General features: G+C 51.9%; 2 protein-coding genes and 1 pseudogene across 3 annotated transcripts; 1 reads left to right on the top strand and 2 right to left on the bottom strand.

The window, feature by feature from the left end:
• The first annotated feature begins 1,763 nt into the window (after nt 1–1,763).
• ADCY7 (adenylate cyclase 7) lies at nt 1,764–37,659 on the top strand. The gene is made up of 26 exons (XM_055145831.1): nt 1,764–1,783; nt 16,111–16,525; nt 18,215–18,418; nt 19,371–19,532; nt 20,052–20,201; nt 20,415–20,563; nt 21,457–21,568; nt 22,676–22,803; nt 23,520–23,678; nt 23,901–24,033; nt 26,695–26,886; nt 27,153–27,187; nt 27,536–27,619; nt 27,746–27,818; nt 28,210–28,307; nt 29,243–29,327; nt 29,540–29,665; nt 30,249–30,341; nt 31,008–31,180; nt 32,024–32,117; nt 32,404–32,559; nt 33,275–33,421; nt 33,708–33,812; nt 33,904–34,018; nt 34,410–34,534; nt 34,740–37,659. Exons 2-26 carry the CDS (start codon nt 16,355–16,357, stop codon nt 34,884–34,886), a joined length of 3,216 nt encoding a protein of 1,071 aa, XP_055001806.1. The 5' UTR covers nt 1,764–1,783; nt 16,111–16,354; the 3' UTR covers nt 34,887–37,659.
• Nucleotides 37,660–39,285: 1,626 nt separating this feature from the next.
• On the bottom strand, nt 39,286–76,969 carry BRD7 (bromodomain containing 7). Of its 2 annotated transcripts, none has more exons than XM_055145832.1 (17): nt 76,698–76,969; nt 76,338–76,531; nt 63,039–63,168; nt 62,318–62,375; nt 58,041–58,185; nt 54,599–54,709; nt 51,669–51,853; nt 50,620–50,743; nt 49,617–49,692; nt 48,884–48,991; nt 48,249–48,384; nt 44,677–44,788; nt 42,663–42,719; nt 40,874–40,988; nt 40,108–40,251; nt 39,779–39,922; nt 39,286–39,518 (listed from the first exon to the last, which is right to left on the bottom strand). In XM_055145832.1, the coding sequence occupies exons 1-17, from the start codon at nt 76,744–76,746 to the stop codon at nt 39,463–39,465; spliced, it is 1,944 nt and encodes a 647-aa protein (XP_055001807.1). In that variant the 5' UTR covers nt 76,747–76,969; the 3' UTR covers nt 39,286–39,462. The 2 variants fall into 2 exon arrangements, with proteins under 2 accessions (XP_055001807.1, XP_055001808.1); XM_055145833.1 differs by having other exon boundaries at nt 40,874–40,985.
• An 11,937-nt stretch (nt 76,970–88,906) lies between these two features.
• LOC101550640 (transcription initiation factor TFIID subunit 13-like) lies at nt 88,907–89,281 on the bottom strand (annotated as a pseudogene).
• Nucleotides 89,282–121,842: the final 32,561 nt, after the last annotated feature.

The following is a 121,842-nucleotide window of genomic DNA, read 5'->3' as shown; positions in this document are numbered from 1 at the left end:
TGATGGGTGTGTCCTGTGTGGTGACAGCTCTGAGCCCCTCCTCCTGGTGCCCCTTCCCCCTCCTGCTCCCACTGGCTCCGAGGCTCCCCCCCCTGCCTGGGTGCGACTCACCCCTGCAATCCCCTTTGCTGTGTGTGTGGGGGCTGCTCCTGGCGCCGACTCACCCCTGCAGTCCCCTTTGCTGTGTGTGTGGGGGCTGCTCCCGGCTCCCGAGTCTTCCACTGGGCAGCCCCCTTCCCCTCACCTCTGCAGGGAGCCGGGAAGGGGTGCACCCTCCTCTGCACCCGTTTAAGTCTGTGTCTGCCCCCCCACTCCCGGTAACCGGGCAGGGGGTGGGGTGGTGACTGGCAGGAGGAAGGTGCAGTGGATGCTGCAGCCCCTGTCCTCAGGGCTGGTCCTGGCCCCTGCCCGCTTCAGACTCTGCCTGGTCCGAGCTGGGATGGGGGCGGGGGTGGTGGGTAGGCTTGGTTGTGGAGAAACGTAAGGCCTGCCTGCCCCCCCTCTTGGGACCCCAGGTATGTGACTTGGGTCTCTGTGCCCTGAGTCCAGGCCCGGGGCTCCTTGGGGACCTTTTCCGCCCCTCGTGAGGGCTCAGGCTCACCAGCTCGGGGCAGCTGACGGGCTCCTGGTTCCTGTGTTGGGGACCCTGGGCTCAGCGGCCCTCGGCACAGATGGGGGCTCGGACCCCAGGCCGCAGTCTCGCCTCCTGGGCAGTGTGGCAGGACATTGCCCTCCAGACCGAGCCTCCGGGGCCGTGTCCCCACCCCCGCGGAGGGACAGGAAGCTCTTTGAAGTGGGCTGGAGGCCCTGCTCTAAGGGAACAGGGTCTCCGGCTCCGTAACCCAGACTCTGCAACCACAGCTCTGAGGGGAGAGGCCTCGGCCTCTGCTGCTTTCGGGGCTTCAAGGGTGGCCCCCAGACCCGCCGTGTCAGGGGGAGACGGGCCACTCCGCTGAGGAGTCCCAAGGCTCAGGGGCGCGCCCGGGGCCAGCCATCGCTGGGGGAAGCCCCCCGGTGCGGGGTGACCAGCGCATTCTCCGAGGGGCTGCCAAGCTCAGAAAGGGCGGGTCTCCTGCTCTGGCGGGGGGGGGGGAGTGGGTTCTTGCCCCCGGGGCCACCTCCCACCTGGCCCCCCTCACTCTCTCCTCTTCTTGTGGCTCGGGGGACGGGGCTAGGGCCTGCCCCAGGGAACAGCAGGGCAAGGACGGCCCCATCCACATGTCATGCTCCGATTCTTAAGGACGTTTCCCTGTGGGGCTGTTTCCAGGACAGGCCAACAGCGGGGGACCCTTTTGTTTCTGGCCCTCAGTGTGGAGCCTCACCTCAGGGGCAGTGGCCTGTCAGGTGTGTGTGTGTGTGTGTGTGTGTGTGTGTGTGTGTCTGTGTCTGTGTCTGTGTCTGTGTCTGTGTCTGTGTCTATGTGAGATGAGTGTCCCTCCAGGCGCCAGGCCCTGGGGCTCCTCGGAGCTGGCACGGTGGGACCAGAAGGGCCAGGGGCAGTGTGTGGTGCATCCAGATAGGGCCAGGTCAGCAGCTCTGTGTGGCCAGGGGAGGGGCAGGCACCGGAAACCAAGCCTAGCAGCCTTCCTGGAGGAGGTGACCTCCAAGCCTGGCTCTGAAGGGTGATCAGAAGTTGGGGCGTGGAGTTGGGGGTTTGGCAGGCGTGGTTTTTAGGCTGCCAGGGCCTGGAGACACAGGGTGGGGCTTGTTTGGGGAACTGAAGCCAGGCCAGACACGCAATCCTGGGGAGCACTGTGAGTCCGGGAGAAGTTTTGACCAAGGGGTGAGCAGGGGGGGTCAGGGGGTGGTGGTGGGAGGTACTCAGTCTTCTTGGGAGGTGCATCAGGTGCAGGGAACTTGGGCGGACCATCCAGGGTCCCCCACCTTGGGTTTTGGGGACGTGGGGCTGCTTGAATCGAGCCTCCACGAGAGTGACTTCCTGTGCCTGGCCTGGCTCAGGAGCAGGGTTTGTGGCAGGGGAAGGAGGGGGATGAGGAAGGGGGTTTGGCACCAGGGGTGGCTGCTGGGGAGGCTCCTGAGCCCTCTCCTGCATGGCTGAGAGGAAGTCAGCTGGGTGGGGGGCGAGGGGGCCGGTGAGGGAGAGGCCCAGCCTGCCTGCCGACACCCCGGAGAAGGGCCCTTCCGGGCTCAGGCCTGGGCTGGATGGAGGCTGCCTCCTCCCGACCCGGGTCCTCAGCAGCGTGCATTAGGGCCGGGCACTCTGATGGCTGGTGCCAGAGAAGCCTCTGGCCCAGGCAGTGGCTTCGGGGGGTCCGGGCTGGCTGGTCTTGCTGGGTGCTGGTGCCTAGCCTGCTCACCCCCCGCCGATCTTCACCACTCCCTTCGCCGTTGGACTCGGGGAGGGCCAGAGGCGAGCCTAGACTCTGGGCCCTAATGTGCTGCCCCTGCACGGTTTCCTCAGGCAGATGGGGGAAACCGAGGCAGGTGCGTTGGCTTGCCTGCACAGCCGGGCTGGGCGGTGAGGGAGCTTTTCCCTGAGCCTCCTGCACGGGGCTTCCCTAGCAGAGAACTGCGCGGGCCAGGGTCTGTGTGCCCAGCTGTAGACACGTGCCCTCTGCCCACGAGTCCGTGCCCTCTGCCCAGCCTCCCGGGCCCTGTGCCCCTCCAGCTCCCCAAGAGTTAGGGCGGGGTGGCGGGGGGAGCTAGATCTGCGGACCAGCTGGTGTGGGCCAGCCTGCCCATGAGACCCCCAGAGGACGCTGGGGACGCTCCGAGCTGCACGCGCAGAGCCGGGGAAGCCGAGCACTGTCACACAGATTCCTGCAGGTCGGGGAAGTTTGGATCTATTTCTGACTTCATTTTGTATTAAAGGACTGTGGTTTACAACGGTGTTGAAAGTGGAGTTTTAGGCATGTACTAGTTCAACACCAATCCCGCCACCAGCGTCAGCTCCCCTCCACCGGTGTTCCCAGACCTAACCCCCGGCCCCCGCCTGTCAACTCGGCAGGCGCCTGACAAAGTTTCAGTGGTTGCAGCTTTGCTCTTATTTATGATGATTTTTTTTTTCTCGGCTGTGGGGGTAGGGAGCACACACTGGCTGTGCCCAGAACTGACTTCTGGCTCTGCATGCAGGAACTGCTCCTGGCTGGCTCGGGGGATCTTTTGGGGTGCCGGGGTTCAACTTGGGCGGGCTGGTGCAAGGCAGACGTGTCACTCGCTGGACTATCTTTGGCCCAGTGAGTGTTCTTATTTTTCATATTCTGGGGTTTTGCTTGCTTTGCAGTGCACACAGCCCCTCTACTAGGGTGAGTTATGGCAGTTATGTTGCACACACACACACACACACACACACACACACACACACACACGCAGAGTAAGCCTGAAGCACATTTTCCAACTCGGTATGTCATGTTTGTTTGTCTCTGGTTTGGCCTGGGAGTTGTGTGTGTGTGTGTCTTTATTTTGCAGGCTGCTTATTTGAATAACCACTTTTATGTGTGGTGCTGGGGATCAAGGCCAGGGTTTCCTCAGACAAGGCATGTGCTTACCGCCGAGCCACTTCCTCAGCCCCTTGCTGCAATGGGACGTTCCCAAGCTGGGCGCGGTTCAGGGAGAGCGACACACCTGATGGGTTTGGAGACACAGATCGCCTGCTGACCCCGCCCGCCTACCCCTGTTTCTCAAAGTCCCTCCTGCTCCGTCGTCGTTGCTGTTTACTATTTGGGGGAGGGACCATACCCAGTGGTGCTCAGGGGCGACTCCTAGCTGTGCTCCGGGTTCACTCCTGGTGGTGTTTGTGGGACCCTGGCTGGCCCTACCTGAGGGCAGGGTCTTAATCCCTGTCTGTCTCTCGGACCCACTACTTGTTAATTTTTGTTTGTTTGCTGTTGTTGAGCCACGCCTAGCAGTGCTCAGGGGTTACTCTGATTCTACACCTAGGAATTGCTCCTGGTGGTGCTGGGGGACCCTATGGGATGCCAGGGATCGAACCCGGGTTGGCTGCGTGCAAGGCAAACACCCTCCTGGCTGTATTATCACTCTGGCCCCTATTTAAAAACAAAAACCAAACCAAAAAACCAAAAACAACCACCCCCCCACCCCCCAGAATGCCGCTAACATGAGAGGCTGGAGAGAGCTGAAACTGCTGAGTGCTTGCGCTGTGCCCCAAAGCACAGACAGGTGTGGCTCCAAAACAAAACCTGGGAACAAAAAAGAACTCTACACAGGACCTAACCTCTTGTGGACAATTTTAAGTAGGTGGTAGGCTGCGGACCTGAGGCGCTCTTTGTACAGATCTCAGGTTTTCTGCTAAAACTTTTTTTTTTTTTTTTGGTTTGCTGGGGGCCACACTTGGTAGTGCTCAGAGCTCCTGGCTTGGTGACTAGAGATCCCCTCCCCACCTCCACCCCCCGTGATGCGTGGGGGACCCTTGGGGCATCCAATTCGGGTCTGTCATGTGCAAAGCCGGTGCCCTGCTGGCTGTACTCTCCCTTTAGCCCCCTAAAAGCCTTTTTTTTTTTTTAAATCGAACAAGCTACTTTGTAATAATGAAAATAGAAACTGAAAATGGGGAGAAGTTAAACGCGCTCACTCTGCTAAAGCGCCGTTTAGGTTTCTCTGTCCTGGCTCAGTCCTAACCCGCTGCAGGCAGCAGCCGAACCTGGAGGACTTGCAGGAGGCTGCCTGGTGCCAGCCCCGGGCAAGCTCCCCACAGGGTTTCGGGCAGAGTCACTGCGATCTGTCCTAAGCTGGTTCCACCAGAGTCCCAGGCTCCTGGCTGGGTGAGGCGTTGGGCTTTGCTCTGTGACTCTGAGTAAACTCAGTGAACAGGCTCCGGGTCAGAGCTGGGAGGAGGGACTCCGCAGGGGGGGTTTGCCGGCCAAGAAGGTGTTTGTGCACCACTGGCGACTCTCCCTGGGGATGTCAGCCTCTGGCCCCCTACGTCCGGCCAGCACAGATATAAGGCTGCTTTGCTTTTTGCCAGCCTTGGCAGCAAAAGGTGGAAGGTGGTCTCTCTCCAGAGTGGGACCTTTTTCTGGTCATGAGGCAGCCACTTCTTTTTTATTTTTTATTTTTTAAATGTAGGAGTACTGCTATTTATTCAGACATTAATTAAACCGATCGAATTGGGCATGAACTTCGCATTACTTTTTTTTTATTCTGTCTGTTAATTTGAGCGATAGCACAGCGGGGAGGGCGTTTGCCTTGCACGCAGCTGACCCAGGTTCGATTCCTCCGCCCCTCTCAGAGAGCCCGGCAAGCTACCGAGAGTATCCCGCCCGCATGGCAGAGCCTGGCAAGCTACCCGTGGCGTATTTGATATGCCAAAAGCAGTAACAACAAATCTCACAATGGAGACATTACTGGTGCTTGCTCAAGCAAATCGATGAGCAACGGGATGACAGTGATGCAATGATACAGTGATTATTTTTATTATTTTTTTAAATCACCGTGAGATTACAAAACTTTACAAAACTTTCCTGTTTGAGTTTCAGTCATACAGTGATCACCCAACCCTCCACCAGTGCACATCTTTCACCACCAAGGTCCCTACTATGCCCCCCACCTCCCGCCCCTCCCCCTGCCTCTATGGCAGACAGTCTCCCCCATACTCTCTTTTGTATTGCCTGGTATGAAGAGCATAAGATGTTGCACGGCCGCGAGAGCAATGCGTGCTTCTGGAATTCTAAAATTTTAGATAATCAGGGTCTGGAGAAATTTCAGCAGCGAGCTGCACATTTGGAGATTCTATTGTGTGTTTCTGGATCAAGACCATTAAGGAGCCTAAGTAGTAGCCGGGGGACAGCTTGTGGGCGTGACCACCAGCGTCTCATGGGGATGGGGGGATAAGAAGGACCCACCCATGCCCTATCCCTTGAGGCCTGGAGTTTGCCGTCACTGAATCCGCATACCTGCACTTCTCATTGGGTTCTGGAAATTGGCAGCCGCCCAGGATTTTCAGGGGGCAGGTGGAGGGATGATGCCTGCCCCATCTGAGGCACCCCAGTGAAGTCGGCCTGGCTTAAAGTCCAGAGGCATCTCTGCAGCAAGCTGCTCGGGTTGGAGATTCTTTTGCGTGTCTCTGGATCATGGCTGTTAAGAAAGGCAGCCGCTTTTCTTTTCCCCCTGTCCGCTGCTTTCATTCACACTCTTCCTTCACTTTTTCCTTTTCACAGGAGATACTTGCTTAGGACACAGTTGCAAATATCTCCCTGATTTTTTGTTTTGTTTTGTTTTTGAGACACACCCGGAGATGCTCAGGGTTTACTCCTGGCTCTGCACTCAGGAATCACTCCTGGTGGTATTTGGGGGATCCTATGGGATGCCGGGGATCGAACCTGGGTCAGCCACGTGCAAGGCAAATGCCCTCCCCACTGTGCTATCGCTTCAGCCCCTGTCTCCCTGATCTTAACCTTTTGAGCTTGTTAGTTCCTTTGGGGGTTAGGGATTATTATTATTATTATTTATTTCTTTTTGGGTCACACCCGGCAATGCACAGGAGTTACTCCTAGCTTTGCACTCAGGAATTACTCCTGGCTGTGCGGGTCGGCCACGTGCAAGGCAGATGCCCTACCCACTGTGCTATCGCTCCAGCCCCGTTAGGGATTATTTAAAAATTATTATTCTATTGGCTAGTTTTGATTGATAGTTCTTTTGTGTATGCGGGTGTATGTGTGTGTGGTGTGGTGTGTGTGTGGCAGGGAGGTGGACAGGAGGACACCCAAGCAGTGCTCTGAGTCCTGTGGCCACTCCTGGCGAGCCTCAGGCCCTGGGGTGCTGGGGTCAGCAGAGTCACTCCTGGCGGCACATGGAGGGTGACTCGGAACAGGGTGCTGAATTGGGCGCTGAGCTCGGGGTGACGGGTGTGGCCCTGAGTTCTGAGCATGTTCCTGCTGCGGGTAGTCCTGACCGTGCAGAATTTCTTCTCTCTGTTTTATTGGGTGGGTCTGCCTTTCCATTCTGGCGTTTGTGTTTTGGGGTTGGGGTTGGGGTTGGGGTTTTGTGTTAGGTTTCTAGAAAGGACGTACAACTTTCTCTCTGTGGCTCCTCCCTCTCTCTCTCTCTCTGGAAATCGTCCTGGAGGAAAGGATGGCTCAGCTTTCACTCCCTATTTGGGGCCTGGCTGTCTTCTTAGCACCGTGACACCGGCATACGCCAACTCGGTGATTCACGCCCGAGTGTGGTTCCGTGAACACACCTTGAACTGTGTCCCCAGCTCCAAAATCGTCCTCCCCGCCCTGCTCCTGCCCCATTCTCACCCCACTGTCACCGCTGCTCCCCAAGCAGGAGGTCAGTGCGGGTCCACTGCTCTCCCCAGAACTAGGACCACGCGAGGTTCCCAAAGGCCAGTGACACTTTTCCTTCCTGTTCTTCCTATCCAGGGGAAAGGGATCAGAAATGGGCTGAATTCGGCCATAGAAGTGTTTCATTCTGAAGGGGGAAACCCCTAACGAGGGCAGTGCTAAAGGGGTGAATCACTCACGGTAGAATTTCAGGCTGGAGTGTGTGTGTGTGTGTGTGTGTGTGTGTGTGTGTGAGAGAGAGAGAGAGAGAGAGAGAGAGACAGGTGGGGAGGGCGTGGAGACAGTGTCTCTTCAGCCGTGAGCCGTGTGATCGCTTAGTCAGTTACTGACAGGGTTGCAGACAGGGCCTGTGCAGACCCCGGGCTCTGCACACAATGCTCGGGGGGGGGGGTGCAGAAAGGTCCCCCCACCCCCCTCCCCAGCACTCAGCTGGAACCTGGCACGACAGAAGGAGTCCGTGCACATCAGGATGAAGGGATGGATGGACATTCCCCAGATTCATTACCCATTTCTCTTCCTCTGTCGCTGGAGCCTTGGAGTTAACAATGTTAATGTAGATGTTTTTAAAAGAGAGTTTAACTGGGATAATATGTAGCCCGAGGGAATGGGAGAACTTCAGAGATGCAGAATAATTTCTATCCCAGCCCTAGAATTGACTCTTTGTGACTAGGTAACAATAGTCAGATTGTCCCTTTTAATTGTCATTTCCAATTCTTTTACTTTCTAGCTTCATTCTTATCCATCCATCCATCCATCCATCCATCCATCCATTTATCCATTCATCCATCCATCCCTTAGTCCTTCCTTCCTTCCTTCCTTCCTTCCTTCCTTCCTTCCTTCCTTCCTTCCTTCCTTCCTTCCTTCCTTCCTTCCTTCCTTCCTTCCTTCCTTCCTTCCTTCTTTCCTTCCTTCCTTCCTTTCTTCCTTCCTTCCTTCCTCCTTTCCTTTCTTCCTACTACCCATCCAATCATTAACCGACCCATCCATCCATCCAACCACTAACCCACCCATCCATCCATCCACTCATTCATCTATCCATTTCCCACTAATCCTTCTTCCCACTTACCCGCCCACCCACCCACCCACCCACCCACCCATCCGCACTAATCCTTCCTTATTTCCCTCCTTCCACCCATCCACCCATTACTTCCACAAGCATTTTTATTTGTTTGGGGACCATGCATGGTGGTGCCTAAGGTACTCCTGGCTCAGTGCTTAGGGTTTGCCCCCAGTGGTGCTCAGAGGACCCTGTCGTACTGGGGGGATTGAACTCAGGGCTCCTATATGCAAAGCAAACCATTGAGCCAACTCCTCGTCCCACCCTCCCCAGCCCCTCCTCCCCCCATAGCACTTACCAGGCCCCAGCTGCAGGACCCGACACAAGCCCTACCCCAGGAGAGGGGCTGGTGTGGGGACCTTGCCTGGGAGAGAGGACCCAGGGGGGCCGGGGGCAGGGGTGGAGCTCAGGCTCCAGGTGAGCAAAGGGGTGAGCAGGCCTGAGGGCTGCCAGCTCTGGGGGGCAGCACAGGGAGGGCCTTTGTGCCGGTAAGACTGTTGTTGTGTCCCACCTGCCTCCTGCCTGCCGCCGGGGTCTCCCTGAGGAAGGGGCAAGGGAAAAAGCTGCTTCTGACACAGCCCTCCTGGGAGGGAGCCCAGCAAGGGCCCTCGCTTCCCCTGGGGCCTGCCAGCCCCACCCACCCCAACGCCTCCACTGCCTCCACTTCCGCTTTTGGAGGCCCAGGCTCCAGGCCCTGTGCAGGGAGGTGGGGTGGGGGGGGCCCAGGGCTGGAGCGGAGGAAGCCAGACTGGTGGCTTTCCACAGCGGAGGTGAGGAAGTGGGTGCCCTGCGGGTCTGTGAGGCTGGGGCCGGTGGTAGCTGTCCAGCTACCTGCTGGGGGAGGGGAGGGGCTTTCCTGCCCTCATGCTCTGTCACCTGCTTCTGCTCCTGGTTGTTCTTTTTTTTTTTGCTTTTTGGGTCACACCTGGCAATGCACAGGGGTCATTCCTGGCTCATGCACTCAGGAATTACCCCTGGCGGTGCTCAGGGGACCATATGGGATGCTGGGATTCGAACCCGGGTCAGCCGCGTGCAAGGCAAACGCCCTACCCGCTGTGCTATCGCTCCAGCCCCATGCTCCTGGTTGTTCTTACGGAGAGCACAATCCGCTGCTGTGTGGGTGGGCGAGAGCTCGGGGAGGGGCTCCCTGGAGGCTGAGGCCTTCAGATTCCACAGGACTGCCAGGGTAGGGTCCACTTGAGCCCTGCTGTGTGCCTGGGCCTTGAGCGGGCAGGGCAGGAAGGGGGTGAGGCGCTGGGGTGAGAGACGGGCAGGGAGGGCGTGAGGCAAGGCGGTCTGCATTCAGACCCTGCTTCAGGGTGTGAGTGTGAGTGATGGCGTCCCCCTGAGCCCTGGTCCCCAAGTCTGGAGAACAGATGCAGGGGGCAGGCCCACCCACAGGGCGGGGCCTTCTGCCCCAGTCTTGCAGAAGAGAGTCCTAACTCACTCAGCCCTGCCAGCTCTGGGCCTGTCAGCTACGGGAGGGAGCTAGGTCAGAGCTAGGTCATGTCATACCCGTTTCTTCCTGAGCATGTGGTGTGTGGGAGGGGTGTGTGTGTGTGGGGGGGTGGGGGTGGGGGTGGGTGGGTGTGTGTGTGAGAGAGAGAGAGAGAGAGAGGGAGGGAGGGAGGGAGGGGAAGAGAAAGAGAGAGAGAGAGGGAGGGGAAGAGAAAGAGGGAGGGAGAGGGAGAGAAAGAGAGGGAGAGGGAGGGAGGGAGAGAGCAAGGGAAGGAGAGAGGGAGGGGAAGAGAATGAGAGGGAGGGATAGGGAGGGAGGGAGGAAGGGAGAGGGAGAGAAAGGGAGGGAGGGAGTGAAGGAGAAAGGGAGGGGGGAGAGAAAGAGGGAGGGAAAGGAAGGGAGGGAGGGGGCGTCCACTGCAGGGGGTGTGGGCAGCTGTGGGACTTGGATTTCCTGCTGTCTCTGATGCTGGCTGGGCCTGGGACCCAGGGGCAGGGCTAAGTGAGGGGCATCCATCCCTGGCCCAGAGGAGGGACTAGCTCTGCCTGTAGCCAATGGGGTCACTGCTAAGCAAGGTGGGCCCGCCCAGACGGACCCCTGGATCTGGGGCTCAGTGGCGGAAGGCTCCTGGGAGCTCAGACACTTGGCAGGGAAGGTTGTGTCCGTTGGTGGCCCCCCGCCCCAGTGCTGGCTCTGTCCTTGGCTGGGCTCCTGGGAGAGCCATTCTTCCCGGGCTGGCCGGACACCGGCCCACCCAGGGCAGCCACTGAGGAACTGCTGTGTGTCCACTCCACAGCAGGCAGGGCCGAGCAAGGGAAGGCCGTGTCCTCTCCCCCTGACTGGGCCGTGTCCCCCTCGCCCCTCTACAGAGCGGGCTGCTGGCGTTGCTGCCCCGACTGCCTGTGGCGAAGGAGAGAAAAGCCCTGGGTCACCCCCTCCCCCTCGCCCCTTTGTTCTATTTTATTTTTTGGCTTTTGGCCCATACCTGGCAGTGCTTGAGGGCTGCTCCCTGCTTTATGCTCAGGGCCCCTCCTGGTGTTGCCCAGGAATTGTGCAGTGCTGAGAATCGAAGCTGAGAGCTCAGATATGCAGGGGAGGACTGAGCCTGGCAGTGCCCATTGTCTACTTCTCCTGCCCACCGTTGCCAGGAGGTCTGCATAGAGAGGAGAGAGTCCTAGGGCCAGCTCCCGGCCAGCTCTGTGCTCCCGAGGGCAGGCTGGACACAGTTTGAGGATGATGGGGGCTCCACGTGCACATGCAAATGTACGAATGTGTGTGTGCATGTACACATCTACACGTGTGTATGTGTAGGTGTGCCTTATGTATGTACACGTGTATATGTGAGTACATGTATGTGCTGTGTGCTTGTACGTGTATGTGTGTGCATGTGCATATGTATATATGTGTGTACACTGTATGGGTACACATGTATATGAGTGTGCAAATGTGTGTATGTATGGGTGCATGCCCATGCATGCATGCATGCTTGCATGGGTGAGGGCGTGGATACATGTGTGCATATATGTGCATGCATGTGTGCATGGGTGAGTGTGTGCCTTCATGTATGCATGGGTGAGTACGTGCTCACTGGTCAGGATGCAGAGAGCTGCACTGGGCTTCCCTGCACTGGGGTTGTTTTATTTGGGGGTCCTTTAATCACTGGTCTGGGCTCCTCTGAGCAGTGCTCAGAAAGTGCATCATGTGGAGTGAAGACTTTAGGTTACAAATGGGGGTGCCAGCTAGTGGCGGCAGCCCTGGAACTGGGGCACAAATTTGCTGCCAGTGCTTAATCACCCTCCTGTCACCCGGAACCAGGCATGGGGCTGGTGTAAGTGCTTTGAGCACTGGGACGGTCTGTGGCTCCAGGTTAAATAGGTGCCTCTGGGGAGCTTTCCTTAGATGCAGGGACTCTGGCCCCTGCTCTTCTGGCTTTGGGGGCACAGGAGTTTGCCCGCCTGCCTTGTCCTCTCCTTTGCTTTCCCCCTGGCAGCCTTTGCACACTCTGGGCCCGGCCCGAGCCTTTCATGCCATCTGTTGCCCTGCCCTGTCCAGGTTCCATCCTCCAGGAGGCCTGGAGAGTGTCTGGGACCTGGGGCGCCCTGTCCAAGCTGCCCGCCTGACTGACACAGGAGCCCTAAGATTGGCACCGCTGCCCTCTGCACGCCAGCCCCTCCTCGAGGCTTTGCCCCTTTTTCCTTTCGGAGCCGCCCTGCGCCCTCCCTTCCTGTTGCTGCTGTGAGTGCTGAAGTGAGCAGGGATGAACACAGTTAGTTGTCGACTTGGCACACTTGCAGGTCCTGAAGCTCACTTTATGGTGGCACAGAAACATACTTGACTGCGGTGAGCCAGAGACGCTAAACCATGGCCACGAGGCTCATCCTGGGCATGTGGGTGGTGGCCCCCTTCCTTGCGGGCACATAACCACAGAACCATCCCAGGTGCCCTTGGTTGGTGCCTTTTCCTCTTTGGGGGGATGGGAGTCCCAGGAAGAGAGAGTCCTAGCCTGAACCCGGCGTAGGAGGGCTGGCCTGGCAAAGATTTGGTGAAAGCCTGGGGGTGAATGATGGAGGGTACCGGGAGGAGAACAGGGGGGCTCCACCCCACAAACAGCCAAGTGAGAACAACGCTGGATTCTGAGTGCAGTGCCAAGGCCACTGGAGTTGGTGAAGGGGAGAGAGGATGGGATCAGGGTGGTGGATGTGGTGAGGTGTGAGACTGTGCCCTAAAAATAGCAGTGGGGAGCCAGCTCCCTGGGCTGAACACAGGCTTTGTATGCAAGAGGCCTGGTTTCATCCGTGGCACCCCACGGTCCCCCAGCTCCCACGGCGAGTAGCCCCTGAGCACTGCAGTTGTTGCAGACGTCTGACTGAGAATCAGACGCAGGCACTCGAGAGATTAGAGGGAGAACCAGCTCTAATTGCACCTGTGGACTCAATCTGGCTAACACCAAATTTAGCTGGACACAGTTCCCACAAAGCTTGTCTAGGCTAGAGACAGGATACACGGATTCTCTGGGAACAGTTTTCTTATCATGCACGATGGGTACTAGCAGATGTAACCCTTGGTACAGTGATTAATACATTCATTTTAGCTTCTGCAGAGACATCTACTGATGGTTTCTGTGGCCCCGTTTCATTCCTGCTCCAGCAGCCTGATAGATCTGGCTCTTCTGCTCTGACCGGGTCATAACTTCATGATTTATGGCCTGTTGCCCTTGCCCAGTCCCTAGAATGGGTCACTCAGGTCCTGCCTCTAGCTTCCTGCTTTTGCTCCTAATTTTCCGGCCACACTATGCTTCTCCTCTCTGAGGTTTCTCTTCTACAGCAGACATGGAAAATATTAAATCTCTGTAGTGGGTCCCTTCTTCTGGGGGTCCTTATCAGTCATGATCAGGGAGCCTGGGGGCCACTCCCAGACATCCTAGGGGCAGCTGTGATGACTGGATGGTTTAATTTTGGTCCTAGTGATGTGGGCTGGCTTGGGACCTGGCCTTGTTGGGGCACCCCAGATCCAACCCGGGGCCTTTGTGAACACGTGGAAGCTTCACATAATCGAGAAGCAGGACACGGGGTCTGGTGAGGTAGATGTCGGGGTCCAAGGGACAGGAGTCAGTCCGAGGCCCCAGCCGTCGAGTGAGTGGGGTTTTCATGCAGCAGTTTGTGAACAGACTTTACCTCCATGGTCCCCAGTCATATGCCAAGGACAGCGACGTGAGGATCCCCCAGGAGAGGCTGGTGGCATCACCCAGGGCTAATCAGATATCCACCTGGGGACCCGAGAGATGGCACAGTGGACAAGACCCTGTACTGCATCTGTTCCCCTGGGCACTGCCAGGAGGAGACATCCCTGAGCACTGAGCTAGGAGTCAACCCAGAGCACTGCCAGGCAGGTGTGCCACCTCCCCATAACAAAACCACAAAGGAAGCAATGAAGCTTGACCCCGGCCCCACACCCTGCCATGCAAGCAGATGGCTTCCCATGTGGAAGTCAAACTCACACCTTTATTCTTCTCTTTCCGGGCGTGTGTGTGAGCGGGGAGGAGGTTGGCTCACACCAGCAGTGCTCCAGAATTGCTCCCAGCTCTGTGGTCAGGATAGATCCCTGCTTGGTGCTCAAGGGGAACATATACAGTGTCAGGGACTGAACCAGGACTGACCAAAGTGGCTGCATGCAAGTGCCTTAGCTCACGCACTGTCTCTCCACTCCAAACATAAGCCTCACTGACACAAGCGGCCACCGTCCCGTGGAAGTTTCTGGGATGAAACTTTCCTCAGTGTCGCCTTGTTTGGGAGTCAAGAGCATGCGTGGCTGATGGCTGGTGACATCTTGTGACTGTGATGGAGGGACTGCGTTTGACTTATTTTTAAATTACAGCTTAGAGTTTTGGGGCCACACCCTGCTATGCTCAGGGCTGACACTGGCTCTGTGCCCAGGGATCACTCTTGGGGGGCCCGGGCGGACCATCTGTAGTATTGGGGATCAAGCCTGAGTCGGACGTGTTCAAGGTGAGCTTCCTACCCGCTAGGCTGTCTCTCCTCCCCTGACTTATTTATTAAAGGGGGCCACATCCCGTGGTACTCAGAGTCTACTCTTGTGCTTGGGGGGTGCTCCCCTTTGTGCAGTGTGCTTTATATGCTCTCAGCTCATGAGCTTCTTCTCCAGCCCGGGGACTAAGTCTAGAGTCCATTCTTCAATCAATTGACATTTCGTTTCATTTGTTTTGTTTGGGGGCCACACCCGGCGGTGCTCAGGCCTTACTCTTGGCTCTGTGATTAGGGATCACTCCTGATGGGGACTGAACCCAGGTTGACCGCGTGCAAGGCAAGCACCCTACCTGTTGGATTATTCTCACTCCCACCCGGCATTTCACTCTAAATAGCCATGTGTGGTTAGCGGCTCCTGCATTGGAAATGTGTTTCTAGCAAACCCTTGGGTGGGAAGATTTGATTCATTTGGGGGGGGAAGGTACCCCCTACCTCCAGGAGGAGGTTATATAGACATAGCCTCCAGGAATAGCTCAGGGGTCCGGGAGCTATTCCTGGAGGTTATGTATATACATCTTGGGATAATCTATCCTGGGCCACTGTATTTCTGTATTTTTTAAAAAATTAATTTATTTTTTAATTAGTGAATCACTGTGAGGGTACAGTTACAGATTTATAAATTTTTGTGCTCGTGTTTCCCTCATACAAGGGCCACTGTATCTTTTGCCAATCTATCTTAGGACGATCTGTCTGGGACCAATCTATGCTGGGACAGTTTAACCTGGGCCAATCTATCTTGGGTCATTCTACTTTGGATCATCCTTTTGAGTCCAATCTATCTGCTGCCAGTCTATCTGGGGCCAATCTATCTGGGGCCAATCTAGGACAGTCTAGCAGCGGGTCCTGATGGTTTTGGCGCTTGGACCCAGTCGTGAGGTGTCTCTGGGCCCGGCAGTGCTAAGGGCTGCTCTCCCTGGTCATGCTTGCAGGCCTGGTGTGAGGACCTTGCCTGCTGGGGACACACACATCCATCCTTCTGACTCCTCCCTGCCCCCTTATTCTTTCAAAAGATGTTTGTGTCAGCGCCACTGCTGGTGGTACTGAGGAGGCAGGCGGTGGCCGGGGTTGGACTCGGGGCCTTGTAGATGCAGACATGCGCCCTTCCGCCTGTGCCACCTCCTTGCCTGGGCAAACTTTCCCTAGTCTCAAAAAGGTTAGGAGAGGGACAGACATAGAAGGACTGCACTCATTTTTGGAATAGAAAGTAACAGAATGGGAGATGAACACCCAAGGATAGTAGAGACAAGGACCAGGAGGATTGCTCCAGGCCTTGGAAGCCGGCCTCACATGCTGGGGGAAAAGGCAGCTCAGATAGAGAAGGGACCACCAAGTAAAGGATGCTTGGAGGGCCCGCTCAGGATGGGAGAGGCGTGCTGAAAGTAGACTATCAACCGAACATGACGGCCACTTAATGCTTACATTGCAGACCACAACACCCTAAAGGAGAGAGAGAGAGAGTAAAAGGGAATGTGCCTGCCTCAGAGGCGGGGGATGGGGTGGGATGGGGTGGGGGTGGTGGCAGGGATGCTGGGACCATTGGTGGTGGAGAATGGGCACTGGTGGAGAGATGGGTACTCAATCACTGTATGACTGAAACGTAAGCATGGAAGTTTGTAAGTCCGTAACTGTACCTCACGGTGATTCATTAAAAAATAAACAAAATTTTTTTTAAAAAGTTAGGTTTGCAAACCTTTTGAGTCAGATTCAGGTCCCTGCTCCCCACCCTACCCCATCCCCCAGCGCCGGCTGCTCATCCCTGACGTGTGCGTCCTTCTGTCTCCACAGGGCAGACGAGCCGTGTGTCTCTCCGGTCCCACGCGCATGCTGACGATGGGGCCAGCGGTGCCGTGAGCGAGGCCCAGCAGCCGGCCCAGAGCAATGCCCATGGGGGCCCGGCCGGCCCCCTCCTCCCGGCTTGGCAGGCTCAGCGAGGCCAGAGGCGCCCGGGGGAGGACATCGGCAGACAGATGCCCCCCAGGCCTCGGGGTCTTCTGACGGGGCCTGCTGGGGGGCGTGCCAAGGGCAGAGGATGCCAGCCAAGGGGCGATACTTCCTCAACGAGGGCGAGGGCGGCCCCGACCAGGATGCGCTCTACCAGAAGTACCGGCTCACCGGCCAGCACGGGCCCCTGCTGCTCACGCTGCTGCTGGTGGCGGCCACGGCCTGCATTGCCCTCATCATCATCACCTTCACCCACCAGGTGAGCGGGGTGGCCCGGGACCTCGGCCGGCCACGCTCTTCCCCATGGGGCTTGCCCAGGCCTCGGGGAGACTGGCGGAGGGGCGGGGGGTCTGGTTTAATGTCCTGTTGAAGGCTTCCAAGGGCCCACCAGCCTGTCCACTGACAGGCTTCCCTCCACCGGGAGTTTGGGTCCTGGGTGGGTTCAGACAGGGACGGCCAGGAGGCTCAGCGTCCACGTCCGTGGCCACGTGCCTTCTCCTGGAGGTGCCCCTGGATGTGGTGTCACTCGCATCCATCGAGACATGCCCTGGTGCAGCCATGCAACAACCCCGCCCCCGCCACCCAGAGGCTGCTGGGCACTGGAGATGTGGCCAGTGGCCAGTGTGACTGAGGACTGAATTTTAATTGTATTATTTTTGCTTGTTTGAGGGCCACACCTAGCAGTGCTCCTCAGGGGCTACTTTTGGCTCTGAGCTCAGGGCTCACCCCTGGCGGGCTCAGGGAAGCCCGGGGGGAGAGGGTCCGGGGATGGAAGTGGGGTCCGTTATGTGCAGGGCGAGTGCCCTCCCGGCCGTGCTATGGCGGCGGCCCCTTCCCTGTGTCCTTGATGATGGCCAGTGTTCGCGCGTGGCTTGTGGCTGCTGCCGGGGAGGGGGGACATCAGCAGGGGAAGCCCGGGGCCGCCCAGAGCCGTGTGAGAAGCGGCGGAGCGTGTGGGGCTCCCTCGGTCCTGTGCCTACGTGGACGCGGACTTCAGGGACGCTGCTTCCTCACTCCGTCTGCTGCCCCGGGTCTGGCTCTTTGCCCCCCCCCGGGCTTTGGGGCTCCCGAGCAAAGCAGGCGCTGTACCTGCTGTGCCTACAGCACCGCCTCTTTAAGAGCTGGGGGGGTGGGGCCTGGGTTCAGCCCTTAGCACCACCTGGTACCCTGAACTCTATTGTGTGACCCCAAGCACTGTCAGCTCTCTCCCTCTCTCCCTCTCTCTCTCTCTCTCTCACACACACACACACACACACACACAGAGTCTCACACATATACAAACACACAGTCTCACACACATACACACAGTCTCACACACACAGTCTCACATACACACATGCTCTCACACTCACACACACTCACACACATACACATTCACACATACTCTTTCTCACACTCACACACTCTCACACTCACAGTCACACACTCACATACAACTCTCACACACTCTCTCACACACACGCTCTCTCTCACACTCTCACACACATACTCTCACAAAACTCACTTTCACATACTCTCACTCACACTTACACACACTCTCTCACATACTCTCACTCACACACACTTTCTCTTATACACACATTTTCTTTCTTTCTCTCTCTCTCTCTCTCTCTCTCTCTCTCTCTCTCTCACACACACACACCACACACACACACACACACACACACACACAGAGTCTCTCTCTCTCTCTCTCTCCCACACAAGGCTTTTCGAGCTCTACTACTGGGTCCTGCACCTCTTTCCCGCAGCCCAGAGCACCCTGGGAACTGGGGGACCTCAGGGTGAGGGGTCGGGAGGGCCAGCATCACAGAGTTGGGCTGTGAGAGAGGTTTGCGGAAGGGCACCCTGGCCCTTCGGCCAGTTGGATGGGCGATCCAGGAGGGCTTTCTGGAGGAGGCGGAGCCCGCTGGGGAAATCAGTCATTTCTGTGTCTGTTTGTCCCTCTCAGGACCCCTCGGGATACCCAGCTGTCCTGGGGATGGCTTTCGTGACCCTGGCTGTGTGCCTGGTTCTCTCCATCCTGGTGTACGTCGAGTGCCTCGTCCGGCGGTGGCTCCGGGCCTCGGCCCTGCTCATCTGGGCCTGCCTCCTGGCGCTGGGCTACGCGCTGCTTTTCAGCTTCCGGGCCAAGGAGGCGTGTGCCTGGGAGCAGGTAACGGGGCGAGGGATCCCTCCTGCTCGCTGCGGGCCGGCCCCCCTGCAGAGCGGGCTGTGGTGGGGGCGCTGGCCACGGGCCCTTCCTGTTCCATGAGTCGGAGGTGGGGGACTGATCCCGCTCTCCGGCGTCTGTGATAGTGGGGAGCGGGGAGAGCGCCCACTTGGATGTGCGGCTGTGACGTTTCTCGGTGCACCCTGGCTTGGTGACAGGGACACATCTCTGCTCAGGGTGGGGAGGAGGCATGGACTGTCCGGCCCGGGAAGGCGGCCTTGGCGGGTCCTTCTGGGGTGCCAGCAGCAAGGCCAGGCTCTGCTCCCTGCTCCGCTCCTCTTGGTGCTCATCCTCAGGCGACCACTCCCAGAGTGGACAGAGGTGGCAGCTGTAACCCAGCCTGGCCCCCAGGACCCTCCACCCCCCCACCCTTGCTGGAACAGAGCTTTGCCCACCAGCTGGAGTCACAGCAGCCCCCTGGAGGGACAGTCCCAGGCACCAGAGGTGGCGCCCTCCAGGGATGGGACTGGGGGGCTGGTGGGGGCTACAGGCTGGAGGCTGGGGAGGGGTGTTCCGAGAAGGCTAGGGTCCGTCAGCACTGTCTCTGGGCACAGAGGGTGGCGTGGCGCGCCCCAAACCTCCATCCTGGGCTGCCCGCCCAGGCCCCAGATCTGCAGGAGGAAATGGTGACTCATGCTGGCCTGGGCCCCACGCTCTCGCCTAGCCCAGGCTCACCGGGCCTCAGCACGTGGGGGGGCAGGGGTCCCCCCAGCATAGATGTCACTCGTGGACGGCTCTGGCTGTTCCAGGGCTGGGGGTTTGGGTGTCTGAGCCGGCGCCCAGAAAGATAGGGGCTGCAGGGCCCTGATCTCAGTTCGGTGGTCCTGACTGTGTCCCGGGTGGGGTGTGGGTGGGTGGGCACCCTTGAGCCTCACTGTGCACCCCCCCTCCTAAGGTGCCTTACTTCCTGTTTGTGGTCTTTGTGGTGTACACGCTGCTGCCCTTCAGCATGCCTGGAGCCGTGGCGGTTGGGGCCATCTCGGGCATTTCTCACCTCCTGGTGATCGCTGTGCTCAGGGGCGGCTCCACCGGACCCAGTGCCGACCTGGGGCTGCAGGTGAGGTGTGCCGGGTCTGGCGGGGCGGAGGACGCAGGCAGGCTGCCAGCCGGGTCCCCTCCCTGCCCTCCCTGGGCGGCCCCTGCCCTCCTTCCTGGCTCAGGGCTCTCCCTGCAGGGGGTGAGTTTCCTTCCCAAGGTCCCCACCCGATGTCCCTCCACCCTGCTCCATCCAGACAGGACCTTGTCTGTGTCTGACTTGAGGGAGCAACACCTAGTCAGCCACTGACTCAGAGATACTTTCTGACCACCATCCTTGCTTGGGCTCTGGGTTCGGGGAGGTGCCACTCCTGCCCCTGCCCCCTCCACCCCTAATTTAGCTGTTTCCCTGGTCTCTGTGGCCTGGTCCCATTTAGGACCAGGATGACTTAGGATGACTCAGTAGGAGATCAGCATCTGTCGGGGCCTCAGTTTCCCTGCCTGCCCCAGGATGAATGCCAGAGAGGGCTGGGGGGACTTGGGGGTGGGGCGTGCCGTCTCCAGCTCACCAGGGGACTACTGACACCGCCTTGGCCCCCAGCTGCTGGCCAACGCCGTCATCTTCCTGGGCGGGAACCTGACGGGCGCCTTCCACAAGCACCAGCTGCAGGACGCCTCGCGCGATCTCTTCACCTACACGGTCAAGTGCATCCAGATCCGCAGGAAGCTGCGCATCGAGAAGCGCCAGCAGGTGGGCACGGGCCGCCCGCAGCCCTCGCCCTGCTCCTTTCTCGGGGAACACTAGGTGCTTGTTGGGTAGCTCGTGGCCCACGCAGGCCTCCCCGGGTGTCCAGCGGGCGTGGGGGCGGGGCCAGCAGCAGCGGTGGAGGCCCCGTGTGGAGTCGGGCCGGACCTCCCTGGCCCGTCCCTGATGGCCCCGCACGCCGACGCCCCTTGCGTGCAGGAGAACCTGCTGCTGTCCGTGCTGCCGGCCCACATCTCCATGGGCATGAAACTGACCATCATAGAGCGGCTCAAGGAGCGTGGGGACCGCCGCTACATGCCGGACAACAACTTCCACAGCCTTTACGTCAAGCGGCACCAGAATGTCAGGTGGGCGGGGCAGGGCCTGGGGCTGGGGGTGGTCCCGGGGCCAGTGGACGGAGCATTGTCCGGTGGCGGGATGCTACCCAGCAGCAGAACCTGCATCCAGTGGGCGGGAGTCTTAGTAGGCGGGGCCTATGCGTGGTGGCCGTGGCCTGTGATCAGTGGGCGTTGCCTCTGGCTGGTGAGCAGTCTGTAGTGGGTGATGCCTTCTCTGGTGGGCGGGGCCCGTGCCCAGTGGGTGGAGCCTCATCTGGTACGCAGGGAGGGCCTATGTCAGTGGGTGGAGCCTCATCTGGTAGGCAGGGCCTATGTCAGTGGGTGGAGCCTTGTCTGGTAGGCGGGGCCTGTGTCCAGTGGGCGAAGCCTGGTGCCTGGTGGGTGGAGCCTGCGTTTGGTGGGCGGAGCCTGGGTGTGCAGTGTTTCTGTGAAATGGCCCATCAACTCTCCAGGATTCTCCTTGGGGTAAATCCAGTCCTCTTCCTGGGACTCAGTGTCCCTGTTTGTTTCCCTGGTGAGCGGAATTAGATCTGTTTCGTATTGGAGAAGATGTAACCCCTCAATCGTAAGGTCTTGTGTACTCAAGGGATTGTAAGAAATTAAGGGGCCTTTTGGATGATTCTCAGAGGGGTGCTGTCTCTCCCAAGGGGGGTGAGCAAGCACTTGGTAACTGCCGAGTGCCCCAATGCAGACAGCTGTCTGTGGCTGGTTGAGCAGCAGGCTGCGGGGTCTTCTTTGAATGTGCCCAACTCAGAGAAGACCACCCTATCCTTTGGGGAGGCTTAGCTCCCCTGTCACCCCCTCTGGGCTGGGACCATCCAGACTCGCTCCCCACCCTGCTCCAGCCCCCCGCAGTCCAGCATCCGTGCTCTGACCCTCCCGCTGTCCTCACTGTCCCCCAGCATCCTCTACGCCGACATTGTGGGCTTCACCAGGCTGGCCAGTGACTGTTCCCCCAAAGAGCTGGTGGTGGTCCTGAATGAACTCTTCGGCAAGTTTGACCAGATCGCCAAGGTGAGCGCTCGGTCCGTGCCAGCCCTGTCCTCTGCTGAGGAGGGGGGTGGGGGCCCTCCCTTTGCTCTCCCCTGAGTCTCAGGCAGGAGACTGGGGCCCAGGCAGCCTGTGTCAGGGGTCCCCACTGCGTTCTGGGTAGCAGCGGTGTGCCTGCCAGGTGGGGTGGATGGGTTTAGTGGGGGCGCAGTGTCCTGCCCAACCATCAGGCTAGTTGGACACCAGACCTGGTGGGCCGGGAGGAAGGGCAACTCTGAAGCAGGATGAAACTGTGGTTCTAGGAGGGAAACCAGCTTTTGGGGAGTCTGCAGGAAGAAGATGGGGTGAGGTAGGAAGGGGGATGGGATCTCCTTCCTCCTTCCTCCTTCCTCCACCCCCGCCCTTGCCACCGGCCCTTGAGTGCCCTTGATGCTGTACTCAATCGTTAAAAGATCAATCAGCTGGGGCTGGAGCAATAGCACAGCGGCTGACCCGGGTTCAAATCCCAGCATCCCATATGGTCCCCTGAGCACCGCCAGGAGTAATTCCTGAGTGCAGAGCCAGGAGTAAACCCTGTGCATCGCCGGGTGTGACCCCAAAACAAAACAAAAACAAAAACAAACAAACAAAAAGATCAATCTGCCAAACTCAACCCATTGAAAGATGGAGCATCTGCAGCAGCCGCAGCTCCCAGACCCCCTGGACATTTTCCTGCAGGACCCCAGCCTCCGTCCATACCACAAGCCCAGCTGGGGGTGCCCCTTCATAGCATATGCATCTCCTGGTCTCCCGGTGAGATGAGGTCCCCCATCTCAAGTGGCTGACCCTTGGCTGAGGCGTCTGTCCCCTCTGTTCTCGGCTCCCCACTTACTCTTCTGCAGCTGCCCCCGGGGCCTGGAATATTCTCCTGCTGGTGCTGCCCCAGACTCAGGCAGCCGGCCTGGACTCCAGGCACTAGTGCTCCCTCCTGAGAAGGGCCACGTGCCCCAGCCCTCCACCAGACCAGCAAGCAGCTGGAGGGGCTGGGGCTGGTCCCCTAGGAGGAAGCCCCCGGCCAGGAAGAGTCAGGGGGGCAGGGGTGACCCCCCCAAGGCCCCTCTGATCTGACCCGGCCTCTTCCCACTCCCCCAGGCCAATGAGTGTATGCGGATCAAGATCCTGGGGGACTGCTACTACTGTGTGTCGGGGCTACCCGTGTCCCTGCCCACGCATGCCCGCAACTGTGTGAAGATGGGGCTGGACATATGCGAGGCCATCAAGTAGGTCCCGTCCCGTGCGCGTTCCAGGGACCCCGTGGTGGGGGTCGCACTGTCTGCGCTTTGCAGAGGGGCTGGGGGGCAGTGGCTGGCCTGGGTCCTGCCACGCCCCCTCAGCCCCCCACCCTGGACACTAAGTCCCTGAAGTGCAGCGTGGGGTGTGGGAGTGGCCACTGGGCAGGTTCTGGTGGTGTCTCAGGCCCCCTCTTCAGGGCTCAGTGGTGCCCTGCTGGGCGGGGTGGGGATGGGGACTGTCTACCAGGGCCCCCAGCACTGCTCCCTGCGGGATGCCCTCACTGTCTGCGCTGCTGGGGGAGCCCCCCGAGGTGGCTGGGGACACAGCCTGCACCTGGCCCCTGTTTGGTGGTGACTTGTGTCCCGGGAAGCTCTAGTTTCTTCCTGAACGCTCTGGGCAGCTGTTTCCCAAAGGAGGGGGTAGAAAATCCCCAGAGACCCTCAGATTATTCTCTGCTGGGATGGGGGTTGGGTCCCCCACCGCCGAAAGCCTCTTCAGGACCTCCCCCACCCCTCCCCCACACCCCCCGCCGCCCAAGTTGGGCTGTCCCATCCGTGGCAGATGGTGCAGAGCTAGGGTGCCGGCCCTGGTGGCGTGGCTGGGAAGAGCCCCCGTGGGCTGGGTGGGCCCTGTGACCCTCTGCCCTGGCCCCGCATGCTGCTCTGTGGCCATGGCCGTGTGGGGTGACGCTGCCTGTGCTTAGGCAGGTGCGGGAGGCCACGGGCGTGGACATCAGCATGCGCGTGGGCATTCACTCGGGCAACGTGCTGTGTGGTGTCATCGGGCTGCGCAAGTGGCAGTATGACGTGTGGTCACATGACGTGTCCCTGGCCAACAGGATGGAGGCGGCCGGAGTGCCAGGGTGAGTCCAAGACAGGGGGTCAGAGGAGGCTGGGGCACCCTCCAGGTGGGGGTGTGTGCACAGGCCGGGGCACTCTCCGGGCTGGGGGCCAGAGGTCGGGGTACTTTCTGTCTGGGGATCTGAGGGGACCAGGAGGGAGCTGGGGACGGGCCGTGGGGGCGCCTGCTGGGCAGAGGGTCCTGGGCGGGCGGGGGTGCTGCTCTCTGACTCAGTCTCCCCCAGGCGGGTGCACATCACCGAAGCCACCCTGAACCACCTGGACAAGGCCTACGAGGTGGAGGATGGGCACGGGCAGCAGCGGGACCCCTACCTGAGAGAGATGAACATCCGCACCTACCTGGTCATCGACCCCCGGGTACGTGGGTGGGGCCAGGTTGTATGGGGTATACTCACCCTTCAGCGCTGGGCAGCTCTGCCACTGGGGGGTGCTGTGGGCCTCCTGCCCCATGGAGGACGTGCACCCTCGCCTGGGGGGCGGCAGGGTGCACCCCACGCCCTAGAAAGGGTCTCATGGGGGTCCCACTCAGGCTCCCGAGAGACGCTTTCCAGAGCACCGGTGACGTGGGTGGCTGGGAAGGGACCTGGGGGTCTGTGCTCTGTCCCAGTGTCCTGCTGGCCCCACTGCTGGCCCCGGGCCCCTGCAGGCTGCTCCGTCAGTCTGAGCTGTGGCTGAGTCCTTTTTGGGGCTCACTTAGGAATGTCCCCCCAGCACTCTTTCCCACTCTCCTGCGGCCGGGGCTCTGCTCAGCTGCTGTCTGGGGAGGGGGAGGGGGCGCTGGTCTGGGAGCTGCTCCCCAGGGTCACGGCTTCAGGGTTTCTCTGGAACTCCAGGGCCCCCAGGGGCTGGAGTCCAGCCCAAGCCTCTGTCCGCTTCTGACCCCCTCTTTCCTCCGGGGGCTCTCCACGGTCCCACTGCCCCACCCCTCCCTCCCCCCCATCCCTGCCTCATCTCCCACAGGGCCCTCCCCCTCCCTCCACGGCCTGCCCTCATTGTCGGTGTGTGCTCAGCGCGGGCAGGCTGGGGGCGGGGGGCTCTTCTCCAGGCTGCACCCGGCAGAGAGGGTGTTGAGCTGGCTGGTGAGGAAAGTGGGCAGAGCCCTGCCTTGGGGGACAGCTGGCACCAGGCAGGCCCCTCCAGACGGGCCAGTGGACACGCTCTTTCCACAAACAGCATCGGAGCTCGGGGCCCGCCGGCTCCCTGTGTCTCCTGCCACTTCCCAGGGAAGGACCCAGACCCTCAGGCCAGGCGGGGGCTGCCCCGACCCTCCCTGAGCTGCTTCCGCAGCCTCAGGGCAGAGATGCTCCAGGCCCCGCCTGGCCCAGCTGGGACTGCCTGGGCCCATCCTCGCCCGCCCTTCCCCGGCCACACACCCCCTCTGGGTGCCCACAGGGCTTGCTTCTTCTCTGGCACAGACCCACCTTAGTTAGTGTGTGTGTGTGTGTGTGTGTGTGTGTGTGTGTGTGTATGCGTACACGAATGTGCACAAATGTGTGTGTGCACATGTGTATCTGCGTATGCATGTGTGTTCAGAAGAGGGGGGTCCATCATTAGGAATCGCTGGCATGCTGGCTCTGGCAGCACATACGCTGACACTGGAATGATCCGGAGAAGTTTAGCACTGGCCGCGCTCAGGGACGGCACGCGAGTTCATGAAGCGCTCCGTGTTTGCCCCATGAATCTAGCAGCAGACTTCTAGTCTTAAAAAAAATAAAAATGAGGGGCTGGAGCAATAGCACAGCGGGTAGGGCGTTCGCCTTGCATGCGGCCGACCTGGGTTCGATTCCCAGCATCCCATAGGCTCGCCTGAGCACCGCCAGGAGTAATTCCTGAGTGCAGAGCCAGGACTGACCCCTGTGCATCGCTGGGTGTGACCCAAAAAAGCAAAAAAAAAAAAAAGAAAGAAAAAAAAGGAATCCATGGCACAGTGGGCAGGGGCAATAGGACGGTGGGCAGGGTTCAGTCCCTACCACCCCATATGGCCCCCTGAGCCCCACTGGGAGTGACCCCTGAGCACAGAACCAGGAGTGAGCCCTGAGCGCCGCTGGGTGTGACCCCAAACCCAACCACACCGAAAAGAATCCATGTCGTTCTCCAGTGCTCACTTCATTCTCAGGGGGCCGGGTCTCGCTCTCCTGCCCTGGAACAGATACCCCAGTCCCTTGGAGGCCCTTGCACGTGGCTGGGTGCTGGGGCCTAGGACAGGCCGCAGGCTGCTGGAGCCGGACTCCCTGCCCTCTGCTTGGCAGGGTACCGGGCGTGAACACATGCCCTCCTGAAAGGGCTGGAAGTTTCTGGGAAGGTGCTCGAAGGCTCAACCGGGGTACGGGAGTCGGTCCATGTGGACGCTTAAGGGGGGCCCTGGGGCAGCCCTTTCCCAGACAGACCAGGCAGTGGGGTGGCTCCGGTCACCTTGGGGTGTCTCCCCAATTCCAGCCCAGGCTTGTTGCTTTATTTATTTATTTGCTTTTTGGGTCACACCCGGCGATGCACAGGGGTTACTCCTGGCTCATGCACTCAGGATTTCCTTCTGGCCGTGCTCCCTATGGGATGCTGGGAATTGAACCCAGGTCGGCCACGTGCAAGGCAAACGCCCTCTCCGCTGTGCTGTGGCTCCAGCCCCTGGGCCTTTGCTCTTAAGAGACGGGGGAGCAGGGCAGGCCGGGCTGTGTCCCCTGCTCCGCACTGCCACAACAAGGGGCAAGGAGTGAGGTTTTGGGGGCTGCCAAGTGGGCGCCCTGGAATATTGCCCCTGGGGGAGCATCCGTGGGCAGGACCTGGGCCCATAGACCCCAGGGGTGCCGTCCAGTTCCACGGAGTCTCGGTGAGTGAGTGAGGGCCGGAGGTCTCCGGGCTTATTTTCTGTGGGCTGTGGGGGTAGAGGGGTGTCTGAGGGCCATGCCAGGAGCTTCCCCACACAGGGGCTGGGGAGCCAGGCCTTCGCCTGGCCCCGAGGGGTGGTGGCCTTTGTGCCCCATGCCGGCTGGCGGGCGGGGACAGTGGCGTCTCTGCCCACAGAGCCAGCAGCCGCCCCAGCCCAGCCAGCACCTGGCCAAGCCCAAGGGAGATGCCACCCTAAAGATGCGGGCGTCCGTGCGCATGACGCGCTACCTGGAGTCCTGGGGCGCCGCGCGGCCCTTCGCACACCTCAGCCACCGCGAGAGCGTGAGCAGCACCGAGACGCTGGTCCCCAACGGGCGGAGGGCCAAGGTAGGGCCCTGCCTCTGGGACCAGGCCTCACTGTCTCCGTCTGTGAAACGGGCGCCCTCTGCACCCCCACCCGGCCCGGACCTGGGGGGGATGGGCGCTTGGAGGATGCCCCCTACTCCCCCCCGGGTGGCTGCGGGGTCCCTGCCCTCAGCTCCCAGGCGGAGTTCAGCCCTTGCTCAGGCTCCCTGCAGCTCGGATGTCCCTGACGCCCTTTCTCGAGGCGCTGGGGCTGCAGACTCCCCACCCGTGTCCTCGTCTCCTTCCAGGCCATTCCCCTGCGGCGCCACCGGACCCCCGACAGGTACGTGTGACATCCTCCATCGCTCTCCTAAGCTGTGCCTTGCTTCCTGTGCAAACTCCGCTCTGCCTCCTCCAGGCAGGCTGCCTGGGCTGGCCCTGAGCATGGCCTGTGGCATGTGTAGATTTAGGGGGTCCAAGCGCTTCTCGCAGTAGCACGCAGTGATGCACCCGCGGTGTGCACACACCTGCAGGGGCTGGTATGGGGGTGTGTGCTGGGCTCCGTGCTGGCTCTGGACCGCAGGGGGCCATCCCCTGCTTCCTGCTGGCTGCTGCTGGGCCTTCACTTGCCCTCTCTGGGCCCCTCCGCCCCCTGGCCCCGGGGTGACGCAGTGGTGGGCTCGGCTTCCAGGAGCGCGTCTCCCAGGGGGCGGGCGGAGGACGACGCCTCTGACGAGGAGATGCTGTCAGCCATCGAGGGGCTCAGCTCCACGAGGTGAGGGGCCGGCCCTCCCCGTTGCCCCGTCCAGGACGCCCCCTGTCCCCCCTGCATCCCCCGAGGTGCCTCCTGCCCCCCGCTACCCCACCCAGGACGCCCCCGGCCCCCCCTGCCTGCCCGCAGGCCCTGCTGCTCCCGCTCCGACGACTTCTCCCGCTGTGGGTCCATCTTCCAGGAGCCGGGCTTCGAGCGAGAGGTGAGGCCCCGCCCTGGAACTGGGTGGGGTTCCCTGGAAGCCTGGGTGGGGGGGAGGGCTGTGGGTGCTCATACCAGCCAGTGCTCCCCAGCCCCACCGTGTAGCTGACATGCCTGGGGTGGGCTCGGGTGCCGAAGCACTTCACGCGCCCAAATCCTCAGGCCTCCCATCTCTGCACCCCTCAATCCTTGTGCCCCCCGAGTCCTTGTGCCCATGTCACTCATCAGGGTCTTCCCCAGGGGGCAGGGGCACCCGGCCGACTCTGGGCCTGAGGGGTGAGCTGGCTTAGTGGGGGTCCCCAGACACCTCCAGGAGTGAGGGCCGCCTGGTGGAGCCCTGACTTTCTTCCCCGAGCTGGGGGGGTCACCCCTCATGGTCTCTGTGTCCCCAGTACCGCCTGGTGCCCATCCCCCGGGCCCGTCTCTACTTCGCTTGTGCCGGCGTTGTCTTCACTTGCATCCTGCTCGTCCATGCCCTGCAGATGCCCAGGTCAGTGGGCGGCACGATGGTGCAGCCCTCAGGGCTGGCGCCAGGGATCAGCTGGGGGGTCAGCGGGGTTGGGGGGCTGGCTGTAAGGGGTGTGCGAACGTCCACTCAGTGCCTGGTGGGGGTGCCTCATTTCTTTCTTTCTTTCTTTCTTTCTTTCTTTCTTTCTTTCTTTCTTTCTTTCTTTCTTTCTTTCTTTCTTTCTTTCTTTCTTTCTTTCTTTCTTTCTTTCTTTCTTCCTTCCTTCCTTCCTTTCTTTCTCCTTCCTTCCTTCCTTCCTTCCTTCCTTCCTTCCTTCCTTCCTTCCTTCCTTCCTTCCTTCCTTCCTTCCTTCCTTCCTTCCTTCCTTCCTTCCTTCCTTCCTCCCTTCCTCCCTTCCTCCCTTTCTTTTCTGCTTTTTGGGTCACACCCAGCGATGCTCAGGGGTTACTCCTGGCTCTGCACTCAGGAATCACTCCTGGCGGTGCTCAGGGGACTATATGGGATGCCGGGGATTGAACCCAGGTCAACTGCATGCAGGGCAAACACCCTACCCACTGTGCTATCGCTCTGGCCCCGGTGCCTCGTTCTTGCCTGACATTCTGCAGTCTCTGTCCAGGGCATCCAGCCGCATCTCCTGTCACCTGTGTTTGGCCCTGGGAGGGCCTGGGGGCTCCGTCGTCCTTGTGGTGGGAGTGTGGCTCTGGGGGGGAGGCCTGTTATGGGCAGGGGCTGGGGAGGGTGGGGTCAGGAGGTGCCAATGAGAGACTAGCTTGGGCTTGCGTGGCCCTCCAGGAGGAGCTGGGGGGAGCCGTGTTCTCACCACCTGGGCCCAGAGTGGGGCATGGTCGGGGCCGTGCTGAGTCCCGGTGCCATCGGGAAGGGGCAGAAGGTGATGGAGCCGGAGAACGGGGGGCCGAGGGGGGTGCCCCTGCTGGATTCGTCTCTCCTCCCCCCAGGAAGACAGCTCTGGGGGTCTCCTTCGGGCTGGTGGCCTGCGTGCTGGCGCTGGCCCTGGGCCTGTGCTTTGCCGACGAGTTCCTGGTGAGTGGGGGCTGCCCGCCGCGGGGCCCCTCCCGGGTGCCCACACAGACATGCTCTGGAGGCTGCTCGGGCGCAGCCCAGGGGTGGCCCTGCCTGTCTGAGCCCCTCCCCGCCCCCACGCACAGGGTGGTTCCCGGGCTGGGCGCCTCGGGCCGCCTCTCCCTCTGTCCCCGAGGGCCGGTGCCTGACCACTCCCCACCGTGGCCCCGCAGAGGTGCTGGCCCGCCTGGACGATGCTGCGCGCCCTGTCTGAGAGTGTGGAGACACAGCCCCTGCTGCGCCTGTCCCTGACCGTGCTGACCACGGGCAGCCTGCTGACCGTCGCCATTGTCAACCTGGTGGGTGGTGGGGCGGCGGCTCGTGCCTCGGTGCCTCTGGACGCTAGGACCTGGCGCTAGAAGCTGCGTGCGGCTAACCGGGGCCCCCGGGCTGCTCTGAGCACTTCCGCACCCGCGCTTCCCGACCAGGACGTGGGGCCCCCACAGAACCCCGTGACCAACCCCACAAGGATGAGGCTGGGACTTCAGACGCTCCCGTCCTGGTTCAGCCCCACTCCCCTGCGGGACGCCTGTCCCACCTCTGCGTCTCAGTTTCCCCACTAGCCATGGGCCGTCCTGGCAGGACATGGTGGGGGGATGGGCATGTGAGATTCCCTCGGGCCCGCCGTGGTGGTTCTCGGGGGCCGTGGGGTGCTGGGACGGGAGCCAGGTCTCCTGCAGGCATGAGCTCGGTTCCTGCTGACCCCGTGCGTCCAGCCAGGGTGCTCCCCTTTGTGGCCATCCCCACCCTGGCCCCTGTCCACACCCCTCCGGCCCCATGTCCTCTGCCCTGGGGTGCTTGCATGTTTTCTACTTGGAGCCCCACCTTCTGGGTCCCCCATCACAGCCTCCCGACTGCCCCCCGGGGCCTTCTCCCCTGCAGCAACTGGTGTCCACCCCGCTGTGTGCCACCAACCAGACGGACCCCGGCCTGAGGGCGGGGGCCGGCCCCCAGGACACCCTGTGCGAACTCCAGGTGAGTGCGCCCGCCCGCCCGCCCACCCCTCCCTCACCCCACCGCGACACCCCGCCTGCCCAGCGCCGGGGGTGTGAGCAAGCAGAATTTGGTCACCCCAGGAGCGCCTGTGTCCTCGGTGGGCACCTCGGTCTGGGGCAGGCTCATGTGGTCTGGGACGGAGATGCCCTTTAGGGGAGACAAGCTCAGCAGAACTGACCTTTGTCACACCCACACCCCACTAGCCGTGTGTGTGTGTGTGTTGGGTCACACCTGGCAGTACCCACGACTCACTCCCGGCTGTGTGCTCAGGGACCTATCCTGGTGGGCTCGGGGGAGCAGATGGGGTGTCAGGGATCGGCCCTGGGTTGGCTGTGTGCAGCAAGCGCCCGGCCCCTCCTTTCAGCACTGTTAAAGGCACCGAGTGGGACTGTGGCTGGGTGCTGAGGTGGCTGCTTGCATGTGGGAGCCCTGGCTTTGGAGCCCAGCACCCCCTGGTCCTCAGAGCACTGTGTGAGCCCCCCAGCACCCGTCTAACCGGGTGTAGCCTCCGAGTGCCCTCTTGTGTGTGCCCGGCCCCCCAAACAGAAACAGGCGTTCAGGGTGTCCCGAGTCCCCGTCCCCGGTGTGGGTGTGTGGCAGCCGGGCCCCCGCCCTGGGGTGACTGCGGTGGGGGCTGTCTCCCAGTATTACACCTGCAGCTGCATCCTGGCCTTCATCGCCTGCTCTGTCTTCCTGAGGGTGAGCCTGGAGCTGAAGGTGGTGCTGCTGACCGTGGCCTTGGTGGCCTACCTGGCGGTCTTTGCCTCCCCGTGCCGGGACCAGTGTGCCGTGGCCAACCTCACCCGCACCAGCGTCAGGTGGGCCCTGGGCCGCGCCTGCTTGGGCTCAGTGTCATCTCGCGGGTGTGACCCCCCACCCTGGGAGGGGCAGCCTTGAGGGGCTGACTCACAGGTGCTCTCGGGGCACGGACACCCTTGGTCCTATGGAGGCCACGTGGCTCCTCTTACCCCACTGCCCATTTGGGTCCCCGCCCCTGCAGCTGTGTCTCCAGTTCTGGGAAGAGCTGGTCTGTGCCCGGCTTGTCTGTGGCACCTTCACATGGGAAGGACCCGGCCTGTGTGGCTGGCGGGGGGCTTGATCCCTGGTGGATGGAGAGGGGGGTCTGCTCAGCTTGCCCTGAACTTTCCCTCCTTGGGTATGTGTGTGTGTGTATGTGTCTGTGCCCATGTGTGTCTGTGTGCACACGTGTTTGTGGATGCGTGTGCGTGTCTATGTGTGCATGTGTCTGTTGCATGTGTTTGTGTGCACGCACATGTGTGCGCATGTCTGTACATGTTTGTGTGTACGTGTGTGCGCATGTGGATGTGTGTGCACACATGTTTGTGGATGTGTGTGCGTGTGTCTATGTGTGCATGTGTCTGTTGCATGTGTTTGTGTGCACGCACATGTGTGCGCATGTCTGTACATGTTTGTGTGTACGTGTGTGCGCATGTGGATGTGTGTGCACACCTGTTTGTGGATGTGTGTGCGTGTGTCTATGTGTGCATGTGTCTGTTGCACATGTGTTTGTGTGCACGCACATGTGGGCGCATGTCTGTACATGTTTGTGTGTACGTGTGTGTGCGCACGTGGATGTGTGTGTGTGTATGTGTGGCCCACGGGAACCGGAGCTCACCCCGCCTCTCCCTTCACGCCAGCAGCTCCCCACTCATTGCCTGCTGGGATCTGAGGAGGACCATGACCTGTTTCTACCTGGTTCTGTTTTATGTCACGCTCGTCATGCTCTCCAGACAGGTGGGCACCGCCGCACCCCTAGCTCAGCTGAGCCACGGCCTCCTGCCTCGGAGGGGAGGGATGGTGCCGGCCGCACCTGGACAGGAGAGTCTCTCCTGCTGGGGACCCAGCGACGCTGCCCCCTCCCCCCCCCCCGCCCCGGGGCCCTGCGAGGGCCAGGTGCTGTGCCTGGCTGGGTGGCGGAGGCCCCTGGGGTGATGGCAGCCCTGTGGAGACGTGCCCCAGCGCACACGGGTGGCAAGAGTCCCCTGCCACTGGGACCGACCGGCCTGCCTGCTGCCCACAGATCGACTATTACTGCCGCCTGGATTATTTGTGGAAGAAGAAGTTCAAGAAGGAGCACGAGGAGTTCGAGACCATGGAGAACGTGAACCGCCTGCTGCTGGAGAACGTCCTCCCGGCCCACGTGGCTGCCCACTTCATCGGCGACAAGCTAAATGAGGTGAGGCAGGGACATGGCTGAGAAGGCCTGAGAAGGCCAGGCCCAGCGGACGGCGGGTGCTGCCTCTGAGAACACAGCTCGGGGCCAGAGCGATGGTACAGTGGGTGAGCGCTTGCTTGCCTTGCATGCCGCTTCCCTGAGCTTGATCCCCAGCACCCCATAGGGTGCCTGAGCCTGCCAGGGCTGATCCCTGAGCACAGAGCCAGGAGTATGCGGTGGTTTTCACATCTGTAAAATGGGGCAGCAGCGCCTCCTGCTGGGCTGCACAGTCTGTGCTGCGCCACGGGGGAGGAGGGACTTACGGGTCTCCTGGCTGTTAGCTGCTCCTCACCCTTGGGATCTCACCCCGAGCCACATAGACCCAGGGTACACGCCCCAAAGAGCAAATCCTCACCTGAGCCTGGCCCTGGCTTCTCCCAACCAACTGCGGAGTCTCCTACTTTTTTGTTTTTTTTTTTTTTTTTTTGGTCACACTCAGCGATGCTCAGGGGTTCCTCCTGGCTCTGCACTCAGGAATCACTCCTGGCGGTGCTCGAGGGAGACCCTATGGGGTGCTGGGGATCAAAAACCCTGGGTAGGCTGCGTGCAAGGCAAACGCTGTCCCTGCTGTGCTATGGCTTCGACCCGGAGTCTGCCACTCTTTAGTCGCTACTGGTTTGCCCAGCGGAGAGCCCCAGCGGGCTCTAAGGCGTCCCTCTCTCGCGCCCCGATCCAGGACTGGTACCATCAGTCCTACGACTGCGTGTGCGTCATGTTTGCGTCCGTGCCGGACTTCAAGGTCTTCTACACGGAGTGCGATGTCAACAAGGAGGGTCTGGAGTGCCTGCGTCTGCTCAACGAGATCATCGCCGACTTCGATGAGGTGCCACTTGCATGGGACCCGGCCGCGCAGTGTTCACATCCCAGCGCCCTGTGGAGAGGGGCAGCGGGTCGAGGCTGGCGGGAGGTTCTCGCCGAGCAGCCCGGTCTCGTGGTTTCTGGCCACGTGAGCCGTGCTCCCGGAGGAGCCAGGTGGGGGGGTGGTGGAGGCGGCCAGGGAAGAGCCAGATGCAGAGGAGGTGGAGCTCAGGTGGGGACGGGGGGTAGGGAGGGCCCTCGCAGCACAGGCCAGCCTGCCCCCGCCTCACTCTGCGCCCTGGGTCCTGCAGCTGCTGCTGAAGCCCAAGTTCAGCAGCGTGGAGAAGATCAAGACCATTGGCAGCACCTACATGGCAGCCGCAGGGCTCAGCATTCCCTCGGGGCACGAGAACCAGGTGCCCGGCATTCCCTCGGGTCACGGGCATGGGGCGGCCAGCCGGGGCCCCTGTGCGGCTCTGCTCACCCACTGCCCGCTCTGTCTCCCAGGAGCTGGAGCGGCAGCACGCCCACATCAGCATCATGGTGGACTTCAGCATCGCCCTGATGAGCAAGCTGGACGGCATCAACCGGCACTCCTTCAACAACTTCCGCCTGCGCGTGGGTGAGGCGCGCCTGGCTGCTCCAGCCTCCCGGTCCTCTGGGGAACGGGGCCCTTGCGTTATTACTATTATTAATAAGTTATCGAAAGCGGCAGGCGTAGGGACCGGAGAGTACAGTACTCGTCCTGCACACGGCCAACCTGGCATCAACCCTGATCCCCGGCACCACATACGGTTCCCTGAGCACCGCCAGGAGTGATCCCTGATTCCAGAGCCAGCAGTGAGCCCTGAGCACCGCCGGGTGTGGCCCCCCAAACAAAACAAATGGGAGTAGCAAATAGGAATATGCCACTGCAGAGAAGAGAGCTCATACCTCCCCCAACTCCCCTCCCCCGCCCCGCTGTAAATGAGTGACCTTAGACCTTAAAATCCAAATGCCAATGTTTCCTTCAGGCATAAACCACGGGCCTGTGATCGCGGGCGTGATCGGGGCGCGGAAACCCCAGTATGACATCTGGGGAAACACAGTCAATGTCGCCAGCCGCATGGAGAGCACCGGAGAACTCGGGAAGATCCAGGTAAAAACCCCTGAGACAGAGGGGCCGGAAGTCCCTCTGGGTGAGAGGACCTGGTTCAGCCACCCCTCAGATGTATGAACCCTGCCAGAAACTTCCAGAAGGGAACCAGGACGTCCACGTGTGCTGCCCTCGGACTGGTTCCTCCCTGTCCCTCTCGCCCCGGTTTTCCTCCTGCCTCACGACATGCTCTTCTTTCCCCTCTCAGGTCACGGAAGAGACATGCGTCATCCTCCAGGGCCTGGGGTACTCCTGTGAGTGCCGAGGGCTGATCAACGTGAAGGGCAAGGGCGAACTCAGGACTTACTTTGTCTGCACGGACACAGCCAAGTTCCAAGGGCTGGGGCTGAACTGAGGACTCTGGGTACACGGGGGGCATGCTGGAAGCCGGTTCCCTTCTCTGAAGCAGGCTGGGGAGACGCAGCCTGCCGCAGGGACGTGCCGGGGCCACTGACCCACGGCCTTCTGCCTTCTTTGGGCTTGAGTGTGAGGGCCGCGGGGACGTGTGAGCTGCAGCTGCAGCCTGAGGGGGCACCGCACCGCCTCACCACACAGGAACCAGAGTGCCAGGATGGGCCTCCAGGCTCATCTCCCCTCCCCCCTCAGGCGCAGGACCAGGATGGCTGTCCACATCCTTTCCCCCTGGCCAACCAGCAAGAGGAGTCTACATCTTCACTGTAGACTGGAATACAGGATGTCTATTTTAGTATACATGGTTTTAAATAGGAAAAAAAAAAAAGCATCACAGACATTTGTTATTTCTTGCTATCTCTGGCGTTGGGTTGCTTCAAAAGGCTACATTATGAAACGGGCCTATCCTTTCAAGTGACTTCTTAGATGCTAGATAAAGCCTCTTCCTCCGGGGTCTTCTCTGCCTTTGTAGGCGCTGACACTAGTAGGGCTCCCGCAGCGTCCCGGCTCTGCCTCGGGGCTGCAGCGCCGAGGAACGTGGCCCCTAATGGAAAGGCCAGGACTTGGCGGGGACCTGGCTTCCCCTGCGGCTGACGCCAGCATTCCGGGCAGGGTCAGCCAGGGAGAGCTCGGAAAGAAGGCCCCCAGCACTTCCCTGCAGCCTCGTGCTCTGGGGGCTCTTCCTGCAGTCCTGACTGCCCCCCGGCTCTCTGCCTGGACACAGAGGGGTCTGTGCAGAGAACCCCTTCGTTCCATTTCTTCAAGCCTCACAGCCAGCTTGGAAGAGCTCCAACAGTCTCTGCCTCGCCTAGGCAGGGGGTGCTGGGGACGCTGCCCCCGCCCTTCTTGCAGGCACTGAGACGTTTGGGAGCCCCAGCCAAACCAAGGTCAGTGCAAAGCCAGGCTGCTGGGGTGGCCCGTCACCTCCCCCGCCCGGGATGGACACAAGCCAGCTGCTGGTACTGCAGGTGGGAAAGCACCAGATTACCCATAGGCAGCGCCGCCACATCTCAAAACTGCCAGTGTCTCAAAACCTAGCAGGCGACCTTCAGTCTTTACTAGGGCTCTTGAGCCCGGAGCTTCCTGAAATGAAACGGAAGGATCTTGCATATGGGAGATCTCAAAAGATGACCCAGGACCAGACAGAGCCACGAAGAAGCCAGGCCTGCTTCTTGTATTTGGGGCCACACCCAGCAGTGCTCAGGAATCACTCCTGGGTGTGGTTGGTGTGTGTGTGTGTGTGTGTGTGTGTGTGTGTCCCAGCAGTGCTCAGGAATCACTCCTGGGTGTCTGGTGTGTGTGTGTGTGTGTGTGTGTGTGTGTCCCAGCAGTGCTCAGGAATCACTTCTGGGTGTGGTTGGTGTGTGTGTGTGTGTGTGTGTGTTGGGGGGGATTGGGACACCATCTGGGGTGCTGTGGGGAAGAGCCTGGATCAGCCACAGGCAAGGCAAGTGCCCTGCCTGCGTGGCGGGCTGTGCTGTGGCTCCAGCCCCCAGGAGACCTTCTCGGGAGGGAGAGGCTGGGGAAGAACAGACCATGTTGTGAGCAGCCCGGGACAGGGATGGGCCCAGAACCTGCACACAGGTGCCGAGTAGTTCTTGGCAGCAATTGAAGTCACAGTGAATTTCCAGGCCTTGCACAAAGGACTTGATGGGGCTGGAGTGCATGCTTTGTATGTGGGCGGCCCGGGTTCGAGCCCTGGCACCATGTGTTGCCCAAGCCTGCCTCCGGCACTGCTGCAACCCCAGAAACCAAACCGAAGAGGAATTCCATGGAGAAAGTGTTGGTAGGGAAACCAACCTTAGACTGTTTTCTCACTTTGACCTGAAGGCCGGGCTGCAGGGAGGCCTGTATGGAAACCTCCGTTCTTAAGTCCAGGGGCGGGTGGGTGTCCATTCTGGAAGGAGGAAGGTCTGGCTGCTGACTGTGGACGCAGCCATTTCTAGGGGCATGTACTCATCACTCCTATTTCTACCCGCCAAAGTGACTTTGCGTTCAGCAACAGAAACTGTAACTGGGATCTGAAGAAAACTCAACTGGCTATTATTTTTGTCCTCTATTTCCAAGGAAAGCATCAGGCTTAGATGAGTTTTCTATTTTCAATGTTCAGGTCAGAAAGAATCAGGCCATAATGAAGAACCGAACATAAAAACCACCTAAAGGTCTTTTGACGAGTTATTAAGCCATTTCTTCACAGGAGTCACTGTGTTTTATGACAGACACCTTCCTCCCTGACCTTCAGAGGGGTCAAGGACACGCCTCAGTCTTCAGTGGTGGGGTGGAGTGATAGAATAGTGGGTAGAGCGTTTTCCTTGCATGTGGCCAACCCAGGTTCGATCCCCAGCATCCCATATGGTCCCCTGAGCACTTCCAGAAGTAATTCCTGAGTGCAGAGCCAGGAGTAACCCCTGAGCATTGCCAGGTATGACCCAAAAAGCAAAAAAGCCCTAAAACCCCCCAAATATACCATTGTACAATGGTGGCAGCCTTATGACTTTCAATAGTGAAAACTACACCTGAAGTTTTCTGGTTTACTTACTAAGAAATTGCCTAACAAAAAGATGATTAACTACAGTGTACTTTTTGTATATGTCAATGTACAGAAATATGCTGAAAAGGGGGGGCTGGTATACTGAATATGTATGTATAGATCTGTAACATGTTTCAAAATGTTGTATTTTTAGAAAACATCCGTATTTTTACATTTTTATTTTCATATATTAAATTAGCATTCTGAAAAATCTTTATGTCCTAAAGTGCACTGAATTAAATATTTTTGGTTTTAAGACCTTTAGCTACGTAGACCAAAATAAAACAAAACAAAAAAACCAAACAGTTTAGGTATCAGGCAGGGCAGGGAGACAGCTCAGGCCTGCATGGGGAGCTGTGAACAGAGTCCCTGGTGCGGCCCAGCCTCCAGAGTGCCCCTGAGCACAGCTCTGGTTCCTTGGGGGCCCAGCACAGCCAGGCCAGAGCAGAACATCACCCGGCACCAGCACTGCACACAGGCCTGCACTGCTGGGAAGACCCCTCTCCACCGGCAGAGCTCGCCTGTCAGTCCCGGGGAGACCCCTCTCCACCGGCAGAGCTTGCCTGTCAGCCTCGGGGAGACCCCTCTCCACCGGTAGAGCTCGCCTGTCAGTCCCGGGGAGACCCCTCTCCACTGGCAGGGCCACTGGGGACAGACAAACATCGACTCCTCTCTAAGCTCAGCCATTCAAGGGTGGTTCAGTGTCTCTTACTCTCTCCCTGCAGTCAGGAATAACACTAAAGAGTGAAACAAAGCCCCCTCACGGGAAGAGCAAGCTGACCCATTCAATGTGTGCGCTGGGGGCGGGGGGCGGCAGCAGCCAGGCACCACCCTGTCCCCTACTCACTTCCCTACTCTGGGGGGCAGAGGAGATGAGCTAGGAAATCCTAAGGTTCTTCTTCTTCTTCTTTTTTTTTTTTAAATTTTGTGCCAGAAACCCAAGGTCTAACACTTGTGAGGCAAGTACTCTGCCCTGAGCTACAGCCCCAGCCTCTACCTTGTCATCGAGAGTGGACATGCTCTCACCATGCACTCGGACAAGGGACCGGGGACCCAGTCACTGAGCTGGAGAGAGGTGGGTGCAGACTTCTGGAAGGACACGTCTTGGGGTAGTCCTTGCTCAAAGCCACATCCCGCCTTCTCAGGGGCTCCTTATCTGAGCGACAAGCTGTGATACATCTCGGAAAACTATTTGGCTAGGAGATCTCTGACGGGGGCCGAGCGTGGTAGGACAGTGGGCAGGGTGCTTGCCTTGCATCTGGCCAGGAAGAGCAAGCTGACCTGAGTACCCAGTACCCCAAAGGGTCCCCCGAGCCCTGTCAGAAAAATGATCCCTGAGCAGAGAGCTGGGAGTCAGCTTGAGGGCAGCTGGCTGTGGCCCCCAAAACAAATAATATCTTTAATGGGGATTGTGGAAAAATAGGGCTGGAGTGACAGCACAGTGGTTGGGCGTTTGCCTTTCAAGCGGCCGACCTGAATTCAATTCCTCCGCCCCTCTCGGAGAGCCCGGCAAGCTACTGAGAGTATCGAGCCCACATGGTAGAGCCTGGCAAGCTACCCGTGCGTACCGGATATGCCAAAAACAGTAACAATAAGTCTCTCAATGAGAGACGTTACTGGTGCCTGCTCGAACAAATTGATGAGCAAGGGGATGACAATGGGAAAATAAGAAATTATTTGGGGGATTACTTCTGTCATGAAAGTCATGAAAAAGGCAGTTCTGCTGTGTGAGCTGCTTCTCTCCTTCCCACTTCATCCTCAGAATCAGCCCCAGTCGAGGTCAAGGGTAACTTAGCTGCTAGCACAATATAGCTCATTGAGATTCAGCTTTATTACCTAATAATGGAAGTCCAATCTCTGGAACATTAAAATTAATTGTTCCAAGGTTTAATTAAAAACACAATTTATAAATATTTAATATCTTCTGAAAAGCATCGGCAGGTTCAGAGTGAAAAAATATGTACACAGCTTCTACTCCGATCCCAGCCGCTCACAGCCCGTCGGGTCCACACTCAGCCACTGTCGTTTTTCTAGGGTCTTCCAAATCTAAAAGGAAAAAGAGCTGCCATCAGTGCCTCCCCCGTGTTTTAAAAGGGACGGGCAGGGAGCAGAGGGACAGGCAGCATCCCGAAGGGTGTTCGAGATGAAAGGCCCTGTCACTGCGTGCAGGCAAATGTGTGACACCACTCATTTCCAAGACGGAAAGAATAAACGTCCATTTCAAACACAGTGAAACTAAAGCTTTAAAATGTCACCAAAAGGGAGAGCACGGCACCACCACTCTCCTGGAGACGCAGGGCACGTACCTTCTGTTAAATCTACCAAGTTGCTTTCTGTGACAGGGGAGGGGACAGAAATCCCCATTGCTTTCCGAACTCCGTATGTGCTGACAATATCACCCGGGGTCACTTGCTGTGCGAGCTCTTTAAGATTATTGGTTACTTGTTCAGCTGGAAAGACAAATAACAACAGAGTTCTAGATATTGAACTGCCGTTCCTTTCAATAACCAGAAAATGAAACACACCGCCCTGAACATACAAATGCAAAAAACCCAACAGTCAGGCACTCAAACCAACATTACTGTGAACCCCCCCACCCCTGCCCCTGCCCCTCTTCTGACCAGTGGCAGCCTACCGAGATGCATCTCCCTGTACGAGGGGCCCAGGAGACAGATCATGTTGGGAGGGGGTCTGGCGCTCAGACGCTCGTTCTGGGCTTCCTGCAGCTCTCTGAGCAACTTGGTGGTTTCGTCAAGCTTCTTCTGGAACACTTCGGCTTCTGTGTGGTGGGAAAAACATGAAAGACAACATGGGCAGAGCTGCGTGCTGATGCCACGCGGCGAGCACGACCTAACCTCTCAGGTTTACTGGACAGTCACCTCAAGGAGAATGAAAGTGCCCATCACCAGGAAATGCCCTGCCATTCCTGAAGCACACCTGCTGGGACCTGGGCGTTGGTGTACAACATCCCATAATCTCAGGCCTAGCTAGGCTTGGATGTAAACACAGTTTTTCTGTTACAGTTACTTTAACTGACTATACTTCCGGGTGTGTAACTGACTCTGATACTGTTTCCATTGACAAGGTTAATTTGCATATTCTGCCTATGTGGCTGAATATCATCGGTTAAAACATCAACCTAATTAATAAAAAGGGGCTGAACAGGCTGCTCTCCGGCAGGCCACAACACAAAAACCTCCGGAGACAGTTATGCGACTGTCCCAAAAATGTGTACTTCTTCTGCGAGTATGTCTTAAATGCCTCAGACTGTCAAGTAAAACTGCAACATTGTTGCAACACTGGGCTCTGGCGAAGGGCTGTTCACGGGCGCCCAGACAGTCCACTGGGACTGCCTATGCCCAGGGGTGTTCCGTCACGCCGCCCCCCCCCCAGACACTCACCTTCAGAGTCGAACACTTCGATGGGAGGACCGAAGTTTGTCACTGCTTTCAGTGCTGTGAGTCTGTCCTGGTTACCGGCATCTAAATGCCCCACTGGCTCGATTTCTGCAATCTGCTGTAACAGAAAGAGAAAAATCATTTAAGCCTGCAACAAAACCATGCTAGCACAAGAAACCATAACCTAACTTCCTCGATGGGTGATAAGCTTCTATTCCATCAACTTTGGGGGTGGGAGGGCCATGATTTTTATGCCTAGAAAAAATACCTTCTCAGAATACTCCTTGGAAAAGACATTCCCAGGGCTGGAGAGACGGTACAGCGGGTAAGGTGCCTGCGATCACCAAGACTGACCCCTAAGCACTGCCAGGTGTGGCCTCAACCCTCCACAGCAAGTAATGACAGTCCCTGTGCTGGGGAAGTGGCTGAGTGGCAGAGCACCAGCCTTGCACATGTGAGGCAGGGGACTGAGACCTGGCACCACATAGTCCTGAGTACCGTCCTAGGGTGATCCCTGAGCACTAAACTGGGAGTAGCCCCAAAGTACTACCAGGTGAAAAGCAATCTCCACCCCCCGCCCCGACCAATAAACAAAAATTTGCCAAATCCTGGCAAAAAAGCGTCCATAAGTCAACACTTTTCAGTACTTGTCTAATGTACTCACGTGTTACATCTAGCAAGCATCACTCAATTTCAGATGGAACACAGACACGTGCATCCTCGGCCCGGGTGAGGGGGAACTACTCTAGAGATCCGTAAGAGAGCCTCGTCACAGCCTGTGCTGTGCTTCTGGGGACCAGGACAATGCTTCCTGCTTCTCAGAGTCCAGACCTGCACCCCTACCCTCCGAACACAAGACACTTCCTGGGTTCCTCCGTCTCAAAGACAACAGGCATGGGAGAAGACAAACCCTAAAATGGGTGGAGTTTTATTTTTGGACTCACAAGACTCTGAATTTCTGCCACCACAACAATGCTCTTTAGGAAGGGGCAAAGCGGGCTACCAGGTAACGAGAAGTCAATGATTCCCTTTCTCCTCCAAACTGCCCTCCAACCTCAGATGATCTCCACCCCGACCTCAGACTTGACCTACAGTGCGGAGAAAAGCCACCTGTGTGACTGGGTGCCAGCATGGACTTAGGTTCTGCCATGTCAGTAGGCCCTTCGTGGGCCTTGCCAGATCTTACCCAGCCTCCTTTCCCTTTTTCAAGATTCCGCCCAGTGGCCCCCCCAGCCCCAGCACACAACACGCCTCTGTAAACAACATCCATCTGTACCGACCTTTCCTTGATCTCACATCTTCAACACCCCCCTCAGCTGAAGGGCTCAGGTCTCTCTAATCTCAGTAAGCATTTCTCTTCTATATTTTTGGTTTTTGGGCATGTCCAATAAAGCTCATGGATCACTCCTGGCGGTGCTCAGGGGACTGACTATACATGATGCCAGATTGGCTGTGACCAAGTGCTTTAGTCACTGTACTAGGGCTCTAGCCCAACAATTTCTTTGTAAATAAAACTGCCATTTAGGCCTTTATTTTATTTTTTTTTTCCATTTAGGACTTTAAAAATTTTTTTCCAATCGCTTTTCCCTTTTCTTTTTCTACCCTTATCCTCCCCTTACCCAGCAGTGTCTAGCAGGTCACTTGTGGTAATGCTTGAGGGACCATATGCAATGCTGGTGCCAGGGACTGATGGGGGGGAGGGGGAGATGGTGGCACACGAAGACAAGTGCCTTAACCCTTAACCCCTGGACTGTCTTTTGGGGTCCGGAAGATTTCTTAGAGACTAAATTACCTCCGTTTCTTTTGCTGTGTCAAGTGTTCTAGACTGGTCTTCATCCTCAGGTGATGTCTATAAGGAAAACCAAAATAAATGAGATGATTCTGAGACCTTTTTTTGGGGGGGGGGGTGGGGGGGGTGAGGGGTGTTATAAGGAGAGATAACATTCGGGGCCACACCTGGCAGTGGCCCTGAGGGCTGACTGCGGGTCTGCCGCCCAGCAGCAGGCAGCTGTGCTCTCCCCTGAGAGCTCTTCGAGCCAGCAGTATCTAGTGCTGGTGACCTGGAGAGCACTAGTTCTATGACCAATAAGCCACAGATGTTCAAGAAGGTACTGAGTAAAACCTAAATGGACAAAGTCTGTTTTTAACGACAGGCAAAGCTAACAGGAAGACAGAAGGAACCCTCAGGCCTATTTTGCATTAACAGACACAATATTCTCAGATATCAGGGTTACTATACAATATTTAAGCACCACCTTTCAGAGATAATACACATACAAATGACAGAGGTATCGTACACAAAACTCAGTTACCTTTAAAAAAAAGTTGTATTGTAATTTTACTTAGCTAATTCCCATTTCAAAAATCATAAACGGGGGAGAGATACACCGTGCACACAACCAAACTGGCTCTGGTCCCAGGAACCACATGAAGTCCCCCGGCTCTGCCAGGCGTGTCCCTAAGCACAGGGCCAGGAGTAAGCCCTGAGCACTGCTGGGTGTGGCCCCCAAACAAAATTATAAATAATGTATCACTTATAACATTTTATATTCTGTGAAAAATTTTAGAAAGAGGAATATTGGACAAAGAACAGAAAAACTTTAAGTAAGAAATATATTTCATTAAATAATTAGTCATTTTTCTTGGTTTTTGGGCCACACCTGGTGGGCTCAGGGATCCACATGAGATGCTGGGGACTGAACCCAGGTTGCCTGCAAGTGAGGCAAGTGCCCTACCCACTGTAGTGTAGCTCCGACTCCAAGATACTCAATTTTAGTTCTGGAAGAGTCATTCAGAATGAGAGGAAATGCACACTAAAGTTATTCTGGGCTGGTTTTGTTTCCCCCCCCCCCCCCCTTTTTGCTTTATGGCTTACTCCTGGCTCTGCACTCAGGAATTACTCCTGGCGGTGCTTGGGGGCCAATATGGATTGAACCCGGGTTAGCTGCTTGCACTGTCTTTTAAGCAGTGTTTTAAACATTTCTCAACAAGGCGACATAACTCAGCCACCCTGAGTTATGACCCCCGCCTCCCCCCGCCCCCGTCAAGACCCTCTAATTGTAGTGATAAGAAGATTTTGAAATCATTTCTCTTCTACATCAGAAGCAGTATTTTCTGTTCTATCTTGGAGCAAAGTCTGATCTATTCCACTTTATGAGCTATGTCTGAATGAACTGGAGATAATCAACAAGTGTTAATGAATGAGAGAAATGAGCAAGATTTTTCTTTTTAGGTGGCAGGGGGTTCCAGTGGTGTTCAGGAATCACCAGTGGCACCTCTGGGTAATTGGCCACCTGGTGGTTCAGTCTAAGTGCTATCTGGGGCCTTCAGGGCTGGGGGGCTCCCTGGGCCAGCCCCAGTGATGGGGAGAGATGGGAGGGAGGTGATGTGCCTGAACTCCTATTCTCTCGGGCCCAGCTTTAAACTTCTTCTCACTTAAAGCTCTGATCATGATTACTGAACAATCAGGAAAAGGTCATTCCCGATCTCTGGGGTCAACTCAGTTCCAAGCTAGTGAGCAGGACTTCCCGTTTTTGTTAGCGGAGACACAGCACCTGCTGACCTCTGAAGTGCAAAGCCCTGTTTTTGATTCCAACATTCCCAAGAGCAAGAGATAATGACAATTCTCTGCCTTTCACAGATCCTGGGAGCCCAGTCGCCAACTTCCCTTCATTGTTTTTCACTCCTGGTCTCCAGCCAGGTGGGGCCCTGCCTTGGGGGAATGGAGCTCAGCTGTCACGGTGGCTAAGCCCCGAGCTTTCAAAATACACAGACTCAGGCGCGAGCGCTCTCCAGCAGCATCTTACCGACTCCAGGCCTCGCAGGCTTCGAGAGTGTCCTCCTTTTGTTAACACATCCAGTAAACTGTCTGCCATAACATACGAATAATCTGGGCATGTGGCCAAAAACTCATGGATGCTGAAAGAGAGTTGTCAGGAGAGTCACTTTCGTATGAATCATCTATGTAAATGAAGGACTTAATGCTCCTCTCGTAGCCAACTGTTTCCATTAGGTACCCTTAATTTATACACAGTGAGATGAAGCTTTCTGTCTAGGCACAACACTGCACTTACGAACTTGCCAGTGACAAACTTACCATCACAAGACAATTAGACAACATCAAAAATATAGTAAAAATAAATGCGTCTTGGGAAACCTGAAGAAAAATCTGACATTAATGGCGGAGGTGTACAGGGTTCATTCCATGAGGCTCTTGGTCCCCTCTTTACTTTGCTCTTATTTACCCCGGGTCTTTCCCCTCGTGCCCTTTGCACTGCTCTAGTAGAGGGTCTTAGAGGCACTCACTTGACCACGGATCTTCTCTCAAAGCAGCCCGTGTAGACTCCCTCTTTCCAGCAGACAGCAGCAGCACTACCGCAGGCTCACACAGCCCTGGGGCCACCTGTGGATTTGGCTCTCACAGGCTAGAGTCCCCTTGGCTAGCTATCGATCCACCTTGCACCTCAAGCGCCACTCACCGGCAGCCTATTTCTGCCCCTGCCTCTGTGCAACTTTGCACGGCAGTCAGATCCCAAATCTGGAACTGTCTCCTAGCCCAAGTGCAACGCCAGCAGCTCTGGGGCTCTCAGGACCCCCGAGGCCACAGAATGGCATCTCGGTGCACCACGACCAGAGCGTGTTGCCTCACAACAACTACAGATAGAGAAAAGGAAAGGGGAATAAACTAAAAACAAAACTCAACCCAGACTGGCTCATTGTTCTGCTAAAACCCACCAGTACTTTCCCATCTCACTGAGATCAAAACTCCCAAGACCTGATAATGATCGACTCCCATCTGTTACCTCTGACCAATTTCCCTTTATTCTTTCCGTTTCTCACTGTTCTTTTCCAGTGTCAGGCAGGTTCCAACCTCAGGGCTTTTGCACAGATACAACTCTGGCTGGAATGTAGTTCTTTCAGATGACAGCAATGTTTTGTTCTTTTCACTGCCTTCCGATTTTGTGCTACATTCACCTCACACCCTACTGAAAAGTGCGCCCATCCATCCCTCTTCCAATTCTCTCCCACTCTATCTTCTTTTGCTTCCTGATCTTTTTTTTTTTGGTCACACCTGGCAATGCAGAGGGGCCACTCCTGGCTCTGCACTCAGGAATTACCCCTGGTGGTGCTCAGGGGACCCTATGGGATGCTGGGAATCGAACCTGGGTCGGCCGCGTGCAAGGCAAATGCCCTACCCGCTATACTATCTCTCCAGCCCCCAGCTTCCTGATCCTTCTAACAAGTACTTTTACTTGATACCATCTCACAGGAGGACAGGGCCTTTGCCAGGACTCATCTCTGTGGAATCTCCAGCCCCTACACAAATGCCGGATACACATTTGGCCATACAATACTTGCTTGTGGAATGCACAAATGAATAATCCAGGAAAAAATCTGTTCATGCTGGCAAGAACTCGGAGGGCATACATAGTTGTCCTTAAATCCTGGCCAACCTGTGACTTAAGGATCATGAAAGCCCTGCCGCCCTTGAATCCAAAAATGGAACAGTGCCCCTTTAGTCAGGAAGGTAGGCGAGTACATCTACAGGGTTAAGGTCTTAACTATACAGTTAACTAGTGTATCTCACAGTGATTCAATAAAATAAAAAATAAATAAAGTTAACTATTGTGCCGATGTCAAGCTCAGTGCCCCACACTGAGTTGGGACCCAGATAAACCTGATCATTTTCTCACACTGATGGGAGATCCAGGGATCCCCACAGTGTAAATAGGAAGTATACAATACAAGAGGCACATAGTACGAGATGCTGAGTGTAGGTGACTACGAGAGTCTACTGGTACGGGTCAAGTAGATGTGTATGTGGGCTGGCTTAGGAGTCAAGTCCTTGCGCCCTTACTCTTGGGGAAAACGCACTGTAAGGTTCCTAAACTGATCACGACTCACGGATGCAAAAATGTTACAGGAAAAAAAGCACAACACTTGAATTTTAGACTTGGGTCAGGGTGTGGGAGGAGGGCGCGGGGGGCTGGGCCGAGCAGGTTGTGCACAGGGAACCACAGGAGGTGCTGGGGATAGAATGGGATTTGGCCGGGTGCAAGGCAGGTCCCTTGTCCCCGAGGGACACAGCATCTTCTAAAAGATAATTTCCTAAGCATAGCACAGATGGCTAGTATCAGAATATATCAGAGAATGGCTCAGTGACAAAATGCATCTGCCTTGCAAGCCTGAGGCCATGCTTTTATTATTTTTTCATTTATTTTTTGGAACGGGCTCCCGAGCAGTGCTCAGGGGACCCAGGAGACCCTCCTGCTGATACAGCCAACTGGCCTGGTTTCTGAATGCTCAGGCCCAGTGCAGTGGTCCTGCCGGCCACCGAGGCCACATCTGACAGTGCTCAGTGGCTTCTAGGGTTCTAGTCTGGTGCTCCGGGGGGCATGCAGTGCCTAGGCTCAAACTTGGGTTTCTGTGCACCCCTGACCCCTGAGCTATCTCCCTGGCCCAAGGCCATGATTCAGAGCCCTGGACCACCTACATGTGCAAAGTTCGTTGACAGCAGCCCTGTTTTAGTGGCCTCCCCACGCTCACCCCAGTGCCACACAATGGGTACAATCTGACTCCAGACAGGTAGGGGCAAGCACCACAACTCAAGTACGTGACTCCCTGCGAGCACCAGAGCTAAAGCTGTATGAGCACCACCACCAAGCAGCCCCAACATTTTTTTTTTTTTTTTTTTTGCTTTTGGGTCACACCCGGCGATGCACCAGGGTTACTCCTGGCTCTGCACTCAGGAATTCCTCCTGGTGGTGCTCAGGGGAACATATGGGATGCTGGGAATCGAACCTTGCCGTGTGCAAGGTAAACGCCCTACCCGCTGTGCTATCGCTCCAGCCCCTGTATTCTCTTTGAGAATAGTTAAATATTTCCCATTTCAGATTGGAGAGATAATACAGGGGTGAAGGCTCCTGCCTTCCATATGGCTGATCCCCGTTTGATCCCTGGCACTATTTGGTGCCCCCAGCTCGCTGGGAGTGATTCCTGAGCAGAGCCAGGTGTGAGCCCCTGCTCCTCACCACCTTTCCACTACAGGATGATAACGACAGGTCTGTTTCATTACTGTTAACTAAAAATAAAAAATATTGAATACACCATCATTTAAATCACTTTATAAAACTGCTGTCTATAGGGACTCAAGAGATAGTACAGGCCAGCTGTTTTTTTTTTCTTTTGCACACGGCCAGCTCTAGTTCAAGCCCCAGCACTGCATATGGTTTCCTGAGCACTGCCAGAGTGACCCCTGAACAGAGCCAGGAGTGAGCAACACTGGGTGTGCCCCTCCCCTAAATAACGACTGTCATCTCCAGCTCATACATGCATGGACATATCTTAGGCACGCGTGGCACACAGAACTGGGACACACCTGAAGTCACTTGGAAGGTCAGAGTCTTCGCCATATGTTGAATAGATTAAATCAGAATCATCTTTGCTGATATTTGCAAATGTGGAATCATAATGTGGAGCGTAAGAACTGTAGGGTCCGTAATTCAAGTACAGTACTGTTGATAAAGTAAAATACATTATTTAATGTGTTAACTTATTTTTTGTTTTTACATTATTAACATGTTTAAACATTATTCCCTTCTAATTTTACTGCTTTGTTAATTGGCATACAAAGCTTACCTCTCCAAGTTACAAGCAATTTTTTCATCAAAGAGAGAACAAAACTTGGGTTCCCCCCTCCTCCACCCCACACACACCCAGCAGTGCTCAGGTGTTACTCCTCGCTCTGCACTCAGGAATCACTCCTGGCAGTGCTTGGGGGACCATGTGGGACAAGGGGACTGAAACCAGGTTAGCTGTGTACCAGGCAAACACCCTACCCGCTGTACTAAACTCTCCAGCCCCTACAGAACTCGTTTTGAACACTACCAATATGTGGTCTTTCAGTTTCTCCTCTACTCCCGAGAGTCAACAAGGTGAAAATGGTAACGATGCTTTCCCCCCTGACCTCCCTGAAACAGAGAGCACAAACCTGACCACGGTGTGGAGCCTTACCTGGAGTCACTTTGTTCCTCTTATCTTCCTTAAACCCTTGCAGAGTATTCACTCCGGACTGCAGCCTTCCCGTTGTCATTCCCAGTCTCACAGGGCAGTAGCCTGGCTCTGAAAGCACAGCCAAGTGTCACTGAGGCGGCAGCCGGTGCCAGGCCCACACGCTCTGCAGGGGATTGGCCTCTGCCCTCTACCGGGCTCTGAGGAGAAAGCTGTGCTGACTTTACTTAAAGGACCCTCTTTCCATGGAGGGCAGTCTGAGCTTAGAAAGGCAGAAATGGAGCCAGGAAAAATCCTAATTTCCATTTTATTCCAGTGATTTCTAAAATTCCTTATAATCACATTAATTTAACTTAAACACTGACCTTTTAAAAACGTTAAGATGGTGTTAAACCGGTAAAAAAGGTCAGTAAAAGACCAAGTATGGGAAAATACCTGGGTTGAAGAGGAATTCATAATGAATCCAAGATAAACCTATGAGGCACACTTCTAGTGTAGGCCGAGGGACAGCCTTTAAAGATGTGATCTTGGGGCTAGGGGAGGCGCCCAGAGTCAACAATCACTGAGCTGTTTCTGAAGGGCAGGAGAGAGAGGTGAGCGGTAAGCAGGGAACACGGTATCTAGACTAGCTCCTGGCAATCACGAGCGATCCATTCACCACAGCTGCCCTAGTGAAGCAGGCTCTGCTCTGCATCGAGCCGCACTAGCCACGCAGGGTCCACGCTTGTGCTCCTACCTCCTACGATGGGATCCACAGGATGCAGGAGTCCCAAGGTGGTTGTCCCATCTGGTTTCCTCCTTTCAAACTCACACTGCAATAAATCAAGGGACTCAAGTGGCACACGTGGTGATACGCATACATATGACATTAGAAAGCCCGACGAGTATAACTAACTCATACCACAGACAACACTCAGATACTGGCTTTCACATCTGTCTCTCTGTACACATATGCTGATGGGCCAAAGATACGGCATTTAAGAGAAGTCAGAATTTTAAAGAGCCACGTGGATCATTAAGACCACCCAGCTGTTTCTACTCTAAAAAGGCGACTAATGGCCTATGAAAGGGGTATGATTTTTACCATAATCATGAATTAATCCATCTGTTTTTTAAAACACGACAAATGTATAATACGATTTCAAAAGATCGGAGTATACATTTTGGGTTATGATTAAGTATGTGGTTCATTTACCCGTTTCAGAACATGTTAGCTTCACTCAAGTGGAACTGCAGAGACATCTGGGGGAGCTCTGCCTGTGGGCGGCCCCAGTCTAACTGCGGCACTGCATGGCCCCCCGAATGCCTGAGAAGCAACCCCTAAGCACCGAGCCAGGAGGAGCCCGAGCACAGTGCTCTGTGGGACCGGAAACTAAAAAGCCAGGCTGAGTTACGTCATTTACAAACCAACATGCATTTTTCCTTCCCTGGAGTGTCACACGAGAAGCTCCACAGCACACGTAGATTAAAAGTATAGAGCGATTTAGGCTCGCTCTTCAAGGCTGGGCTCTCCCCTGAACACTCTCTCGAGTGCTTGTCTCAACAGTTCTTTGCTTGTTTCCACTCTGGAGAAGCCTGTGTTCTCTCAAAGACACACTTTTCCCTCGCTCTTCCCTCACACCTAAGATTCAATAAGAACTACCTTCCTTTACACACACATAAAGGGCCAAAGTAATTAGAAATGAAACATTTCTGACAGACTCCTAAGCGGGGGCGAGAAGAAAGGCCAGCGCCGTCACCTGACTATTCACAAGCCGCCGGGTGAGCTTCCCTCCGGAGTCCTTCACGATGCGGTCGATCTGCTCCTGCTCTCTCTCTAAGGTACTGCTTTTACACCTGTCGTCAAGCGTATCCTTGTCTTTCCTAAAAACACACATCGCCACGAAAACAAGGACCGAATACATTGGTTAGTTCCCTCCCTTTCTGGGGCCAACGTTACTTGCCTTTAGTTTGTCACCAAATAAACAAAAACAAAAAACACACTTTTTATATCAAATATATATTTGAGGGGACACAATGTGTTTTTAACATTCAATTTTAGAATTTAAGTTTAACTTAGATTTGTTTTTATTTTGGGGGCCACACCTGGTGGTGCTCAGGGCTTACACCTGGCTCTGCACTCAGGTATCACTTCTGGCGGGCCTGGGGGCGCCATATGGGAGGCCAGGGATCGAACCCAGATCAGCTGTGTGCAAGGCAAGTGTCCTACCCGCTGTACTATCTCTCTGGCCCCATAACTTACATCTAAAATGTTTAAGTCTGAGAATAAGAACAAACTTTTGTCACCAGTTCACTTTCCTTGCATCATGGCAGCAGAAGCCCCTGACCGCTAATAAACCCTCTCTCGAATGGACAGCGAGATGCTGGGCACTAGAGACTGCAGGGCTGTGTTGGGTTCTGCTGGGCACTGCTGAGCCCTGTGACTCATCACTGGCTCAGCCCAAAGACAGCAAGGGACACATGGACATACACACACAGACACACGCACGTGTCTCAAGGGTGGTGCATCCATTAAGGAAGCAGCTTGAACTATTTTTAGGCTTTAACTATTGCCTCAATTCTTTCACAAAATGAGGTAATACATATTTTGGTCTTAAAATAGATTTGTTTAAACAAACGAACTGAAAATGAGTCCCTAGAGATAATTCTTTCAGCATTAAAATTACCTTAAAACTACTACACATTCAGTACCATTCTCTGAACTGTCAGAACAATTTCAGACCCCAGCCTCAATTAATGTGGAAAAGAAACAGCTTAACTCTTAACCACAGGAATCCAGAGTGTTTACCTTTTATTTTCTTTGTTGGGACTCCTGAAGGCGGCTGCTTCAGGGTCCCCAGAGTCCTCCCTCTCTCTGGGCCAGCCACAGCTGTCTTCCCCGCTCTGAGAGGTGTCTGCTCTATCTTTCTGCTTTCGACTTTTCTGCAAGTCTGCCATGAAGTCAATGCTCTGTTTCAGGCTTTGAATTCTCTCCTGAAAAACAAAAACAAAACAAGATAACTTACTTTATGACCGTCACTGGGTTTTGAAAGTAATACACCTCCCCTCAAAAAGTTTTGTACTTATCTTCCCATTAACTAGGGAAAAAAAAAACCCATGAAGTATTATTTTAAAGGTAAGATTTAATAGCCGTCATGCTAAATATACTAGTCTAATGGCTACTAAACCTTAGCATGTGCTTATTCCTGGTTGGATCCTTAATACCCCATACAGTTCCCTGAGTACTACCAGGAGTGACCCCTGAGCACAGAGCCAGGAGTAAACCCTGAGGAGCCTGGTGTGTGATCTATAAATAAAAACCAAGAATTTAAAATATTTAATAGAATGGATTATCTTTTCAAAACATCAGCCTCTTTAGAACCTAAAGTATGTGAAGTGTCATCATCTTGAGGTGTTGAACAACAAGCGCTGATGACTGGGATATTTCTCGCTGTAACGTGCCTCAAGGAGACCACTAGTATTTCCCTAAGTGAGTGATGTGTGCATAACAAGTGTCTTTTCTAAGTACATAATGTTCTTCTAGCCTAAGAAATTCAGTTTCTATCTTGTGAACCACGTGCTAAGTTTCCACTGAACTGGTGTTTCTGGAAATATGCCTGGTCAGATCTGACAGATTTGGTCCTTGAGGTTCCTCTGCCTTTTAACGGCAGAAGGCTGCTGGATAGAACAGAATGCGCTACCCTCTTAGGGTTGCACAGCAGCAACAGGGAATTTTGCAGAACGGAACCTAAGAAGTGGAAAGGGCCACCAGTGACTTAGATAAAAACCAATAAGTCCAGCAGTGCTAAACGACTCACTTAAGGCACAAAACTTGTATCAAATGAATCTTTCTCTCATCCTTCTCTGCTACATACTCTGCTAAAGTGTAGTGCAAATGTGAGACCCTCCGAAAGTGAGCCTACTATCTTTAATGAGATTTTCTCCTAAAATAGTTACGGACTACTTAAGTAGTATATTTTTTCCATAAAGAATGAAAGTAGAGGAAGAAATAAAAATTTCATTTATAATTTGCAGAGAAACGGTGCCAACAGGTTTATCATCCCAGTGTTTTTCTAATCAGCATTATTCATATTAGCAAAGCAGAATTATACTGAATATTTAATAATGAGAATTTCTCCAGTTAATATATCACACACATTTTCTCTCTTTATTTAAAATGTCTTTAGTAGGGGCTGGAGTGATAATACAGCAGGTAGAGCAAATGCCTTGCACATGGTTGACCCAGGTTCGATCCCACACGCCCTATGTCACCGGGCCTGCCAGGGATGACCCTAGAGCATAAAGATAGGAGAAAGCCCTAAGCACTGCCAGTGTGGCACCAAAATAAGAACAAACAAATCAAACAATGTTATAGAACTCACTCTACAAATATACTTGTAAATTTATGTCTAGTAGAGTGATTAAGTATGTTTTCCTAACATGCACAGTTTTTTTTTTTTTTTGGGGGTCACACCCAGCAGTGCACAGGGGTCACCCCTGGCTCTGCACTCAGGAATTACTCCTGGCAGTGCTGGGGGACCATATGGGATGCTAAGAATTGAACCTGGGTCGGCTGCATGCAAGGCAAATGCCCTACCTGCTGTGCTACTGCTCCAGCCCCAACATGCACAAAATTAATTTAGAGAAATTTTCTAAGCTCAGAGACATTGTGGACAAATGTTGTTTAATTCATTATACTTTGAAAAGCCATGTCTTTTTCATTTTTAGTAATTGCAAGTCTCCAAACGTGCATACTATATTCATTCCCATTATACAGTATTAAGTTCCAAAATCTTCTTTTGCCATTGAATAATAGTTAACACTTAGTAAGTGCTGATCCATATACCATGCATAATTCTACGAGGTAAGTTATGTGGTAAGAAAAAGGCTTGTGAAGGTACATGGTTTTCCAGCATCATAAAGCCAGGACTTCTGCCTATTCCATTTAAGTCATTAGGATATAGACAGTCTTATTTTTACTATGTTGCAGCATCCTAGTATTAATATTGGTGACCAAAAATTAATTCTTTGTATGTCCATGTTTTACAAGAATATCACATCTATTATTTGTAACTGGAAAAAAAACCTTTTACTAAATGTTTCAAAAAAAAAAAAGACTGTTCAGAGAAAGGTGTGCTGGACTCTCTTGGGAGCACTGCTATTAGAGGAGGTAACTCAGAAGGTAAGGATTTAAAAATCACTGCTGTAAGGCTTTCCCCTCTCTAGGGGGAGAGGAGAGCCAAGAGAAGCTCTACCACAGTACGGGGAGGTCTCCTCAACAGGAAGAGATCTGGAGAGAAGGAAGAAACAGAGAAAGAAAGTGGGAAGTGGAAAAGAAAGTTTATCTTCTGCACTTTCAGTCATTCCACCCCAGTAAAATTCAATAGCAGAAAATTTTTGAAGCTGTATTAACTGTACATTAAAAGAGAAAAATAATTTTGAGGTTGATTAGTCTATACTGGATGTTATCCCTACAAGTTGTCTCTTAGAAAGTTACTGTGACTAAAAAATTTCACTCACTGGACGGACTTTGACATTAGCATCTTTTATACAACAATAGCATTTTTATATTCCCCTTTCTGACCAAGCTGGGCTTATGTTATCATTTCTGAAGTTTTTAGGAATGAGTGAAAACTGATGTATAAATATTAAGGGTTCGAGAAAACCACCAATTCCAATTCAGAGCCAACCACACACTCAGGTTTTAAAATGTTACTTATGACAAGGAATTTTCTTTACCTGGCTAAGAATTTTCATTCCTGAGTGCAACAGCTTCTTTGCAGCTTTATAATAAATGGTCTCTGGTTTGTTGTAAATCATAGCGTTAGTACACATTAGCTTGAAGTTATCCTGCAGAGAAAACATTAGGGGAAAATATATTACAATAAAATTATGTGCCTCTTGTTTGAATCATATAGGAACTTATAAATTTGTAAAAGAAGAGAAAAAAAATGAGAAGCAAACAAAATCCCCTCCACTGTTGTCCTTGTAAACAGGCAACTAAGTGTGGGGCCTGAGAGAAAGCATAGTGGTAAGACTTCTGCCTTACATATGAAAAATTCGGATTAGATCCCCAGTACCCCATATGGTCCCCCCAAACAATGCCAGGAGTAATCCCTGAGCATAAGGTTTGCCTATCCCTTATCCCCTCAAACAAATAAAAAATTTCCTAAGTGTGCACAAGTGTTGAGAATTCAATTTCAATGAATATTTTTATGGGTAATTTTTACACTGTATACACAAAGTGATATCAAAGGTATTACTAAATTAAATAAAAAGGTTCTAGAAAAATCTCCTTTGAATCCTGCCATTCCCAATCCAAACCCTACTATTTAATAACTAATAATGACAGCTTAACAATAGGTAGACTGAATTTAGTTAAAAACAACAACAACAACACATGAAGTCCGGTTGGTTCGAGAATTACAATAAATTTGGCATTAAATTTAAAGAGGAAAACACCATGTGGATTCTCAGCTCCTGGCCAACCCTCTAATCAGTGACAATTTTGCTAGGTTCTGGATCTGAAAGAACCAGAGAGATGAAGATAAATCCATCTGTCAAATGTGTGTTGACACAACACAAAAACAATCATGCAATTTTAGCACTGGTCCTGGTCCCTGGAAGCATGCAAAAAGTACACTTTCCACATAACTGGGAAAAGAAAAAAAAAGCACAGGCTACTGAGCTAATTAAATTAGCTTATAAATATTACTTTGGGCTAGGAAAAAAATGTAGCAATGTACAAAATTCTAAACTTAAAACAGTTTATTCTCTTTGATAAATCTTAACTGCTTCCTCAGAAACACCTGGGTGTGGCACACTTCTACTTTCTCCTGTCACCATAACAGAAAGATCAGAGGAAACGTTTTCTCAGAAAAAAAGAATTGTGAAAATATTTTCCATTAAGCAATACTGTCAAAAAATATGCCAAAATATGCTGAGACATTTCTAGTTTAATTTTCACCAGATGAAAAGCTAGGAAAAGTTTCCATTTTTGATTACAAGAGAATGTGATTTAGTTTTCAAAGTGGAATATTATTTATTTACTCATATTCATAATTATTATTATGTGCTGGTGTTATTAATCTGTCTCAGCTGATAGTCACCTAGATGAAAAAGAAGACAAAGTGATATTTATTTTCCTGATGTAACTGATTATGGTCTAGTTTTTAGGTGAGGTGATCATTACAATCAGAATGTTTAATCAGAATATAAAAGATATGATCCAAACCAGAAAACTCTAAGGTGGGGGTTTGGTGGAGAACACATTAAAAAACAGAATTTTTTTTTTTTGAAGAGCAACATAAATATACGCCTCTGAAACTGACATACACCAAGACTACTTGGAGACAAAATCTTGGTGGCTTGGGGTTCTGACTTGTAAACCTTATTTATTTATTTATTTGGGGGGGGGGGTGTGGCCTTCCAAGATCAATGCTCAGGGGCCTGGGGACTGTTCCAGAGATACTCAAAAAACTGTCTGGGCAGGTCAAACTGGGCCTGAGGGCCAGGAGAGCCCTAGTGCCTGAGCCCAGCAGTGCGTCGCCCAGCAGTGCCCAGGAGCCTTCAGGGTGACACCCAGCAGTGTGCGGGGACCACTAGGGTTGTTACGCAGCAGTGCTGGTGACCTTCCGGGGCTACCTCCAGCAGTGCTCTGGAGATCATGCTGTGCCTGGGATGGAAGCGCCAACTTTGTAGGGGGCTCTGTGTATATACCCTTCAATCTATCTCCCTAGCCCAACTACCATCTCTTTTTTGCTTTTTGGGTCACACCTGGCGATGCACAGAGGTTACTCCTGGCTCATACACTCAGGAATTCCTCCTGGCGGTGCTCAGGGGACCATATGGGATGCTGGGAATCGAACCCAGGTTGGCCGTATGCAAGGCAAATGCCCTACCCCCTATGCTATCACTCTAGCCCCCTGACTACCATCTTAAAATGGAAGTATGTCCAAAGAAACAGAACTGAAACACGCTACGGAGCAACTGACTTTTTTTGCCTTTTGGGTCACCCCGGCGATGCATAGGGGATAGTCCTGGCCCTACCTGCTGTGCTAACACTCCAGCCCGGAGATGGAGTTTCTATGTCAGACATGCAGTCCTAGCCCCAGGGAGCGACTGACTTTCATCAAACTAGGAAATAAGAGGTTTACAAGTCAAGAACCCTAGGCCACCGAGATAGTAAAAGCTTCTGGACATATCACTGCACACCTTAGCTATCTGCAAACAGCAAACAAGGAGCTGGAGAGGTAGAACAGGTGGAAGTGCTCATCATGTGGCTGCGACTGGGAGCCGCATCTGAACTGCAGCACTGCACACAGTGCCCGGAGCACTATGTGGCTGTGGCCCCCAAACAAGGGGAAAACAAACCAACCTAAAATCAAACTAGTCTGGAGGCTGGAGAGACAGGATAGCACGCAGGGCACTTGCCTTGCACATGGCTAACCTGGTTCAATCCCTGGCGTCGCATATGGTGCCCCAAGCGCTGCCAGTAGCGATCCCTGAGCACCGAGCCAGGAGTAAGTCCCGAGCACTACCAGATGTGGTCCCCAAACAAAACAAACAAAAAAACTAGTCTAATTCACTTCCAACTAAAATATTAATTTTGCTAGTATTGATCTGAAAATAAAAATCAAATATTTATCATTTTATGGTTGAAAAATACATTGTCAATGTATCAAATTCAAAATTTTACTAGAAAAGTAGGGGATGGCCTAACTGCATTCTGTTTTCTACCATTAAACTCAAAAACATATTATGAAACAGAAAAGAAATAAAGATTTTAGGTAGCACTGTCATCCCTTTTTTCATCGATTTGCTTGAGCGGGCACCAGTAACGTCTCCATTGCGAGATTTGTTGTGACTATTTTAGGCATATTGAATACGTCACAGGTAGCTTGCCAGGCTCTGCTGTGCGGGCAGGATACTCTCAGTAGCTTGCCAGGCACTCCGAGAGGGACGGAGGAATCAAACCCGGGTCGGCTGCATGCAAGATTTTAGGCATTAAAACAAACTTCATCACAAAACAAATAGCTAAGCAAAAAAGATTCTGAGTAAGACATATATACTTCTTCCAAGCTTTTGTACATACAGGATCTAAGGATCTGATTCTCACTGAATAAAGAATATTTATATTGTAGCTCAGTCTTTTTCTCTCATCATCAGTATCTACAATTACCTTCAGTTCTTCTATGGACTGGTAGTCATTGTTCTTGATCTTTTCTTTCATGGTACTAAAATCCATTGGGTGTTTAATGATCATGGAGTAGCCGGGAGCAATAAAATCAGTCACAGGAAATGAAAAGAAAGCACTTGGGTCTTTCCTGTGAAGATATGAAAAGGGCAATTTTATTTCTTTTACAAACAAATCTATTGGTCTAGGAACAGAAGACAGAGGAAACCCTTTTGATATAAGAAAAAATTTATGGTGTGCTAACAAGCATTTCACTGGAGATGGAAGGAATGATTTTAGGGACTAACAGCTATTTGACAGCAATGGCAACAGGTTTTTACACACTAGTTGGACTGGTAAGACAGAGAATCTTTTTAATTGCAAAGTCTTAGGGATGAAGAGATAGCCTGATGAATTCAGACTGCACCATGTGGTCCCCTCATCATTGTGGAGTTGCCTCTGAGCACCAGCAGGTATGGATTTAAAGCCAAAACAAAAAAAAAAGGGGGGGAGGAGGGTGCCTGAAAGAGGCGGGTAAGAGCTAGCACAGAGCCAGGAGTAAACTCTGAGGACAGCTGGTACTTAGTCCTCCCCATGCCCCACCCCAAAACGCAGCTTGGGGCTGGAGAGATAATACAGGAACTGAGGCGCATGCCTTGCTGGAGACTGATCCCCAGTACCTCGTGGTCATCTAAGGATTGCTGGGTGTGGCCCTAGAGGCCCCCGAACACCACCCAGGGTAGCTGAGATAATTCCCAACGTGGCAAGGCCCAAGCAGCACAACATTCTCAGGCTGCTGGCTCGGCTGGTAGGTAGAACATCACTGGAAGGGTCCCTGGGCAGCCTGAACACTGCTTGGGAGGACCCCCACTCCCCCCCAGAAAAAGCTGCCTAATCAGACAGTATTATCTCCCACATGCATGTACAAATAAAGTAAAAATTTAGAGTAAATAACCAATAAAAGTTTTGGCCTTTGGGAGATAAGTACTATTATGTATTTTAACCAATAGGAAAAAACCAGAAACTGCAACTATCTATACAATAAATATTTGCATCTTTTATTGGATTCATGTAGATGTACACACACATATACATACACATGCATACAAAATCATATATATATATACATATGGTTTTGGGCCACACTTGGTGGTGCCCATGGAGGTGCTTGATGGGGACCCTACGTGGTGCCAGGGTCATGGCCACATGCTCGGTCAGTGCCTTAACCTTTGTACTCTCTCCAGCCTTATTAAATCAATACTTCTATCCTGTATATGCAGAAGGGTTCTCCAAAACACTAACATTAAAAGGGTCCTCACATATTATTAGGGAAGTGCAAATCAAAACACCAATAAGGTATCTCAGAGCAGTGAGAATGGTAGTATTAAAAGAGTGGAACTATGAGGTGAAAAAGGATCCATTTTCTACTATTGGCAGGAATGTTACCTGGCTCAGCCTCTATGGAAAATAGTATGGAGATTCCTCAAAAAAGTAGTAATATAAGGGCTGGAGAGACAGTACAGCAGCCAAGGCCTGGCATGCTGCCAATCTGTGTTCGATTTCTGGCAACCCGATGATCTCCCAAGCACCACCAGGAGAGCCCTGAGCATAATCTGATGTGGCTTCAAACAAAAACAAAAATAATACTGTAAATCCCATATGACAAAGGACTCTACTTCTTGGCCGCTAAACAAAAACAGAAAATCATTAAATAAAAAACAGATCTAAATATCTATGTTGATTGCAGAACTTGGTATAACAATCACGAAATGTAAACTACCCAAATGTTCAAGGGCAGATGAATGGATTAAGAAGCTGGGTATACATACACAATACAATACAGCTTAAGATGAAATCCTGCAGTTTGCTGCAACCTGGATAGTACTGGAGGGTATCATGTTAAGTGAAATAAGTCAGAGGGAGGACAGATACTGGATGATCTCACTCATCTGTAGTCTACAGAAATAAAACAAGGAATAGACAGTATTGGATAATGACAATCCCCTGGCCTTGGATTACAAAACTCAGAGTACCAAGCTGTATTGGCTACTGGGGCATGAAAAATAAAGAGAAACATAGGGACGATGGTGGAGGGAGGGTCTCAGCACTTTGGTGGTGATGGGGTACAGTGACTATGTGCCTCAATACCATAAATGTCAATACTATTGCAACCATGTAACTGAACGACAGATTTAAAAAAAGGGTGCTCATAATATCCCCAAACTCAAGACCCAGTGCTTCCATACAGGTTAATTCTGACTCGACTATGCATGGAAACATGAGAGGAGCTTTCCATATTGCAGCTGGGGAGCTGGGGAGGTTCATACTTTACACGTTACATCTCTTTAGGAAGGAGAATGGACACAGACATTAGATTTCCTAGGTTTTAGGGTTGGTAATTTGAGATTTTGGCATTAGTACTTTGAGTATTTTAGGGTTGAAACCACTGTTTTATGATTAGAAATCACTTTTCTGATTTTTTCCCCTCTGGAAATCTAGCATACCCAAGTTTTCCGACTCCCGAATAATCAAAGCAATAAAAATGCTTAGGACGTCAGAACAGCACCCTTGACTGTTACTTTCCATGTGCTCTGCCCTATGACAGATACTTAAAGCATTTTGCACTTACAAGGTGGTGATACCCTCAGGTAGAGATGAGAATACTGAGGCTCAGGGTATTCAGATCATTTATTCAGGGCCATAAATCTAATAAAAGATAAGAACTGGAAACTCAACTCAGGTGTATGTGAGTTTACTTTGTCCCAGCAGGATGTTTAAACAGTGAGACTGAAAAATAACAACAGGCAAATAACAAGCAAAAATATCCAGTGTGGAACTTAAACATTCAAATGGAGGTCAACCCACAGTTCCGGGGGTGTCAAAAGACACGGTCTCTGGAGGACTTCTTTGGAGCAAGTTATCTACAAGCCACACAGTCATTTCAAGTAGGCTTAGTTGGTCCTGATAAAAAATTATGTACTGAACTTAGATATAGTTTTTAGCAGCATTAGCATTGAGTCTCAAGGACGAATAATTGTCCAATCACTCAGACTATTCAACAAGACTGGATTCTACTCCCTAACAATGAAAAAAGCTTTGAACTTTGATAAAGTTTAAGTAGATGTAAAGTGATATCATTAACCTATGTAAGGTTTTATAATAAAATTAAAAGGCACTATAGATAATTTAACCGAGACATTAGAGACATATTAAGACAATATACTTAATAGGTTAACCCCTTTGGGATAGTAACAGATGAGTTACCCAAGTGTAGTAACTAGGAGGGTAATTTTCTCAACTGCTCTGTAGCACCAAAAAGGGGAGAGAGAATACTAACTTCTATTTTATTGGTTTTGGGCCACACATGGTGAAGCGTAGGGATTACTCCTAGTTCTGTGCTCAGGAACCACTCCTGGCAGACTCAGGGGACCTTATGGGGTACTGGGGATTGAACCTGGATTGGCTATGTTAAAGGCAAGTGAACTGCCTGCTCTACTATCTTTTTGGCATTTAACTTATGATCTTAACTACAAATCTGAAGAAAGGGAAATAATGGTCAGGAGTGATCCTTGAGCACAGAACTAGGAGTATACCCTGATTACCACTGGGTTTGGCCCATAAAAAAAAGAAAGAAAAGGTGTATTCTGGGGCTAATATGTAAGTACTAAAAAATTCACTATTAAAATGCATGTCCTACAGCCAGGAATCCTCTTTATCCTTTGTAAATGAGGCACATGTCTTGGAGTTGAAAATTCAGATTCTGATTAAAAAGAGATAGTAAAAATAAATATCTAATGAAGACCTATTATACTCAAGATAGTCTAGTTAAATATACTGAAATCTTAAGAACAAATCTCTATATTTAAAAGAGGGTCAAATCATATTCATGGCATTTTGTTTGTTTTCAAATTTAATAATTTCTGAATGTTCACAGCACACACATCATACAAATATACAACAGAAATTTTATTAGCAGAACAGAACTATGTTGTTTATTCTTGGTTTAAAGTTTTAACACATCAGAAGTTAAGAGAAACCTGCCATTGACAGTCTTCTATTAGCACTTGGTAGCTGCTGGCCAGAACAAACCAGACAGAAGCATCAAAGACTCAGCTGCTTAGTCAGTAAGTGAACAGCCAAGCAAAATATTTACCATCCACTGTACATGTGGACTTAGGAAACAAAATGTGAGTCTAAACAATGAAAAAATAGAGAGTGATTTGGGTTACATACATTTCTCATTTCGATGTCTCTGCTGTAAATATGTTTGAAAAAACGCTTACCTTTGCAATTGTCTCATCAATTGATTCAAAGCTTCTTGAAGGGGTGTCTGTTCTACTTCTAAAGGGCAAAAAATTAAAGAAACATGGTATTTAAAAAAGATTCTAGAAAGTATTGTTTAGTTTATTTGCTTTCTATGACTTCTCTGACATCTGCTTTCAAATATCCCATACACATAAGAAAAATTTTTACTTATTGTATAAGTATGTTGAAGAATGAGAACATTAGTTCCAACATGAAGCTAATTTTATGTTTGCTTGTTTTTGGGCGACACCAGTGGTGCGCAGCGCTTGTTCTTAGCTCTGCAGAGAGCACTCCTGGCAGGGCTCCGGGGAGGCTATGGGGTGGGTGCCAGGGCAAACCCGGGTGGGCGGCATGTGAGGCAAGCAACCCACCCCCTGTACTATCCATCCAGACCTTTTTTTTTTTTTTTTGGCTTTTTGGATCACACCCAGCGATGCTCAGGGGTTACTCCTGGCTTTGCATTCAGGAGTTACTCCTGGCGGTGCTTGGGGGACCATATGGGATGCTGGGGATCAAACCCAGGTCGGCCGCGTGCAAGGCAAACGCCCTACCCGCTGTGCTATCGCTCCGGCCCCATCCAGACTTTTTGAAGCTAATTTTAAATCTCTTATGTACTGAGAGAAATAAGAACACTTAAAAAAAAATTCTGACTAATTTAAGTCTCCTCACTCAGGACAATGAATTCAAAGTTATTCCAACCTTCTTGTTTGGTTAAAGAGCTTGCGAGAGGTTTCTCCGGAGGCAGGTCTAATCGCACAGGGCCCTGACACTGGAGATCTTTTTCTGCCTCATTCTCCACACGGTCGCGATCTCGCCTCCTTCTGTCCTCCTAAATGAAACAAAGAGAGATCATGGAGAAATATTAGAATCAACACCTTTAAAACAATTTTAATGGGAAAGAAACAAGATACTACTGAGAACAAAGTAGTTCGATAATGAAAGCCTAATGTATTTTATTGCCATCTACTGGAAAAAGTGGGAATAACACATTCATAGAAGATGAAAATGTCAGAAATTACCAGTTAGAACATAAAAATACTCACAAAGTAAGCTAACATACCTATGAACAGTCAAGTTTAAAAAGCCCACTACTGGGCCGGAGTGATAGCACAGCGGGTAGGGCGTTTGCCTTGCACGCGGCCGACCCAGGTTCGATCCCCGGCATCCCATATGGTCCCCCAAGCACCGCCAGGAGTAATTCCTGAGTGCAGAGCCAGGAGTAACCCCTGAGCATTGCTGGGTGTGAACCAAAAAGCAAAAAAAAAAAAAAAAAAGCCCACTACTTTTGGAAAAATTTATGAAACAATGAAAGGTCACAGTGGAAGTCCTGAATAAGGAGATATACCATGTTCATGAACTGAAAGTAAAAAAGTTTTTCTCTAAAGGAAAATGTAATGACAATGAAAATTCTGAGAGTTTTCAATGGGCCTTGAGAACTCTATCTTATTTAACTTGAAAAGTGAATGGTGAAGCACAGGAGAGCTTTGAAAGAGGTCAAAATAAGTTAATCAGTTATTTTAGTTTTCGGGCCACATCTGGCAGTTCTCAGGGCTTACGTCTGGCGCTTTGCTCAGGGATCACTCTTTTTTTTTTTTTTTTTGCTTTTTGGGTCACACCCGGCGATGCACAGGGGTTACCCACTGGCTTTGCACTCAGGAGTTACTCCTGGTGGTGCTCAGGAGACCATATGGGATGCTGGGAATCGAACCCAGGTCGGCCGCGTGCAAGGCAAACGCCCTACCTGCTGTGCTATCGCTCCAGCCCCGATCAGGGATCACTCTTGGCAAGGCTTGGGGACCACACAGGATACCGGAGATTTAACCCAGGTTGACCATGTGCAAAGCAAATGCTCTACTTGCTGTACTCATTCTCTACAGCTCCACGAACAATTAAATATTCTTAGTCTTGTTGGTACTTGTACAAATGATAAAAATTAAAGAAAATGTGAGTGCAACATGAGATTAAGCAAACAGAACAGACTATAGAGCCCAGAAACACAGTCATGCACTTAAAAAAGTCTTGGTGATATGTCACAGAGGGATATCCTAAATCAATGACAAAATGGTACTGGGACAACTGGGTATTTCATAGAAAAGAAAATTAGATTTATACTTTGTATCATACACAAGTAAATCCCAGGTGGTCTTCTATGTCCAAAGTTTTAAGACTTCAGATACATGTAATTTGTCTTTGAGCCATATCCAGCTGTGATCAGGGCTTACTCTGGCTCTGTGCTCAGGGATCATTCCTGGCAGGGATCTGGGACCACACAGTGTCAGGGATACAGGGGACCTGAGTCGGGTGAGCGCGAGGTGTCTTACCTGTTGCACTATCTCTCTGGCCCCCAAAGCAAAGAACGTTTATGATTCAAGAGTAGGTGGAAGGACAGGGAGATGGCAAAGCGGGCTGGAGCTTTGCATGCAGGAGCCCTGATTTCTGTCAATCCCTGGTACTGCATGGTCCCTGAGAGCACTGCCAGGAGTAGTTCCTGAGCAATGCCAGATGTGCCACCCTCACCCACAAGAGTATGGTTAAGATTTCCTTACCATCAATAAAATTAAAAGACTATGAGCGATAGCACAATGGTGGGGCATTTGTCTTTCACGCAGCCGACCTGTGTTCGATTCCTTCGCCCCTCTCGGAGAGCCTGGCAAGCTACTCAGAGTATCGAGCCCGCATGGCAGGGCCTGGCAAGCTACCCGTGGCGTATTGGATATGCCAAAAACAGTAACAATAAGTCTCACATTGAGAGACGTTACTATGCCCGCTCAAACAAATCGATGAACAACGGGATGACAGTGATTATTACTGATGTATGTACTTGGCTAAGAAGTCAATTGGGGAGTGGGGCGGGAGTGATAGCACAGCGGGTAGGGCATTTGCCTTGCACGAGGCCAACCCGGGTTCGATTCCCAGCATCCCATATGGTCCCCTGAGCACCGCCAGTGGTAATTCCTGAGTGCAGAGCCAGGAGTGACCCCTGTGCATCACCGGGTGTGACCCCCCCCAAAAAAAAAGAAGTCAATGGGGTGAAGCTACCATCTGTGGGACTATGACTGAATACCTGCCAATTAGATTTCTGGCACAGCTAGGCTATTGGAGTCTTGGGGGGGGTCTCACAGAACCAGTTCCTGGCCATGCCTGGTCCAACCCACTCATGCCAGGGAACAGGACACAGCCAGAAAGGCAGCTGCCTCTCATCTGTCAAGCTCCAAGAACCTAGTGATAAACCACCTATTCATACCACCTGTTCCTGCAGTCTACTGAAGGTAGTCTTCCATATAGACTGTAAAAAGCAGAAAAAAAGGCTAGCTCACATTCAAGATGAAATATCTGAAACACAAATCTCAGGTGGTGCGTGAATATACAAACAGAAGAAAAGCAATCAGCAGTATCATGTAGAACCAAAGATGCCTTTTCTGCTCTCTAGTCACGGACATACACCCTAGGGTATTTTCTTTAACAAAGGATGGATGGAGATTTATCTATGAATATTATTACAGTGCTGTTCAAAATAGTAAAAAAGTAGGTAACAGTAACAAAAAAATATACAGTCCCTACTTTAAATAATGAAAATTGATTAACAAATGACATTATTTGAGGAGCATGTAAAACAAAGGCTCATTATATTTTATCAACATGACCATATTCAAAACATTCACGAATATCACTTATCACTGACATCCCGTTATCAATTTGCTCGAGCTGGCACCAGTAACGTCTCCATTGTGAGACTTGTTGTTACTGTTTTTGGCATATCGAATATGCCTTGGGTAGCTTGTCAGGCTCGGCCGTGAGGGTGGGATACTCTCGGTAGCTTGCCGGGCTCTCCAAGAGGGGCAGAGGAATCAAAGCCAGGTCGGCTGTGTGCAAGGCAAACGCCCTACCCACTGTGCTATCACTCCAGTCCATTCATGAATATACCAAAAACATAATTTATAGAAGCTCAGAAAGATTCTGTTGAGATACCAGTTTTGTAAATCTTGAAAACACGTAAGTTTATACTATTTTCAGATAGTGGAAAAGTAATAAAACTATAAAAACTAGCATGTGTGCAAGACATACCAAACTCAGGACAACTGTTCTAGTTAGGAAACAAGGGAGAGGAACGCTGTGTATAGACTGTCACTACTATTTTGAAAAACAAAACAAAAACCTACACACAAGCAAAATGTGGGTATAATGAAGCTGTATTGTTGGTACCAGGTGGTATGTATTTTGCATTTGCAAAAAGTAAATTTTGAAATAGCGTTATACTAAAATGCCTAGGCTTTTGCAAATCAAGAATTCCTATTCAAGACAATCATTTTCTTGGTCTATGTCCTAATTTCTTGTTTGGGTATCTAGAGCAGTGGTTTTCAAAGGTTAGCAGCATCAGCACTATATGGGAATTGCTAGAAATGGAAATTCCAAGGCCCCATTATGAGGTTCTCAAGCATAAAAGACATGCACCAGATTCACCTGATGCAAGTGTTAAAATACTAATGCCCTGGCCCTATGCCTAGAATTACTGACCCAGCAGGCCAGAGTAGTCTAAGAATCCACATTTCTAACAAGTTTCTAGGTCACGTGGGTGTTGTTGGCACAAAGAGCACACTCACTCGAATGACTCTCCAGAGTCCAGCGCGTCTCACACAGAACCTAGGATAGTCTAGAGCCCCAAAGAACAATGCACTCATTATGCACTCGATCTGGTGTTTTTTTTTGTTTGTTTGTTTGCTTTTTGGGTCACACCCGGTGATGCACAGGGGTTACTCCTGGCTTTGCACTCAGGAATTACTCCTGGAGGTGCTCAGGGGACCATATGGGATGCTGGGATTCGAACCCAGGTTGGCCGCATGCAAGGCAAACGCCCTACCCGCTGTGCTATCGCTCCAGCCCCTCGATCTGGTGTTTTCTTTTCAGTTTTCATAACATATTCTGGAAGTTACTCAGCCCTCTCCCTCCACCAAGGACTCCAGACAACAAGGTGGTAAGGAAGACCTGGGCACATATGTGGCAGTAACTAGTCTCACTGCCTTCTATTCCCCTCTGCACTTCCTAGTCACAGTGCCTTCTTCCAAGCCCTTCTTGCCAGGGCTCACCCACAGGGGGACTATCCTGGTCATCTCAGGTGACAGCACCAGGGTGTGAGCACAAGGCTCTGCACTTGCTTGGAAAATGTTGTGAGCCATCTTCTGGGTCCCTGAAAAAGTTTTTTTGTTCATTTGTTTGGATTTTTTTGGGGGGTGGGGCGGGTGCTGGTGGTGCGCCTGGGCCCACTGGATGCCAGAGATCAAACACAGGTCTTCTGCATGCAGAGCATGCGGTCCAGCTGTGAGCTAGCTCCTTGGCTTGTAAGAGTAATTTTCTGACTTTCAGAAAGTCCTGTATTTTTTGCCCAGAAAAAGTGACACTAATCTTTGGTAGTTTGATAGATCTTAGAACATCAGTTCAGAGGAAACAGATTTCAGAGAGATAGACTCCTATCTACTAAGTGTAAATGAGGAGAAGACTGGACAGCAACAAGCACTCCCCAAGGTAGAAAGAACCAAGGCCACAGTGCTAGCAGCCTAGAGTAAGGGTGTGCAAACTTTTTGGTAAATGGTCAGGTGGTATATATTTAGGCTTTACATAAAGTCCATGAGATCTGTCACAATTACTAAATAGTCCCCCAAGCCTGTCAAGAGTCATCATTGAGTGCAGAGCCAGGAGTCAGCCCTGTGCAGAGCTGGGTATCACTGCATCACTGTCATCCCGTTGTTCTCGATTTACTCGAGTGGGCACCATTAACGTCTCTATTCCTCTCAGCCCTAAGATTTTAGCAGCCTTTCCTTACTCATCTTTCCCAATGATTGGAGGCTCTCTCAGGGTCAGGGGAATGAGACTTATTGTTATTGTTTTTGGCATACTGAATACGCCACGGGTAGCTTGCCAGGCTCTGCCCATGCAGGTGGGATACTCTCGGTAGCTTGCCAGCTCTCTGAGAGGTATGTATATATCAGTTACTGTATTTGGGATATGAATACGCCATGGGGAGCTTGCCAGGCTCTCCTGTTCGGGCAATAAACTCTCAGTAGCTTGCCAGGTTCTCCAAGAGGGAGAACTAAGCTATCAGATGCGGCCACGTGCTTGTCCAGAAGTTTGGTTTTATAGTCTCTGATGTTGGCTGTTGATGGGATCAATGGGATTGGGGTGTGTGTGTGTGTGTGTGTGTGTGTGTGTGTGTGTGTGTGTGTGTGTGTGTGTGTGTGTGTGTGTGTGTGTGTGTGTGTGTGTGTGTGTGTGACTGCCTAGCTACTAGAAAATGGGGAATCTGGGTGGGAGAAACCCAGTCCCGATCTGAGCAGCCTTGGAGATCTTGGCCCCGGGTCATGCACACCTGGGTTCCTCTGCTGGTTCCTTTATGCATGAGGCTCGTCTGAAAGTGTGGAGAGTGGCCTTGAGCATGCTGTGGCTGGGTTCCAGAGGTCTTCAACTGCTGAGGCTTTGCTGGGGGTTGAGCTTCCCTTCCCACCCCGAGCATATCCTCGGCAGTTGAAGACCTCTGGGTATGGTCCCAAAATAAAAAAAATAAATAAATAAAAATCAGTGCTGGTCAGGATTTGCCTACCTACCTTTCATCCTTAACACCTAAAAAAAATATATTTGGGACCAGAGAGACAGTACAGTGGGTAAGGTGCTTGCCTTCCATGTGGCTGACCTGGGTTTGATCCCTGTACCCCATATGATCCCCCATGACCACCACCATGAGTAATCCCAGAGTGCAGAGCCAGGAGTAAACCACAGCTGGGTGTAAGCCCAAAACAACACAGTTGGGGGCGGGGGGTGGGGTTGTAGCTCTTGGTTCGGGGGCCGAGCCTGGCAGTTCTTGGCTTACCAGACTGCTGGTCAATTAGAAGGCCTGAGAATGAGCTGCTACTGGGGTCCTGAAGTGCTAGAAGCTACCTGAGCCATCCTTGTTGGTGTGTGAGAGCTTCCAAAGCCATACGATGATTCTGGGGGACCATGTGGTGCTGGGGATCTTACTGGGGTCGGCCACGGGCATGGCCTTCACTCCTGTATTAACTCTCCCACCCTTCATCCTTAACATTATCCTAGGCAACTCATTTACTTTCACCAGGCCTCTTCATCAAGACAGAGATTTAATTGCTGATTTCATTTAAGAGTCCATGAGGGGAGTCAAAAGAGAAAAGTTGAGAAAGTACCAAAAGAAACATGATGTCTCGAAACCACCTCTATTCAGTAACTTGACTGAGTTAAGCTGGTCTACAGTAACTACTTTGTTTAGTATGGTGAAGGAATAAGTGGGCAAACAGTTTAAAAGAGCTAGAGAAAGAAACAAAGCCAAAACAGAAAAACTTTTGGCAACTACTGTAACCTAAATGGAGACATTGTAACATGTTATTGTCAGATTAGGAGACAGAGTTTCCATTTAATTGGAAAATGACCTGAAACAAGTTACAGCACTTTTATCTATTGCTTCTACAGATCAACAGACTTTGTTCTCTTCAGTTCTCTCTGAGCCTAAAATTCTGGTGATAATTTTCTTTGTCAAAATTATTTAGCACGAGGTTTGGAGGGATAGTATAGGGTTAGAGGCACTTGCTTTGCATAAGGCTGATCTCGGTTCCATCCCTGGCACTGCATGCAGCCGGTCCCCCAAGCACAGTCAACAGTGATCCCTGAGCACTGAGTATGTCCTAAGCACCGAAACAAAAACAAACTCCTCCAAAGAAAGGCCAGAGAGACAGAATCTAGGTTAGGCCCTGGAGGGGGCTGACCCGGGTTTGATCCCCAGCACCATGGATAGTCTCCCGAGCAGTGCCAGCAGTTGCTCCTGAGGCAGCTGGAAGAGCCCCTGAGCCCTAGGAGGTGTGGCCCCCAAACAGAACACCTGCATACATCCCTCAGAGGCTTGTTTTCAGAACGGAACAGAACAGTGTGTGTGAAATTCTAGCGCTGTGCCCATCACCTCATTCACTCGGGTATTTGGTAAATCTACCGAGAAGCCACTGCAGGGCATTCCACTGAGGGGTGCGACACACTACTCTGTCCTGAGAAGCTGGCACATTCAGCAACACAGTCTAATATTAAACAGCTTACTGAAGTTATTGAACCGATCTCAAAGGGAAAATAACAGTTGGAGGAATCTACTTTAGACTGGAGAAGGGTGGGAATATGTCTATGAAGTAAGATCTGAGGGAGAAGGAGGGAGACTTCAGCCAGGTTGGCGGCAGAGGTGGGCAGGTGGGAACAGCATGTACAAGTGCGGGAAGCTATTTCCATACTGTACTTACTGTACTTTTTAGGGTTACACTCTAACCCATCACTGAACGACAAGTTAATTTATGATTAATCTGAAGCAAATCTTCATTCCCATAATAGACACACTTGCTGATGTCAATCCCTGAGTTTGACAATAACTTATACATGTATTTGCAGAATTCATAGGAGACAGCAAAAGACAGTAATACAAAAGCATGTCAATAGCACAAGTTTAACAATTACTCTCCTTCATAATAGTTACATTTGGAATTTACATGCAATTCTCAAAAGCTTCCAATGTGCAAGACAATGTCTAAACCTAACAGCTGTACCGAAAAATTCAAAATGAAAAATCAGTTTTATTACCTTGAAGGTACACCTCGTTTTTGCCCTCAGTCCCACACAACCGAAGTATTACCTCTATAATGCCTCCTCTGGCACCCAGAGCAGAAGGAGAATTGTTCCCTTTGAACTCCCAGACACTTTAGTCATTACAATTTACCAGTCTATGGAATATATTTATTCTTTTGTGTCTAATTCTTTAGTCCAGCTCGGCTCCTGTAGGGCCAGGATGGTATCTTAGCTTCATTCTTTGAGCCTACTTCTGAGTCAGGTACAGAGTCAGCATCTGGTAAGCGCTGAGTGAAAAGAGCCAACACACAGCTCTTCTATCAGTCCTCCCCTTCCCGGAAGAAGCATCTGCTGAGATTTAAAGGACAGTGTCGGGAGGCAGCCACACGGAACAGGAGAACTAGAAAGATAGCGAATTCTGCAAACCAGATCAATGATAGCAGCTTTGAGGTCCTGGATGTGGCAAATGTCAACTAAAAGTCAATATATTGTGTTTGAATAGGATTTTGCCAAAGGTTATCACTCATTTGTACTCTCTAATTATAAGCTAACTCTTGCCTCAATTTACTAGGCAACTAATAAAGCAGTAGCTAACTACCTGCAACTTGTAAAGATTAAAATAGGAACATAAAGTACTCAGAACAGTGTCTCTCACTGCTGGAATGTGTCCCCAAAGGGGCAGTGCTTTCATAAACATCTGCTGGCTGAAATTTATCTAATACCAATAGTTTTACATTTTTCATTAGGACATTTACTTTACCCTAATGTATTTATCTGCATATAATACTACCCAAACTGTTACAGCTTTTAATTTAAAACATTCTTAAAATGGCTTTTTAGTCTCAAACATTGCTAAGCAATAGAACTAGTCTAATTTCTAAACCTCAAGCTGTCTCGCAAAGTTGTCAAGAGATTTTTGGGTTTTGATTATGCGTCTCAGAAAAACAAATCTGAGTTTTCATAAAGGAATTCAGTTCTGTTTTAGCCAAAAGTCAAGGAGGGGGAGGGCTCATACCAGCCTCCATGGTCTTTAGCTTGTCAGATACTATTAAAAGATTAAAACTACTAAAGCTCTACTTTCATTACTCTTCAACTCAGAAAGTTGCTCATTCCTTCCACCTACATATTCAAATCTGAACTCCATGTTCTGACAGTTCATCTTCCTTTCAGATCTATATTCCCTTTGCATTTTGTGCTTTATAGGAAAATTTGTGTTGGGGCTAGAGTTAAAGGGGTTAAGTATAGGGGCTAAGGTATTTTGACCCTCTGATCCCCAGTACTAACTCCTGGAATAATCCAGGGAGCTGTAATGACTGTGGGCAAAATTATGGGGCATTTCCTGCTTATTTGTAAAGAAGCAGACTTCTTGGGGGTGCCAAGAAAACTTTCTCTGAAAAGGGTGGCAGTAGGCTAATAAAAAGTTTAGAAACTGGGGCTGGAGTGGTAGTACAGCAGGTAGGGTGCCTGCCTTGCAGCAGCTGACCTGGGTTTGATCCCTGGCACCCCATACGGACCCCAAGCACCGGCTGAAGTAATTGAGTACAGAACCAGGAGTAACTCTTGAGTATCACCAGGTGTGTGGCCCCCAAACAAAGACCCCCGACACCCCCCCCCAAAAAAGGGGAAAAGTTGGGGATGTCTGCACTGGGCCTTCTCTCCCGTAAAGAGAGCTGGCAGCTGCTGTTTCTGGAGACCCTGAGACAGGTGCTCTGAAGGCTCCTTCCCTAGACATCACCATTTTCCCCATCTCTGGTCTGGCTCAGAAAAAGATGGGCCCAAACAGCCTTACAGACCCAAGGATGGAGAATCTGAAACTGTGCCAGGTCTCTGATCCTAAGCCCCAGGGAAGCGGGACCTTGAGCAAGCTCTGTTCACCTCCGTTGAGTTTCCACTTGACCCTTTGTGAAATAGAAACCACTCATCTACCTGTCTTATTTAGAAGTGTTATACAGATGCAAAAGTATCTATAGTAACTTTTGATATATAGAACTAAAATTCAGAAAGGACAGAGTGGCTGCAGCGGCGGGGGAGACTTCCAGGATGCTCCCCGGGAGCCCTGTTACTAAAGGCATAGGAAGATGTATGTCCAGTGAGGTTCACTGTACGTTTCCTGTAACACTTAAAAGTACAGTACCTCAATATAACCAACTACAGTGCAGTCAAAAAAGAAAACATGACAAAGAATGTTATTTTACTTTAATTTTATAAACACCCCAATCATTACTTAATGGCCTACACTTAATTCACTTAGGTTGGCCTCAGACTGACTCTTGTGCCCGCATCACTAATCAAATGGAATTATTGAAAAAGCTATTATTTTACTCATTATTATTAAAGTTTTTGGGCCACAACTGACAATCCTTAAGGGTCACTCCCGGTTCTGCACTCAGGCATCACTCTTGAAACCATGTGTTATGGTGGTAACTCCCAGGACTAATCCTAGAAATGAGTCAAACAGGTTTTTACCTTAACTTTCAATGAAACAAGATGATGACAGGAACAAAGACACCAAGGTGAACTATAGCATCAACATATTAAGATGGAAGGCGGGAAAAAAAAAAAGAGCCTGCAGATCAGAGAACGCAGGATACTTTCTGTAAAGAGAGATAGGTTTCTATGAGAAAAGGGAGAGTCCCAACCACAAAAAAACTCAAGACCTTTGAGATGGAAGAAATCAGAGAGTCTCCAGCCCTGGAAATCAGTCAGAAGGAAAGATGCTAGAATGAAAGCAGAGCCAATGGGAGGTAGATCCCTCTACCTACTCCCCTCCCCCTGGCTGGATCCTAAAATACAGACAGCCCAGTAAAATCCTTCCCCCAGGAGAGGAGGAATTTTCTCTAGGGAAATTAAAGAATCCAGAGAAAAGAGACACATGGTATTCAAAATCATCAAGTCTCTTGTTTAGTGATTCTAAATTCCATCAGCTGGTAAACACTGTCTAGGTACAAATCCATCTCACCCACTGCTGACCGTTGTCCAAATCATAGAGCCGCTCCCCGCTCCATGTTTAAACTCACACTTACAAAAGCTACACAGGTAACTCGAAGATGCTTTCAGCACTGGGGTGAACAGCTCAACAGTTAGAGAGCATGACCTGAACGAATGTGAGGCCCTGGGTTTAATTCCTAACATAGCAAAAATGATGCTTTTAATTTAAATGGAGGAAAACAAATTAAGAACTTGAGAGCAATAAAATAAAACGTAAGTAGCATAAGAGATCACTATAGGGACTGGAGTGATAGTACAAAGGGTAGGGTGCCTGTCTTGCATGTAGCCAACTTGGGTTTGACCCCTGGAGAACCATATGCCCCCAAGCACTGCAAGGAGTGATCCCTGAGTCAGGAGTAACACTGAACACTGCTGGGTGTGGCCCCCCCAAGACAAACAATACATGATCGTTACAACAACAAAAACCTTTCAATTAATATTCCCAGAAAAAGAAGTTCCTAAGAATGCTTAGCAAATATGTAAGAATTGCTTGGAACTAAAAACACAACACTTGAAATAAAATTCAACAGCAGAAGTTTAAGAATGCAGGGGTTGAAGTGATAGTACAGAGGGTAGGGCATTTGCTTGCACATGGCCGACCCGGGGTTTGGAGTCCCAATTCCTAGCACCCCATATGCCGGAGGACACCAGGAGCGATTTCTGAGCACCATGGGTATGGCCCTAAACCAAAATACAGTTAAGAATGCTACTTGAGGGAAGAATACAAAAGTCAAAGAGAATAAAGAGATGAAAGAGAAGCTAAGAAATGAGAAGATTAAAAAGAGCCTGATACCTAAATGGCAGGCAGGGGTTCCAGAAAGATGTCACTGTCACTATCATCTCGTTGCTCATTGATTTGTTCGAGCACGCACCAGTAACATCTCTCATTGTGGGACTTACTGTTTTTTTGGCATATCCAATATGCCACGGGTAGCTTGCCAGGCTCTGCCGTGTGGGCTCGATACTCTCGGTAGCTTGCCGGGCTCTCCGAGAGGGGCAGAGGAATCAAACATGGGTCGGCCACGTGAAAGGTGAATGCCCTACTGCTGTGCTATCGCTCAAGCCCTCCAGAAAGATGAAAGAAAAAAATATTAAGGAGGAGCTATCACATAAATACTTCAACCCAGAGCTGAAATAAAGAATTCATAATGAAACACGGGCTGGAGTGCTAGCACAGTGGGTAGGGCGTTTGCCTTGCATGTGGCCGACCCGGGTTTGATTCCTCCGTCCCTCTTGAAGAGCCCGGCAAGCTACTGAGAGTATCCTGCCTGCACGGCAGAGCCTGGCAAGCTACCCGTGGTGTGTCCGATATGCCAAAAACAGTAACAAGTCTCACAATGGAGACGTTACTGGTGCCCGCTCGAGCAGATCAATGAACAACGGGAAAACAGTGCTACAGTGAAACACATCCCTAAAGATAAAGGTGGCTGGGGCTGGAGCGATAGGCCAGCGGTGGCACTTTACTTGCATGCAGCTGACCAAGGTTGAATCTGTGGCATCCTATATGGTCCCCCAAGCACTACCAGGAATAATTCCTGAGTGCAGAGCCAGGAATAATCCATAAGCACCTCTGGGTGTGGCCCCCAAATCAAAGGAACAACAAAAGAATGCCAATGAATTATTTCAGTAACTTTTTTTTTTTTTAAATCCTAGTGACCTCTTAGGGGTATGTATGAGGGGTTGGCATGAGGAAAACTCTCCCCACAGTTTACTCCCGTTCACTTCTCAACCAAATGAATTTCTTTACAAGATACATGGCAAGGTCTTATGCAGGAGAGAAGCAACAGTTCTCTAGGTCCTCACAGTCTAGCCAAAGGCGATTGAAAAAGAAAAAAAAAGAAGAAAGAAAGAGAGCAGGATGAAATAGACTTCAAGCCCTAAAACTCAATTTTAAGATTCCACGACTTACCCCTGCGTTTCATCCTACTACAAAACGGAACTTCCACTGTACATAGAACCTTAAGAAAGTAACAAAAACTACCCCAACTTGAAAAGCGATCTTGGAGACGCTGGAGAGATAGGAGTCAATCAAGTCACCTAGGCACCAGCTAATTGTAGAGGGGAGGGATGCACAATCATCTTTCGGGGTCGATTCCGGGGATGAAGGTGGTCCTCCCCAAAGAAGGAAAGCTGACTACCGTTAATAGTGTGGCCGGCCTGCAAACCAAAACAGTCGCTCGTTCTTGCTCCTTTTTAACTGCAAACTGTTAAGAAGATCCTTTTGTTGTTGTTTTCTAAAGTTGCTGGGGGCCGGGAGGGTCCCCGAAGGGTTATCCCTGAAAGGTCTCCGGGGAGCCCCCTCTCTGATGGATTCTGCACCTGGACGCGAGCAGTGCCAGGCCACCCTGGGGGGGGAGGGGAAGACGCGACAGACCCCCCTCCCCCCGCCCGAAACCCCCCCAACTTTTTTACCTTCACCCGCCGCCGCTTCCGCCCCTTCTCCTCGCCGGGGACCTGCTTCTCTCCTTTCTTCCTCTTTTTCCGCTTGCGGTCCTTGTGCTTGTCGTGCTCGTTCTTGTCGTCGTGGCCCGAGCTGCCCGTGGAGAGCTCGGTGACCTCGTTCCCGCCCACCTTGAGCACCAGCTTCAGGGGCTTCTCCACATACTCTGCAGGCGGGGGGCGGGCAGCGCGGGGGGCGCGGTCGGCGCTCGGCGGCGGCGACCTCCTCCCCCCCAGCACCCCCCCACCCCGGGCCCGGCCGGACCCCGCCCCCCGCCCCCCACCCGCCCCCCGCGGCCGCGCCCCCCGCCCGCGCCCCGGCGCGCCCCTCACCCTCGTAGAGGTGTTTGTCCGACTTGTGCTTCTTGTGCTTCTTGCCCATGTCCGCCCGGGCCCCGGTGCCCGCCCCCCGCGCCAGGCCCAGGCCGTGCGGCGCCGCTTCCGGTCCGGGCCAGGCGAGCGGAGGGCGGGAGCGGGGCCCGCGAGACCCCGCGCCGCGAGGCAGGGGGGCGGCGTGCGCCGGACGGCGCGAGGCCCCGCGCGAGAGAACCCTGAGCGCGACCCCCGGCCCGAGCCCCACAGCCGCGGCGGCTCGGCGAGCGGCGCTCGGCGCGAGGCGGGAAAGAGGGCCCCCGGCGCCGGAGCGGGGCTGCGGCCGCGGCGCGTGGCGGCCCCTAGCGGCCGGAGGGGGAGCCGCGGCCGGCCCGGAGGGGGCGGAGTCGGGCCGGGCGCGTGGCGGGGCTGGGGATCGCCTCCCAGAGCGCCCCTTTCTTTGCTGGCGCCCCAGTACTCTGCTCTGCTCTACTCTGCTCTGCTCTGCTCTGCTCTCGTCCGTCCGTCCTTCCTTCCTTCCCTCCTTCCTTCCTTCCCTCCTTCCTTCCTTCCTTCCTTCCTTCCTTCCTTCCTTCCTTCCTTCCTTCCTTCCTTCCTTCCTTCCTTCCTTCCTTCCTTCCTTCCTTCCTCCCCTCCTTCTTTCTTTTTTCTGTCCCTTCTTCCTCTCTTGCTTCCTCCCTCCCTCCTTTTTTCCATTCCTCCTTCTTTTTTTGCACCCCTCCTTTTCCCCCTGCCCTTCCCTCTGCCGTTCCTTCCCTTCCTTGCTTCTCTTCCTCCCTTCTCTCTCTGGTCTGTTTTTCCTTCCTTTACTCTTTTTTTTTTTCCTTTTGGGTCACACCTGGCGATACTCAAGGGTTACTCCTGGCTCTGCACTCAGGAATCACTCCTGGCGGTGCTCAGGAATGCCAAGGATTGAACCTGGGGTCAGCTTGTGCAAGACAAGTGCCCTCCCCACTGTACTATTGCTGCGGTTCCTACTTTTCCTTCCTTTACTCTTTCTTCTATCCCTTCCCTCCCTCCTTTAGTCCTTCTTTTCTCTTAATCACTTTTCCTCCTTCCTCGTTTCCCTCCTTTCTGTCTCACTCTCCTTTGCCTCTTTCTTACCTTTCACAACCCATATTGAGTCCTGCCTTACTAGATGCCAGAACAGTAAATCCAGCATACTGGTGACTAAAGGATTCTAATTAGCAAGTAACTTTACGTGCTATATATGTGAAGGCCTCTGAGGAACTTAATGAAAACAACACTAATGAAGTATAGAGAGCCAGAGAGATAGGACAGGGGTTAAGGTGCTTGTTTTGTATGCTGCCAACCTTCGTTCAATTCCCAGCATCGTGTATGGTCCCCCAAGCACCACAGGAGTGATTCCTGAGCACAGAGCCAGGTCTAGCCCCTGAGCCCCAGAGACTGGAAATCTCCCAAGACAATTACTTGTATCACTTGTTATCCCGCTGCTCATCGAGGTGCTTGAGCGGGCGCCAGTAACGTCTTCATTCATCCCTGCCACATGCTAGTGTCGCTCAATGGCATCTGCTCGCTCCAGGAACATGAAGAGCCTCAAACTGTTCATTCAGGGTCTTGACAAAGAAGTCGACCATCTCGTAGGTGGGCAGCCAGGCGTTCTTTTGATGTCCTGTGGAATCCAGTTAGTAACAGTTCTAGTCCAGTGGTTGTCTCCAAATCGCATTACGTGTCCGGCCCATCTGATTTTCGATGCCTGATTCTCGATTGTCAACAGAGATTGACAATCCAGATTCCTTCTCTCACTTGAGTGAAAAGTGATACTCCAAGCATAGCTCTTTCGATTCCTCTTTGGGAGACCCGAATAGCATTCTTGTCCTGTCTTCATAGGGCCCAAGTCTCTGAGGTGTATGTTAGAGCAGGAAGAATGGTGGAGTCGAAAAGATGTGCCTGGAGCCACAGGTTCTTTCTTCATCCTCTTAACAACTTCTTCGACGCTCTTGAAGGTGTTCTATGCCGCTCTCTTCCTCCTGCGCAGCTCAGGTGCCAGGTCATTTGTAATGCTGAGTTCTCAACCCAGGTACACATAACTGCTGCATTCGGAGATGTTCGTTCCGTTGAGAGCAAATGGAATGTCAGGAACTAGTCTGTTTCTCATGAACATCGTCTTCATGAGATTCAGATGCAGTCCGACCTTTCCACACTCACGGTTGAAGTCAGCCAGCATTTGTGCCGCTTGGCTAATGTTTGGTGTTATGAGAACGATGTCATCAGTGAAGTGGAAGTGGTGTAGTGCCAACCGTCTATCTTCACTCCCATTCCTTCCCATTCCAGTCGTCACATGATGTTCTCGAGGGTGGCACTAAAGAGTTTGGGTGAAATAGTATCGCCCTGCCAAACCCCTCTCTTTACGTCGATGATCACTTCCTTATAGAATGGTGAGATCCTGGTGGTGAATCCATAATCCAACTAAGACAATAAATAAATAAATAAGCAATTCATGGAGCAGTGTGTTTTTGGTGATTTTTTAAAAAGCATTTTGTTGTGCAAGTACTTTTTTTTACTAAATGAAAAAAATTAAGTCATTGAATTGAAATGAATGATGAAATTATGTCGATTTGGTTCTCGCCGAGTGGAGGTGGAATGAACACTGTGTCTCTGTGGCGGGATGCCATCCCTCACTCCCACCCCCTGCCCTCTGTGAAGTCCTTCATTCTCTGTGGTGGTGCTGGGTGGAGGCTGCACCTTAGTGCTGGGATTCTCCTGGGGGCTCTGCGCGGTGCTGAGGGAAGGCAGGCACCCAAGGCAATCCTTTTGGGCTTTTCTAATCACCCACCCCCCTTTTAAATGTTAGGTCCCCAAGCAGTGCTCAGGAGTCCCAGGGCCTCCAACCAGTGCTTCTCAGTCACCTGGACTGGTGGTTCCATGCGAAAGCCCAAGGATTCGTTGCTGGTTGGGCCTCTTGCCTGAATTCAAACCATCTGTGCCCCTTAAATACAGACACAGTTCTGTAACTGTTTGTAACTGTGTCTGCCGTCAGGAGCACTACCTTCAAACTCCCCTTTGAGTCTGGTTTCCAGGGAGGTGTGTTTAGCTTTGGACTGTGCCTGCTCCTGTCACCCCACGGGCTCCTTTGGGGCAGGGTCTGGTCTCACCCTCTTGATGCCCACAGGACCCAGTACAGAGACCGCCCCCCTTCAAATGCCGCATAGAGCTAGCTCACTGTCTTTGCCCTCTGACTTTGGGGAGGGAGACTGAGGTGCTCTCCATGGGGGCGACCCTCCTCAGCCTGGACCTTTCCTTGTGATCTTCCAAGCAGCAACCAGAGAAGTTTCTTTTACAGAAAGTGGAATTGGGCTTCAGTCCAGCAGTGAACTGCCCCGGTCACACAGCTGCCCATGCCTCACCCCAGGCTCCCCCAGAGAGTCTCTGCTGCTGGGGCCAGCCATGGCTAGTGGGGCAGCATGGGGGAGTCCAGGTGGCCCGGGTCCTGGACCAAGGAGACCCTCTGGCTCTGGGGAAGATGGAACAGTTCAGGTCTCGACTTCGCACACAGCAGTTCTGGTCCTGGAGACAGTCCTGCTGCAGAGGCCAGTCAGGATGGAAGGAGACAGTGCAGGCCACGCCTCAACTCCCTGTTTATTTAAAAATACCTGGCAATCCGGGGCTGGAGCCATAGCACAGCGGGTAGGGCATTTGCCTTACATGCGGCTGACCCGGGTTCGATTCCCAGCATCCCATATGGTCCTCCGCGCATTGCCAGGAGTGATTCCTGAGTGCAGAGACAGGAGTAACTCCTGAGCACTGCCGGGTGTGACTCAAAAAGCAAAAACCAAACCAAAACAAACAAAAAAAAGTGGCAATCCCTGGAAAGCAGGATTCAGTAATGTCCCTATCCTGTTCCCAAGTGTCCATTCTCCCCATTTTCCTCAGGACCAAAGCAATTGCTCATGCCAGTCCTGCTCATGCTGCTTCCGGCCCTGATGGATCTCCCTCTCACCTCTGCCCATCCATGCTGGCTTCTGCATCCCCAGCACCAGGCCTGATTCTACCCCAGGACCTTGGCCTGGTGCCGGGACATTCTCCCCTTTGGCTCCTAGCTTGGCCATTGCCCTCCTACCATCCTGGTCTCTGCAGTGACCAGCAGAGAAGTTTCCAGATCAACGCTCTACAGTGACCCTTGGGTGTCATTAGCCCCACCCTGCTTTGCTCGTTAGGGTTCCTCATGGCCACCCAGGTCACACGATCTGCCCAGATCAGGTGACATCTCTTTACAGATCTGTGTGCTGCGCGGCCACTGCCTCCCAGCTGCCTCAGGGACAGGATTGGGGGGGGTCTCAGTACTGTGTCCCCCATTCCTGGCAGAGGCTGGGCTCAGGGGGTGCTCACCCCATCTTTGTTGAATGAATGAATGCATAATTATTACTGTTTGTGATGGTGAGTCCCTCCCCAGCCCCTCCTCTCTGAGGGACAGTAGGTGACCAGTAAACTAGGAAAAGGAGGAGGAAGAGGAGGAGGTGGAGGAGGAGGAGGAGGTAATTCCGAGGTAGTCTGGCCATTGGGGCATGGCACTCTGCCCAGCTCTCTCAGGCCTCCCATGGTGGCTGCCCACGGGGCCTGAGGCCAGCGGGCCCATTAGAGGCGAGCAGGCCCATTGTGGAGACCAGGTCCGCTGGTGGAGATCAGGCCTATTGGAGGCCCTGTGTCCGTCAGGTTCCTTGTATGTGGAGCCTGTGGGCCCTGGGACTCCAGGGGTGAAAGGGCTCTGGGCCACCCCTGAAGCTCACAGGCAGGGGAGACCTGCTGTTTGGACCCAGGTATCCTCAGGCTGTGGGCCGCTCTGGTCTCCCTCCTTTTTTTTTTTTTTCTTTTTGGGTCACACCCAGTGATGCACAGGGGTTACTCCTTGCTCTGCACTCAGGAATTACTCCTGGTGATGCTCAGGGGACCCTATGGGATGCTGGGAATTGAACGTGGGTCAGCAGCATGCAAGGCAAACGCCCTACCCGCTGTGCTATCACTCCAACCCCCCGCCTCCTTTTGAACTCCTGTTCTCTCCTAGAGGGACGGGCAGGACCTGCCCCGTGCCTCCTGTGTGATTGGCACAAGGGCCAGGGAGAGTGGGAAGGGCAAAACCACGACCGAGTGTAAAGGACCGGAAAGGGGTGTGAAAGGGCCTCCTCTCCCCGATGCGTGGGGGGCGCACTGCCCTCTGGCCCTCTGGGAAAGAGGAGTGGGCAGTGTTTCCCAGGCAGAGGCTCCTGGCAGCTACGGCGGGGGCCCCCGTTTGACAGACTGGCCCTAACCTGTTTGTGCTGGTAGAGGCTGCGCAGGGGCTGCTCGCTGGGAGGCAGTGGACAGACAGGGATGAGCTATGGACACTGCAGTGACCACACTTGCTGGCGGGTACTGTCGAGCAGCCCGGCTACCTTGACTCCAGTGGCAAAGGTGAGGCGGCCGGCTGGTGGGGATCCTGTGTGCCTTACCCTTGGGGTCAGGGCGGCTTCCTGGAGGGCAGTGTGTCCAAGCGGGGTGACCCCCTGCTGTGACCCGCAGTCATTGCCACCCAGAGCTACGGCTGGAACCTGCGGTCACATGAAAGGCCACACCAGGGCCCCCCTCACCCCTTCCTTCTTTGTCCACTTGCAGCTGAGGCTCTGGGCTGGGCTCTGTCACATGGGACACAGTGAGTGCTGTGTGGAGCCCCCGGCAACTTCCGGTCCACCCAGGGAGACCCACGGTGAAGGGGACCCTGAGGCACAGAGATCTCATTAGAGTCGAGCTGACCGATAGGAAGGAAGAAAATAGGGAGCAGTAACAATGCACTCCCACCCTGCCCTGAGGCCGGGCATGACCCTCCAGCAGACATCCTTGAACGCAGAGGATGATGAGTATTCAGTGGGGGAAGCTTCTAGCTAAACAGGAGGCCTGTTGGGGCAAGAGCACAGTGTGGGGGTGGCAGGAGATGCAGGATCAGGCAGGCAGAAGCAACACCAGGATGCTGGCTCAGCCTCAACCCGATCCTGGTGGGATGTGTGTGTGTGGGTGGAACAGGCTGGCTTGGGGGACTGGCCTGTGGGAGCCTGACCCAGGGTTGGCATCTCCTGCAGAGGTAACTCTGCCTAGTCCGGGCCCTTCCCAGAAACAGGTGGGGCTGTGGGCCCTGAGCAGCCAGAGTGAGAGCTGCTTGGGGTGAGATGTCTCTGGGGAGGGGGCAGCTGGTAGAGCTTTTAAGGCACCCGCTGAGCAGTCAGAGGAATTTCGGTATCCCCAAAGGCAGCGGGGGACAGAGCTTTAACTCCAGAATGGAGAACTTGTGCTGGGTTTAGAGGACAGAGTGGGAGAGCTGTGAGGGGTAAGTGTGGTTGTGGGGGGTCGGGGAGCAGCCTGGGTGACTGTAGTCGGTCCCTCCATGGGACGTTGTTGCCTGTGCCATGAGCTAGTGTGATAATGAGAGTCAGTCAGGTGTCAGAGATGCCGGTGAATGACTGAGGAACTGGATGAGTGAGAAGCTGGATGTGTATGTACGTGTGGAGAGGTTAGGTGTGGAGAGAGCCTTTTGGTTTAGAGCTGTCGTCAGAATCATGGGAGTGAGGGAGGCCACACAGCAGAAGGCAGCGCCCAGGGGTCACTCCTGGTGGGGCTCTGGAGACCTGGGTTGCTCAGATGGGCTCCATGCAAGGCAATCACCTTCACCTGCTGTGCTATCTCTCCAGCCCTCCTTTATGCAATTCCTCATGGCACCCTTTGTCTGGGGAGCCCACGGGGGACCTTGGTTGAGAAACAGTGGTCTACATTACAGTTCGCTCCGCTTGTGGTATCTCCCACGGATTTGGTTAAAGGTATACAAACACGTATGCATTATTACGGGATCTCTAGAGTATTTTTGTATTCTGGAAATCTTTTTTTCCCCCCCTTAGTACAGCCAGGTGGGTCCTTGTTCTGAAAATCTTGAGAGACTACTATTTATCTCCCTTTGTCTCCAGACCCTTTTCCCCTAATTCTTGACAATCATTGCTATTAAAAAAAAAGTCACCATAGCTTTGTCTTTGCTAGAATGTCATAGAGAGAAACTTGGGTCATAGCAGCATTTCAGACTGTGTTCCATCATTTAGGGCGATGCAGTTAAGGATTCTCTGTCTTTTCATTATCTTGAGCTCAGCTCCATTTAGCCTGGAATATTTCAGTGGCTGGATGTAGTACCACTTATTGTCAATTTACTTACTGAAGGAAGTTTTAGTTGCTTCCAAGGTTTGGCAATTGGACTGAGAGGAGAATCGTGGGTAGGGTGCTTGCCTTCATGCAGCCAACCCAGGTTTGATTCCTACACCCCATTTGGTGTGGGGTGTACACCTCTGAACCCACCAGGAATGATCTCTGAATGTAAAGCCAGAGGTAAGAGGTAAGGCCTGAGCACCTCTGGGCATGACACCCTTCCCCCCTCAAACAACAACAACAACAACAACAACAACAACAACAACAAACTAAGCTTATAAAAATCACACAAGGTCTGGCAATTATGTATGAAGTTTCTTTAAACATCAATCTGAGAATTACATGAACGTAAGTTGTCAGATCGTTTGGGTAAATACTAGGAACATGATTGTTGGATCTTGTGGTAAGAGAGTAAGTACTTTTGTAGGAAAATTCCCAACTGTCTTTCTAAATGGCTGCACAAGTTACATTCCCACCAGCAAAGGTCTAGTGTTTCTGTTGTTCCACATTCTTGCTCATATTTACTAGCGTCTATTCTAGTTTTGGGCCATTGTAATAACATATACATTGTTATCTCATTGCTGACTGACTTTGTATTTCCCTGTAGCACTGTAGCACTGTCATCCCATTGTTCATCGATTTGCTCAAGCGGGCACCAGTAATGTCTCCATCGTGAGACTTGTATTTCCCTAGGGATGTAAATCATTTGTTTAGGTGCTTACTTGCCATCTGTAAATCTTCTTTGCTGAGATCTCTGTTAAGGGTTTTTGGCTCACGTATAAAATATTTTTTTCTTTTTTTCTTTTTTTTAATTTTTTAAAATTTATTTTATTGAATCACCATGAGGAAAGTTACAAACTTCTCAGGCTTATGTCTCAGTTATACAATGCTCAAACACCCATCCTTTCACCAGTGCCCATATTCCACCACCAAAAAAAGAAAAAAAATACCAGCATACCTCCCACCCCCCCACTTTCAACCCCCCACCCCCTCTGCATAACTGATAAATTTCACTTCATTTTCTCTTTACCTTGATTACATTCCATATTTCAACACAAAACTCACTATTGTTGTTGGAGTTTCAACACAGAACTCACTATTCTTGTTGGAGTTTATCCCCCAAGAATACGGCCCTATTGACAAGGAAACATTTGATAATTAGTTTTCCACTGATGAGAATGAAGAGATATAAAGTCAGCTTAGGATTTCTGTATAAAATATTTTTTTCTTATTGAGTTTTTAAAATTCTTTTTATATTTTGGATAAAATTCCTTTACTAGATGTGTCTTTTGCAATTATTTTCTTTTAGTCAGTGTCTTTCAGTTTTTCAATTCTTCCCATTTTTTCTTTTTTGCAGATGCCTTTTTTACTTATTTTTCTAACTTTTACAAACAATAAATGTATTTCCAAAGGTATTTTATTATAATCACTGACACTGTATCACTGTTATCCCGTTGCTCATCAATTTGCTCGAACGGGTACCAATAGCATCTCCATGGTGAGACTTTTTGTTACTGTTTTTGGCATAGCGGATACACCACAGGTAGCTTACCAGGCTTTGCTGTGCGGGCAGGATACTCTCGGTAGCTTGCCAGGCTCTCTGAGAGGGATGGAGGAATCGAACCTTGGTCGGCAGCATGCAAAGCAAATGCCCTACCCGCTGTGCTATCACTCCAGCCCTGTTTGATTATAACCAAATTAAAATTCCCTTTGGAGCTATGTTGCTGCTTTATACAAGAGTTTTTTTTAAATTGTTGTTTGTTTGTTTTGTTTTTAAAGCTGTCTCAGGCCCAGTCACTGACACACCATTTGCCGATTGTCCCCGGCTGCCGTGGGCTGAGGGTCGGCGCCTCTTGCTGCTCTGTGCCTGCTCCTTCCAGGGGCCCGCTCCAAGGAGCCACAGCTGGAGGCTGGGCGAGCCAGGGCAGAAGGACGCGTGGAAGGGCTGAGTGTGCAGCTGGGAGCTGCTGCCAGGGGCCCTCCTTAGCTCAGAGCCCACAGTGGGCAGGTGTGCGGGCCCTGCTCCTGCCCAGAGTGTTGGTCTTGGCTTACCTGACACTGCTCCTGCTCCCGCCACTGGGCTCGCAGCTGCCTCTCGGCCAGTGCCGTCTCCCCCTCCATGGGGGACGCTTCCTCCTTGGCCCCTTGGCGGGGCTCCTGCCGAGACTTCCCTGCCTGCCTCCTGCGGTGGAACTCGGGCCCCAGCTCAGCCAGCCACTGCTCCATGCATGCTGGGCTCTGACACCCAGATTGTCACCCTACACATCCCCTGTCCAGGTGTCTGTGGGCCTGTAACTGTTCGGGGCCCATCTTTACCACCTCTCCAGGCGTGATTCTAAGCATTATAAATTTTCTCCTCCTGCAAACTCCACTCTTCTGATGAAGGGGAGGGAGGAACCATTCCTGGACAATCCTCAGCCAGTGAAATCCAAGGGGCTGTTGAATCTGCCTTTCCAGTTCCTGTGCTGCCTGTACTTCCTCTTCTGGGACACATGGGTGGCCCAGGCCTTTACAGGGCCAGCCACCTTTTATCCTTTTGTGGCATCAAAGGAGGCAAAGCCCACTTATTTCATCATTTCTCTTTCTTCCTCAGTTTGGAAGTCTTCCTCGGGAGTCTGCCATCCTTTGCTCTCTGTCTTTTCCTTCCTTCCTTCCTTCCTTCCTTCCTTCCTTCCTTCCTTCCTTCCTTCCTTCCTTCCTTCCTTCCTTCCTTCCTTCCTTCCTTCCTTCCTTCCTTCCTTCCTTCCTTCCTTCCCTCCCTCCCTCCCTCCCTCCCTCTTTCTTTCTTTCTTTCTTTCTTTCTTTCTTTCTTTCTTTCTTTCTTTCTTTCTTTCTTTCTTTCTTTCTTTCTTTCTTTCTTTCTTTCTTTCTTTCTTTCTTTCTTCCTGCCTTCCTTCCTTCCTTCCTTCCTTCCTTTCTTTCCATCATCTCCTCTGTCTTTCATTCTGGAAGGGGAAGTCTATGTAGATGTCTGTGGTCTTGGGGATATGAGTGTCGTGTGCACGGGGATGGAGAGCTGGAGAGCGGCTCCTTCTCCAAGGTCTCTCCCTGACGGGTCCCTTTCTTGGTGTCTGCATTCTCTCTGCGGGAATGTGGACTAGGGCCAGGCTTATGCTCCCTCTGTTGGGAGCAGCTTCGACTGTGACCCAGAATTCTCTTGTGCTGCCCCAGAAAGCCCCACATTGCCTTTTAAAATCTGTGGTTACCATTTGTGGAATATTAAGTGACATAATAGGAGAAGAACACCTAAGGAGAGTAGAGATAAAAGCCAGGAGGGGGGCCCCCACGGTTTGGAAGCTGATCTCATGTGCTGGGGGAAAAGGCAGGTGGGAGGGAGAAGAGACCACTAAGCAAATGATGGTTGGAGGGATCACTGGGGATGGCAGGTCTGTCCTGAAAGCAGACTATGGACCAAACAGGATGGCTGCTTAGTGCCTATGCTGCAAACCATAACACCCCAAAGGAGAGAGAGAGTAAGAGGGAATGTGTCTGCCACAGAGGCAGGGGGTGGGAGGGGTGCAGTGGCGGGAGGGACTCTGGGAACATTGGTGGTGGAGAATGGGCACTGGTGGAGGGATGGGTACTCGAACATTGTTTGAAACATAATCACGATAATTTTTGAGTCTATAACTGTATCTCACGATAATTCATTAAAACAAAATTCGTTAAATTTTATTTTTTAATTTATTAAAATAAAAGATAAAATCAAATCTGTGGTTGCACACCCTTCCCCAGCACCGGCCCCTTCTTCACCCAAGGCCCCCACGGCCCCTTCCTCTCAAACCCTCCCCCAGTCTGTGCCGCTCAGTTCCCCAATGTCGCTGCCTTGGGAGCTCTGATGCTCAAGGACTCGGAGCAGGTAAGGCGGCTGGAGGGTCTCTGTGATCCCTCTTTCCCTTGGAGTCGGGGTCTTCTCGGGCATCCCCCAGGTGGCTGCCCCTGCTCTTCTGTCTCAGCACCCCAAGCGGAGTGGAAGTGGCCTGTAGGCAGAGCGGAGGCAGCCTGTCCCCCAGGTCAGGAGAGGTGGAGCTGGGGATTAATCTCACATGAAGGCTGTGACAGCGAGCCCTGGTTTGGGCTAGGATATTTTTTTATGTATTTTGTTTTTTATTTTATTTTAAATTTTTAAAAAATATCTTTTTATTTTATTGAATCACCATGTGGAAAGTTACAAAGTTCTCAGGCTTATGTCTCAGTTATACAATGTTCGAACACCCGTCCCTTCACCAGTGCCCATATCCCACCACCAAAAACCCCAGTATAGCTCCCACCCCCCTGCCCCCTCATCCCCCCACCCCGCCCCCCAGGCTAGGATTGTTTTGGTTGAGTAATTCTCAGCATCACTGGGCCCAAATAGCACTGCATCCTCACTGGGAAGCATCAGCCAGGAATCCCAGATGGAGCACCCTGAGAACTGGCAGGGAGGACCAGAAAATAAAGGTTTCTGATTGGGAAGCACTCAAAGGAAACATTTAGGGTTTCAAAGGTGAATTATTCTTGTCCTCGGAGGAGTAAAGTATATTTTAAGATGGAAGCATTCTCACATCAAGGCTATTTTCTTGTAGTTTCTCCTTAGAAGAAGCAGAAAAATCAGTCACTACCTTTAATGACCCTCTCAATCACTAACTATTGTCTGCAAAAAAGCTCAGAGAATGAAAGAAACACAGATATCAGCCATCACAGTCAATGGTTTCATTTAGAGTTTATGTTGTAAGGAGCTACAGCTGTCTATAATAACACAATAGTATGTAGTAAATATTATGTTATCATTTAAATAGTGAAAAGCCAAGAGCGTCATGCTTTCTAAGATATTTCAACTTACACATCACCAGAACTTGCCAAGACATTCAAATACAAGTTGCAGAAAGAAAGGTTTGACAATTGTTGTAAAATTGAAGACATGAAAATCAAGGTTGAAAATGTTTCACTTCAAATTTCGTTTGCATGACTTGATACCTAGAACTTCCTATGGAAAATACAGTGATTAGATGTGGCTATTACAGAGAAAATGAAGCACCAGACAGGACAGGGTGTCATGATCCATAGTTTGCTTCATCAAATGCTTTTCTAGCCTGTCCTATTTCTTCATTCGTAGTCAGCCAGTCTTCCACCCTAGCAAGCCTCCTTGGGCCCTTTCGTACCAAGAGGAGAATATCTTCCACTTGGACTCAGTCTTGTCTTCCAGTGGACATCGCTGTGTGTGTCATTTCACTGATGAACTCTATGACAAGGTCTTCAAGAATACCCCCTGATTCTGTATAAGGATTCGGGTCATCCCCAAACCCATACATCATACATCGTAATTCTTTGGAAAACAGTCCCTTTCTTTGACCCTGTCTACCTTCAGCACCTCTTTCAATTTCTTCATTTTCTTCCTCCAAAGTAGAGTCTTCCTCATCCTCGGCCATAGCAACTGCCCGCCCGCCCAGACCAAGTATCTGCACCCCACATCTGGTGCTTCGACTCCTTCCTCAGTCCATTGAATTATTTTTCTGGCTCAGTATTTTTGTTATATATGATCTGAAACTGTAGGATTGTTGGTAGTATTTTTTCAAGATCAAGTTCCCCTTGATCTTAGTGTATAGGGAATTGAAAAAATCTAAATGGGTGCTTTAAAAATTATTATAGTAGGGTCACGTTTACAATGGTGTTGACATTTATGGCCCTGGTGTACCTCGCCTCAGCAACAGCCAAGTGGTCAAGACCTCCTGCCCATTTCCCCATGCATTTTTTCAGTCAAATGAGTTTTCTTCATCTGTTAACACAATTATGGAATTTATCTTCTTTAGCACATATATGGGCTGGAGCGATAGCACAGCGGGTAGGGTGTTTGCCTTGCATGCCGCCAATCTGGGTTCTATTCCTCCGTCCCTCTCAGAGAGCCTGGCAAGTTACTGAGAGTATCCCACCTGCACAGCAGAGCCTGACAAGCTACTCTGGCATATTGATATGCCAAAAACAGTAACAAGTCTCATAATGGAGACGTTACTGGTGCCAGCTCGAGCAAATCAATGAGCACCTGGATGACAGTGATACAGTGATACAGTACATATATGTGATGGATTGAATTAGTTTTTTTCAGTATTAATCAGCTTAGCATGCTTGGGCTAAATCCCTACTTGCTTATGGTACATAATTAAAAATGATTGCATTTTTATTTACAAATATCCTATCAAGTATTTTAATATCTATATTTATGAGCGATATTGCTGAATTGCTTTGCTTTTTCATGATGTCAGAGTCAGGTTTTGACACTGGGGAATTGTTGGCATTTCATAGAGTTGTTGGGAAGTAGGGCCTCTGTTTCTGTGCCCTGAAAAGAATTGTAGAGAATCAGTATAATTTCTTTTCTTGAGTATGTGCTAGAGAGCTGGGGGCTAGCCCAAAGTGCTAGTGCACATGCTTTGCACGTGGGAGGCCAGGTTTCATCCCTGGCACCACATGATCACCTGAGCTCTGCTAGGAGAAACTCCTGAGCACTGCACTGGGAGTAGTCCTGCCAGTGTGCCTTGGACCCAATCTGATAGAGTCACTAGAGAACCTGTCTGGACCTAGTCCTTTCTATTTTAAGAGGTTCTTTATTATTTATTGACTCACACACAAGCCCTGCTCCATTGATTACTGACTAGATTTGAGTTGATGCATGCCAAGCAGATAAAATTTGTGGAATCACTGGTCCCTGCAGCTGAAAACTCTGGAGCACCTCCGGAGGCGGGCAGGTTGAGTGCCTGCCCAGCCAAAACTCCCGCAACACCACCCTTGCAGCCAGTTAAGGACTCAACTCCACCGCTTCACGAATAACCTCTGCAGAGACGCATAACGTCAGGTATGGTGCCCAGGTGGAGAACTCTGGTGTTTTATTTGGAGTTGGGGTGGGTAGCCTTCCCTCAACCCCCCATACTTCCGCAAGTACCGAGAGCCACGCCCACCTCCCCTTATCGACTCATTGGCCCAAACCATAGATGTTGAAGTCGCTGGACTACATGAAACCACCTAAAGCAACAAATACCTTAATAACTTCTTGGACAAGGTAGTGATCAGGTAAAACAATTTTCACATAAATGGATTGTTTATACCTATTGATTTTAATATTGCAGCTTTGTGATCTAATATTTAATTCTAGAATCGTATCAACAATTGTGTTTATTTTTCACATTAAAATAAAAAAATTTAAAGGTTATTATTGATTCAGTTCCTTTAATAGAAATGGATCTAATCAGATGGTCTTTTTCTTTCTGTGTGAATTTGGTAAATTACATCTTCGAGGAACGGGTCCATTTCACTTAGGTTATCAAATCTGTGGGTGAAGGGTAGCTCATATATTTCTTTGTTATCCCATGGTAATAAAGAACCTGTAAGGATATCTCTTCTTTCATTTCTGATATTACATCGTTTGTGTCTTCTTTTTGCACCCCTTAACCTGATAAAATGTATATAGATTTTATGGATAGTTTCAGAGAGCCAGCTGTTGTCTCTTTCTTACTTTCTTTCATTCTTTCTTATATAACCAATATTTAACTTTTTTTTTCTTTCTGGGTCACACCCGGTGATGCACAGGGGTTACTCCTAGCTCTGCACTCAGGAATTACCCCTGGCGGTGCTCAGGGGACCATATGGGATGCTGGGAATCGAACCCAGGTTGGCCGCGTGCAAGGCAAATGCCCTGCCCGCTGTGCTATCACTCCAGCTCCCATAACCAATATATAAATCTTAGAAAGAAATAGGTACAAATTTGGATTTTCATGGAGTGTAAAACATTAATGTAACTTTAAAGTTAAAAGATGAAATATTTTTGCACCAATAAGCTACTATCTTTATTTCTTGCACTACAGGAGCATACCTATAACTTGGTTTGAAGCAAGGAGTTGCTAACCATCTCTGAAAGCAGTCTATGTTCTGATCTTCTGGGCCCCTTTTATGCTTTGTGGTTCAGTTAGATAAAAAAAATATTGCTATAATTAGATGTCTTTATTTTTGAGGAAAAAAAACCCTCTTAACATGCCATAAAGTCACTCGCTTAGTCAAGCTTGGATGTGCATTTGAATAAAGACACTTGGAACCTGATACAGGCTGTGAGCACTGGATTAGAAATTGAGATGCCCAGACCTCATCCTTGCATTGCTTGGCTTTCAAAGGCCTGTCAGAATGTTTGGTGGTGTCGGAAACCCACTGCAAACAAAGTTGAGTTTTAGGTGCAGCTGCCTTCAGGAACCCAAATGGTATCACAGGATTCAGGCTCTTTGACCCTGCTTCCTCTGGATTGGTTCTATTCTCCGAGAAGCTCTAGGCCAATCACTTCATAGGTCCAAATCACAGGGCTCTCTGATTGGGTGGAATTAGGTCACGTGACCGCCCAGACACAGGGCCAATCACCTCAGAGGTCCAAGTCACAGGGCTATCTGATTGGATGGAATTAGACCACGTGTCCACCAAGAGTCAATTGCCATCAAGGGAATTGGATGATTTGGAGAACAGATGCTAAAACCTTCCCTAAACTCAGTGTCTCCAGCTGCCTTGAGGAGGCCACGGTGAGGGTGGCCTGCGGGGAGATGTGATCAGTGGGAAGGACCAGTTGCCTTGATATAAGAGAAACGATATTCGAGGCTCAGTGCTACTCAAGCCTTGCTCCTGGACACTGCACAGGGGAGAACGTTTCATTCCTGGGCACTGCACACGGGGAGTAGAAGCACAAGGTACTTTACTAAGATCCTTCAGGATGTGCAACTCTTGCCCCTCGTACATGTGTCGTGGGCCAACGGCTGGCAGAAGGGCTCCTTCCTACTGACCACAATGATTGCCTGTTGGCCTTCCGCTGCTGCCCAGTGGGCAGAGCTCTGCCCAATGACTCAGGCCAGGTACCTTTGCTGCATGTCTCGCTCTCCTGTGAGTGCGTTTCTCCCAGGCCAGTGGGGGGTCTTGGGACTGCAGGCTCTTCACTGGGAGAGCCCCTGGTGAGGGACCCGGCCAGTATGGACACACCTGCGGGTAGGAACAGGACACACGTGACCTTACCGTGTCATGGAGTTACTGCACTGGATTGCCGAGAGCTGTCGGAAGTTTCACCCTGCATGTGGGAGCTTTGGAACGTAGTATTGGTGAAAGGCGTTGCTTCAGGTTTTTGTGCAGAAAAAAAAGAAAAAAGTTTCCCTTTACTCAGGAGGAAACAGCTTGGAGTGGGAAACATGTTTTTCTCCTTCATTCCCACCTGTTCTGCTTCCAAATGGGGCTAAAGCTGCTCCTAAGAAAGAGCCTTTCCCAATGCCCCGTTGGAAGGAGATACCCTCACTCTCTGCCCTGAGCACTGACCTCGATCAGCCGCCATGTCTCCTGCTTCTCACCCGGTTCCATTCTCAACTCACTCTTCCTGCAACAGCCCAAATGCCCTGAACAAACGGCTCTCTCACAGCGTCCTTCATTTTCAGGTCTGAGCACTTGTCCTGAGCCAACAAGGCTCTCTGACCCCATCCTGTTGCCATGAGGCACATTAAAATAATTCTGCATGAGGCTGGAGTTATAGTACAGCGGGTAGGGCATTTGCCTTGCATGCCACCGACCTGGGTTTGACCCAGGCATGGTTTCCTGAGCACCGCCAGGAGTAATTCTTGAGCACAGGGCCAGGAACAGCCCCTGAACACCACTGAGTGTGGTCCAAAAAGGCAAAAAAAAAAAAAAAATTCTGCATGAAGTGCTAGAGATCAAAGTCAGAGCCTCAATCAGAAAAAGCATGTATTCTACTGGTGATATGTCCCCCAGCCCTCCAAGGTCCACTGTGACTCATGATAACTCTAGACCTCCTTTTCGCAACTGTAGTCTTTTGAACCAGCCACACGCTTCACCATACAGGAGGTCCCTACGTGCTGTTTCTTATTCTGATTGTTCCTCCTACTTCCTTCCTGTGCTCAGTTCCTCATCTTTGCCACCTCTGGGGATGGCTCTGAAAACTGTGCTCCAGTGAGTCCCATTCTCCTTCTTTGATGACACTCCATGCCACCCTGGCTTCTCACACATGTGATGCCAACGATGGTATGTTTTGTACTTGTCTCCGCTGGGACCGGGGGTTTCATGAGGGCCAGAGCTGGGTCTGCTTTCCTGCTTGCTCCCGGCTATGAACCTCCACCTGGTACCTGGCAGGCACATCACACCCTTCTCTCTCTCTCTCTCTCTTTTTTTTTTTTTTTTGCTTGTTGGGTTACACCTGGCAATGCATAGGGGTTACTCCTGGCTCTGCACTCAGGAATCACTCCTGGCGGTGCTCAGGGGACCATATGGGATGCTGGGAATCGAACCTGGGTCGGCCGCGTGAAAGGCAAACGCCCTACCCGCTGTGCTATTGCTCCAGCCCCATCACACCCTTCTCTTGCTCACACGATTAGCGAGGGGCCACTCTCTCATGCTGACAGTACTTGCTGCTGGCCACAACGGCTTCTCTCCAAGAGGAGAGGGAGCCAAGGGGTACACCACACCCCAAAGCACTGGCACGGTATTGGCCCCGGTGATCCTGGGGGATGTGCGAGATGAAGTCACATTACCTTTGCCCTTTCTGTTCCAGCCTTCCAGGCGTGCTGCTACTGCACGAGGGCACAGCTGGAGACTTCTGGGATGGGTTTTCCAAGGCTGCCAAACCACTGCAAATGCTCAAACGCTCTCTTCCACCAGGTTGCTGTGGCCCCCATGAGTCAAGCCCGCAGAGTCAGGACAGGCTCTAAGAATCACCCCCAAGAGTGGGGGAGATAGTACTGAGGAGACAGCACGGGCCTTGCTCATGCTGGTCTGGATTCAACCCCCAACACTACGTGGCCTCGAGCATCTCCAGGTGCAGCCTTTGGAAGGCCCCAAACACCAGGTATTCACAGCATTGCACCCTCACGCCAAGCATCCCTGGGAGTGGTCTTTGGGCCCTCTAAGCACCACCACTTGGGAGTCTCCCCCACCCCCCCAAAAAACCCCCAAAGATGCACCACCTGTAACTGCTGCTGCTTGGATGGCCTGTGACTCCCTTGAAGTGTGTGTAAGTCCCTGGGCACCCCAGCTAGCACTCTACTATTCACTGGGCACCAAGATAAAACAGCATACAGGACCCGGGGTGGTCAAGTGGCTAAAGCACCTGCCTTTGGGGCTGGAGTGATAGACAGTACAGCAGGTAAGGCACTTGCCTCGCATGCAGCTGACCTGGGTTCCACCCCAGGCACCCCCTATGGTCTCCGAAGCCTGCCAGGAGTGATTCCTGAGTGCAGAGTCAGGAGGAAGTCCTAAGCTTCTGGGTTTACTTCTGTGGCCCCAAACAAACAAACAAACAAACAAACAAAAACCCACCTGCCTTGCCAATGTCAAGCTGCACTGCCCACACGTAGCTGCAGCTCCCAGAGGTTCTGTTTGGGACCCCTGGCACTGCCACAGAGCACGTGGCACCACCACAGACTCTGCACACCGAAGCCAGGACATGGCAACTAAAGTGTGTGAGACCCTGGCAAGGACCACAATGGAAAAACATGTGAGAACCCTGTGCAGGAGTGCAACCCACATGTAGGAGCGCCACCACTCAAGCAGGCAAGTCTGGCCAGCACCAGCACTAAATGAGCAGGGGTCTCTCCCCCCTCCACCCAATTGCAAGAACAACAAAGGGAAGGAAGGGAAAGGCAAAAAAGGAAGGAGATGCAGCCCCCGAACCCAGGAGACTGAGTTTAGTGGCATACACGACTTGTCCCTCTCTAGCTATGCCACCTTCCACTCGTTATTGAACTGCTTCAAAGCCTTGGTTTCCCACCTACAAAATGGGCAATAAATATACCAGTGAATGCGTGAAAAGTGCTCAGGAAACGGGGTTCATTCAACGCCGCCGGCAGGCAGCGTTTGTGCTAGGCGCGCTCAGGCGCGGGAGGAGTCACCTGCCTTCCGATTGCCATCGCTCCAGGGAAGGCTGCCCTCTGGTGGTCACTATGCAGAACGACAGCCTGGCCTCTGTCCCTGCCTGGCCTGCCTTGATCCTACTGAGCCAGTCTTAGTCTTTGCTTACCCGGTTCATATTTCCCAGACAGGCCTTTTTTTTTTGGCTAAAGTTTCCAGGGCTGTCCCTTCTGGTCATCAGGGTTCTCAGCCTTCCCAGAGCCAAGGGAACAGTATAGAGGGAGGCAGAGAAGAGCTTTGGTGTTCACTGTTATGCTCCCAGGGTCAGCCAGTTATTTATTTATTTTCTCTGATTACAACAAGCCTACTTGCCTCCCCTACCACTCCTCTCCCATGCAGAACCCACGGCTGCCAGAGCAAATCCCCAAGGCCAGGGTCAGTGATTGGTTCAGGATTGGGCACGTGACCAAGCCTGCCAACGAACGGATCGCTGCTGCCAGGGCCAGGCCTTTTTTTGGAGTGGTCATGTGACTGGGCCCTGGCCAATGAGGATATCTGAACCGCTGTCTCGGTGATTGACGCAGGTGTGGGCCAGGGTTGGATGGGAAGTTTGGGGACACTCTTCAGGCTTGGCTAATCTAACGGCTTGGCTGCAGGCAGCTTTTGATGCTTGAGAGAACATGTTGCTTGGAAGAAAGTCAGTGGTGATGAAAGACCTAGAACCTGGTCATCTTGTGAGTCAACCTCTTCAGCTTTCCAACCCAGTGAATCCATAAATTACTCCCTTGAGTTGTAACTTCATTGACCTCAGGTTCTATGATTTGCCCCCTGAAGATACGCCCCCTCCATACAAACACGCACATGATCTCTGGCACACACGATTCAGTAATTGCTTTCCAGCGTGCACTCTTTGAGCCTTGCTTGTTCCCTGAGCATGCAGGTCACCTGCACGCATCCCTGACTGTGGTCACTCTAAGAACAGGGGTAATATGGAATAAGACTTGGTTCCTGGAGCCCTTTATAAAACAACCCCAGCAGGAGCTGGAGCGATAGTACAGCGGGTAGTGCGTTTACCTTGCACGCGGCCGGGGTTCGATCCCCAGCATCCCTATGGTCCCCCGAGCACCGCCAGGAGTAATTCCTGAGTGGAGAGCCAGGAGTAACCCCTGTGCATCGCCGGGTGTGACCCAATAAAGCGAAACAAACAAAACGAACCTCCTCCCTCCAAAAAAAAAATCCCCCCCCACACAAAAAAACAACAACCCCAGGACTAGCTAAGAAACCTGCAGGATTTAGAGCAAAGTGACCTTCGTTTAAAACAGAGAATTTCGAGATGACAGCAGCAGAGTGCAGGCCTCTGAGGAATGGTATAGAAGGCTTCCTCGCAATGCCAGCCCTGTTTCTCAGACTGGGACCACCTAGGCGAGGAAAGGGTTCTGTAAGCTACTAACAAGCACTTTTAATTTAGGATGTTCTGGGGACCAAGAGCCTGGCTTCTATTTTTTTTTCAGTGCAGTTTTGGGCAGGTACTTGAGTTTGAGACCTACTCAGTGTGGCAAAAGCCTTGAAGGAAGTTGGGAGTGGGCAGTGACTGGAGCATGTGCCTATATGAGACTCTGGGTTCAATCCTTCATATGGGAGTGGGGGGGAATGGGGAGCTGCCTTGCTTGCAAGGGAACACTGCTCAGGGAGTGTGTACATTATGAGTGTACAAACCCAGAGGTGTGCACAATGGGAGTAGGGGAAAAGGGTGCTGGTGGTTGGCTTTGAGAAGGAAGCAGTATGGGTGGATTTCACATATTTGGAAAAGAAGAATCAGAAGTCCAAGAAGTTTTGCCATGGAGGTTTAGTGGCATGACTCTATGATGAGATAGACCTAGGGCTGAGTTCCACATAGGGGCTGAGTGACCTTGGGCAGATCACTTGACCTTTCTGGGCACAACAGTTTCATTGAAAGGGAAAAAACAGCTGTGATATTCCCCTAACAGGTCTTTCGTGAGCCTCTAATAGGACCATGTCTATGAAAAACCCTTCACAAACTGTAAAAATGTCACGCATCCATCCATTCTAGGACAGACTTTTGTTCTACTTTTAACATTTCTGAGATGGGGATGAATCATATAATCCACAGTGTCACATAATTTAATTGGTGGATTTTCATTTCTCTTGGTGGCTCCTACAATCATCGTGTGTGTTAGCAGATTGCATGAAATGCTAGTTAAGCCACTAGTCATTGCCATTTCCTTCCGTTTGCTTGTGATCTCCCAGAGAACAGAGCGACTGCTTTTCATCCAGCCCTCGGAGCCGGGCACAATATCTGGCCCTGGTCAGTGCTCAGTGAATACCTCTGTAAAGCTAAAGATAAAGGCAAGTGACCAGCTAAAAGGTTTGACTGGAAGGGCTTTAAATGAACTAAATGTAACCTCATACCTTCTAATTAACTTGCTGACTTGAAATGGAGGAGTGGTCATTTGCATATTATGTTTTTCACTCACTTATTCCTGAAAGTTAACGCAGTCCACCCTTATCCGCTTTGATCTACAGAGAACAAAAACCTTCTCACTGCCCTTTCATACCCCCTGCCTCAGCCCCCCCAACCAGATTTCCTCTTTTCCATAGATGAATTAGCATAGCACATCACTCAGACTCTATGGTTGGTCTGGGGATAAACATATGACCCAGTCAGAACCCCTGGAATCCAGTGGGGTTTTGCTGGGTGTAACAATTGTTTCTGTATCTGGACCAGAGCCATTTGCCATTTGCCATTCACACACACACACTGACTGAACTTCCAACTGCCCATCCTTGGGACCCTTCGAGGGCTCTGAACTGCTGGAGCCCACTTGGATTCTGCATGCAGCTGGTTGGAGAGCCAGGAAGATGGTGCCACAGGAAACAGTCAGGGCCAGGACTGGAGTGAGGAGAGTGAGGTGTCTAGGGTGTGGATTGTCGGGAGTCCTAGAGCAAACTCTGGGGTAGTTCTAAACCAGTGACTTTGGGAGCTGATGTTTAACCTCTGGTGAGCACTGTAACCAGGCCTGTGTGACACCCCAAAACACACACACACCACACACACACACACACTCTTCCATTGCAACAACATCAACAAAGGGAGGGGATAAAAAACAAACAAACTCTGATTCTGTTGCCTGGAACTGTGCATCGTTCCCTCTTTAACCTCTGCAACAAAATGAGTCTCCTTTGGGATTCACTGTTCTAGAAATTGGTTAGATGTGGGTGGAGAATCGGAAAGGAAAAGTAAAAAGGAGCGTGTGTAGGTGTGGTGGAATGTGGTGTGGCTCGGGTGCAGATGTGCACCGGGTGCGAGTTAGAGGCGCCAGTGTCAGGTGCCAGGAGATGAGGGACAGTTTTGCCTGCTAGGAACTCAAGTGGGATCACAAACTTATATCTGGAGATCTCCTGTCTCTCAGAAGTGAGACAGAAAGTGTTCTCTTCATCTTTGCTGTTCACTCTCCCTCCACCATCACCTCCTCATCTTCCTCCTCCCCCTCCTCCTCCTCCTCATCCTCCTCCTCCTCCTCCTCCTCCTCTCCTCCTCCTCCTCCTCTTCCTCCTTCTTTGGCCACAGTTGGCGGTGCTCAGGGCTTACTTCTGGCTCCGCATTTAGGAATCACTCCTGGGGGATCAGGGGACCATATTGGATGCCGGATCGAACCCGTGTTACTTGCGTGCAAGGGAAGTGCTGTCGCTCTGGTCTCGGTCTCTGCGTCTCTCTTCCCTGCGCCTACATCCTTTCTTTCATACTGCCTTGTCTTTTATACTACTCTTTTATCTTTTAATTTGCAGTAAGATCATCGGTCTACACTCCTGATCCCAGTTCAAATGTCCTGGAGAATCCGACAGGCTCCATTCAGCTACCAATCAACGAACCTCCTTTGGGTCCTGTCTTCCGTCTTACCCAATCAGCTGTGGCCTTGGGGTGGGGGCAGGGCGTTGGGGAGGGCAGCCAATGAGATATCCGCAATAGCTTCACTGTGATAGGTGCCTGAGGAGAAGGTCTGGGTGATGTGCTAATGTGACAGTAATAATCAGAGCCCGGAGAGGCTGAACTCACCTTTAGACGGCACACACATGATCTTCCAGAATACAGTCTTATCTAAGTGTACCAGGTGTACCATGAGAATGGTGGCCATGGGAGTTAAGATATGATACCATGGGGGTACCATACCTTTAATTCTCACGGCCACCCCGTGATACGAGTGTGCCTGTTGTCACGTGGGTCATAAGTCTGAAAACCAAGGCTTCCTGAGGTCCAGCTCCTCCTCTAAGATAAGGGGGTTGAACCCAGGCAGTCCAGCTCTGGCGAGTGAGTGCATGACCCACTGCCCACCCCCAAACCCCCTTCAGGGGAGGTGCGTTCCCTGGGGCTGGGCAGGGAGGACTCCTTCCCCGGCGCTCAGTGCCTTTCCCTGCTTTTCTGGGCAGCCCTGCCGCAGCTGGAAGCAGCCTCTGGGAACCACCGAGCGGCTTTATGATGTGCAGATGGTGTTTCCGCCAAGCCCCTTGCTTTTCATGTCGGTGGCCTCTGGGAGCCGGGCCAGCCCAGATGTCCCTGATCGTGAGAAAGCCTCCCCTGGCAAGGCTGGCAATGAGATGCCAGCGACAGGGCCGCAGGCCAGCTCTGGCTTGGCTGTTCTGGGGCGCGGACTTGGCGGGCTACACCAGGCGGATGGTTCTGTGTCATTTGCGTCCAGGGCAGTGGATTAGGACGGTGTGTCTGCAGAGCCAGGAAAATCACTTCTGGGTTCACAAACGGACAGAGAGACCCCGTGCAGCGAGCTTTCAAAGGGACTCGAGCTTGGATTTTCCATTTCCCCCCATACCCATGTTGTTTTATCTTGGTACAGGCTGCCATGGCCATCAAGGCAAACCCCCATGGGACAGGAGCAATGCCACCCCCACCCATGGCTCACGGGGCCAAGGTCAGCAGTCTGTGCCTCCTCCATCAGACTGGGAATCCCACAGCGAGGGAGAAGTGTGTTTCCACAATCAAACCCAGGAAATGGGGCTTACCTGCTGCCAGACTAGAAACCCCCCAGATTAGGAATAGGGGGCTGAGGTGCTTAGAGTCCACCTGGAGGGAAATGATGTTTGTTTTTGCTAAGCCTTGTTTTTTGTTGTAGTGGTGTTCAGAGTGTACGCCTGGTTCTGCACTAAGGGATCACACCTGGCAGGTCTCTGGGAACCATATGGGGTGCTGGGAATCAAACCTGGGTTGAAAAAAAAACCACCAAAATCCCAGGTTGGAAGTGTACAAGGCAATTGCTCTATCTGCAGTACTATTGCTCTGGCCGCTGTTTATTCTAGAAGGCTGAAAAGTCCTGATGGATGAGGTGAGGGTCCCCCTCCAAGAGACTAGAATCTCCCCAAGAATCAGGGTTTTTCAAAAGCAGAAAGAGAGTAAGAAGGAAAGCACCTGCCACAGAGGGGAAAGATACTGGGGACGTGGGTCGTAGAAAATGCGCACTGGTGGAGGGATGGGTGTTCAATCATTGTATGACTGAAACTCAATTATGAAAGCTTTGGAACCGTATCTCACGGTGATTCAATAATAAAAAGAGTCAAGGTTATTGACTTATCTTCATTTCTCTCCTCCCAGAACATTCCACAAGAGGATGTCTTGGGCAGAAAGGGAGCCTGCTGTTCCTCCAGGGGTCAGTGAAGCTCAGCCTGGACCCTGAAACCTTCCTGTGGCCAGTCCCTCTGGGAAGGGAAGAAACAGTGGCCACAGGAGGGGGTGCCAGGGGCACAGAGGTGAACAAGCCAGCTTCGAGAATGATGGACTCCTGGGCTATGTCTCTTATGTGATCTGCTGTGAACCAGTCAGATTGACTTGCTGATGAACAGCCTGCAGGTCCTGTGAGGGTTTTCTCTTCAATAGGTGAAGGAGGGTTTGTTCAATAGGTGCTTGAAGAGGATGGAGGAAGGAAGAGAAGAAGAAAGGGAAGAAGGAGGGGGGAAGGAAGGAAAGGAGTGAGGGAGGAGGAAGGAAGGAAGGAAGGAAGGAAGGAAGGAAGGAAGGAAGGAAAAGAGGGAGGGAGCAGGAAGGAAGGAATGAAGGGAGGGAGGGAAGGAGGAAAGAAGGGAGTTAGGGAGGTTGGAAGAAGAAAAGGGGTAGGTAGAAGGAAGGAACATAGGAAAGAAGGGTGGAAGGAAGGAAGAAAGGAAGAAAAGAAGGAACAAAGGAAGGAAGGAACAAAGAGAGGAAGGAAGGAAGGATGAAGGAAGGAAAGGAGAGAGGAAGGAAGGAAGGTAGGGAGGGAAATAGGGAGGGAGGAAGGAAGGGAGTAAGGAAGGGAGGGAAAGAAGGAGGGGAGACCCTATCTGGCTCCTGCTACCTGGTCCTACAGGTCTGAAGCTTTCTTAGGGAAGGAAGTTGAGTTTATTCTCTCCATTGTTCGGGTGAGGCAGTTGAGGCTCAGAAAGAGAAAGCGATCTGTCCAAGCACCCACTCCAGACTGGGGAGCATAAGGGCACTGAGGGTTGAGCAGAGTGCCTTTGGTGTCCAGACTGGTCCTTCTCCAGGGACACTCACTGTGGCTGAGTCTCAGGGTCCCCCACTGTGTGTGCTTACCATGACCCGTGAGTCCGGGCAGAGGAGCTGGGAAAGCTGTGCTGAGGGAACACAAGGGACCTGGCCGACAGAGGCAGAGGCAGCCTGCTGGGGAAGGCAGGGGCCCGTGTCCCCTGCAGAGTCCCTACAGGGACAGGCTAGCTCTTCTGCAGCCTGCCTCTCCGTGAGCTGGACCCTCTCCCTTGGGAGGGCTGGTAGGGGGAAGCCAATCTTGGGCTCAGCGCTAGCGATGGATGCTGGCTAGGAGGAAGGAGGGTAGTCAGGGCCCGTGGGGCAAGCTGTTTCCTCTGCAGCCAGGTGAAGAAGGCTGGTCCATGGTGAAGGGGTAATGTGACCATAGGGAGGAGGTACAGGAATATGGGGGTGGGTGGGTTGTCCTTGAGGCCTGTGGCCTGTGACTCTGTGGCTTAGAATCCAGGTGGCAATTGCTCATGGTCTGCTGTGAGGGTAGTCATCCATTTATGGGTACGTTCTGGGTCTGGGGTCTGGTGATTGATTTCTTTTTTTTGGGGGGGTGCATGTTTGGGTTATACTTGGCTGTGCCCAGGGGCTATTCCCAGCTCTGTGCGATGGAGGGACCCCTGGCAGTGCTCAAGGGAACCGTACAGGGTGCCAGGGATTGCACCCAAGGCTGGGTCTGGCAACTGGGGACATGCAGCCATCACAGCCTCCTGGGTAGGAATGAGGACTGGAATTAACCAGGGACAAGGACATTTGGCTTTAAAGATTTTCTGTTTGTTTTGGGCCACCCTGGCAGGGATTTCTCCTGGCCCGGTGTTTGGGGGTCACTCCTGGTGGCGCTCTGGGAACCATGGAGGGCGGGACCCAGCCCAGGCCTCCTGCACCCCAAACCCGTGCTCTGATGTCTGGTAGTCGAGCGGGTCAGGCTCCAGTTGCGATTCCAGACTCAAGGGGCTGGAGCGAAGGAACAGAGTTCCCACAGCCCCCGACATCTCAGGCCCAGGCGTGTTGCACCGGCAGAGCCTTAAAAACCAAGCCTGGGGGTTCCCCTGCTGCTCCCGAGACTCGGTGGGTGTGAGGCAGGGTCCCCACGGACACCCCGCTCAGCTCCCTCTCACCCCACCCTGACTCCTTCACCCAACCACGGCACCCAATTCTCCTCCGGTCAGCTCCACTCCAGCCCCCAAACAACCTGCCGCTTCCCAAATTCTTGGCGTGCAGCTCGTGTGTCCTGGCTCCGCAACCCTCTCCTCCGGCGGCTCCACCTGGGGACCCAAGACCAGGGTTCAGGTCAGTGCTGCCCCACAGGGAGGCAGGCCTTGTGTCCAGGTCCTGAGAGGCCCCAGATGAAGGGGCGGAGTGGGGGGGGGCGGCGCATCTTCACGCAGGACCAGGTGGGCACAACCTTTGCTTCTGTTCCTGTAGGAGCGTCCCTCTTGCAGGTTCAGGCCCATCCCAGCCCAGGCAGGACCCCTCCGGGAGCAGGTTCCGATTCGGACGCTAACGGGCTGTCAATCAGCGCAGCGCCCTTTGATCTACCCGCAGCCCTCCTGCCCCGCCCGCCTGCCCGCCCGCAGCTCCTGTCCTGACGCTCTGGCTAGGGTGTCCGCGCCCCTCCCGAGCGGGCGAGCGGGACAGCAGAATGCGTGAGCAGATCCCCGGGAGAACCGATGCCAGGGTCTGGCTCTGGATCCAATTTCTGCCAGGGTCCACCTCCAGGGCCGCAGGCCGTCCCGCACCCCCCACCCCAGCGCTGCTGGGCGCCCCCTCTCCGAGTCTCTCTGGCCTGGAAGGTTCCATCCACGCTAGTGGGGCCTGCCTGAGATTACCTAGGTGTTCTGGTGACTTCTGAGGGCCTTCGCATGAAAGATAACGCCCAAATCAACAAATGTGCCATTGTGGCTTTGAAGAGACTGTTTCAATCACTTTATTTTGTCTTTATGTCAGGTTTGCCAGATGGCTCGGGTCTTTCTGAGGTCCTGGACCGAGGGGGCGCAGAGAGAACTGGTGCGGCTTCAAAGCTCCTTTTTAATCTTTAGCAACATCACAGCGGCTGGGAAACTGCCTCGGCTCCCTCAAGTCTCTCCCACAAAAGAGGCGCGGCCGAGGCTCTAATGAAAGCCAGATAAAGGGATGGCTGGAATCAGAAACAGAGGAAAAGAGCAGCCGTTAGTCTTTCTTGTAGCTGTTTCAAAAGAAATTCTAAGACAAATTATGGCTTTGGGTGTTTTTCTAAAAGGACTGAGCGGGGAGAGGCGCTGGGGGAGGATGCTTTGACCCCTCAGCCCCCTTCCCCTTGCATAAAAGGCAGAGGAGACTGAGAAAAGGCCGAAATACAACAATAAACTTTCCGCGTGCGCGGGGATGAAAGCCTGGCTGGCATAATTATGGGCGCGAGTGCCCGGAGCGGGCGGGCAGCTTTACCTTGCCGCCAGCACTATTAATGATGAAGCTCCCTCCTTCTTCTTCTCGGGAAGGGGTGCCTTTGGTTTCCAGGGGCCGGGGGCGGGGGTTGGCATTTGGTGCAGGCCGTGGTCTGTGTGGCATGGTCTGTCATGTGAGGCCGCGGCGGGCTCCAGCCTGCAGGACAGTGCTCCGTGCCCATGTCTGCCTCTTAGCCATATACATTGGCGTCTGAGGGGCTGTGGAAGGGTTCCGGGCCTACACCTCCATCCTACACCGATGCTCCGTCTGCTGGCGGGGTGGGGGGGGGTTCTATTCTGTGCGTGCTTGTGTGTGTGTGTGTGTGTGTGTGTGTGTGTGTGTGTCTAAGGGGGTAGGTCAGACCTTGCCTTAAATGCCACCCCTTCCCCAACAGGCAAAGGCCAGGCTCCTCTCTGGCAGACTCCACAGTCTGCCCTGCCCACCTCATTCATGGAGACGGGGTAGGTGGACCCTCTGGGGGCTGGCTAAGGTTTGGCAGGCAGGCAGGAGGCAGAAAACTGCATGCTTAGGGTCGGAACCATAGGACAGGGGTGGGGTGCTTGCCTTTCAGGTGACCCACCCGGTTTCAATCAATCCCCAGCATCCCATATGGTTCCCCAAGCACCGCCAGGAGTAATTCCTGAGTGCAGAGCCAGAGGTAACCCCTGAGCATTGAGGGGTGGACACCTCCCCAAAGAAAACTGTATGGTTTAAGGGGAGTCCAGCAGGGATGGCAGGTAGGCAGCGAGCAGGGCGGGGGGAAGGTGCTGATTGCTCCCTTGTAAAGGCACCAGTAAAGACCTGCAGAGTTCTGGGACCCCAGGGCACCAGCCCTGGAAGGGTCCCCAGTGTGGAACTGACAGTCCCCCAAGAGGAAGGCAGAGCCGGGCACCCAGCCGGGGGTGGGGTGCAATGCTCCCTGTCCCACCCTTGACTTTGGATTTTCTGTGTCGTGCGATCAGAGGTGAGTTCAGGGGCCGAGTGACAGATAGCACAGTGGGCAGGATGCTTGCCTTGCACAGGGCTGACCTGGGTTTAACCCCCAGCATCCCATATGGTCCTCGGAGCCCACCAGCAGAGATCCCTGAGCACATAACCAGGAGTAAGCCTGGAGCACCACTGGGTGTGGCCCAAAAGCAAAGCAAAAAAAAAAAAGTTTGTTTGGGACTGGAGTGATAGCACAGCAGGTAGGGCATTTACCTTGCATGCGGCCGGCCCAGGTTCAATTCCCAGCATGCCATATGATCCCCTGAGCACCGCCAGGGGTAGTTCTTGAGTGCAGAGCCAGGAGTAAACCCCTGTGCATCGCTGGGTGTGACCCAAAAAGCAAAAAAAAAAAAAAAAAGTTTGCTCAAATCCCATGAGATGGATGGGTCATTCCCTGCTACCGTGACTCAGGCATACTGGATGAGAGTGTCAAGTGTGGCCCCAGCCCCATCTGTCTCCATTCACTTCACCTCTAGGAATTCTTGCCAAGTAGGAAAGTCGGGGGTGAATTGAAAGGAGAGACAGGAAGCAGCTTCTCATAAGCAATCTGCTCGGAGCAGCTGGGCTTGGGGGCACTGGGTTTTCTTGTTGTGTTCTTCCCCGGACAGGCTTCTGGGTTTCTGGTCGCAGGGGCCTCTGGCGGGAGGGGGTGCAGCCTGTGTGGGAAGATTGTCCCGCTCACCTGCAGGCCTGGGCGCGTGGGACCCCAGCATGTGCTCCCTGTGTTGGCATCAGACTGAGGCTTGAATTCTGGGCGTGGGGTAGGGGGGCTGGACCCCACCTGGCAGTGCTCAGGAGCTTCTCAAGTGCTTGTGCATTACCCAGCAGTGCTGGGAACCAATTTCCCAATTCCTGCATGCAACGTCTGAGCCCCAGCCCTTCGAGCCATCTCCCGGGTCCCCACCTGCTTACCTTATCCCCAGGAAGGCAGGTGATTTCCCCCTCTTTTTTGCTTCACTTTCCTCATAACTGTACTCAGGACACAGAGTTATCATGAGGAATAAATGAGTTAGTCCTTGTGAGTGGGTGCTTGATCTATTTCTATTCCCATTCCCATCTCTTTGACATTGCCAGCACACGCAGGGAGAAGCACACCTCGTGAGCCAGTCCTTACGTCTGCGTAGGGTGGCGGTGCTGGACTGAATGTTACTTCTGCCTGCCAGTCTGTCTTTTTGCTGGCAACAAGTCTCTCTCTTTTGGGGTCAGTGATGGGGAAACCTATCCCATTTAGTTCTAAAGGTGGGTGGAGCCTGCCATGGTCATGTGGCACAGGCCTGGCCAATCAGATCATATTCTCAGTGATGCATTGTCACAGGCAGTCCAAATCCCTCAGCAGAGCTCCTGGAGTTTTGCTTCCAGAACTGTCCATGAAGATAGTATTCAAGGGGAATGGAGAGATAGGACATCCGGTAGGATGCTTGCCTTGCATGTGATTCAACCGGGTTTAATCCCTGACGCTTTGTACACTCCCACAAGCCCCACCAGGAGTGATCCCTGAGCGTAGAGCCAGGAATAAGTCCTGAGAACTGCTGGCTGTCCCCCCCAAAAAAAGAAAGATGGTATTCTGTATATTCTCTGAGATTCCAAGTTCTGCGGGTGATATAAGTTGGAATCATTAGAAGTCATCATCTCTAGATGCATGAAGCAGATCATAATAGGGGTCAATGGATTCATTATGCCAAGAAAAGTAGAAATAAGACACAAAAGGGGAGAGACGCACACACATACACACAGAGAGTGAGCAAGCTACTTCCATTCTGTTTGTGATATCAAATAAATCAATACTCTTGGGCTCAAAGAGGATTAAGTTGGTCACTTGCCCTGTACGTATCCTGGTTCTTACAAGGCAGAGTTTGGCGGTTGCGTGAGAGGTTCTGTCTAGACACTACTCTTACTAACAGCCAGACCTCGGCAAGAAAAGCTGAGGAGCAATGAAGAGGAGCAGTGATGAAGGGCAGATGGTCAGAGGCAGGGTTGGAAAATTAGAATTTAAGCGGTTCATTGGATATAAATCTTCTGGGGGCATGTCAAGCTGGCCTTGATTTCAGGAGAAATGGAAGGGACTCTGCAGACATCCCAGGGAAGGGAACTGCATATGTTAAAGACTCAGAGGAGAGAAAACACAAGGTATGTGAGCATCGCAGCCAGTCTGGTTAGAATTTCAGGTGACTGAGGAAAGGAAAAGGGGAGACGGAATAAGCTGGAGAACTTTCTCAGGGTCCGGACAGGAAGGCCTGGAGTTTCAGGTCAAGGACCCTGACTTTTGTGGTCTGGACAGCAAGGAGCCATTGAAGTGCAGTGCTATTTTTATTTCTTTTTGAGTTGAAGTTAAAAGATTCCGGGCTATGGAGAGCATGGGTAAGACAGGGGCTGCAGTGGATAGACCAGGCGAGAAATGATGGCAATTTTGAGACGGTGGTCTGAAATGAAAATGGATGCCATGGGAGTTTCCTCTTATGTTCAGCATGCATGTGTGTTTCTTTTGGTAACCCCCCACCACCACCCAGTTTCCTTGGGAAAACTAGTCTTCTCCCAAATTCAGTCCATATGGTTTGGGTGGGAGTGACCTCATACCCCGACCTAGTTCCCAAAGTGAGCAGAACCAACCTGTATATCCATTTGATCACACATGAGCACACATGTGCTCACACCCAGGTTCAAGGAGGGTCTGGAATCCCTATTTGCCCAGTAGACACCCTAGTTATTTATTTATTTATTTATTTGCTTTTTGGGTCAGACCTGGTGATGCTCAGGGTTACCCCCAGGCTCTGCACTCAGGAATTACTCCTGGTGGTACTTGGGGACCAGATGGGATGCCAGGGATTGAACCTGTGTTGGGCACGTGCAAGGCTAATGCCCTACCCACTGTACTATTGCTCTGGTCCAATAGATATCCTATTTTTATAGGGTGAGGTAGGGAAAGGGAATTTGGCTTTCAGTGGAATGATGACTGACAGCAGGTAAACCTGGAACTCAGAAGCTGCCATGAGGCAGAATAGGGCCACGCAGAGGAAAGCAGAGTGACAAACGGGAGAGGGAGATATCACCCTGTTATTGTCACTGGAGCACCTGAATGAGACCTTCTGCTGGACAGTTCAGGAACCTGAGATAAGGAACTTAGGTTAAGTTCCTGTAACTTGGAGACAAGAATCCTGAGACTGATGCAGTTGCAGTGAGTGGCAGAAGTGACTAATCAGCAACGTGTGTACCTAGAGAAAGGGAAGGAGCAGGAGAGAAAGGAGTGATCCAGGCCTCAGTACCTGAGAGGCCGAGGTATAACTTCAGGACTAGCGCTATGGGAGAAGGTGCCATGTTTTGGTAAGAAGGCAGAGTCACCAAAATCAACATCCCAGCATGATTGGTAATGGCCATTCATCACTCTGGTGTGAGGAGAAAGGTGCCATTGTAGTCTTGGGGCCTCGGCCTGGAGCAGTACCCTTCCTGGCAGGCGCTGGCTTCACTCCCCGGCTCTCGGGCCCGTGGCTGACTGAGTGCTCATCAGCACACATTTCAGCAAGGTAGACAGTGCAAGTGTTTTTGTTTTGCTATACTCCCAGTTCTCAGGGAAATGACACAAACCGGAAATTCCATTTTTCAAAAGAAACTCGCTACATGAAAAACGCAGAGAATTGGGTAGGCTAAAGACCAGGCTTTTACCTCAGCTCTGTTCTACACCCCCCCCCTTTTTTTTTTTTTGCTTTTTGGGTCACACCTGGCAATGCACAGGTATTACTCCTGGCTCTGCACTCAGGAATTACTCTTGGCGGTGCTCAGGGGACCATATGGGATGCTGGGAATTGAACCCGGGTCGGGTGTGTGCAATGAAAACGCCCTACCCGCTGTGCTATCCCTCCAGCCCTGTTCGACACCCTCTTTAGGATCTTGAGCAAAGTCACTTGGTTGCTTGAAAGATGATCTAGACATTTCCAGGTAGAGAGGCGAGACGCATTCTGAGCATATGAGTGTGCTGATGCTTAAACGGAGAGAGGCCCTAGGAGGTGGGTGTTGCTGGTCCCTCAGCCCATTCTGGCTCAAGCGCCCTTATCGCACTCAATCTCTGGTGCCTCCTTTGCTCACCTGGAAAGTGGATCTTGCCACACCAATAAGAACATTGCTAAAAGAACTTTTTGTAAGTCACAGAGTTCCTCAATAAATAGTTAATTTGCTATTTGCTTTTATTTTTAGATGACTTATTATTATTTCTCAAGGTGTGGAGGTAAGGAGGAGCATGAACTCTATATTAGTTCTCTTGCAGTTGGACTGGAGCGATAGCACAGTAGGTAGGGCGTTTGCCTTGCATGTAGTCGACCCAGGGTCAATTCCTCTGTCCCTCTCAGAGAGCCCAGCAAGCTGCTGAGAGTATCCTGCCAGCACAGCAGAGCCTGGCAAGCTCCACGTGGCGTATTCAATATGCCAAAAACAGTAACAACAAGTCTCACAATGGAGATGTTACTGGTGCCCACTCGAGCAAATCTATGAACAATGGGGCAACAGGGCTACAGTGCTCTTGCAGTTGCTAATAAAGGAAACCCAAGTCAGACTGACTTAAAAAAACAAAAGGAAGTTGTTGGCTTACATCAGAGTAAAGTTCATGGTTACTAATGGATTTCTGCATCAGTCATATCTAGGGGACTCGAATAATATCACCAGTATATCACTTCTTCCTCTTTGCCTCTGTTTTCTGTAGTATAAGTTCCATTTCAAGGGTGTCCTGGAGCCAACTATAAAACATTCAGGGATTTGGAGGAGTGTAGTTGAATTATTGGTAGCATGAAATTGGTCATGGTGGAGTATTTGTATCATGAAAATTGGCAAGAACTATAAAATCTGGACTTTTTATTGTTTGGGCTTTTTGTTGTGGTTGGAGCAGGAGAGGTAGCTGTAGCAATTGGCTGACCTCCTGCCACCGACGGAACCCCTGGAGGAAGCGAGTTTCTCTTTCCAAGGAATTCCAGGAAATGTCCCAGGACTGGGTAGCCTGACTCAGGCCATGTGCCATTTGTGAAGTATTGACTGGGGCAGAGGTATCAGGAGAGAGAGAATGCTGATTGGCGCATGTCTTCTCTAAAGCCGGAGGCCGGGGAAGCCAGCTAAACCCCACTGTACTGACAGTGGGAGAAGGGAGTTCCTCTTAGCATCATAAGATGCTAACGCTGCAACAGGACGTGTTGTCTGCTGCGCATCTGTAGTTGGGCGGGAGGTTGTGTTCTAGGCTCAGCGTGTCTGAGGCACTTTGCTAGGACAGCCAGCACTGCCAGTTCCTTTTTTCCTTCCTCTCTGGGCGCAGCAGACACGTCTTGTAGGTTCTTCTCGGTATGGCAGCAAAGCCACAGGACCAGAAAGTGGCAGCCATTTGACACCGAGACTGATTTTATTGTCTGAAAACCCCGATCCCAGGCCTGGGGACAAAACCTTTGCTTTTTTCAGGGAGGGAAACTATAAAGTTGAGTAGTGAAGGGTTTAGATGTGGAGAGGGGAGAGGAACTGAGACCATGCAGACCATACCTTCCTGGGCTGTAGAGACAGTGCAGCAGCAGCTGAGGTACTTGCCTTGCACGTGGATGATCAGGTTGGACCCCGGGCAGTGCATCTTGTCCCCAAGCCCCACCAGGTATGGCCGAATCCCCTTCCAGCAAAGAATCAAACTTCCCACTCTAGAATCAAATTATATCTTCCCTAGGGCTGAGAGAGATAGTACAGGGGCTAAGACCCTTGCCGTGCATCCTGCTGATCTGGGTTTGACCCCAGCATCACCTATTGTTCTCTGAGCTCCCATGGGATCACTCCTGAGCACGAAGACAGGAATATCCACTGAGCACAGCTGGGTATGCCCACCCCAAATACCCTTCACACAAAGAAGATACACTCCTCTACCTTCTATGAAGAAAATCAGGGTGATGTCAATCACAGCAAGTGGTGGATGCTAAGATGGATCTAAAGAAAGGATTTCCACTGAGGGTGTTTGGAGGAAAGGCGATAGATGTAGCTGTGGCAGGTATATACTGGGGTACCGGGAATGTAAGGAGGGGCAGCGGCAGAAGCGGCTGGAGTATAAAGACACAACGGAAAAGGGTTGTTTGTTATGTTCTACACGTCTGCTCTTGGTCTCGACCATCTTCGTCTTTGTATCCTCAGTTGCAGACGCTTGAATAAGGGTTGGAGAACAAGTGCAAATATTTGAGTCCCGACAATCACTGATAAGGAAGTAGAAAAAAGAGCCATGCGTGCTGATAAATCAATTGTCTGTCGGGGAAAATGTCCTGATTTGTAACGTCTGCTTCCTTTGGTGGTGCACACATTCCACTATAGTTCATTTCAAACGACTGCCAGAGAGTGAGAAGCCAGACTAGATGCACAGATTCTCCTGAGCTGGTAGGGGTCTGTTTCAGCAGGTGACACAGCAGAGCAAAGGCCTCGAGTGGGTTACCCGAACCATTTCCACCCGAGGCTGTGTGAAGTCTCTCCCACACACCAATATGCTTGGACTAATACTATTGACCTATGAAAAGCCTCTGATTCCCCAGAAACAGCCCTGGTAAGGAGAGCACCTTCTTCTTCCAATGCCAGCTTCCAAATCCAGGCTCCAACTCACACTTCTGGCCCATGGGCTATAGGTGGAGGCTTCTCACCATCCCCTCCTCACACTGCATGTGCCAAGGCCAAGCCCGGGTTGTTGCTGGTGTCTGATGTCTGACTACATACATCAGAGTTTCCTGGGACCCTCTCTCTGATTAGATTAATTTGCTAGAGTGACTTAAAGAAGCCAGAGAAACATTTGATAGATTTCTGGTCTGTTATAAAAGATAAGGAGCACCGGAGGGAAGAGACGCACAGGGCAAAGGGTGGGGAAAAGGCACGGAGCTTCAATGCCCCTCCCCCCGCACCTCGTCCCCCGTCTCTGTGTGCTCACCGGCTCACCGGCTCTCCGAGCCCCTCTTGGCCTTTGTCCTGAGGCTTCTTTGTGTAGCTGTGATGGCTGAACACACTGGCCTCGAGGGTGCTGTGCCCCCCAGGGCTCTGTTCTCTGGAGGTGCTTGGGGACTGGTGACAGGATCAGGCTAGGGGCTGAAGGCTCCAACCCTCTGATCATTGCCATTTAAAAAATTTTTTTGCTGTTTGGGTCACACCTGGCGATGAACAGGGGTTGTTCCTGGCTCTGCACTCAGGAATTACTCCTGGCGGTGCTTGGGGGGACCATACGGGATTCTGGGGATCGAACCTGGGTCGGCCACGTGCAAGGCAAATGCCCTACCTGCTGTGCTATCGCTCCAGCCCCATCATTGCCATTTCTTTCTGGCCCATCTGGAGGTGCCCCGAAAGGTCACCTCATTCACGTAACTAGAGATGCCCTCATGGCCCCCCACTCTGAGCAAGTGCCAACGGCCGGGCATTTGGGACTCAGGAACTGTGGGTGAGAACTGAGTATTATGGGAAATATATTTTGGTCATTGGACTGTGCACATCCATATATTTAATGGATCACAGGATCAGTGCTGAAAAGTGACTTGGGGCTCAGATCCCCCTGGCTGGGCTCAGAACCCCCAGGGACTATGGGAGATGGTGGGGAGCATCTCCCAGTAGGAGTGAGGGGCTGGGTACTCCAGCTCCCCAGTACCATTCTTTAGGGTTAGTTAACAGAATGAGCTGGTCGTCAGCCGGAACACTTTTTGTTTTTAATTATTTTTTTGGGTCACACACGGCAGTGCCCAGAGCTTACGACTGGCACTGGGCTCAGGGGTCACTCCGGAGGTTCTCAGGGGTCTTAGAGTCTTCCTCCTGACTGCATTCAGGGATCACTCCTGGTGGGTTCCGGGGACCATATGGGGTTCTGAGGATTGAACCGGGGTTGTCTGTGTACAAAGCAAGCACCCAATGGCTGTCCTATCATTCCAGCCTCATCACCGGCTCTTTCGATGGTGGTCAGAGAGAGAGAGAGAGCGCAGCACTGGACTCCGAGGGTCGGGCAGCAGGTGCTGGATCAGGAAGGTCCATGGGGGCCACCACTGGAGGGGTCACAGCAGAAGCGAGGTCCTTCCGGGGATCCACCTCTCAACACAGCAACTCCAGGGCCCATTCCACAACACCCTCCTCTCCCCCGGAAGAAACGGCTTCTGCTGCCCCATCCCACCCCAGGCCCTGTCTCCCACATCCTCAGTGACATCACTTCAGGATTTGTTCCTCTAAGTCTTCTCACAGTTGCCACTTCTCTGGGTTTCTGCTTTTGCTGGGGTAGGACTCGGGGGATGGGGGGGTGGGGTCATGTATTTATATTTTGCCTTCATCTAGGTCCTCTGATATTGCCTTCTTGGGACCAGGGAGTCCGGAGGAAATGTTTGTTGTTGTTGCTGTTGCTGCTGTTGTTGTCAGCTAAGAACCATCCACTTATTGGAAATTCATCGATGCCGGTGCTTTGCTGCCCAGAACAGGCGCTCCAGGGCCCTGCCCAGATCCTCTGCTGCTCGCAACTTCCACATCTTCTGCTCATGGCAAAGCCCCCAGTTCACTTACTCCCTGGATGCAGGAGGGGGCCCAGCACCACACAGGCCAGGCCCCGCGTGTCCCGGGAGTCGTCCTCAACCGCCAGCGACCGGGAGACGGCGGATGAACCTCTTGGTCTATGGGTCACCTCTTGGGCATGTCCCCGCACCAGAGCCCACCCCCTCTCTTCCCTGCAGTGACGTGCCCAGGGTCCCTGTCTGCGCTGGCAGCATCCCCTCTTCCCTGTATTCCTGGACCAGGCTGGAACTCAGTGACAGCTCATCTTGGCGTCTCAACTAGACTTCTCTGCTAGGGTCGGGGCCTAGTCGGACGGTGCTTTGCATCTTTCATCTCCTGGCGGAGTGTGCAGGTGTGGCTTCGCCGGGGCTTTCAGCACCTGGGGGCTGAATCCAAGATCAGCTCTGCTACAGGCTGAAGGGGTCTGTGTGTGTCAGCGCCTGCTGTGTCCTCCCCAGACTGCACGTCCAGCCCCATCTTCTGAGCCCCAGACCCTTGCATCTGTCTGGAGACCAGGCCGGAAGGTAACCAGCCGTTCCACCCACCAGGCCTTCCTAGCACTCACGGGCTGCCCGTTCTTGCTGGTTCTAGACAGGCACGTGCCGGCCCCGCTCCTCTCCCTCTTCCCAGGGGCCGTGCTGGTCCAGCGTGGGCTTCACGTGCCTTTCCCCAAACCCTGGGCTTCTCTCCACTTCTCCGTGCCAGTGCCGACCAGCATCACCGTCTCACCTCCTGGGAGCAGGAGGTATTCAGGAGACTGCTGACGCTCCCCATCTTTATGGAGACAAAATCCAAACTGGCCCTGGGACTGGAGCCAGAGTAGAGCAGGCAAGGCACTCGCGTTGCAGGTGGCCGACCCCTGGTTCAATACCTGGCATCCTGGAGGGTTTCCTGAGCACCGCCAGGAGTGACGCCTGAGCGCAGAGGCAGAGGTAAGCTCTGAACAATCAGTTAGAGATGACTACTTTGGATACTGCCTGCTGGAAGTAGGCAAAGGAACAAACACGATAACCTCTCAGTACCTGTGTTGCAAACCACGATGCCCTGTATCATCTCTGGGCGGCTAGGGAAGCCACGACGGCTCTCCCCCTCACCGCCTGGGTTAGCAGTGGTCTCGGGCCGCTTGCTGAGTCGGGATGGCCCGTGCCATGGGGCAGACGGAGGAGGAAACGAGGGCCAAGCCGGTTGGTTGATCAGTTGCCGTTTATTCCATTCTCCCCACGTGCCTGTTCCAGCCTCTCTGAGCCCCCCATTCTAGTCTAACACTGCCCCTCATTCCCGGCTCCTCCTGTCTCTCCCGATCATCTCTCCACGCTCCATCTCGCTGTCTGGGCTCTCTCTCCCCACGTGCCTGGTCCTGTATTCTCCCCCTACATTCTTTGCCCTCTCTCCCCCTGGCTAGTCTCTCTGTGCTCCATGTTGCTGCCCTGCTCTGTCTCTCATCTCCCCCAACTCTTATCTCTTTCCAACTCCCTGATCTCTCTCCAACTCTCGGCTCTCCAACTCCCCAGCACTCTGGGCCAAGGCTACACCCAGTCCCAGGGCAAAATAAACATAAGAAAGCCCTTCCAGACTGCCCATCAGGCTCAAGGGTGGAAATACCACTTAGGGGTGTTTCTTCTCCTTAGTCCATTAATTTAATTAACATCTTAATTAACATCTTAATTCTACTTTTTTATATTAGTTATTTTTGTATGGACACAATAAGAGGTACATTGAAGTACATACAAGCGTCGGGTGGCTCTCCTGGGAACATCTTGCCACAGACTCAGACTACAGTGCTCATGGCCAGATTAATCTTTCCTAAACCTAGCAGGGTCCGAATCTAGTTATTACTTTTTGGATCATGGCAGAATTTGTTAATGGCCATGCTCTTAACTTATAGTTAGGCATTATGGCACTTTGGTCAGGCCCATTTTGATGCCAGGGTAGCACATAGCTCACTGCTTGCCCTGGGTCCATCCAGTCCCTCATTGAAACCCTGCTTTTGGGGTGCTAGGAAGTAAGGGCAACTGAGGCTTAGGTCGAGAGGAGATGTCCAGGAGGAAAATATCATTTGGAGTCAATTAATTCCCATGTCACAAAAGCATAGCATTAACTGTCTTCTTGTGCCCATACAGAAAGGACATTGCTCTGAATTAATTATGCAAGGGACTTAAGGAGAAGAGAAAAACAATATTTACAAGTCAACAGAGCACAAATAAAGAAGTTACAAATAAACACAGATGAATGGGAGCACTGTGATGGGAGTAACCCAGTAAACCTAAGCTCCCTGCGGCGATGCAGAAAGGACAAACCAATGTTATCCTACAATGCCCTAAAGGAGAGAGAAGAAAGAGAGAGAGAGAGAAGGAGAGACAGACAGACAGACAGAGAGACACAGAGAGAAAGACAGACAGAGATACACACATACAGAGACAGACAGACAGATAGAGACACAGAGAGACAGATATAGAGACAGAGACACAGAGAGAGACAGATAGACAAAGAGAGACACAGAGACAGACAGACAGAGAGAGAGAAGAAAAGGGCGGATGGGGCGGGGTGGTGTGGCAGGAGGGAAACTGGGGACATCAGTGGTGGGAATGTACACTGGTGAAGTGGAACATTGTATGAGTGAAACCTGATCATGTGCAGCTTTGTAACTGTGTATCTCATGGTGATTAAAAAAAATCATATATATATTTTAAGAAAAAAAGGGAAAAAAGAAAAAAAATGAATTAAGCCCTGAACACCACTGGGTGTGACTCCCAAACAAAACAAAATAAAATAAACTATCCAAACTGGTCCCTCCCATCTGTCCCCTTGCTCCCCCGCACCCCCAGGCTGAAGCAGAACTGCCCTCAGTTCCCCGAGGGCACAGTGACCGGCTGGCCTCAGCAGGAGTCCCCCAGCTCTCCGTGCTCCCTCCTGCCCTGGCCACCGCTCTCCCCACCTCCCCATCCCTCAGGTTTCTCTAAAGTGCCACTTCCGGGGAACCAGCGCCGCCTGCTGCCCTCTGGGGCTCCCCCCAATGAAAATCAGCTGTTTGATCACTTCTCTCTTGTTCGGGAAAACCTCTCCTCCCGCATGTCCCTGGGGGACCCCTCGCAGTGCGCCTCCCTGGGCCCCCCAGGGTGCAGCTGCCTTGCGAGTGGAAGAGGAACCTGGCACAGGTTCCCCGCCTGGCTCTGTGTCATCCGGGTCCTCCTGGGGAAGCGAGAGGGAAGGGAGAGGAGGGAGGGAGGAGAAGAAAGGGCCGCTCTAATCCGTGGCCCCGAAGAAATGAACATCTCCAAGCTCCCCGCATCTCTCATCTAAGTAGGTCACGCGGAAGAACTCCGAGTCCTGTCAAAGTTTCAGGCAAAAACAATAACTTGGTTTTGACCTTGCGCTCTTCAAAAAAGCGAGCTGCCGCTGAGCCGCAACATCAAAAAGAATAAATAATTGTTTTTCTTTTTTGTTGTGATGATATGGATCATCTGAGCGGTTAGTGGTAAGCACGCGGCTTTGATTCCGCGCTGGCGCCCCGGCGCTCCAGCCTCTCTCTGTCAGCAGGCTCCTGTTTCCACCCCAGGACAGCAGAATCCCTTGATTAAATTCATATTTGTTTTAATCTTTCCCTGTGTCTGATCTCGAGCTCAAAGATGGTCTGGAGAAAAAGCTGGCTGTCCCGCTGCGGCCACGGGGAGGAGGGCCCGTGTCAGGCCGCACGTTGTTTGTTCTGTCCGGCGCGATAAGGCAGCCGGCCCGTGGTGCCCTGCCATGCCCACTGTGCCAACCCTGGGGCTGGCACGGCCGGCGGTTGCTGGGCGGCAGGAGGGGATGGCGAGGCTGGGGGGTAAGGCAGTGGGAGGTGCTGGCCCCAGCTTCTGAGTGAACCCCTGGTGCAGGCTTGGGAGTGCAGAATACTCTTGGAAAAAAAAAATAACCGAACTGAAAGAATGTTGGCTGGCAGGAGCCCGGGATGGAGTGTACTAGTCTGTCAGTTCCTGCAGGCTGCTGCCATTTGTCTGTGTTTTACAACTCTGCCTTCATCCCCTTTCATCCAGGAGAGAGGGACTTTCTTTTTTTTTTTTCTTTTCTTAGCTTTTTGGGGTCACACCTGGCAATGCACAGGGGTTACTACTGGCTCTTCACTCAGGAATTACTCCTGGTGGTGCTCGGGGGACCATATGGGATGCTGGGAATCGAACCCGGGTCGGCCGCGTGCAAGGCAAACGCCCTACCCGCTGTGCTATCACTGCAGCCCTGAGAGCGATTTTCTAATGTGAAGGATAAGTATATCATGTTTGTTAACCCTATCATGTTCGTTTGCTTGTGCACGTGTGTTTCTTTGTTCCATTGTGGTGAGATACGTGGCATATCATCCTTACCTTTGAAGGGGTGTTATTTGATGGTGTAGGGGAGGGTTTGTGAGCTGGATACTGTCCTGGTCTCTACAGGTTCCGGATTCAAATGGCCCGATTTCTGGCACTGACTCTTGCCAGCAGCGACTTCCCTTCAGTACCCCCATCTGTGAGATCTGATGGTTGGGCTGTTTCTACTTCTTACAGTTGTCCCGAGGATTCTAGAGATAATGCTTAACTGTAGAAATCAAAAAACAGTGTGTTACTGGAACAAGAACAGACTCTCAGATCAATGGAACAGCCTCGAGAGACCAGAGGCAGACCCACACAAACAGTTAATCTCCAATAAAGGAGAAACAAGTATAAAGTGGAGCAAGGAAAAACACCCTTTAAGTGTTGGGAGGGTTGGTGGGTCACATGCAAAAAACTTGAATTTCTAATAGCAGGCACAAAAGAAAGGCAAATCAAAATGACTTACACACCTTGATATCAAATCGGAATCCATAAGTTTATACTGAAGGAAATATAGACAGAACATTTCATGACATTAAAGCTGGGGATATCTCCAATGATTTAATACCATTGGCTAAGCAAACAGAAACAATGATCAGCAAATAGAATTACATCAAATTAAGAAGTGAAATGTTGACCTCACATTATTTATTTATAAAAAGACACCCCAGAAACAGAAAATATTTACCCATCACTCATTTGATTAAGGGTTAATATCAAAGATATATATAAGGCACTGGTAATATTTTATAAAAGGGGAAAAAACAACAACAAATAACCAACCCTATATAAAATTGGGGTAAAGAAAGGAATGGAAACTTTCTCTAAGAAGACATATAATGGCCAAAAGCATATGAAAAAAAAATGCCCTACATCACTACTCACCAGGGAGATGCAAATCAAAACAACAATGAGATATCGTCTACATCAGAGAGACTGGCACACATCAAAAAGAACAAAGCAACCAGCATGCAAAGATGTGAGGAGAAGAGAACCTTAATTGGCTGTTGGTGGGAGTGCTGACTGGTCCAGCCTTTTGGGAACACAATATGGACACTTCTTAAAACACTGAGAATTGAACTTCATATGATCCAGCAATTCCACTTCTTGCCCCCCAAACACTATTTAGAAAAAAAAAAACATTTGCAGTCCTAGGTTCATGGCAGTACTGTTCTGAGAACAACCCAAGTGTCTGAGAACAGATGGCTGGATAAAAAAACGGAGGCAGATAGATGTACACAATGGAATACTACTTAGCTGTGAGAAAAGGCAAAATCCTGCAATTTTCTGTGTGTGGATGGATCTGGAGAATATCATGCTGAATAAAGTAAATCACAAGGAGAGGGGATGACACAGAATGATCTCTCTCATATGTGGGATATCATAAAAACAGGAGATGAATAACAACTGCTCAAAGGCAACAGACAGTGATGTTGCCTGTCATAGAGGCCTTTGGTAGGATGCAGTTTGCAGTGTAGGAGAGGTGGGGAAGTGGACATTGAGATAACTTCGAAGGGAGGTGGTCACGCTGGGGATGGAGTCCAGCCGGAATGTGTCAGGCATGAAACCCTATCAGTAACTGTGTTGTGAACCACAGTGCCTTAAAAAGAGAGAAATGTGGACGCTCAGGGGTGGCAGAACCATTCCTGAGCATATGTTTTGTATATCAGGAAAGGTTGTGCGGCCGGTTTGGAGATGTCCCCAGTCCCACATACCGGAACTGTGAGGCACAGAAACCAATCTCAGAACGCAGCAGCTGCTGGCAGATATACTCCTGGACTCTGAACTAAGCTATGGCCCCGTGCAGCCCTGGGAGGGGAAGGGTTTCTGTCCCTTGGCCTTTTCCCCCCTTGACAGCATGACGATCGACACCGTTCAGAGCCAATTGGACAGAGAGGTAGGAGTTTGCAGTGATGGGACGGGATGCATGGGGAATCTTGCTATGGGGGAGGCAGAACCGGCCCTGCCTCCTGCCCAAATGAGATTCCGAGCGGTCTCCCATGGACAGCTCCTCTGCTCCTGAACAGCCATGATCCCAGCGCCACAGAAACCAATCTCGGAATGCAGTGGCTGCTGGCAGAAATACCTCTGGACTTAATACCAGAATTCCAAATCTGGGCGGCCGTTTTCATGACGGCGCAACATCATATGCTCTTTGTTACCAACAATAGAAAACATACAATCTTATGATGCCTTTTCGACAGGTCTGACTATTGGGGGAAAAACTCCAAATAATGATAGTGAGTTTCCTCTCAAAAATTGAATGTAATCAAAGTAAGGAAAGAGTAAAGTGCTAATCATCTGCCACACAGGCAGAGGGGGAGCGGGAGGGGGGTATGCTGGGGTTATTGGTGATGGAACATGTGCACTGGTGAAGGGATGGGTGTTTGAGCATAGTATGACTGAGACTCGATCCTAAAAGCCCTGTAACTGTTCTCACGGTGACTCAATTAAAAAAAAAGAGAGAGAAATGTGCCTGTCATAGATGGGGGTGGGGAGCTGGGGGGCTGGGGACACTCATAGAGGGAAGTTGATACTGGTATTGGCGTTGGAACATTGCCTACCTGAAAATCAATCATAAATAACTTTGTGATGCCTTAAATTAAGATAAAAAAGTGCTTAAGTACTTAGAACACTGCCTGGCAAATGTGAAGTGCTGCTTTTCCCAATGTAATTTTTTTTTGGGTCACACAGGGATTATTCCTGACTCATGCACTCAGGAATTATTCCTGGCGCTGCTTGGGGGAACATATGGAATGCTGGGAATTGAACCTGGGTCAGCCTCGTGCAAGGCAAAAGCCCTACCTGCTGTGCTATCACTCCAGCCCTACAATCTACTTTCCTTTCTTTCCATGACACACAGTTACAAAGTTGTTCATGATTGGGTTTCATTTATACAATCTGTTTCCCACTTGAATTTTCTCTCTTTCAGTATTTGTGAGACTCACTCTTGCTGCTGTGTGTGCAAGCTTTGACTGGTTTCTTGCTTTCATCTGGGGGCAGAGAGTTGCACATTTTTATATGCATATAAATGTCATTGTATTCTACCCATCACTGAAGTCCCTGTGCCATCACTTTATCACAGTAACCTTTCCCATCCCTCCCCATATGCCATTATATATAATATATATGTAAATATATATACATTCCACATAAATTAGGGAAACCCTTCAGTAATTTCCCATTTTTGACTTATTTTGCTTAGTATAATTCACTTCAGCTCCACCCAGGCTGCTCGAAAGACATGCATCTTTTTTGGGGACCCTACCCAGTGATGCTCAGGGGTTACTACTGACTTAATGCTCAGGGGTCAACTTCTGAC

This window comes from Sorex araneus, chromosome 8, assembly GCF_027595985.1.
Source record: "Sorex araneus isolate mSorAra2 chromosome 8, mSorAra2.pri, whole genome shotgun sequence".
In the NCBI taxonomy this organism is placed as follows: domain Eukaryota; kingdom Metazoa; phylum Chordata; class Mammalia; order Eulipotyphla; family Soricidae; genus Sorex; species Sorex araneus.
This window is presented reverse-complemented; position numbering and strand designations above follow the sequence as displayed.

Bases quoted from the DNA above. Each gene is read 5' to 3' on its own strand.
- ADCY7 (XM_055145831.1), top strand. From the start codon at position 16,355: ATGCCAGCCAAGGGGCGATACTTCCTCAACGAGGGCGAGGGCGGCCCC. The intron at 26,887-27,152 runs GTAGGGCCCTGC...GTCTCCTTCCAG, and splicing joins CCAACGGGCGGAGGGCCAAG to GCCATTCCCCTGCGGCGCCA. The intron at 27,620-27,745 runs GTGAGGGGCCGG...GCCTGCCCGCAG, and splicing joins GAGGGGCTCAGCTCCACGAG to GCCCTGCTGCTCCCGCTCCG.
- BRD7 (XM_055145832.1), bottom strand. From the start codon at position 76,746: ATGGGCAAGAAGCACAAGAAGCACAAGTCGGACAAACACCTCTACGAG. The intron at 48,385-48,883 runs GTAAGGCTCCAC...CTTTATCAACAG, and splicing joins GAGGAACAAAGTGACTCCAG to TACTGTACTTGAATTACGGA. The intron at 44,789-48,248 runs GTGTGTCCCAGT...ACTCTCTTTCAG, and splicing joins GACCTTCCAAGTGACTTCAG to CATCCATGAGTTTTTGGCCA.